The sequence below is a fragment of the Bufo bufo genome, chromosome 6 (assembly GCF_905171765.1).
Source record: "Bufo bufo chromosome 6, aBufBuf1.1, whole genome shotgun sequence".
Lineage (NCBI taxonomy): Eukaryota > Metazoa > Chordata > Amphibia > Anura > Bufonidae > Bufo > Bufo bufo.
This window is the reverse complement of record NC_053394.1, coordinates 119,134,816-119,278,994: the sequence shown is the minus strand read 5'-3', so window position 1 is coordinate 119,278,994 and position 144,179 is coordinate 119,134,816. Positions and strand designations below refer to the sequence as shown.

At 44.5% G+C, this 144,179-nt stretch overlaps 2 protein-coding genes across 2 annotated transcripts; one reads left to right on the top strand and one right to left on the bottom strand.

Annotated features, from left to right (window-relative positions):
• Positions 1 to 2,345: 2,345 nt before the first annotated feature.
• Positions 2,346 to 43,540, top strand: VAPB (VAMP associated protein B and C). The gene is made up of 6 exons (XM_040436484.1): positions 2,346 to 2,553; positions 36,515 to 36,667; positions 38,655 to 38,758; positions 40,539 to 40,619; positions 41,346 to 41,522; positions 43,071 to 43,540. Exons 1-6 carry the CDS (start codon positions 2,496 to 2,498, stop codon positions 43,227 to 43,229), a joined length of 732 nt encoding a protein of 243 aa, XP_040292418.1. The 5' UTR covers positions 2,346 to 2,495; the 3' UTR covers positions 43,230 to 43,540.
• A 13,185-nt stretch (positions 43,541 to 56,725) lies between these two features.
• Positions 56,726 to 123,384, bottom strand: APCDD1L (APC down-regulated 1 like). The gene is made up of 4 exons (XM_040437908.1): positions 122,986 to 123,384; positions 61,297 to 61,471; positions 60,381 to 60,912; positions 56,726 to 58,591 (listed from the first exon to the last, which is right to left on the bottom strand). The coding sequence occupies exons 1-4, from the start codon at positions 123,029 to 123,031 to the stop codon at positions 57,830 to 57,832; spliced, it is 1,515 nt and encodes a 504-aa protein (XP_040293842.1). The 5' UTR covers positions 123,032 to 123,384; the 3' UTR covers positions 56,726 to 57,829.
• Between the last annotated feature and the right edge of the window lie 20,795 nt (positions 123,385 to 144,179).

Genomic DNA, 144,179 nt, shown 5'->3' with positions numbered 1-144,179 from the left:
TTTTCTTAATTCCCAGAGAACCTCTTTAAGGGCCCATTCACATTTTTTGTGGATTGGAATGCAGACCCATTCATTCCAATGGGGCTGCAAAAGAAGCGGACAAGAATAGGCATTTCTGAAAGAGGGCAGCATGTGCCGATCCACAAAATGCGGGAATACACACAGCCGGTATCCGCATTTTGCAGATCTGCAATTTCCAGACCGCAACAATGAATACAGTTATGTGAATGAGGCCTAAGGCCAATAGACTGGGGCATGCTAAATAGAAGCTGGTGGTCTACAGTGTCAAATGCTGCAGAGAAGATCCCATTCACTTGTGTAGACGGAGTGTAAGGGTACTTTCACACTTGCGGCAGAGGATTCCGGCAAGCAGTTCCGTCGCCGGAACTGCCTGCTGAATCCGGCAATCCGGACGCAAACTGGTGGCATTTGTCAGACGATCCGGATCAAATGCATTGAAATACCGGATCCGTCTCTCCGGTGTCATCCGGAAAAACTGATCCAGTATTCTTTTTTTTTTTGTTGCATTTTTAAAGGTCTGCGCATGCGCAGACTGGAAAGCCGGATCTGGCATTAATACACTTCAAAGTAAATTAAAGAGGACCTTTCACCTGAAAATGTAAGTTAAACTAAAGATATACCCTTACTTGCCGGCCCCCGGTGGTGCTTATTCAGTTCTTCATTTTGCACTCAGTGCCCCTGTTTGTCCGCGGTGCCCCCCGCAATATTTCCCGCCTTCTATGCTAATGAGCCATTCAGGAGAACTTTTGCAGGCCCGCCCAGTTGAGCCGACTGGCTCATTAGCATAGAAGACGGGAAATATTGCGGGGGGCACTGAGTGCAAAATGAACAACTGAATAAGCACAACCGGGGTCCGGCAAGTAAGGGTATATCTTTAGTTTAACTTGCATTTTCAGGTGAAAGGTTCTCTTTAAAGGGGTTCTGCACTTTCATTTAACTGATGATCTATCCTCTAGATAGATCAGCTTCTGATCGGCGGGGGTCCGACACCCGGGACCCCCGCCGATCAGCTGTTTGAGAAGGCAGCGGCGCTCCAGCAGCGCCGCAGCTTTCTCACTGTTTTCCCGCCGGCCCACTGATGTCACGACTAGTATCAACTAGCCTGGGCGCGGCTAAGCTCTGTTCAGTTGATACTAGTCGTGACGTCAGTGGGCTGGCGGCCCGGCGGTAAACAGTGAGAAGGCCGTGGCGCTGCTGGAGCGCCGCTGCCTTCTCAAACAGCTGATCGCAGAGGATAGATCATCAGTTGAATGAAAGTGCAGAACCCCTTTAATGCCGGATCCGGCATGTGATCAGTATTTTTGGCCGGAGAGAAAACTGCAGCATGCTGCGGTATTTTCTCCATCCAAAAAACGTAAGAGGGACTGAACTGATGCATCCTGAACGGATTGCTCTGCATTCAGAATGCATTAGGATAAGGGTCCATTCACACATCCGTAGTGCATTGCGGATCTGCAATACACCCGGCCGGCACCCCCATAGAAATGCCTATTCTTGTCTGCAATTGCGGACAAGAATAGGACAAGTTCTATTTTTTTCCGGAGCCGCGGACCCGAAGATCGGCGGCACGCTCGGGAAATGCGGATGCGGAGAGCACATAGTGTGCTCTCTGCATCCATTCCGTCCCCATAGAGAATGAATGGGTCCGCATCCGATCCGCAATTTGTGAATGGAGCCTAAAACTGATCCGTTTTTTTTCCGGTAATGAGCTCCTGTGATGGAACTCAATACCGGAAAATAAAAACTCTAGTGTGAAAGTGCCCTAACTCTGAAGAGCTGTAATGAGACCCGCTCGCCGCTGCAAAGTCGACAGCCAGCAGTGAAGAGAACGCAGGGCTCCCACAAACCGCAATCTCTTCAGAATGCTGATCAGCAGGGGTGGCGGGAGGATAGGTCATCGGTATAGGAAACTGGACAATTCCTTTAAGGATTGCTATCATCCGAAACGCGTAAGCCAGTTCTAGTCTGCTGTATTTTGTACTGCGTTTTATGGGACCGCTTAGCCTTGCTGGATTTTTCTAGAGAAGTGTCATAGCTCCATTCTTCATCCTTCTAGCCAATGATTGCCCCCATAAACATAAGATACTGGCCACCCTAACAGTGCCCTGAATACAACTCTTCAGAATTGGTGGCTACCCTATGTGTAAACACGTCTATTAGGACGGACAGCCGGTGTATTCTACGTATTTCCAGGGCAGGGCGCTGCTATCTGTGTGGATGTGAGTCACACGGCTTTTGCCCTGCGTGTCCCCTGCAGCCGGCCCCCCTCTTCCTCCTCCCCCTTCCCTCCCCTTCTCCTGAGCATGCGCGGCGGCTGGACCGTTGCACTGGGCCTTGCAGTGCGTGACGTCAGCAGCCTCCGCCCTCCGCCGCTTTGCTGCATCACCAGCTCCTGCACTGCTCACTGCACAGGCCCGAGCACCCCCTGACCGCTGCATGCACTGCCCCTTCCCGGACAGCACCCAGGAGGAGACATGGCCAAATCCGAGCAGGTCCTTGTCCTGGAGCCTCAGCATGAGCTCAAATTCAAAGGTGAGGAGCCCTGGGGCGGCGACCGCCCGGCGACATAGGGGGTGGGGGGTACCCCTGGGGTGCAGGGACTGGGAGAGGGACGGGCGGCATGGGGCTTCCCCGCCCATGGGGGGATTGCACAATATGAGGGGGCGCTGGTGGCGTGTATTATGTCTGTGTCCTCGTGTATTAGACCGGAGTGGGGTGAGGTTTTATGTATGGATTATGTATATGCTGCATACATAAGACTTATGGGATTCCCCTCGGCATTGTGCTGTATGGGAGCTGCTCATACACATATATATTCTATACATCTACCCAGAAAATGCCAGCTCATGGCGAGAGCTTCCTACCTGCCCTGTGACCCCCTGACGTCCTGGTGTGGGCCCCGCTGTGCTTCCATTGGGTCCCTGGCACCCTGTGATCAGCGGTATATTATACCCTGGTGTATGGATGTATAGGGTGCCTCTGTGTGCATTACATCTGCAGATCAGACACCTGATAGCGGAGGAGGCCTCTCTACCTTACATTGTGACACTCGGCCTGCTTCCCATTCCCATAGTATTGGGTTCATTCCCAGCCCTTACTACGGCGAGAGCAGAAAATAACCCCACAGGCTCTGGTATGAAAAGCCGTGATTCGTGTGTCTCCCATCCGAGGATCCGCGGTGCTATAATATATATATATATATATATATCAGTCGTACAAGTCTGGGAATCCCTGCTGCGTTCCCATACACAAGGGCCCATCTAATCCACAGAATGAGGAGCCCCGGCACATCCCCTGTGTATAGGAACGCAGCAGGGATTCCATCCCAGGCTTCTGCATCAGTTCTCCTACTGCTGGGATGTGTAGTACTACGACGGGAAGGGACGTCACCAAGCATTCATCCACTAGCAGTTTGAGCAAGAAAGTATTTTTTTTGAGTGTCGCCCCGGGTACCTGAGGTATAAAATATTTGCAGACCCAAATGCAACTCTTCATGTCAAGTTCAGTCAGATGTCCCTTTCCAGGAAAGCTGGGTGGCACCTGACACGGCTGCCCTTCAGGCAGTGAAAGGGGGCCCGAATGCTGGACGCCCACTTGCCATTATGCGGTGATGTAGCTGGTAGTCATGTATCCCAGTAGGAGGTGACAACCACTATAGAAGATGGGATGGTGGCCGCGGAAGTTGTCAGCCAAGAAATGGCTGAATAGGATTCTTAAAAGGAACACTCGGGGCGAAACGAATGCGCTGCGTTGTGCAGGGCCTGAGGGGGCGAATCATGACACAGGGATTTATAGATCACAAGGCCTGTTCTACACTGCTGTAATATGAGCACGTTTTTTAACCTCTGTATTACAAGCTCACAGCCCCCACCATAGCCATGTTACGTCCATAATATGGAAGCTAAAATATGGCCATCTGTAACGGGCTTTTTGAATCCCTGTGTCATGCTCCGCCCTCTCAGGCGTAGCACATTGGGTTAGATTTGATTGAAACGCCCCCTTTTTATTGTCGTTTTTCCCAAACTTTTTTTCTTCATTACCCAAAACTGTTTAGCAAAAAAGACAGTTTAACCTTATTTATTAACCCCTATTTACCCGATTGCTCAGTGATTTACCTTGGTTTGGGAAACACTGCTTGCTTTAAGGGGTTGGCTACTTTCTGGTTACTGTTGACCAGTGTGTATGTAAAATGATTATATGGCACCTACCAATATAGTCTTTGTTGAAATTCTGCTCCGTTTTCTATATTTCAAAAAGAACGTCCCCTTGTTACACAGAGGGCCTGTCCATAAAATGGCTGCTGATGGAGGGTCATGTGACCAGGAAAATCACTCCCTTCCAATACATTGACACTGTCATCCGCACTTGCACTGTTGGGAGTTTTGTGCAGGTGCAGTGCGTTTGAATGGAGGAGGCTGATGTGTCTGGTCACATGACCCTCCATCAGCAGCCATCTTATAGACAGGACCTCGATAGGGACAGCACAACAGATTTGCCCAACAAGGAGACATACCTTATGAAATAGAGCAAACGGCACAGAATAAGGCTGTATTAGTAAGTGCCATATGGTCATGTTACATGCACATTGGGCAACATAGCCAGAAAGTGGACAATCCCTCTAAATGAAGCTCTCTAGGGTCCTCCTTTGCCCGTTTGTGTTAGTGAGGTCATTGTTTTACTGGCCACTCTGTAGGTCCCCGGTTACATTATGTGTCCACAGCCTGACTACCTGAGCTCTACAGCATCTGCTGTGTGAGCTGGGAGTCAGTCCCTCTGTGCAAGTCTTTGAGATTCCGGTGCACACAGTGGACGCTATAGTGTTCAGGTAGTCAGAATGGAGCTCACAGTAAGGCTGCATTCACACGTCCGTGTGTGTGGATCCGCAAAACACGGACATCGGCGATGTGCGTTCCGCATTTTGCGGTCCGCACATCACCGGCACTTAATAGAAAATGCCTTTTCTTGTCCGCAATTGCGGACAAGAATAGGACATGTTCTATAATTTTCGGGATCGGAAGTGCGGACCCGGAATTCCAGGTCCCATAGAAATGAATGGGTCCGCAATTCCGTTTCGCAAAATGCGGAACAAAATTGCAGACGTGTGAATGGACCCTTAGGGTCCATTCACACGTCTGCAATTCTGTTCCGCATTTTGCGGAACGGAATTGTGGACCCATTCATTTCTATGGGGTTGCATGATGTGCTGTCCGGATCCGGAAGTTCCGCACTTCGGGGTCCGCAATTCCGTTCCCGAAAAAATTGCAATTGCGAACAAGATTAGGCATTTTCTATTATAGTGCCGGCGATGTGCGGTCCGCAAAACTCTGATCCATACGGATGTGTGAATGGACCCTAAGATGGGGGTTACCTTCACTACCATTTACAGACCGAAAAGAAAAAAATTCCTGGAGTGCTTCTTCAATGACTTGACAGAAGAGGATATCTCAAGGACGTGTGTTTACTGTTAATTTTCATTTCTATGCAGTGATTGCCCCCCTTTGTCATCGGCACGTCACTTCTGGTTGTCGGTATCATACAGCGGGCACTGAGATGCCGCTGTCACGTAAGCCTTTGTACCCGCCTGGCTTGTGCTTTTATCAGTCGTGTCCTATGCCCCTGATGTTACATCAGATTCCATTACTGAGGTAGAGTCAAAGTGCTTTGCAAATTGAGCCAGCGTCTCATGGGGGCAATGGTTTCTGCTGCTCAGGAAGATGAGAACGTACAGTGTACACGAATATACAGTCTGTATACTGTATGTACGTGAATAGATAGAATATATAGTGTACACTGTCTGTCTATGTACGTGAAGTGTAGGAATTAAATCCCATTGGCAGCTATGGGCACCTTTACTTTAAATTTTTTATCCCTAGGCAGAGCAACATGGAGCCTTTGCACATGCGTATTATAAAGCTGTGGGCGCTGTAGTATGGGATTGTTCACACCCTCCTCAATATGGTGTCCAGGGGAGCAGGACTCGCAGAGTGTCTTTCAGAAATCTATAGGTGCTGTATCGGGGCCTACAGTGTCCTCCGTGTAGCCCCATTTTATGGGGGTGTTACTTATGAAACGCCACCTCAGATTCTGAAGGAATAAGGCCCATTTCACCCGGGCGAGTATTCCGCGCGGATGCGATGCGTGAGGTGAACGCATTGCACCCGCACTGAATCCTGACCCATTCATTTCTATGGGGCTGTGCACACGAGCGGTGATTTTCACGCATCACTTGTGCGTTGCGTGAAAATCGCAGCATGCTCCTCTTTGTGCGTTTTTCACGTAACGCAGGCCCCATAGAAATGAATGGGGTTGCGTGAAAATCGCAAGCAAGTGCAGATGCGGTGCGATTTTCACGCACGGTTGCTAGGTGACGATCGGGATGGGGACCCGATCATTATTATTTCCCCTTATAACATGGTTATAAGGGAAAATAATAGCATTCTGAATACAGAATGCATAGTACAATATCTTCTGTCTTTATCTGTGAGCAATAGGACCTTTGATGACGTCACTACGCTCATCACATGATCCATCACCATGGTGATGGATCATGTGATGGACCATGTGATGAACGCAGTGACGTCATCAAAGGTCCTCTATAAAGACAGAAGAGAAGCCTGGCTGTGCGAACAAGTGGATTAAGGCGAGTTAAATAAAAAAAAATTTTTTTAACCCCTCCAGCCCTATTGTACTATGCATTCTGTATTCAGAATGCTATTATTTTCCCTTTATAACCATGTTCTAAGGGGAAATAATAACATCTACACTACAACTAACCCAAACCTGAACTTCTGTAAAGAAGTTCGGGTCTGGGTACCACAGTCGGTTTTTTATCACGCTTGTGCAAAACACATTGCACCCGCGCGATAAAAACTGATCATCGGAACGCAATCGCAGTCAAAACTGACTGCAATTGCGTTCCTACTCGCGCGGGTTTGCCGCAATGCATCGGGACGCATCCGGACACGCCCGTGTGAAAGAGGCCTAATGGCAAATCGATGACAGCCTAATACAATGATATGTGCTGATTATGCCACAGATTGGGCGGTACATTATGGCTGCCCTCCTCAGGGACTGGTTGTGGCCGTATATTTTATTACACTCCCGCTATGGCTTCCATTTTGTGCTATTAGGACTTCAGAGCTCTCTCTCTGTATTTTACCTTTTTACAGATTTCTGTGAATTTTCTACCATTGGTAGGGATATTCCAGGATTTTATTATTGATGGCCTGTCCCCATGATAGTATCTGACTGCCGAGGTCCGACACCCTTTACCACCTCCGATCACCTGTAGCTTTGGCGCTGGAACTACCGTACATGGCTTAGTTCATTTTGTAGTGGCTCAATTTTTTTTAACCCCTCCAGCCCTATTGTACTATGCATTCTGTATTCAGAATGCTATTATTTTCCCTTTATAACCATGTTCTAAGGGGAAATAATAACATCTACACTACAACTAACCCAAACCTGAACTTCTGTAAAGAAGTTCGGGTCTGGGTACCACAGTCGGTTTTTTATCACGCTTGTGCAAAACACATTGCACCCGCGCGATAAAAACTGATCATCGGAACGCAATCGCAGTCAAAACTGACTGCAATTGCGTTCCTACTCGCGCGGGTTTGCCGCAATGCATCGGGACGCATCCGGACACGCCCGTGTGAAAGAGGCCTAATGGCAAATCGATGACAGCCTAATACAATGATATGTGCTGATTATGCCACAGATTGGGCGGTACATTATGGCTGCCCTCCTCAGGGACTGGTTGTGGCCGTATATTTTATTACACTCCCGCTATGGCTTCCATTTTGTGCTATTAGGACTTCAGAGCTCTCTCTCTGTATTTTACCTTTTTACAGATTTCTGTGAATTTTCTACCATTGGTAGGGATATTCCAGGATTTTATTATTGATGGCCTGTCCCCATGATAGTATCTGACTGCCGAGGTCCGACACCCTTTACCACCTCCGATCACCTGTAGCTTTGGCGCTGGAACTACCGTACATGGCTTAGTTCATTTTGTAGTGGCTCAATCTTTTTTTCTGCTGCGCTGCTTCCATTGTAGTGACTGGGAGCAGCGCTGCAGTAACCAGCAGCGTCCACAGCGGATGGAGCTGTGTTGTTCCGGTGCTGCGGATACCCTGAAACGGCTGATTGTTGGACCCTTGCTAATCAGATATTGGTGGTCTGACATGAGGTATACCCCTTTAAGGTTGCATGAGAGTGCAGTCTAAATACCACTATGACTGTAGCCAGAGCTCCTGCCATATTTGTGCCCCAGTTCTCAGTGGGACCAGCTGCTTCCTGATCCCACAGGGAGTGGAGCAGCAGAGGGTCCGCTGACAAGTGAGTGCTTTTTTTTTCTGTTTAGGGCCACAGCTTCAAGGCCGGACAACTTCTTTAATTTGGCACATTTAAAATGCACACAACTGTCTTTTTGGTCCACATCCAATACGCATTTTTTGCACGTTGGATGCAGATCCATTCATTTCAATGGGGCCGCAAAACATCCGGACAGAATACCATGTGCTGTCCGCATCCGTATGTCCGTTCCATGGCCCTTCAAAAAAAGACAAGAATAGGCATTGCTAACATAGCCCGGGACGTGCAGAAGGGACCGGTGTCCATGTTCTGTGAACTGCAAAATGGATACGGTTATGTGCATGGGCCTAATAAGATGGGTGCTGGATTATCAGATATTTAGGATTTTTGGTTGTCAGTAGTGTATTAGAATGAGTTTTTTTTTCATTTCCTCATTTTGTTGGCATGCTTTTTTTTTTCTTTCTGTAATAAATGTCAGAATGTGACCTACTGACCATATTAGTGTATCATGGGTCGTTATAACTCTGACTGATCAATGCCAGGATTAAAACGGTTCCATTGCTTGGCTTTGTCTCGTTCTAGGACGACTCGAACTAAAGACCATTGGCTGTAGTCTCATGCGGCAATGATTGGGCATATATGTGGATGAATGATCATCATTGCGATCATTCATCCACTTAGTTTTTTTTTTGTCAGCAGCACATCCCTGTTTACACAAGGTGATGTACTGCTGGCGGACAGTGGTGTCAGGTGCTTACTTGATTGTCAGGTGATCGGCCGCACCTTTACACTTGACAATTATCGGGAATGGCTTTACGTTCCCAACTATTATAAAAGGGCCTTTATGTTCCCCCAGAAATTAAGCAGGCTCCCCTGAACATGCAGTGTGTTGTCACTACTCTAGGGAGCCAAGACGCCACTGGAAGCTCTAATCTCTTGATGTAACAGGATTGATGAGTGCAGGTTTTTGCTGTAGAGATAATATACTGTACGGTATACGTTCTACTACGTTCAGAGCCTGATGGAAACATATGCCACTATAGGTCTATGAGCTGGCATATGTTACAGCCTTCCTGTAATCCTCCTGATGTATACCTTCTACGCAGCACAGTGTGAACAGAGCCTTATCTGCATGGTCACACAGGACTGAATCCCCTGGAAACTATGCATTAAAAGGGTTTTCCGGGAAAATAAATAAATAAATATATATATATATATATATATATATATATATATATATATATATATATATATATATATATAATAATTTATTTTTATTTTTTTACTGTTTATCGGTGGGAATCTGACACCCAGGACCCCTGCCGATGGCCTAGGTGCAGCTCAGCCCCATTGAAGTGAATGTGCTACTGTGAGAGCCACTGCCCTGTGAAACAGCTGATCAGCGGGGGTCCCAGGTTTCTGATCCCCACTGATCAGCTACTGATGACATAACCAGAGGATAGGTCATCAGTAAAAATATCTCAGAAAACCCTTTTAATGTTACTTTATTTGTGAGCTCATCCATTTGATGGCTTGGGTGCGAAATATGGGCCATATAAATAGATTGCCCAGCAGTGCGGGATTATTATAGACATGTGGGCATCTTGTGCACTTCTCAGGAAGATCCCCACTTCATGTGCAGCTGTTACCTGGACCGGGTTGATGCTGTGTAGCCTCAGCACTGACTCGTATATGAATGGACTGTAGGGAATGGTGCACTAGGCTCGGTGGCATTTCACACTTGTGTAAGGAGTTGCAGGTGCCATGGTGCGGTATTATGGCTACTGTTTGGCACTGTTTTTTGGCACTTATGAGTGTGTAAACTGTATCACTACGTGTGCAGAAGTACCAGGGACCCTCCAGCAGAGCTGACACATGAGTATACCCGATTAGGCGATGGAGAGTTGATCCAAGGAGCATTGTCTTTGCGGATATGTAGGATTGTACTCCGCTTCGCAAGATGATCCTGAGATTTTGCGGCCAGTACAAGTTTCAGTTCACTTGTTTGAAAGAGCCCTAGTTCTGGAGTAAACGGGTGGTCTCACTTCAGCAAATTGCATTTATCATGTAGCCACTTACTAATGTATTATGATTGTCCATATTGCCTCCTTTCCTGCCTGGATTAATTTTCCCATCACGTATACACTGCTTGTTTCCAAGGTTACGACCACCTTGCAATCCAGCAGCGGTGGTCGTGCTTGTACACTATAGGAAAAAGGTGCTGCCCTTTTTGGTGGCTGGGACCACGGGAGTGCACATAGGACAGCGCTTTTTCCTATAGTTTGCAAGCACGGCCACCGCTGATGGATTGAAGGGTGGTTATAACCATGGAAACGAGCAGTGTATAATGTGGTGGAAAAATGAAGCCAGCCAGCCAGCAAAGGAAGCAATATGGACAATCACAATACATTAGTAAGTGACTTGTATTAACTTTCTCTACATGATAAGTGCCTTTAGGGCCCATTTAGACAACCATAAGCCGCTAGTGCTTCGGATCGCAAATTGCTGTCTGCAATACACGGGCACTGGACACATAAATCCTGTATTGTGGCTTGGACCCATTGACTTGAATGGTTCTGTGATATGCAATATATGGCAAAAGATAGGACATGTCCTATCTTTTGCGTTGCGGAGGCACGGACACCTTGCTTCTGCTCCGTATCTTGCGGATTGTGGATCCATTCAAGTCAATGGTTCAACAACCGTGATAAAGTATTCAGAGGCCATATATTGCGGACCACAGTGGGGGCACAGACGGCTTACAGTCTTGTGAATGGATTTTACTGTATATAGGTTGTGATAAGTCAATTTCTGTACCTTTCACTACAGTGCGCCCAGAAATTTGCTGCCGGTGCCTCATACCATGAGCAGTCTGACCTTATAGAGCTTACGGTCTAATATATACATATGGTGCACATGTCTCCAGTACAATAAGATCTCCTATGTGAGGGCACATGATGTTCCTCAGATGTTTTTGACTCTTTGTCCTAAGTCAAGGATTATGGCCGCACCCATCACTATTAATAAATGCCAATTTGCCAAGGGCAAAATTTCCGGCTGTATAACGCCTAAGGTATATGGGGCATGTTAAAGGAGTAGTGTGACCTCTTAACAAGACGTCTGAATTCTGGCAGAGGGGCCGGATAGCAGTTGACATTTAGCTTGTAGCCATGTTATCAGGCCTAGTGGTAGAACATAGACCTCGCCAGCGTGTACCACTTACCAGTCTCTGTGATGGTGCTGAGCAGGAATACTTTGAGGCATCTCGGTACGATCTCGGCACAGTGCAGTTCCATCAATGGCCATCGGAGTGGCTGCCATTTTGTTTGCCGAAGCAATTTTCAAGTCCAGGCAGCTGTGATGCCGCTGGCTTCCTTCCGGGAATTTCTTCACTTTTTAGGATCCTTTGCACTTTAAGAAAATGAACAAACTTGAGATGGCCTTGGAGCGGTTGACATGATTTGTTGGGCGGTCCCCTTGGAAACGAGTAACAAGAGGCCTTTATTGCAAGCGATTTATCTCCTGTGCTAAGTGCTAGGTTTACAGTCTTTCCCACGCGTTCTGGGAATTTTAGACATGTCCCCCTCCTTCCTAAAGCAAGCCTTTCCAAGGGGAGTTTCCATTATGGCCAGTTTTTTGGAATTGAGAAGCATAGGGGTAGATTTATCAAAACTGGCGCAAAGGAAAACTGGCTTAGTTGCCCATAGCAACTGATCAGATTCCACCTTTCATTTTTCATAGTTCCTTTGGAAAATGAAAGGTGGAATCTGATTGGTTGCTATGGGCAACTAAGCCAGTTTTCCTTTGCGCGAGTTTCGATAAAGCTCTCATCATTTTTTTTTTTCTCTCCCAAAAACAGCACCACAATCTCAGGAAACCTAATAACTATAACGGAATGTCCAAAAACAACCCTCAGAGACGACCTCTTTCAATTTTTATCTACGTACATGGCACATGGGAGAAAATGACACACTCTAATACTACCTTAGCCACTAAATAAATAATTGACACCAACAACTTAGTGGAGGAAATGGCCGCTGTGCTTTATTAAAGGGGTTCTGCACTTTCATTTAACTGATGATCTATCCTCTGGATAGATCATCAGCTTCTGATCGGCGGGGGTCCGACACCCAGGACCCCCGCCGATCAGCTGTTTGAGAAGGCAGTGGCGCTCCAGCAGCGCCGCGGCCTTCTCACTGTTTACCGCCGGGCCGCCGGCCCACTGACGTCACGACTAGTATCAACTAGCGTGGGCGCGGCTAAGCTCCATTCAAATGAACAGAGCTTAGCCGCGCCCACGCTAGTTGATACTAGTCGTGACGTCAGTGGGCCGGCAGTAAACAATGAGAAGGCCGCGGCGCTGCTGGAGCGCCGCTGCCTTCTCAAACAGCTGATCGGCGGGGGTCCCGGGTGTCGGAACCCCGCCGGTCAGAAGCTGATGATCTATCCAGAGGATAGATCATCAGTTAAATGAAAGTGCAGAACCCCTTTAAGGGTCACTTAAAATAATTTACAACAATAAATAATTTAATATAAAAATACCACCATGACTAATAATAAATTAACCATATAAAGACCAAGATCCACTCAGCATGAGCTGAGCGACACTACCCCTCTAATAAAGCCCAGCGACAGGTGACTTAATGAAAAAAGGTAGGGGAAGGGGGGGGGACGCTGCTCAAGTCTTCTGGCACTTCTGAGCCAGCGCCGCCGAACCTGCCAATATAAAGGGGTACAGATTCCCGCCTCCAGAGCAGCAACAAATCAGGCAGCTGGAAATCTCCCCCAGCAACCAATCAGCTGCACTCTTGACTCGCAGGTAAACAGCTTTTTGAGGTAATTTCACCTGAAATAGAAAAAAGGAAGGGAAAGAGAACACCATACAAAACCCCTAACCTAAATCTACCTAAGGTGTCATTGCCCCCATGCTTCCCCCCCAAGCTAAACGCTCTGGTGGGGTTAATTCATTCAGGTGAGCGTCTCCATTCTGGGTTATCGATGGGCTTCTTCTGCGGGGCACCCGCTCTGTGACGTCCATATGGTCTTTCATGATGCATGTTGTGTCCCACAGTTCTGTACACTGGACGTACTATATGAAAAGTGGCACAGTAGTAGCCCAAAGTGACATTAACCCCCTAGTGACAGACCGTTCTGGGCGTAACCATTTTTTTTTGTTTTGATTTTTAATCATCCCGTTTCAAAAGCCATGTATTTTTTTAAATTTCTTATTTATTTATTTTTGACAGCAGTATGAGACGTAATTTAAATATATTTTTTACGGTTTTTACAATGCAGGATCATTATAATAACTTTAATTCTCTGGATCAGTACCATTACAGCGATTCCAAATTTATCTTGGAACTGTTTGCATAGACACAAAGCAGTACTTCACCTGTGTAAAGCGCTGTTTCTTTAGTCGATCGGAGGCTCCGTTCCCTTGTTTCTAATATCAAATTGAATAATTGTATGTGAGCATCCCCATTGCTCTCGTTGCACCCAAACTCAGCTTTTTCTGTGTTTCTTTGGATTGGACCGCGCTACCTCTGAAATCACAGAGAATCCACAATCGAAGCCAGCAAGATAATCACAAGCATGGGGAAGCAAACAGGCCAGTCAAAACCTCTCCTCCTCTCCTTTCCAGGCTTCTATGGAACACCAAAATTGCATCCAATAGTGAAGTACCGTCATGCAAATTGGAGTAAAAACGGTTTTATTATACTCACAATGCACAAGTATATACAAGCAGTATACAATGGATCAATCACCCGACCCGGGTTTCGCTCGGTTGAGCTTCGTCAGGGGTAATACCTTTTTTTGCCTTGATTACTCACATAATACAGTGCAGTACTTTTGTATTGCAGTGTATTATGCTTGTTTTTTTAGGTCCTAATAGGCACTTGGATACCTATTGGATACCGGTCACTATTGACTACAGCACCTAAGGGGTTAATTATTGGAAGTTCCTTTTGTCCTAGCTTTTAGCCTGGAACCTCAGCCTGCACAGGATGTCCTTGCAACACTTGGCCTAGGCGGCTCCCTAGCCTAAAGCCACTTAGTGACCGCCATTAAAAGGCGCATGGTCACTAAGGCTACTTTCACACTAGCGTTTTTTGCTCTATCCGGCTTTAGTTACTGATATGATGATACAACCATCTGCATCCGTTACGAACGGATCCGGTTGTATTATCTGTAACATAGCCAAGACGGATCTGTCATTAACTCCATTGAAAGTGAAAGGGGGGCGAATCCGTTTTCTATTGTGGCAGATTGTTTCAGAGAAAACGGAACCGTCCCGATTGACTTGCATTGGGGGTTATGACGGATCCGTCTTGATCAGTTTCCCAGGACGAAAAGCAAAATACAACATGTTGCAGTTTGCTCTCCGGTCTGGGAACGCAACTAAGCGGAACGGAATGCGTTTGTGCATTCCGTTCTGTTCAGTTCAGTTTTGTCCCCATTGACAATGAACGGGGACAAAACTGAAGTGTTTTTTTCCGGTATTGAGCCCCTATGACAGAACTCGGTACTGGAAAACTTAAACGCTAGTGTGAAAGTACCCTTAGGAGTTAAATAATGCCTTAAAGGGGTTGTGAGGGTAAGGGGCGTTTCAAAATCCCCTCCCCTTATGCCCAGACCTGGGAAGAGAAGCTGACTTACCTGCCTTCTTCTCTTCCGGCTTAGGCTGCTCCGTTGCTCTCCCTCGCTGCAAACACGGCAGTGACTTACTCCTGTTGTGTCATGACAAAAGGCCAAGTGACGCAAGGGGGGCAGGTCACCACCACGGCCAGCAACTGGCTCAGCCATATTAAACCAGATGCTAACAACGTGGGAGCTCAGCGGAGCAGCCTAGGGCTGTAGGGAGAAGGAGCGGGGAGCCAGCGGCGTTAAGCAGGTAACTGAGCTTCCCTTTACAGGTCTGGCCAATAGGTAGGGTTTGCAAGCCTCACAAATGTGCACAAGATATAAGAAACTTGCCCGAGATATGCCGCAGTCCTGCACGTCTGCTACTTTTGGGATCACGTGTCCAACGTACGGACTGGGCTTAAAACCTGCAGTGCGCGAGTGAGTCCGAATCTGTTGCAAGCGCTTTGGTGACAGAATCAGACTCGCGCTTGCACTGCAGGTTGTAATCCAAGGCTCATGATCCCAGAAGTGGCAGCCGCACGAGATTGCGGAGCATCTCGGATAACCCCTTTACTTTTTTCTTTATCATGGTATTCCAAAGTCCATAGCCACCTATAAAGGTTCAGCTTTCATTTTTTTCCAAAAAAATGCAACATGGACTCCTTGTTTTCTCTCGGGCAGTGCTGATTGGGAGGGATAGGTTATATAAGGTTATGTGCCCTCTGGCATACAGACAGGAGAGAGGATATGCCACACTGGAGAAATGGCGCCTCTCTTCCCGTTGCTAGGCCTCTCCGTTGTTACCTGCTTCTTGTAAAATTATATTTCTGGGTTTTCTTCCCCCGAGGAGGCTCATGTTTCTCTGTCCTACCTCGCTAAGGTTGGATGAGTCTAGCTAACAGATAAAGGAGCGGTGGAGGAGGGGGCAGCGGTATGAGCCATTCTAGGATAGCGTTCTTATAAATAAACTTGCAACGGTTGCCAACCCTTGTAATTGTAGCCATCCTCGTCCATGCTAATTACATTACTCAGTGTGTTTTATTATCCTTCTGTAGCATGTGCGAGATCAGCCCGTGGGTATTTATGAAGTGTGAAAGCCTCCGCAAGTCATATCCCTGCTCTGGAATCCACTGTATATATTTGTGTGGCTGTATCGGTAGTGATAACGTGAAATATAAAGAAATTCCCTTAATCTGTCATCTGATCTGCTCTGCACCTGTCTTCTGGAATTTTGTCCACCCTTAACATTTACCTACCGGAATACCCCTTTATCTCCTATCCACAGGATAGGGGATAACTATCAGATTGTTGGGGGTCCCAGCGGTAGGATCACAAGAACGGGGGCCCCATGCAGGCTTCCCGATGACTGGAGCAGACGCTCCATTCTGGAGATAGGTGAGCGTTCTACTCGGCTGTCTCCAGAAATCCCATAGAAATTAAAGGTGTGGCCACACGCATGGGCGACCGGCTGCCCCGGTCATTTCAGGGGAGAAACGGGGGTTACGAAGCCCCCATTCTCATGATCAGTGGGGGTCCCAGTGTTAGGACCCCCCTCAGATCTGATGGTTATCCCCTATCCTGTGGACAGGGGATAACTTCTACCTACCGTAATACCCCTTTAAGCGCCATGCATGTATTTCAGTCCGCAAGTTCCATGTACCTTTTGCATTTTTCTCCCTCCCATGAATTGAAATGACTATTCTGGTCCACGATGTTCTATAATTTGCAGAAGAGCCACATGGTTCCTCAACAAAATTAGGATGGGCACATGACCCCAAAAAAATGAATGGGTCAGTTTTCTTTCTGCTAAAAATGCGGTTAGCACAAGGATGAAAAATACGTTTGTGTGCATGAGGCCTTACATATCAATCTTATGTATCTGACACCTGCCTGGTCACATTGATGGAAGGAATTATAGTTATCAGATTATCTGCTGGCCGCGGAAATGTATATCACTCGGCATAAAGGATAACAGCATCAGTAGGACTTTATCCAAGATCGTTCTGCAATGTATCAACCTGATCGTCACTAATACCGCCCTCTTATGCAATTCTTGTTTCACTAATGAATAGCTCAGACCGTGTTTATTTCTACATTTACTATTAATATCATGCCTTCATCTCCCGCGCAGAGATGCATTGTCAAAGTGACACACGGGTATTAAACGTTTTAAAGATGACTGCATCAGTCAGGGAGGGGTGTTTTATAGCTTTGCTATACACATTGCCTGGTATATAGACTTCCGTCACGCTGAATGCACATCTTGAGCGTTGATCACTTTTGACCTTCTAGAAGACACCGTTTTCCTTGCAGCTGATCTAGAAGGTGTTATATCCAGTGGGAGACCGTCTCCGGGTTTATAAATAGGCTTACATTGCTGAGGTGGGCAGAAAAGGGCTTCAGAGCAGCGATCATGGCTCCGTTATGAGGGCATGGGTGACACTATCCCGTTGTCTTCTCTTGTTGACTTGGCCCCAGATTTTCAGGCCTCGTGTGCTTGCTACCTGCTTGGTGGTACACAGGGTCCTAGGTACTTTACATGGCGTATCTGTAATACAGCATCCATTTTTATTTCCTTCTGATTTGTATGGAATTTATAGGAAATGTAGGGTTGTCAGGATTAGAAAAACATTGCTGCCGTTTCCAGAAATAGCGACATACTTATCCATGACGGCACAAAACCTCTGGACAGGTGTGGGGCTGTTTTTGGTGGTGACAACTGTTTCTTTCTAATTCTGTGTCAACTGTCTACGTTGCCCGTCCCTAGTTGTGTCCTTTTACTTTTCTATGTTTAAAGGGAATGTGTCATCAGAAAATGACTTGTTGTTTAAATCGCGTTAAGGAACTTTTTTCCCCCCCCCCCATACCTATATTTAAACAAAAAACATAAATTCCTGCAGGTTTTTGCACTGCCCACTAGGCCTGATAATAGGTGCCACTTCTTGGTTTGTACAGATCATTTTACTGCAGTTATATACTATTCTAAACCCGCCTGTAATGAGAAGGAGATATCACCTCTGTGTATAGATAAGACAGGATCCACCATTCACAATAGGGGATTGTCAAATATTATCTATTCTTTTCCCTTTCATCCTCCATGACTGCATACCATGAGAGATGACCCGCCTCCAACCAGGTAGGGACAGGAAGATAAATTTAACCCTCCTCCGGCTCCTCCTTAGTGTCTTCCTCTCCCTCCAGGTGGAGACAGATTATCCTCATGGCACTTGCGGTGAGGCCGCTTTCTGTTTAAGGCAGGCAGAGGCGGATAAGAAGTAGAAAAATGCCTTCCACATGAGGGAAGCAGGCAGCACCCATGCCCTCAAGGAGTCCCTCCGGTCATGTTCAAGCTCCGCATCGCAGTCCAATACTTTCGGCGCTTGATGTCACCGGAAGTCAAGTGCAGTCCATGTGCGTTCCAAGAGGTACTTCCGGTCTTAGGAACGCACGCTAAGGGGGCGGAGCTAGTATTGGCACGCAGGATCAAGGCGGATGTCGCCCTCTGATCTGAGGTCTGCAGGTAAGATTATTTATAGGGGTCAGAGGCAGAAACGGCAAACATGTTTGAGCCTGGTACAGTCCAAATGGAGACCTCCCAGGGGCCGACTATTGTAAGTTACTGAAAGTCTCTTGGGGAGAATGCTGTATAATTTTACTTATGCTAACCCCCTTGTACCTCTGAGTGATAAGGATTGGGCTCAGAGAGCTGCCTAGTCAAAAAACTAAGAAATGTTTTATATGTTCAGTAAAATTACCTGATTCATATACTAAAAAACTCTGCAGGAAATGGACTTCAAATGTGGCAAAAGATTTGGTTCCTTTTATTAGAGCGGAATTGAGAGACATAATCAGGGAAGAAATGCGGCAGCCCTGTCTGAAAATCCTATGGCTACCACTAGTGCATCTACGTCTAAACATAGGGAACCAAAAATAGGTTACTCTAGTTCATCGTCTTCAGAGTCAGATCAAGAATCGGATTCAGAGGGCCTTGTCTCCTCTGGTTCGTCTGGGTCTGATTCAGAATTTAAAAGGTTTTAGTTCTGAGGATACTAGGGAATTAATTAAGGCCGTCAGGGCCACCGTGGATCTCTCAGATGAAAAGTTCCAGAGGTCCGTTCAAGATCAAATGTTTAGTGGACTAGAACAAAATAAAAGGAGAGTTTTTCCAGTTGACATAAATGTGCAGGAACTAATTAAGAAGGCTCCAGATAGGAAGTTATTTGTTCCAAAAACGATGAGACATCGCTTTCCATTTAGCGATGAAGATGAGGCGTTGTTTTCTTCTTGTCCAAAGGTAGATGTTTCCTTATCAAAATTAGTCAAAGGGGCAAAAATGCCCTTCCTTTAGAAGGATCCCATGACAAGAAAGCCGATTCAAGTCTAAAGAAAACCAGGGAGGCCGCAGCAGCTTTATTCAAACCAAATCTAGCTGCCACATCCGTTTCTACATCCCTAAAAAAATGGTGATCACAGTTGGAATCGCTTCTGAAAGAAGGGGCCACTTATGACTCCCTAAAAAATTCCTTTCCCCTCTTAAGAGGTGGACTTTCTGTCTGATTCCTCTACAGAATCAGTCAGAATAGCAGCAGGAACCTCGGGTCTAGTGGTAGTGGCCAGAAGGGCGCTTTGGTTAAAATCTTGGGCGGGTGACATCATTTTGAAGATGAAACTATGTAGTTTGCCCTTTCATGTCAGGATTTAGAAAATATTTTAGAGAAGGCTTCGGACTCTAAAAAAACATTTCCTAAGGATACAAATAAAAGAAAATTTCCCTTTCAGAGGGTCAGAAAAGGTAGTTCCTTCCAGGCCAAAAGATCCACTAGAGAAGGACAGTGGTCCAGAGGGAAAAACCGGAAACAGAGGTTTCTTGTTTAATCCAAAAATACAGAATCTTCCAGACAATGACGCCAGGCTTTAGGTAGGAGGGAGATTAAATTTTTTGTTTCTTAGAAGAATGGGAAGAGATTACAGTCAACCCTTGGGTCTTAAATATTTTATCAGGGGGTTACGATATTCCCTTTAGTCTTCCTCCTCCTTTGATGTAAAAGTAAACCCTATTCAGAAATCGGCGATACTACAAGAAAAATTAGAATGTATTCAGATTCTGCTGGCTCAAAAAGCTATTATATCTGTTCCCCTCACAACAAAAAAAGGGTTATTATTCAATGGTCTTTTTAGTAGAAAAACCCGATGGGGGATATCGTCTGATAATAAACGTAAAGAGCCTAAACAAATTCATAAAATACGACAAGTTCAAAATGGAAACCATAAAATCCACCATAAATCTATTAAAGGAAGGAGGTTTCTTGGCATCAATAGATCTAAAAGATGCGTATTACCATATTCCGGTATGCTAAAAAGCTCAAAAATTTCTCCTCATAGCAGTCTTTTTGAGAAAGGAGATACATAATTTCCAGTTCCAAGTTCTCCCCTTTGACATCACCTCCGCTCCAAGGGTGTTTACCAAAGTAATGTTAGAAGTAGTGGCTCATTTAAGGAGGAGGAACATTTTAATAATTGACAATCTGTTAATAGTAGGAAGCTAAAAAACTGTCCTGGAAAACAATTTGTTCATAACCTGCCAGACACTATATCAGACAGGCTGGTTAAAAAAATGGAAAAAATCAAACCCCTGTCCATCCCAGAGTTTAATATTTTTAGGGGTCCGTCTAGACTCAATCCTTCAGAAGACTTTTCTTCCAACCCAGAAAGTGATAGGGATAAGCGAAAAAGTCTTACAATGCTAAAGTCAGTCAGTATGCACAATCGGAGAAGCTATGAAGCTATTAGGCTCATTGACATCTTGCATCCCAGCAGTAAAATGGGCCCAGTTCCACACTCAGACTTTACAACAATGGATATTAGAGAGTTGGGACAGAAATCAGGACACATTGGAGGAGACCATTCAGATTCCCTTAAGAGTAAATCAGTCCTTACAGTGGTGGAAAGATCCAGACCATCTGATGAGGGGAGTTTCTTGGAATCCCAAACATCTGCAAGTTACTACCACAGACGCGAGCCTTTGGGGATAGGGAGCGCATTGCTCTCATCTAGCTTTCCAAGGACAATGGTCCGAGCTTCAGAGATCTCTCTCTTCAAATCGGAGAGAATTGTCCGCAGTCTGGGAAGCTATAAAGGCATTGTCCCATTACATAGAAGGTAATGACATTCAAGTAAGGACTGACAACACGACGGTAGTCGCCTACATAAACCATCAAGGGGGTACAAGAAGTGTAGTCTAATGACAGAAAAAATATTTTCATGGTCAGAAGTTCGCTCGAGGTCGCTATCGGCAGTACACCTAAAAGGGTCACTAAATACAAAGGCGGACTCAGAAATTCTGAGGTCAACAGAATGGAGCCTAAAAAAAGGAAGTGTTTTTTTGATCACAGAATTATGGGGTACTCCCCTAGTGGATCGGTTTGCCTCAGCAGAAAACACAAAACAAAAAAATATTCTTCTCGCTAAATCCCTTTGGGAATATAGGAGTAGACGCGCTGTCACAAAAATGGGGCTTTCAGCTGACGTACACTTCATTTGATTTCCAGGGTGCTAAAAAAGATCCGCATAGACAAGGCCCATGTTATTTTAATAGCCCCTCTGTGGCCGAAAAATCCATGGTTCCCTCTGCTGAAGCTCTTGTCAAACCAGAGCCCGTGGGTTCTTCCCTGGAGTCAAGATCTGTTGTCACAGGGGCTTCTCCATCATCCCAAAGTGGAAAGACTACATCTGGCAGCTTGGAACCTAAGAGGGTAACATTAAAGTCCAAGGGTTTATCGGATGCCATAATTGACACTATGGCAGCCAGCAGGAAGGAAGTTACTTCCAAGATTTACTCTAAAATTTGGAAAAGATTCAGTGGAACTCTTCTCAAAGATTTTCCATCCAGGCAATTTTGGGATTTTTGCAAACAGAATTTGAGAAAGGGTTGCGTCCAAATACCCTAAGGGTACATGTATCAGCATTGAGTTCAGTGTTTGATGAAAAACTTTTGGGGCCATCTTTGGGTTATCTGGTTTTTGAAAGGGGCGGATAGATTAAGATCCTTAAGACCTACTGTTCCTCCCTGGGATCTTAATTAAAGTCTGTCAGGTCTGACGAATTTCCCCTTTAAACCCCTTTCGGAGGTCGCACTAAAATATGTTTCCCTACAAACCCTATTTTTAGTAGCAATTACCTCAGCACGTAAGTGAGATCCAGGCTCTAAAAATAGTGGAACCATTTTCATGGTCTTTCCAGACAGGATTGTCTTTTAGATTGGACAATTCTTTCCTTCCAAAAGGTGTATCTAATTTTCACAGGAGGAGATAATTATTCCCCCTTTCTGTTTGAATCCAAAATTAGATGGAGAGGAGAAATTTCACAAATTGAGCGTACATAGAGCTATCTTATACTACTTAGAGACCACGAAGTCCTTTAGGAAAACTGATTACTTGTTTGTACAGTTCAGTGGGGCACATAAAAGACATAAAGCCACGAAGAATTCTTTGTCCAGATGGATAAAAATGGCCATATTGGAATCATATAAGTCTTTAGGGGTATCTTCACCAAAGTCTCTCACAGCTCACTTTACAAGATCTGTCGCAACATCCTGGGCCGAAAGAGCAAGTGCTTCGTTAGAACAGATCTGTAGAGCAGCAACATGGTCAAGCCCTCACACGTTTTACTAAACACTACGGGGTAGATACTAGGGCTAATCGGGAGCTTTCCTTTGGTAGGAACAAACAAAATTGAATCTGTTATATCTCATGGTATGCCATCATGGAGGATGAAAGGGAAAAACCATATTATTACTTAGGGTACTTTCACGCTAGCGTTTTTCTTTTCCGGCATAGAGTTCCGTCACAGGAGCTCTATACCGGAAAAAAACTGATCAGGCATATCCCCATGCATTCTTAATGGAGAGTAATCCGTTCAGGATGTCTTCAATGCAGTCATTTTGACTGATCAGGCAAAAGAGTAAACCGTAGCATGGTACGGTTTTATCGCCGGTGAAAAAAACGGAAGCATGCGCAGACCGAAAAAAAAAAGGTGAAAAAAGTAAATGCCGGATCCGTTTTGCCGGTTGACACTGGAAAGACGGATCCGGCATTTCAATGCATTTTTTGGACTGATCAGGCATTTTTAAGACTGATCATGATCCTGATTAGTCTTACTAATGCCATCAGTTGGCATACGCTTTGCCGGCTCGAACTGCTGCAAGTGTGAAAGTAGCCTTGCCGGTAATTTTCCTTTTCATGAATACACTGAGCAAAAATATAAATGCAACACTTTCGATTTTGCTCCCATTTTGCATGAGCTGAACTCAAAGATCTGAAACATTTTCTACATACACAAAAGACCCATTACTGTAAAATATTGTTCACAAATCTGTCTAAATCTGTGTTAGTGAGCACTTCTCCTTTGCCAAGATAATCCATCCCACCTCACAGGTGTGGCATATCAAGGTGCTGATTAGACAGCATGAATATTGCATAGGTGTGCCTTAGGCTACTTTCACACCTGCGTTCGGGTGTCCGCTCGTGAGCTCCGTTTGAAGGGGCTCACAAGCGGCCCTGAACGCATCCGTCCAGCCCTAATGCATTCTGAGTGGACGCGGATCCGCTCAGAATGCATCAGTCTGCCAGCGTTCAGCCTCCACTCCGCTCAGCAAGCGGACACCTGAACGCTGCTTGCAGCGTTCGGGTGTCCGCCTGGCCGTGCGGAGGCAAGCGGATTCGTCCAGACTTACAATTGAAGTCAATGGGGACAGATCCGCTTGAAGATGACACTATATGGCTCAATCTTCAAACGGATCTGTCCCCCATTGACTTTCAATGTAAAGTCTGGACGGATCCGTTCAGGCTACTTTCACACTTAGAATTTTTTTTAAACTATAATGCAGACGGATCCGTTCTGAACGGATCCAAACGTCTGCATTATAGGAGCGGATCCGTCTGAGCAGACATCAGACGCACCCGCTCTGAACGGCAGTGTGAAAGTAGCCTTAGACTGCCCACAATACCGGCATTCGGGTATTTTTCATGCCGTATCTGAATTCCGGCAACTGATCCGGAATTTTGGATGGAGAGAATACTGCAGCATGCTGCGGTATTTTCTCTGTCCAAAACGCCGTTCAGTGACTGAACTGATGCATCCTGAACGGATTTCTCTCCATTCAGAATGCATTAGGATAAAACTTATCAGTTCTTTTCAGGTATTGAGCCCCTATGACGGAACTCAGTGCCGGAAAAGAAATATGCTAGTGTGAAAGTACCCTAAGGGCTTTTGCTCACAACCATGAGTGGCCTGGGAAACACTTCCGTGTGTTGGCCAAATCTCTCAGGCTGACCAAGGATCCACTGACCCAAACTGACTGTATGATAGTAACTTGTACACAATGATGTACGTTCACTGCAATAGCCCTGCGATCAAATATGGACCGACTATCATAAATTAACAGGATACATTCAGTTCGGGTCAAAGGGAGATGCAGTCAACCCAGAAGATATGGCCAACACACGGACCTTGTTTCCCGGGCTGATCATGGTCTTGTATATGAGCCCTAAGAGATGTTATCACCATCACAAACACTTTAGGTAGCCTGAGTCACGCTCACGTGCTGGACTGGGTGTTATATGGCCATCTTTGGCCAAACCTATTTGTGTTACTAGACTCACAGCTAGGATCCCATGGAGGAACTTGGCTCCATACCTCCTCAGTCTTATATAAAAGAGGTTATTCCATGAAAATTATTTATCACTTATCTAGAGCTTAGGTGATAAATAACAGACTATGCAACTTTCCCCCTCCACATGAAATCTACAAAGGGAATGCAGAGTCCCCTTTCTGTATGGAGTCATACGCAGTCTGTTCAGAGAAGGGTCTCAGGGACTTATGGGATCTTGGCTGGTCCCAGCAGCAGTTAGACCCGTGTAACCTGTCATTTATGACCTACCCTGTGGATAATTGGTAAATAATTTAGGTAGGATAACCCTGTTCAACCCACACGGCCTATGGACACAGATTTGGCCGCCTGGCCTCCATGTATTTCGTGCTTTCTGAAGTAATGTGTCGGGCGAGCATTCAAGTATTGTTCTGACTAGAAAGCCGATGACTTGTAAGTGATCGTGTGAACTGGGAGAGATCCTGAGGAATGTGTGTCTGTGGAGATCATCAACATAGTTTAGGTTGAGAATCTAGTTTGACAGGTTTTGATTTGTTAAGGTTTTCGGAGCTGCATTCTACGTGCTGGCCTGGTGGTATTGTCTTGGTAATCTATAGCTTTTCTTAGCATTTTCTAATGCTTCTTACCTTCCAAATGTTCCTTTAAGCCTTGAATCACAGTTGTTTGTGATCTCTTACCTTCAGTAGGGTTCAGTGTTTCAGGATTAGAAAAACATTCCTCCTTCCCGAAACTCTGGCACTCCTGCCTATGGGTTGTGTCTAGTATTGCAGCCAAGCTCCATTCAGGTGAATGGGACTTAGCTTAAATACCACACACAACTTGTGGACTAGGGTTGTGCTCTGGACAGCCTCTTTGAGACAACAGATTACATAGGCCAAAAATGTGCCCATTAACATTCCAGTTTTTATGCTTGAGGCAAGTCTCGAGAAGATGGGTAAAACCAGCATACTGGAAAAGTCTGCGACACAGTGGAAGGAAAGACGGGCGGACATTTCTTAAAACAGAAGGATAACACACGGTGTGTGGTCCCGAGGACACTCGAATGACTCATCAGTTACTGTTGAGACATTGCCACCTTCACTTCGAGGTTAAGGACACGTGCGCTTATTAGAAGTAGATTGGCTTTCATCCAATACAGCGTAGTCTTGAAAGGGATGTTAATCATGAGAAAAACTTGGCTGCTTTCTTCCCAAAACGGTGCAATTCATGGGCTGTGTTTGGTATTACCCCTCAATTGATAAGAATGGGGCCAAGCTGCAATGTTCTCTTCTGGCCAGGTGATGTTTCAGCAAGAAAGCAGCCATCATTCTATCATTTCAAACAACATTTTTAACCTGTGGATGACGTGTGCCATATATTTACTGAAATGTACAGCATAGGAGGTTAGGATAGGTTGTCAGTATCAGATCAGCAGGGATCTGACTCCCAGCACCCCCGACGATCAGCTGTTTGAAGGGGTAGCGGTTCATAATCATCTGCGCATTGTCTGCTTTGTAGCAGCGCGGCAGTGTATTTACAACTTTGTGTCCCATTCATCTGGATAGAAGTTTCAGAAATATCCTAGCACTGTACTCGTCTGTCTCCGAAATCTCTGTAGAGACGACCGGTGCGGCAGTTTGTATGCCTAATCGGCTGCTTTGTTCATTTTGGATTTCTCTGAGGGTTTTGGGGTACCCATTCTGGTGATTGGTGAGGATCCCAGTGATAGGACCCACACCAATGTAATAGTTTTCATCTGTCCTGTGGATAGGGAATAACGTTTAACAGAGATACCTGGGAACATGATGGCCTATCCTCAGCACCCCGATGATCAGCTGTTCAAAGATGCCTCAGCCCTGCGTCAGCGCGTAGTCCTGTTTCTTGGTCAGTGATGCCCCTTTCCTGAGGATAGGCCATCAATATCAAATTCCCAGATAACCACATTATTATTTTTTATTTTTTTATTATTTTTTATTAATTCCCAATAACAATCAGTCAATGCACAAATACAGTACAGTTACCAGCACGTATAGCATCTAAACCTGACATCCTCCCCCAAGAACATTGGTTACCCCCATCGCTACACAAAGCGCTATATTGGTCAGGCCACTCAGAAAGAGTTCCCCAGGACCCACCCGAGTGCAACTATGTAGAATTGACTCAGAGGACTCAATGGCGGTAGTCTCTGTTGAGGAGAGAGAGAGGCTGCAATTAAGACATTCCATTTCTTACTAAAGCTGATAGCTGATAGACCTTTCTGCCTATCCACCTCCCATCTACCCGTCTCTAGGCTTAGTCTAGCGTGATCCACTATTTCAGATATACTTGGCGGTTCCGAAGCTTGCCAGTGTCGCAATATACATGGCTTCATTGCCAGAAGCGGCACCTGTACTGCCTCAGGGAGTGGCCTATAATGAAAGAGAAGTAAGCTACTTGCCAATGTAAGCTGTGACTGAAAGTGGGACCTAACTAAAGCCAATAAAGCTTACCACAGCTTTACTATAGCCGAACAGGACCAAATTCCATGGGTAAGATCGGAGTTGGGTAAACTGCATTTAGGGCCCTCTTATATATGTCCCTGGGCCTGATCATCTTTTGTTACGAGAGTGGAACTCATAAATCCCTCTATTCATGAGCTTCAGTTGCGTCTTTCCAGACCTTATTCGACTGCCCTAAGTATTACCCTCCAACCCTGTAGTATTTCAAGTGCTACCACCTGGGTGTCCAGTGTCTTGTTCAAAGTCTTAAAAAGATCCCCTTTGGATCTCTTCAGGTCCTCCTTCTGCAATATATCGTACAGCCGAGACAGAGACCTCCTCTCCTTGGGGTTTAATAATAACTCATCTGCGTCATCACCTAGGAAGTCCCCGGAGAGATCCCGCACCCTGCATTTCAGGAAACCCATTATCTGATGGTACTCTAGGAAATGAGACACTTCTAACCCTTAAAGTGCAACGCTCCTGAAAAGTGTAGTATCTCTGCTGCGAGTCACACCATAGGTATCATACTGACTGGCTTGCCACACTTGAATATGTTTATTCAGGGGACCCGAAAGAAATTACGGGTGTTGCCAAGGTAGGAGGTATTGAGTAACTTGGGAAGGGTTTATGGCACAGCTTTCTCACTGCTTTTCAAGTAGCTATTGTATCTCTGACCAATATGCTCCCTCTTAAATGTCTAGGTACTGCAGATAACCTCTGACAGCCAGAATACCAATTTAAGTAATTAATACAATTACCTTGATTCTTCCCTTCATCATTAGTGAGGTGATAAAATGTCTTGACTTTAACTTGGTATTGGGTGCATTTTTAGGCTCCACATATGTATATTAGTACTATTTTTTTAAGCTCGCTTTATTGAAGAATACCAAGCAAAGTGTGTTATAAAGCAGTCAGAAAATTATTCAGTGACATACAGTCATGTGAAAAAATTAGGACACCCTTTGAAAGCATGTGGTTTTTTGTAACATTTTTAATAAATGGTTATTTCATCTCCGTTTCAACAATACAGAGAGATTAAAGTAATCCAACTAAACAAAGAAAACTGAAGAAAAGTCTTTTCAAGATCTTCTGTAAATGTCATTCTACAAAAATGCCTATTCTAACTGAGGAAAAAGATAGGACACCCTCACATGTATTCCCTCTTAAATTGGCTCAGATCTCACACCAGGTGCACATAATTAGTAGATCGTTACTCTGCATGTTGAATGAGGCTTGCCCTATTTAAACCTCAGACATTTAGTTTGGTGTGCTCCTGACTGTTGAAGTGAGAGTGAGCACCATGGTGAGAGCAAAAGAGCTGTCAGAGGACTTCAGAAAAAAGATTGTAGCAGCCTATGAGTCTGGGAAGGGATTTAAAAAGATCTCAAAAGATTTTGAAATCAGCCATTCCACTGTCCGGAAGATAGTCTACAAGTGGAGGGCTTTCAAAACAACTGCCAACATGCCCAGGACTGGTCGCCCCAGCAAGTTCACCCCAAGAGCAGACCGCAAGATGCTAAAAGAGGTCTCCAAAAACCCTAAAGTGTCATCTCGAGAACTACAGCAGGCTCTGGCTACTGTTGATGTAGAAGTACATGCCTCTACAATCAGAAAGAGACTGTACAAGTTTAACTTGCATGGGAGGTGTGCAAGGAGGAAACCTTTGCTTTCCAAGAGAAACATCGAGGCCAGACTGACATTTGCCAGAGATAAAGTTGACAAAGACCAGGACTTCTGGAATAATGTTCTTTGGACAGATGAGTCCAAAATTGAATTATTTGGACACAACAGCAGAGGACATGTTTGGCGTAAACCAAACACAGCATTCCAAGAAAAGAACCTCATACCAACTGTGAAGCATGGAGGTGGAAGTGTCATGGTTTGGGGCTGCTTTGCTGCAGCAGGACCTGGTCAGCTCACCATCATAGAATCCACGATGAATTCTACTGTGTATCAGAAGGTGCTTGAAGAACATGTGAGACCATCAGTTAGAAAATTAAAGCTGAAGCGGAACTGGACCATGCAACATGACAATGACCCAAAACATACTAGTAAATCAACCAAAGATTGGCTGAAAAAGAAGAAATGGAGAGTCCTGGAATGGCCAAGTCAAAGTCCAGATTTGAATCCCATTGAGATGCTGTGGGGTGACTTGAAAAGGGCTGTACGTGCAAGAAACCCCTCAAACATCTCACAGCTGAAAAAGTTCTGCATTGAGGAGTGGGGTAAAATTTCCTCAGACCGATGTCGAAGACTGGTAGATGGCTACAAGAACCGTCTCACTGCAGTTATTTCAGCCAAAGGAGGTAACACTCGCTATTAGGGGCAAGGGTGTCCTATCTTTTTCCTCAGTTAGAATAGGCATTTTTGTAGAATGACATTTACAGAAGATCTTGAAAAGACTTTTCTTCAGTTTTCTTTGTTTAGTCGGATTACTTTAATCTCTCTGTATTGTTGAAACGGAGATGAAATAACCATTTATTAAAAATGTTACAAAAAACCACATGCTTTCAAAGGGTGTCCTAATTTTTTCACATGACTGTACATAACCCTTAAGACATATCAGAATTCCACAACATAGTGGCAAATGAGAGCAAAGATACATCAATAATACAGTATGCTAATGAGACATCAATATTAACAATTCCAAAGTACCTGGTGATTCCTTAAGTGAATACATTCCTATATTCTAAAGTGAGGGATAGGAAGATGTATATGGCTACTAGGCAATAGAGTGTAAGTGGGCCGTCGTAACAGTCAGCGGAGAGGCACACCACGGCCCCCATATCTTTTGGAATTTTTGAGGACATCCCCTGCGGGAATAAATAATCTTCTCCAAGGGAATAATGTTGTTGACTAGGGACTTCCATTGGCCAACCGTGGGGGGCCTATCCGCCATCGATCTGAGAGCAATCGCCTTTCTGGCAAGGAAAAGAGTTTCCCTGATAAAGGTGAGCGTATAATGTGAGCGTAAGTCGTCCTCAAGTATCCCCAGGAGACAAGCCTTGGGGCATACCTCTAAGGTATCTGGGATCATGGTAGATATAACATCCACCACTGCCCTCCAGAATGGGCGAATGTAGCTGCAGTCCCATATGAGGTGCCAGAAATCCGCATTCAGCTGCGCACACCTGTGGCTTACCGCATGGGGCCTCCTACCCATTTTAAAAAGCTTGGTTGGGGTGAGGTAACATCTATGTAGGATAAAGAGTTGTCAGCCTATTAGTGAGAGACAGTGATACAGCTACCGGGGCCTCGCTCCACTCCTCAGCTGATAAAGTGGGTATGTTGCCTCTCCACTTACTCTCCGCACCCAAGGGAGAAATAGAGATTCTGAGGTTTAGCAGGTGAGTGTAAAGGTCAGATATTAGTCCCCTTGGCCCCTGGGTTCTAAAAACCCCAATGAGTGGATAGGCTGAGACCGACCTTTTAAGAGCCCGCAATTGGGCCTGAAGGGCATGTCTCAGCTGAAAATATCTAAAGAAATGTAGGCGTAAGATTCCAACTTTGGTCTGTAGCTGAGAAAAGGAAAATAGGATACCATTTACATATAGATCTTTCAGATAATGTACCCCATATCTTTTCCATACATTCTCCCCTTCACAATGTAACAGATGAGGAAACAATGGATTATTCCACAGTGGAATATCATCCGGTAGGTCATTGTATTGCTGCAGCTTTGCAGCTCTCCAAACCTGGTGCGCAAGTCTATGGATCGGTAGAAGTGAACCTGATATAGATGCAAGGCCACAGATTGGAGAGCCGCAAATGTTCTTGCAAATAGTATTCAGAATTGGGAAGCACATCCCGGGTCACCCATGGCACCAAATATCGCAACTGACCAGCAAGGGAATACAAAAATAGGTCTGGCAAGGCCGCTCCCCCATTGTTCCAGCTCCTTTACAGAGACTGAATGGCCAGTTTCCGTCTGTTATTGCCCCTTGTGAATGTCGCCATAATTGAGTGCAATTTATAAAAAAATGTTCGGGGGATCGGGACACAGACGTGTTCTAGCAAGTATAGAGCTTTAGGTTGGAGAATCATTTTGATTAGATTTATCCAACCCATGGTGGACAACGGTAGGGTGTTCCAGGATTTAAATTTATCCGTGAAATATGACACCAAGGGGATTGTGTTTAGTTCATGTGAAATAACTGGTTCTTTCGTGATAATGACTTCTAAATACTTGAATCTGTCTACTACCATCAAGTTATAATAAACGGAAGGCCAGTCTGAGGTCCATAAAGGCATAATGGCTGATTTTGCTCAGTTTATGCAAAGACCAGAAAAGGAGCCGAACTGCTCAATAAAGGTTATTGCCCTGGGTAATGTAGACTCCACGGAGTCCATGTATAAAATGAGGTCATCAGCATATAAGCCTAACCGATCCTCCCTATTCCCCAGAGATATTCCTTTAAATGTGGCGTCCTGGCAGACCCTTAGTTCTAGATGCTCAATAGCTACCGCAAATAAAAGGGGAGACAGAGGGCAACCCTGCCTGGTTCCTCTATATAACTTAAATGTTGATGACAGGGAGCCATTTATCATATTCGCGGATGGGGATTTATAAAGGATATTAATCCAGCTGATGAATGCAGGACCGAAGCCAAAGTATCTGAGGACCTGTACTAAGTAAGGCCATTCTACTGAATCGAACGCTTTGGCCGTTTCTAACGCAGCCAAAGCCTATTGTTTCCGGTCCGCACATCCAAGCTGAGCAATAACCTGTGCCATTCTTATGTTACTGGAAGTGGAGCTGCCAGGGATGTAGCCGGACTGGTTTTCGTGTATAATGGAGGATATTACCCTATTTAATCCGCTAATATCTTGGCTAGAATTTTATAGTCTAGATTTAGCAGTGATATAGTGCGATATGACCCACACTCCACAGGGTTTTTGTCAGGTTTTAGCAGAACTACATTGGAGGCCTCATACAATGATTCCAGGAGCGCACCACCAGTCAGGGACGCCTTATACATACGCAGAAGCTGCGGTCCCAGAATGTCCACATATCGAGACTAAACTTCCAACGGAATCCCATCCGGTCCCGGGGCCTTGCCCAGATTCAACCCCTTGATTGCCTGGGTTACCTCCTCCAATGTGATCTCCTCATCCAACAGCTCCGTATCAGGAACAGATAACTGCGGGTGAGAAATCTCCCGGAGATACTCCTCCAGTTCAGGAGTAGAATACTGAGCAATCCCCCAAATCGGTCTAGTATACCTTCAGGTTCAGTTATCACTACCCCACTATTGTCCGCGATACGTAATATCGGTGGAGCCATATTGTTCCTACGAACTACCTGCGCCAACACCTTCCCCACTCTACTACCTTGTTCAAAGGTCTGCTGCTGCAGGAATAGCATCTTGCGATCACTCTTTTTCCTGCAGATGGGTCATGTATTGCCTGCCCTTCAACATCCAGTCTACCCTGTTCTCCTCTGTAGGATTGGCGACATACACAAGTTCTGCATTCTTACACTGAGTACCCAGGTCCTCCTCCCTGCGGCGGGAGAATTTCTTGATGTAAGAGATGGAAGATCTAAGGCACCTGCGCAGGAAGGCTTTCAGAGTCTCCCACAGCAGGGCCGGGTCAGTGTCATCTAAGTTAATTGCGAGAAAGGTATGGAGCTGGTCAGGTACCCGATCTCTTAGGGACATTAAAGATAACCAGAACGGGGGAATGCGTTGCTTGGGGATTCGAACAGCAGTGTAAGGGTTAGTGATTGAGGCATTATAGGTGCGTGGTCAGACGGACCCTGGGGCCCATAATGTATGTCCCGCATTGCCATAAAGGTGCCATGGGTGCCCAGGAGGTAATCAATCCTATATAGAGCTCCCCTAGAGGGAGTGAAGCAAGAAAATTCAATTCGGTCCGGGTACCTCTCTCTCCATATGTCAATCCATCCCAGCTCAGACAGCAGGCGCGCCAGAGCAGTATTGGGTGATCGGCGAATAGAACTATTGGACGGGTTGCGAAATCTGTCCCTTGATTCGTCTAGGGCAGGTTAAGATCTCCCATGCCAAGAATTGTGCTGCAAACCCGGCCGCTGTCTGAAGCATCGAGAGACTATCTGGAGGAGGGTTTATACATATTTAGTATTACATACGGCATTCCATTAATATGAGCTTCTTGACTCTCCCTCCCGTTTCCATGGTAAGATTTGTTTCCTGCAATCCTATTATATGTGGAGCTTAACCACGGATATGTGTGAATACCGCCATTCGCTTCCTAGGCCCCCACCAAACCCCTCACATTCTAGGATATTACTCTAAGATCTGCCATAGTGGAATCTTCAGTAATAGCGTGTAACATAAGAGATACTGTCAACCACCCAAACGTTGGGTTAACTATTAGGACATAAGCATAACCATAATAGCAAATGGCCATGTGCACGGGGGACCTGCACGGTGTAAGAAGGTGGAATTCCAGTGCAGGTACGGTAGCTGGCTCCCCACAGTAACACTTGCCAGTGTCATAGATGCGTTCAACGTTGAACGACCAGTAAGTAAACCTCAGTGTCCCCGAGTCCACATACAAATGTAATGCAATACGTTACCGAACCATGAACCAAGAAAAACGGAGATCAGTGGTCCTAACACAGTCCTTGCAGGAACCTTTTCATCCCCTTTCTACATATCAATGGAGGCCTAGTCTCCGAACAGGATCACTTGGGAGGGGAGCGGCGAGGTCTCCTGGATAGCCAGTCCTCTGCCTCTGCAGGGTTGGTGAAAAGAAGTGACTTGTCACCGTCCATGACACGCAAACATGCCGGATACGCCATCGAATACTTGAGATTGAGCTCTCTAAGACACTGTTTAATGGAGACAAAAGTAGCGCGCCTCTTCTGCAGGTCAGCGGAGAAATCTGGATACAGGGAAATTTTCGCCGATCCCAGCGAGATGGTTTGCGTGATCCTATCATGCGCCAGGATAAGATCTCTGTCGCTCCAATTTAGCATGCGGGCTAGAAGGTGCCTTGGAGGGGCACCAGGAGGAAGTGGTCTGGCTGGAACACTGTGCGCCCTTTCTACTGTGTATGCGGATAAAAAAACTGCATTGGGAAACACCGATTTAAACCACCCTTCCAGGTAAGCCGCTGTATCTGGGCCCTCTGCCCGCTCCGGCATGCCGATGATGCGCATGTTGTTGCGCCGCGTGTGGTTTTCAAGATCATCACATTTTTGGCGGCACAGTTCCACAGACGCTTACACGGCAGCGAGTCTTGCCGGCAAGGGACCCGTCAAGTCCTCCAGGTCTGATACTCGCGCAGCTGTTGTATGTCCCGGCGTAGGAGACCCAAGTCCACCATGACCTCTTCTATCTTCCCTGTCAGGGAGACCTGACACCCAGTGATGGCCGCCATTAGTTGTTGATGCGAGGTTTGCAGGGTGAGCTCAGACTCAGCATCAGAATGTGGCTGCTGTGCCGCTTGACTCCTGGTGCTGGTCGCACGTGTTGGTCAGAAAGCTGCAGCACTATGTTGGGAATCTTGCCTGGCAAATTCTTTAAGGCGCTCCGCCGCCATCTGGGCTTTGCTGGGGCTCATGACTCTGTTCTAGCACTCTTGGAGACCCAGGGACACCTCTCGGGTCAGTATTTGGCAAGCGTACAGGTCAGGATGGCTCAGGATTGAGGATGGGAGCCGGAGCTGCTCTTAGATGCGTCCAGCCATAACGGCAGTTGGCCACGCCCCGTATATTAGTACTTTACTGCCGTCTCGTGGGTATATGTCCCTCCTTGGCCATGAGTGATGGTTCTGCAGGTTGCCCTGTTGTCTTTTTTTTTTTTTTTTGTTCTAAAACTTCTCAAGGACGCATTTACATGTCCTTTGATCAACCTTTTTGGTGGTAGTCCATTTCCTTTTTTCCCCTTCATCACTTTTTTCCAAACATCTTTGTCTTCTTCATTGAGCTTTTGTTTTCTTATAATATGGCCAAAGAAAGAGGTTTTCTAGCTTTATTTTTTCCTAGGAGCCTCTTAACTTTTTTTTTTTCTTCCTACCATCAATTTTCTGTTAGTTCTTTTTTGTATTGCTGTATTTCCATACCTGCATATAAGGTAAATGTTAGATGTGGTCAAGGCAAGCCTTAGGGACACATTAGCTGCCCTTGCTGGGCACCAGGCCATCTGTGGCCTCTCCTTCAAGGCCTTGTAATTGCTAGCAGTGTGAGATTTTTTTGGCCACTAAGTTTTTATTTGAGCACCGAATGATTTTATTAGATAGCTGTACTTGTGCAGGGTGTGGGCACCATAGTGTAGGGGGCTTATAATTATACCCTGTATGGTATTATTTGGGCTCTGCATGACTGTACAGCATATGAGGTAAGAGGCACCCACAAAAGTTGCTAAACAGAGCACCATCCAACATAAGGCCAGGCCTGGTTGTGATGTTTAGTACATCAGCAAGCGTAGAGACACGTTGTCAGAAACCTGTTAGACAAGTGTCACAAGATGAGCAGCTGATAAATGTAGACTAGAGTGGAGCATGTTCCTTCCCTTCAGCAGTCCACTGAATTAAAGGGCATGTGTCACTGCTCCAACTTGTGATGTTTTAGTGACAGTCAAACAATAGTGGACATATGGAATCTAATGTAGACCCCACTCTGGCCACTCTAGTAGCCTGTGTGAACTGTGCAGTGGCCAAGATGGAAGACTGTCTAAGCAGAGACACCATTTTCTACGTGCTTTCCATGGACATCAAATGTCAGTAAAGCCTAAATGGACATGGCCACTGATGGAGGGTCATAAGACCCATCGCTTCCTTGGGCCGCCTCTCTTGGCAAACCTAGTACATCGCTAGTGGAAAGTGAGAGTAGGACTAGCCGTTTTTATAGAATTTTCAGTATTTCTCACTCACTGACAGCATTGAAATGAATGGCAAGCACGGCCACCGCTCCATTCACTTCTATGGGGCTTACGGAAATAGCCGAGTCAACGCTCAGCTAGTTTCGGCGTTCCCATAGGAATGAATAGAGGGCAGCTGATCGGCGGGGGTCCCAGGTGTTGGGCCCCCTGCCGATCTGATATTGTTGACTTGTCTTGAAGATACGTGATCAGTATTATTTCCAGGAATAACCCCTTTAAGGGTGAAGAACGTCCAGACACTCACCCATTTGTTAGATTTGCAGCCTAAGTGAAGGCTTTATTGGTATATTGTATGGTACAACATCCATCCTTTTCATACTGAGTGATGAGGTTAATACCTCCAGCCTGGCGCGATTAGATACCATGATCTACCTCTGGCTAACTGATTTTTAAGCATGCTTGCGATTGCCCGATGAACAAGCGTCACTGCTAGATCATCACTAACGGGCGTTCCTACGAATGCTGGAGTAATACAGCCTTTGCATGGGCAGTTTGTGACTTTGTGTCCTGGTAATAAGGCTGACTGCCGTTTTACAATCTTCCACTTCTTTTCATTTCAGGTCCTTTTACAGATGTCGTTACAACAAACTTGAAACTCGCGAACCCCACAGAGAAAAACGTTTGTTTCAAAGTAAAGACCACGGCGCCGCGCCGGTACTGTGTGCGACCTAACAGCGGGGTCATCGATGCCGGCTCCTCCATCAATGTATCTGGTGAGTCCCTTGTAATTAAGACTTCACCCCAGATGAAGGGATCTGACCTCATTAGCCGTTCATAAATATTCATGAGTTGTTCTTTCTCTGCCTGGCCTCTAATCTGACAGCTGATTGGCTCATCATGGGCAGCAGTAAGTAGGATTAGTTGAAGGCTCCTCTGAATAGACTGACCACCCCATAGACCTAATTAAAAATTTCTGGCAAGGGGGAACTGAGATGTGCCTTGGCCAAATACTTGCAAGACAATGGGGGTCATTTATCATTGATATGCCCTGTGCTGCCAGAGGATGTGCCTAATTTATTATGAGGGCCACGTCATAAGTTGGGTGCATCCTCCACTAGTCCGTGCACCTAGATTGAAATCCACTGCAGCCCCTGACGAGTAGATTTCAATAGTCATTTATGCCTGGAGGCAGGCCAATGGCCGTGCTCCGCTCCGCCCCATCTCGCCACTCCCTATTATCAAGTGCACCTAAATGTAGATGCATGGACGTTCAAAAATGATCAAAACAGGCTAGTGGGACTTTTTTTTACACCTGTTTCTGGTGCAGTGCTCTTTGATAAATAACTGCCAATATATTTAATTATATTAAGGTGACAGGATTCTCAATCTGGGACCCTCATCCTTATGCTCAACAAAGTAGTGTCCATTGGATTCTGTGGAGAAGTGGCCATGCCACAGGTTGTCCTGTGTGATAACCTTTTTTTGTATAAGATGCCCCATGGGTTAAAAAACAGTTACCTCACCAGTGTTCCCACGCTGACGGGGTCACTGAAGGTCTCTGCTGCTTGGTTTTGGCTTGACGCACAGGAAGTGGCTGGAGATGCCAGTCACCAGTTCTGCTTCTCCTATATAAATGTCATCCCACTGGGCAACCTCTTTAAAATCGGTGTCACTGAAATAGAAAAAGGGGGATATCCCCTATAGGTAGACATTTTAAATACTGTATAGTGTGTATCAACGTGAAAATAGTTAAATGGGTTATCCAGTAATAAATACATCAATATCAGATCAGTGGAGGCACCTGACACCCGGGACCCTGCTGATCAGCTGATAGAAGAGGCCGGCGCTCCGTGACGTCACGGCCAGGTGACTTCACCGTACCTCAGTCACATGGCCAAGTTGCAGCTCGGCCCCATTCAAGTCAATAGGGCTGAACTGTAATACAAAGCACAACCACTATACTATGTACAGCGCTGTGCTTGGTAAGCGCCCAGGAGGCTGCTGCGCTCGCCAGACCTGCGGTGAGCACGGCAGCTTCCCGACACAGCTGATTGGGGGGTTGCTTGGACTCAGACCCCTGCCAATGTGATATCGAGGATAGGTCATCAATATTATTTCACGGATAACCCCTTTAAGTGTTGCCAAGGTTGTTATCTACTTAGAGTCCTTTGTTAGAGTTCTTTCCACTGCAGTAGCTGATTGTGGCCTGCCATGGTGGTGATGTCATCATTGGCAGGGAGAATTGCTATGGAGACTATGCTAAAGGTTTTTTTTTTTGTTTTTTTAAATGTCATCATGGACTTCAACCAGTTTGGCCCAAAATCCAGTGTTCCTGTGTAATGCCTGGCTGTGTCCTCATCTGTACTCATGTAGTTATGGGCGTGCGCTTTTAATTTATATGTGTATCAGGTCATCAATAACATACTTTTCCCACTTAGTTTCCATTAATGAAATAATCAGTCATCAGGAACATGTCATTGAGGAACCGGAAGAACAAACAGAAAATGGGATGTTCTGGAGAAACATCGTCCATATGGTGGCCAAAAGTCAGAAAACATGTGGTAGTTTTTGTGAGGATTTTCTTAATCGCTGCAAAAAAAATTAAAATTCCTGAATCTCCCTCATTTCTATGCAGTGATAACAAAGGATAAGAAAAATCACTGCCCTCTTGTGGAATGTAAAGAGTATTACAATGTACATACTGATTTACAGTGTTGTCTTATGTGCATGGTTAACCCTTTTTCTTCCCTTTTATTTTAGTTATGCTCCAACCCTTCGACTATGATCCTAATGAGAAAAGCAAACATAAGTTTATGGTCCAGTCCATGTATGCACCGCCAGACACCACCGACATGGAAGCCGTTGTAAGTGTGTCTGACGTTTTCACTGTAGCGTCATCCTGCAGTCTGATGTTAAGAAGCTTTTACACTGGACTGTTATCAGAAACAAATGTTCATACAAACACTTGATAACAGGCCCATGTAACGTTGCCTCCAAGCACCCGATGAGCAAGCAAAAACTTGTTCTAGGGATTTAATAGTTTATGCAGCGCAGTATATCAGCGTTTGTGGGCAGCAGAAACAGTGAATCTGTATGGGGACAGGTGATGGCAATAGAGATCGCTCTTCCCCCATCCAGTGGAGGTTATTGCAGCTCTTACCTCCACTGGCAAGCAGACAATTATTTGGAAGGAATGGTTCCTTCTTGATAATTGCCTGCTCACTGGTGCATGTAAATGCATCTTTAGGGTCATATAGCAGATCTCCATCTTATTAAAGGGGTTTACAGGCTCCTATTATTGATAATCTATCCTTAAAGGGGTTCTCCAGGCTTTTAATATTGATGACCTATCCTCACCCCTGCTGATCAGCTGTTTGAAGAGGAGGCGCGCACCGTGCCAGCGCTGCCTCCTCTTCACGGTTTACCTTCTCACCGTTGCATCTGCAGCGGTGAGCAGGTGTAATTAGAGCTAACCGTCCCATTCATTTCAATATGACCTATCGTTCCCATACACTTGTATAGGAGCGATCCGTCCCATTGAAATGAATGGGACGGCTTGGGTGTAATTAGACCTGCTCACCGCTGCAGAGGCGACGGCGAGAAGGTAAACAGTGAAGAGGAGGCAGCGCTGGCACGGCGCGCGCCTCCTCTTCAAACAGCTGATCGGCCGGCTGTCGGACCTCCGCCGATCTGATATTGATGACCTATCCTGAGGATAGGTCATCAATATAAAAAGCCCGGAGAACCCCTTTACGATAGGTCATTACTATCTGATTGGTGAGGGTCTGGCATGCAGCCTCCAGCGCTGGAAATAGCATGTTGAATGGAACAGGAAGCACAGCTCCACTCAAAGTGTAGTGGTCGTGCTGGGTTACTGCAGCTTAGCTCCCATTTACTTCAATAGAAACTGAGCAGCAGTAACCCGCCACGGGCTCTACACTTGCAACAGGGCTGTTTTTCCTGTTCCATTCCAGAGCTAGTTTCAGCGCCAGAGGCTGCAGGCAACACCTCGCTTATCAGATTGTAATGACCTATCTTGAGGATAGGTCATCAGTAGGGATGAGCGAACTTAATATTTTAAAGTTTGGGTATATGCTGAATTGCATTATGGATTCCGTTACCACTGACCATAACGCAATTCCAATGCCTTAAGAGGCATTCCATTATTCATTCCGTCATACCAGAAGTCTATGGCCTGCATAACGGATCCGTACGGTTTTCGTTATGCTGGAGTCCTCTCCTGCATAGCGGAAACCGGACGGATCCATTATGCAGGATGGGACTGAGCTTCACCTGGGCCTTGGGAGCCTAAGAAAAGCTGTAAGAAGGCTGCTTGAGTGACGCAGCCTCCTCAAACAGCTGATCGGCAGTGGTCCTGGATGTTGGACCCCCCATTGATCAGATACTGATAAGCTATCCTGAGGATAGGTCATCAGTATAAAACAGTTGGAAAAATCCCTATAACAGTAATGGAAATCCGCTCACTTCCGAATGATCATTTGGTGGGCTGGTTTTTATACAGCAGCCAATTGGAACAGGCAGAGCTGCAGTTTAAAGTATAGGGGAAAGACAAATCAAAGCCTGAGCCCTTGGTGAGACATCAGGTAAAGTTCCATTTCTATAAAATTTCTTGTTACTTTGCAGTGGAAAGAAGCTAAGCCGGAGGAATTGATGGACTCGAAGCTTCGGTGCCTGTTTGAGCTACCTTCTGAGAATGACAAGCCTGTAAGTATCTTATTTTTAAAGGTCTCAGAGTTAATTTCAGTGTCGGAGCGAAGAAGCGCGATACATGTGCAGAGTGGCAGCTGCTTTGTGTACTAGGCCAAAATTTGTGGCCATTTACCTGCCTTGAGGAGCCGTCGCCCATTGCAGCCTTTTGAAGAGATGAGCCTTAGGCCTCATGCACACGACAGTATTTTTTCACGGTCCGCAAAACGGGGTTCTGTTGTTCCGTGATCCGTTTTTGTTTCCGTGTGTCTTCCTTGATTTTTGGAGGATCACCAGACATGAAAAGTGAAAATAAATCTAAGTCAAGTTTGCCTTGAAAATAAAATGAAATGGGGAAAAAAAACGGACGCGGGTGACAATCTTGTGTGGCTCCGTGTTTTTTTGGTCCGCGAACCGTTGTCCATGAAAAAAAATAGGACAGGTCATATTTTTTTGACGGACTGGAAACGCGGATCACGGACGCGGATGACAAACTGCATTATCCGAGTTTTCAACGGACCCATTGAAAATCACGGAAAACGGAACAACGGACACGGAACACCACAACGATCGTGTGCATGAGGCCTTAATGAGAGAAGCCACTGAGGTTTGTGGGCATTTGGGGTGAAGATAACGCAAAATATGCTCGCTGACCACTCAGTGTGACTGCACCCTTCATGAGAGACTGATGGAATTGCAGCAGATTTTCAGTTTAACGTCTCCTATTTTTCTGTTGCATTTCAGCATGAAGGAGAAGTGAACAAGGTCCTCACTAGCAGTGTAACAAAGACAGAATCCACCTCCATGTTCAAATCCGTAAGTTCCAGTCTGGAAGACTCCGAGCAAAAGAAGCTGTTAGAAGACAACAAGCGGCTGCAGGCGGAACTCCAGAGACTACGGGAGGACAACAAACAGCTTAGGGTAAAGATGGAGAACCAGAACATTTTCACTGCGCTGCTACCATGTAGAGCAGGGATGCACAACCTGCGGCCCGGGGGCCACATTCGGCCCTCGATACCATTCTGTGCGGCCCCCAACCATCTGGTAACAGACATATATGTCTATGTCTTGTGGCTGCTCACATGTATCTTTCATGTATTTTCCCATGAGATGGGAGTACTAGAAGTGTAACCAGACATTTATGATATATACTATATGTTCAATATGCCATAAAAATAGTATTTCAGTAATACCCCTTTAAGTTTTATTCTCGGCCCTTGGAATTGGTTCAGGCTCACAACGTGGCCCCCAACCAGAAAAGGTTGTGCACCCCTGATGTAGAGAGTCCTGGAGATTGCAGCTCATTTTAAACCAGTGTTTTGCATGACAACACTTCCTACTTTATCATAGGGACATGTGTGGATCCAGATCCCCATCTACATCAGTGTCCAGACCTAATCTTCTACTATTCAGTCTAGTTCGGATGTAGATGTTGATTGTCTGGATCTACACAGTGGAGAAGGTTATTGCTCATTGCTAGGAAATTCGACATTTTGCAAAGTCAAAAACACAGGCGTTGGATCTCTGCTGCTCAGACTGTGGTGGCAAATTCTTAAAGTGTAACTGTCATTCTTTCTTTCTTTTATTTGTGTAATGAGTAGGGGCAGTGATACTGACCACTTTTGTAATATACTTAAATTACTGGAATCGTACATTTCTGTCAGAAAAATAGCTCTAAAGTGGGCTGTTTTGAGCCTTAGCAGCGCTCCTCTGTCTTCTGTTTACATTACAGTGGAGACTTGCTAACACTGACTGTGTTATTGAAGTTATGTACAGGCACAGGCCTCTACATCCAGCGCCACTCTAAGGCTACCTGCACACAACCGTATGTGTTTTGTGGTCCGCAAATTGCAAATCTGCAAAAAAACACGGATGACATCCATATGCCATCAGTTTTTGTTTTTTTTTTGTTTGTTTTTTTGCGCATCCATTGTAACACTGACAATCCTTGTCCGCAAAACGGACAATAGGACCTGTTCTATTTTTTTTGCGGGGCTACGGAATGGACATACTGATGCGGGCAGCACACGGTGTGCTGTCCGCGTTTTTTATGGACCCATTGAAATAAATGGGTCCGCATCCTATCCGCAAAAAAAAATAAAACGGAACAGACACGGAAACAAAATACGTTCGTGTGCATGTAGCCTAAATGTAAGACAGTTTCCGAGCGATTTTACATTTAGACCATTTTTTACACCTAAAGCGGGCGTAGAAAATGATGGATGAGACGCGCCTGCTGGCCGTCATCTTCCACACCCACAATTTTAGACCTGGTGTGAGTGGGGCAGAGTCGCAGATAGTGGAACAACTAGCTGGTACGCCACCATATGCGCCTGAAACACTCCTAATTTAGGCGTATTTCAGCTTAGAAAATGAGCCCCTATGTCTTGTTTGTAGCAAGTTTGTTGTTCTGCAATTCTCCTTATTGGCCACTAGGCTGTGCACTGACACAAGTCTTTATTTTAACAGGAGGAAGATGGGTTGAGGATGCGAAAACTTCAAGCCTCCAGTAACCCTGTGTCTTCATCCACTAGCCTTGTAAAAGAAGAAGGCTTAAACCCCCGGATACTCGCCCTGGCAGTCTTGCTTTTCATTATCGGTGTAATCATAGGGAAAGTGGCCTTGTAGACGTCGCATGCTTTAACGGAAACGAGAAACAAAAATTACAGAATCATACTGTCAATGGTTTAGCCATATCAAAGAAATTGAAATTTATTCATAACGAGAGCGAGAAAAAAAAAAAAGTACAACATTTCACAGGTCCTGCCTTTGTTCCCCCCCACCCCTCCCCCGCTCAGTTCTAACATTTTTGCTTCTAGGATCAGATCAGTTGTACAGGATGATTCATTAGCAAAGATCATTATTGATTAAATAACAAGAAAAGTCACCTAATTCTTTAACATCGTACTGTAAAAAGTAATTTTAAAGACAAAAAAACACATTTTTAAACCTCTGGATAAGTGTTTCTGGTTTACCTCTTTTAAGAAAAAGTGTGGGGGGGTGTGGGGGGGGGGGGGGGGGGGGGGAGAATCTATTGAAATGTCCTTACTTTAGGTCCAGTGGCGCCATCTTACACCCTGTTGAGTAGATTGAAAGGGAAGAGGGGGGGGGGGAAGTGGAAGTGGATTTTTTTTTTTTTTTTTAGCCCTCCAGTCTATGTATACATATATATATATATATATATATAAATATAATAGTCATACATGCTGCTCATGAAGGATTACGTCTGCGTTTAAGTGTGTAAACCTTCCCAATCCCCCGTGATGTATCCCGCAGTTGCAGACTACTTGGATTTGCTCGTGGTCAGTTGCCAGTCTGAGGTTAGGGGCAGGCCAGCCATAGAAGGGGGGGGGGTCAGTTAACCTGGTTGCCAGTGCTGTGCAGTACAGAGATTTTTTTTTTTTTGCAATGGTTATGGGACGCAGACCTCTATGTACATAAGGGATATGGGGTGTTCTGGCATAACCGTGAATATTGGGGTGTTTGAGAATATTATTATAATTTTTATATATTTTTTGGAATAGGGACCAAACAGGAGGCCATGGTTTAGTATTTATACAGGGTTGGGAGACGGGTCTGCTCTCCCTTGCCCCATAAAAGCCATTATACAGTGTTTACACCACTTCCCTATCCATTATGTTCTACCCATCGTTCATGTGGAGACTAACACGTTTATGTCATCTGTATATAAAACCCAAGCGCAGATATTGATTGGCGTTCGTTGTCTCTATGGGGGTCTTTTTTGTGTGTTACGTCTGTGTGGGTAAACCAGAAACGTTTCCTATGAACATCTTTAGTACATTGGGTCTTGTTGAAGGTTTAGCGTCCCTTGATTTCCATCCCCCCCTCCTTGGGTTTAAAGGGCATCTGTCTGTAGATTTGTACCTGTGATACTCGGTGACCTGTTACATGTGTGCTTGGCAGTCGAAGGCGTCTGTGTTGGTCCCATGGTCATATGTGTCCGCAGTGCTGAGAGAAATTATTTTTTAATGTATGCAAATGTGCCTCTAGGAGCAACAGGGGCGTTATCGTTACACTTAGAGGCTCTGCTCCCTCTGCAACTGCAGCTCCCTCTGCACTTTGACAGGACCTGGCAGTCAAAATATCATCACACATGGCCTTGTCAATCAAAGTGCTGAGGGCACTGCAGTTGTAGAGAGAGCAGAGCCTCAGGTGTAACAGCAACTCCCCCGTTGCTCCTAGAGACTCATTTGCCTATATTAAAATATAATTTTTTTCAGCAATGCGGCACATATGAACATGGGACCAACACCGATGCCTTCAGCTGCCAAACGCACATGTAACACGTCAGCCAATTTCATGAGTACAAGTCTGCTGAGATACCCTTTTAGTATAAAATCTGGGGGGAAAAATTGAAAATTAACCTCATTAGGTGTCCCTGTTGTAAATTAAATCTTTCAAAAATATCTGTTTTGTGTTCTAGTTTTTAATTTTGTGGAATTTTGTTGAGGATTTCTATCCAAATGTATTTGTTGACAAACAGTGCCACCCTGGTTCGTGGACTGTATCGTGTATTGCAACCGCCCCCGTTTTCTATGAAGCTGAGCTGCAGCACCAGACAGGGGACATGAACAAGTGTCGCTGTTTCCGGCAAAGGTGCAGACCCGTTTTCTAATCTCATCTAACGCCTTTAAGTATTTTTGGCTTCGTAAAGAGCCCAAACTGGTTGCTAAGGGTACATTGAAGCCAGTTTTGGACAGCTGCTCTATCTGGGACCCGCCCTTCAGGTCTGTTGAGCTGCACTTAGATCATTATAGGACCTTGTCGTGATCTGACTTCAGTTCAGTAGAACTTCAGAGGTCAGGATTTTCTGGTCGTCTTAACTGATGCAGCGCTTAATATATAGTTCACGATTGTTGGTTGCCTACAATTAATCGGTCATAGGTTAATCGGGTCTGTATTGTTTCCCTTATGGAAATATGAATCAGATTTGGTAGGTTTCCATGGCCACTTGTGCAGCACCTTTGGTCATCTAACTAGTATTGCAGCTTTCATACGCCTCCACATCAGGTTACCCTTCCAGTCTGGGTTCCGGCCCACTGTCCCTAAGCCCCTACCCTTTTCCAGAAATCCCAGGTGACAAGCTTGCATACAGACGTCTCTCTTGTTTCAGCTAAAGAAGATGAGGGTGGGGGCAGCATTTTAGGCAGACGTACCAAGAACTAGACAGAAAAGGTTAAAGGGCCAATAATGAAGTCTGGGTTGAGTACTTTGTAGTCTCCTTGCTCGTTTTCTTCCCTTTTTGACTCTGTGCCATTTCATCCTTGGGCCTCGAAGAACCAAGTAATGTGGTTGCTATGGACATGCCTTCCTGTCAATCCCTTGCAGCGTTTCCATAGCAACTAGTCTACTCATCATAGTTCAGCTCTTCACCTTGGGGCTGGATTGGCACAGTACTAGCAACAGAGAAGAGGGAAGGTTTTGTGTCGGCCATACCATTGCCCATCCTGGCTTGCATTATTAATTTAGATTTTTTTCTTCTTTTGGTGGTAGCATAGAATCCCTTTAAAAGATTGTTAATGACTTGCACCCCTGTTTTTCTAGTTCGAGAAGCCTCTACCGTCCAGGATTTGGTCACTTATCACATGTGAGGGTGGAGGAGATTACATTAGCAATCCTGTAGTAAAGGGCCAGTATTGTATATAGTTTTTCTTTAGGTGGAGCTTATATACTAAGGAAAACAGTTACTCATAGCTTAAAAGTAAATCCCATTTTAGAACAATGTTTTTACAGTTAAAATCTACATTAAAATTTGAGGAACTCTTCTAAATGCTTTCCTTAACCTGTACTGATTTTGAGCTGTAAGTAGATGTCTTCTCCTTTTCCATCCAAAGCAAAAGTGAAAATTCTGCCGCTACTTCCTTGGACCCTATATGCCATTTATTTGGGCAGTCCATAGTCATGTGACCGAACAGCTCTAACTGTGCCAATGTAATCTGACCTTCCACATTTCACTGCCCCGTGATCACATGAATCCGGCAGAATGTTCAATTTATCTTTCGGTCTGAACAGAGAATAAAATATGATGTTAATTCAACATTTTCTCTAGACCTAACCTATAAAGGGTTGTGAAGCCGCCTCCTTACATCTGCTGCAGATACCATGCATTCTGTCTTGCCACGCCTGTGAATGCACCAAGATGAGCCTTTCATATCCCATCAAATTGTACTTTTGAGTTTATTGCACTATAGAAGGACCACTCCACCTACAAAGACAAGGCGGCGTCCCAGAGCTATTCACACTGGCCATTCGGCAACGCCTCCGTTTCCCCCTCCCCTCAGCCAGCTCATAGAGAAGAACGGTTTGTTGAATATTGAATTTCAATAAGTTGCGTTAATGTTGAAAAGTTTACATTTGGCTGTTACCAACTTTTAATTTGATGGTCCTTTTAAGTGCCCAGTATTACATCATCTCTGTATTACATTTGGACTGTGGCAGCAGAATGAAAAAGGGTTTGTAAGAAATTGGGAAAAAGGATCCACTTTTTTTTTTTTTTTCTTCCAGTACAGCGCCACTTCTGTCCATAGGCTATGTCTGGTATTGCAGCCCAGTCACATTCATTGAATCGGGTTGAGATGCAACACAAGACACGGGGAGATTTATCAAGACTGGTGCTTTCTGCGCTGGTTTTGATATCCCCCCTGCGCTGCCGAAGGATGCACCTAATTTATGATGAACGTCCCCATCTGGTAGTCCCTGCGCTTAAACAGAAAATCTACGACAGACCAGAGCTGCTGTAGATTTCTACAGCGTGCAATTTTTTAAAGTCACTTTTCTGGCGCAAGGAAGATAATAACTCTTTCCCACAGTCTTGGAGCTCATTCACACGACCACACTGTGTTTTGTGGCTAAGCACAAACGGATGCTGCAATTTGTGGAAAGGAATGGGCCGCCCATAATAGAAATGTCTATTTTATTTTTTATTTTATTTTTTTTTTGTCTGGGACACAGAACGGAGCAACGCATGCGGACGGCACGCAGAGTGCTGTCCGAATTTTTGCGGCCCCATGGAAGTTAATGGGTCCGCATTCGAGCCACAGAAAATATGACTCGGATGTCGACCCAAACAACGTTTGTGTGCATGAGCCCTTATGGGGGACAGTGGCATGTGTTCTGGGGGGAAAAAGGGAAACCGCTTATTTTCTAATTTTGGACAACCCCTTTATGTTCTCTGCTAATCCACTCTCCTACCCTCCCCATGTCTACCTGTGTTATCCATCACCAATAAGTCCGCCACCTCCTCCCAGCTGTGTAAAGCACATTTCCACTTAGGCTGATGAAGTTACAACTCTTGTGTAGTTCCTCCATAGGAGACATCCTATGGTGATCCTTGTTTGTAGTCTCCGCTACAAGTGGTCTGTGTGTTTCTACACTTTTATCACACACCAGTTAGAATTGTCCATGTTCTGAGTTGAAATATTAAAAATTACGATATTAAACTGTCTGTTGTCGCAAATGTTTTAAAAAAATAAATACAATTCCTAAAATCTGGCATCATTGGGACAGTTCAGTGGGACCATGTCCATATTGTATTAGGTTTTTTATTTTCTTCATAGACCCCTGTACTACTACTATCATTGTCCATTGACTATAGTCCTTTCTGTAGATGAGAGTGGGAAAAAATAAGAAATGCACACGAAAGCTGTTTTCCAAGGATCCGTTTATTTTTTTTTTGCAGACCGAAAATCTGACATGGCTGTGTGCATGAGGTTTTAGGGTACTTTTACACTTGCATCAGGTTTTCCAGTATTGAGTTCCGTCCTAGGGGCTCAATACCGGAAAAAAAACACATCAGTTTTATCCTAATGCATTCTGAATGGAAAGCAATCCGTTCAGGATGCATCAGTTCAGTCCTTTTACGGTATTTGGACGGAGAAAATAACGCCGCATGCTGCATTTTTCTCTCCGGCCAAAAATCCTGACCACTTGCCAGAATTCCGGATCTGGCATTTTTTTTCCATTGGCATGTATTGGTGCCGGATCCGGCATTAAAATTGCTGCATTGACGGATCCGGTCTTCCGGTCTGTGCATGCGCAGACCTTTAAAAATGTTAAAAAAAAATAAAAATACCGGATCCGTTTTTCCGGATGACACCGGAGAGACTAATCCGATATTGCAATGCATTTGTGAGACTGATCCGAATCCGTCTACAAATGGTTTCCGTTTGCATACAGATTGCTGGATCCGGCTGGCAGTTCTGGCGACGGAACTGCCTGCCGGAATCCAGCAACGCAAGTGTGAAAGTACCCTTAAGTAGGTTGTCCCATCTCAGACAATGGGAGCATATCATATATGCCCCCCATTGTCTTATAGGTGCGGGTCCCATGGGAACCAAGTCCTGCAAAGTGGTGGCTGGAAGACTCCTGTGCGGCCACCAGCAAGCGCTCTCCCCATAGAAGTGCACCTCGCATGACCGGTCACCGCTCCCATTCACTTCTAATGGGCAAATGATTGGAAAGCAGCTGCACATGTGCAGTGCGCCCTCCACCACTTTGGGGCTCTGTTCACTATATAGGTGTGGGACCCACACTAATGAGACAATGGGGGCATATCCTGACGATATGCCCCCATTGTCTAAGATGAGACAACCCCTTTAATTTTATAACTTGGTGAATCAGGTTTACTGGATTTATTGGATGCCGGATTAAAGGAATTTCACTATATAATTCTTATTGCAATCCTTTTTAGTGATCTCCCTGAGTTGAAACCATTTCTTACCAATTGTTTTTATAGTACCAACCAAGTCTGTTATTATGACCCCCTACATCAGAAACTGGCATAAAAAAAAGTCGCACGCCTGCATTTTGTGACTCTTTGAACACTCGTGCCTATATTCAGCTCCATCTGGCATTTTTACATCACCCAGGGTGGGGCCAGGCCATATTCACTAAGTGATGATTGAGATCTACTCCGTCCGTGAACTGGCAGAAGTCGGAGGATGCACTTAATTTATATCGAGGCCTGCACCTTGTCCTAAATTAAGTGAATTGTCCAGCAGTGCAGGGGATATCAAATACTGGCGTTAAACGGCGCTCTTTGACGACGGTCCCTCATTGTCTTTACTATCTGGGGAAGGGCTTGAAGTCTAATCCAGGCATGCTCAACCTGCAGCCCTCCAGCTGTTGCAAAACTACAACTCCCAGCATGCCTGAACAGCCTACAGCAGGACATGGTGGGAGTTGTAGCTGGAGGGCCGCAGGTTGAGCATTCATGTTCTAATCCGTCTCAACCCACAAGGGATTCAGTATTGTAGGGCCAAGAGCCACAAACCCGAGTCACCTGTACTAATCCCTGAGCCCATCCCTGCTCTCTATTGAACATCTTCCTGAGAAATTTTCTATATATAACAGACCAGGTTTGCTAATTTATGGTAAAGCAAGATCCTTGTAAAAAAGCCTTAAGGCCTGAACTTGTCTTGAAGTGTTCTGGCTGCTGTTTATTACCAGGGCTTGAACATTTGCTTTGCCATGTACATGAATGTAGTCGATATCCACTATGGTCACATGTCAATAGTCCATATTGGATGACATGATAGTGAGATGCTCCTGTCCAGATGGCCTTAAAGAGGTTTTTCTACTAATATACAGTCAGGTCCATAAATATTGGGACATCGACACAATTGTAACATTTTTGGCTCTATACACCACCACAATGGATTTGAAACGAACAAGATGTGCTTTAACTGCAGACTGTCAGCTTTAATTTGAGGGTATTTACATCCAAATCAGGTGAACAGTGTAGGAATTACAACAGTTTGCATATGTGCCTCCCACTTGTTAAGGAACCAAAAGTAATGGGACAGAATAATAATCATAAATCAAACTTTCACTTTTTAATACTTGGTTGCAAATCCTTTGCAGTCAATTACAGCCTGAAGTCTGGAACGCATAGACATCACCAGACACTGGGTTTCATCCCTGGTGATGCTCTGCCAGGCCTCTACTGCAACTGTCTTCAGTTCCTGCTTGTTCTTGGGGCATTTTCCCTTCAGTTTTGTCTTCAGCAAGTGAAATGCATGCTCAATCGGATTTAGGCATTTGGCTGAATATGAGCAGATAATATTGCCCGAAACCCTTCAGAATTCATCCTGCTGCATTTGTCAGCAGTCACATCATCAATAAATACAAGAGAACCAGTTCCATTGGCAGCCATACATGCCCACGCCATGACACTACCACCACCATGCTTCACTGATGAGGTGGTATGCTTAGGATCATAAGCAGTTCATTTCCTTCTCCATACTCTTCTCTTCCCATCACTCTGGTACAAGTTGATCTTGGTCTCATCTGTCCATAGGATGTTGTTCCAGAACTGTGAAGGCTTTTTTATATGTCGTTTGGCAAACTCTAATCTGGCCTTCCTGTTTTTGAGGCTCACCAATGGTTTACATCTTGTGGTGAACCTTCTGTATTCACTCTGGTGAAGTCTTCTCTTGATTGTTGACTTTGACACACATACACCTACCTCGTGGAGAGTGTTCTTGATCTGGCCAACTGTTGTGAAGGGCGTTTTCTTCACCAAGGAAAGAAGTTGTTTTCCATGGTCTTCCGGGTCTTTTGGTGTTGCTGAGCTCACAGTGCGTTCCTTCTTTTTAAGAATGTTCCAAACAGTTGTTTTGGCCACGCCTAATGTTTTTGCTATCTCTGATGGGTTTGTTTTGTTTTTTCAGCCTAATGATGGCTTTTATCTGCTCATTGTAATTTGTTGTGACAGTCTCTGGTAAACGGGGACAGTCCCTGCAAATTTGGGACAGTTGGCAACTATGCATGTTATGAAGAAAGATGAGCGTAGCATATTGATGCATAGTTTTGTGGGGAAACATTTTTCAGTAAAACTTGTAATTTATACATTTAATCTCTGCTCTTTCTATGCTCTTTCTATGCTTTGGAGTCATGTGGGCGATCTTAGGCTAGCTTCACACTGGCACTAGGGATCTGGCAGGCTGTTCCAGCAGTGAACAGCCTGCCGGAAGTCTCTGCATTCCAGCATTGCTGGAAGCTTAAAGAGGACCTTTCACTAGATTAAAACATCTAAACTAAGTATACAGACATGTAGAGCGGCACCCAGGGATCTCCCTGTACTTACTGTTATCCCTGGGCGCTGCTCCGTTCGCCCGGTATAGCCTCCGGTATCTTCACATGTTAGCCTCCACCCAGGGGAACCTGCCGGCGTCTCTTTCTCCCATGCTGTAGCGCTGGCCAATCGCATCGCTCAGCCTGAGAGAAAAAAAAAAAAACCTCTCAGGCTATGAGCTGAGCGCTGCGATTGGCCAGCGCTACAGCATGGGAGAAAGAGACGCCGGCAGGTTCCCCTGGGTGGAGCCTAACATGTGAAGATACCGGAGGCTATACCGGGCGAACGGAGCAGCGCCCAGGGATAACAGTAAGTACAGGGAGATCCCTGGGCGCCGCTCTACATGTCTGTATACTTCGTTTAGATTTTTTAATCTAGTGAAAGGTCCTCTTTAAACGTCTCCGTCTGGCCCCATTAAAGGGTTTGTCTCATCAGACATTGGGGGCATATCGCTAGGATATGACCCCATTGTCTTATATCGGGAACGGAGCCCCGCAAGGTGGTGGTTGGAGGACTCTGGTCTGGACACCACCAAGTGCGCTCCCCATAGAAGTGAATGGGAGCGCACAGCGCATGACTGGCCACCGATGAAAATAGCCCCATAGAAAATTAATGTAGGGCGGCTGTGCATGCGCAGTGCACCCTCTAAAACTTTCGGGGCTTCGTTCTTGATATATGTGCCCCCATTGTCTGTGATGAGACAACCCCTTTAACTATAATGCGGTGGAGATCCAACCACAACCCAGCAAATATGCAGAGAATCGTCCAGAAGAAAGCTGCCTTAAATTGAAATTTAGTGTCTTTGCTCTGCCTGACAGTTTGCTTCTTATACACTCACCTAAAGAATTATTAGGAACACCTGTTCTATTTCTCATTAATGCAATTATCTAGTCAACCAATCACATGGCAGTTGCTTCAATGCATTTAAGGGTGTGGTCCTGGTCAAGGCAATCTCCTGAACTCCAAACTGAATGTCAGAATGGGAAAGAAAGGTGATTTAAGCAATTTTGAGCGTGGCATGGTTGTTGGTGCCAGACGGGCCGGTCTGAGTATTTCACAATCTGCTCAGTTACTGGGATTTTCAGGCACAACCATTCCTAGGGTTTACAAAGAATGGTGTGAAAAGGGAAAAACATCCAGTATGTGGCAGTCCTGTGGGCAAAAATGCCTTGTGGATGCTAGAGGTCAGAGGAGAATGGGCCGACTGATTCAAGCTGATAGAAGAGCAACGTTGACTGAAATAACCACTCGTTACAACCGAGGTATGCAGCAAAGCATTTGTGACGCCACAACACGCACAACCTTGAGGCGGATGGGCTACAACAGCAGAAGACCCCACCGGGTACCACTCATCTCCACTACAAATAGGAAAAAGAGGCTACAATTTGCACGAGCTCACCAAAATTGGACTGTTGAAGACTGGAAAAATGTTGCCTGGTCTGATGAGTCTCGATTTCTGTTGAGACATTCAAATGGTAGAGTCCGAATTTGGCGTAAACAGAATGGGAACATGTATCCATCCTCTGATGGCTACTTCCAGCAGGATAATGCACCATGTCACAAAGCTCGAATCATTTCAAATTGGTTTCTTGAACATGACAATGAGTTCACTGTACTAAAATGGCCCCCACAGTCACCAGATCTCAACCCAATAGAGCATCTTTGGGATGTGGTGGAACGGGAGCTTCGTGCCCTGGATGTGCATCCCTCAAATCCCCATCAACTGCAAGATGCTATCCTATCAATATGGGCCAACATTTCTAAAGAATGCTATCAGCACCTTGTTGAATCAATGCCACGTAGAATTAAGGCAGTTCTGAAGGCAAAAGGGGGTCCAACACCGTATTAGTATGGTGTTCCTAATAATTCTTTAGGTGAGTGTAGTTTAGGGGGAATATAATTATAGTGTGGTCACTATTACCTAGTGTTTCTTGAACAGTAACATTTCCAACAAGCTCTGCATCATTAGAAATTACCGGATCCAACAGAGCATTGCCCCTAGTGGGAGCTTCTACAAACCGGCCCATAAAGTGGCCCTGCAGCAAGTTAAGGAATTTTCTCCCCTTTGGTCAATAGTAGAAGAACATGGCCGCTTCTTCCAAAAACGCACCTGCACGTGTCATGTCCGGTATTGTAACACTATTCAAGTGCATGCAGTACCATACTTAAACTTTGGGCAGGTGTGGCACTGTTTTTGGAAGAAAACTAGCATGTTTTAGTAATCCTGGACAACCTTTTTAATGGGGTTGATGCTTTGTTCTCCTTGGTTATCTGCAGTAAAAGACCCACTGTAGCCTGGTAAAGACAGTACCACATTTTGGCCTGGAGATGGCACTGTTGCTTTGAGAATTCCACTGATCCTGGAAGACTTATGAATTTTGCAGGGCTGGTCACTGGTGGGACAACGGCTGCCCAGTTGATGGACCTTTTGAAGCTTACAATGAACACAGTAGTTACATTCTGACAAAACAGAGCGACATACTAAAATTCCTTTAACTTGCCATTACCTGGGTCTGATTATTGGTGGGTCATCAAGCTATCTCGATTATTAGACAGCGATAGAAAAGTATATAAAATTTATTTCAGACTTGAAGACATCCCACGATAAAAAAGCCAATACAAAATATTCCTCTGTCACTTGGAGGATTCCTATTATCCTTTCTGATAAAGTCTTCAAAAATTCAAGATTATTATACAGCTCTAGACTAGGAACCGGGAAGTGCTGTTTTCGTCATTTCTGGATTATTGTATTAAAGGAGTTTCACAGGAAATGCATAGTAATGTGCACTCATACGCAATACCTATAATTTCCTGACTAGAACAGGCATAGTCATTCGATTAAGGGCTCATTCATGACCGCGCCTTGTTTTGTGGTCCACAAATTGCCGATCTGCGAAACAGGGATGCCCATTATAGAAATGCCTATTGTCTGCAAAACGGACAAGAGTAGGACATGTTCTATCTTTTTTGTGGGGCCTCGGAATGGAGCAATGGATGCGTACAGCACACGGTGTGCTGTCCACATGTTTTGCGGCCCCATTGAAATTAATGGGTCCACACCCATTCTGCAAAATTGCAGAACGGATGCCGACCCATTTATACGGTTGTGTAAATGAGCCCTAAGGCTGAGTTCACACTTCAGTTATTTCCATCAGTTATTGTGAACCAAAAACAGAACAGGTGCAGATCTTTCCATTATGCCTCATCTCTTACACTTGTTACCATGATCAGTTTAATCCTATACTCTGTGTCTTAACACATTTTTTGCCAACTTTGCTGCTTTTACCAAATCATGTGGACATGCTCGTTCAGGGCAGCTCCTCCATGTCTATTATACCATTTTTATGCAATTTCATGCATTTTGATGCCATATTTTCTGATTAACTGTACAGTATATACACCTGTTTCTATATATTCAATCGCTAACTGATCACCTGATGATATCCATGATTGATGTTACTATATTTCTAATTGTGACAATTTTTCTCTACTTTACTTTACCAATTTTCTTCCTCCTTTTATTCCCTCCCCCTTTTTTTTCGTTTTCTCACTTTCCTTTTTCATTTATTACTTTATAGCATATTACATTTTATAACTTATTTATATTATATGTATCCTCATAGGTCGTGATTAAGGTCCGGGACAGACCGAAACGTAGGCCATTTATTTTGAAAATGACATGTGGATGGAGTAAATAATTTACTTTAAAGGGATTCTGTCACCAGGTTTCACCCCTGTCAGCTAAACATATGCTGATGTTCAGGGCCTCATCAGGATTCCTAATGTGGGCTTCTAAATGTGATCCGTAGCCTTATTTTGCTAAAAAACTGGTTTTACTAACCTGTCACTCAAAGAAATAAGGTGCCCAAAGGGATTTCAAGGGATGCAAGGTGCCGGCCGCACCCACCGCCGTTCGTGCCCAGCGCTGCCTTTCCAGACTTCTGCACCGCCTCCTAATCCTCTGTGTCGCCTCTCGCTCTCCCTCCTCCTGCTGTAAGATATCGCGCGTGCGCACAGGGCTCTGGGAGGCTGGCGCCAGAGTGCAGGTCATACCTGGGTTGAGCGAAGTGCCGACGCATGCGCACTTTTGCTTTAAGAAGCCAAATTGAGAAGTCCGCACGGGCGCATCAGGCAGAGCCCTGTGCGCGAGATCGAGGAGGAGGAGGAAGAGGGAGGGGCGGCGCTGGGCACGAACGGCGGTGGGTGCGGCCGGCACCTTGCATCCCTTGACATCCCCTTGGGCACCTTATTTCTTTGAGTGACAGGTTAGTAAAAGCTGTTTTTTAGCAAAATAAGGCTACGGATCACATTTAGAAGCCCACATTAGGAATCCTGCTGAGGCCCTGAACATCAGCATATGTTTAGCTGACAGGGGTGAAACCTGGTGACAGAATCCCTTTAAGTTGCATTATATATCCGAGTAGACTGTTTTGGCTCACAATAACTTATGGAAATAACTGAAGTGTGAACTCAGCCTAAGGCCTCATGCACACGACCGTGCTGTTTTTTGCAGTCTGCAAACCGCGGATCCACAAAAAACGGAAGCCGCCCATGTGCCTTCCGCAATTTGCGGAATTGAACCGGCGGCCCATTGTAGACAGGCCTTTTCTTGTCCGCAAAACGGACAAGAATAGGACATGCTATATTTTTTTTTTGCGGGGCCTCGGAACGGAGCAACGGATGCCGACAGCACACTGAGTATTGTCTGCATCTTTTGCGGCCCCATTGAAGTGAATGGGTCTGCACCCGAGCCGCAAATACTGCTGCTCGGATGCGGACCATAACTACGGTCGTGTGCATGAGGCCTAAAGGGAACCTGTCACATTGAACATGGTGTCTGAGCTGCAGGCTGTATGTTATAGAGCAGAAGAAGCCGAGCAGATTGATATATAGTTTTATGGGAAAAGATTAAGTAGAACTTGTACTTTATACATTTATATCTGCGTTTATTCTGGGCTTTGAAGTCCAGGAGGCGGTCCTATCAGTGATTGACAGCTATCTCTGTATACACAGTCATAGAGGGAAGGCTGTCAATCACTGATAGGACCGCCTCCTTGACGACAAAGCCCAGAATGAGCAGGAATTTAATTGAACGAAATACACGTTATTCTAAATCTTTTCCCGCAAATCTATGTATCAATCTGCTCAGCTCCTTCTGCTTTGTAACTTGTTGCCTGCAGATTATTTAACATTTTCATGTTAAATATTCATGGACCAGTTTCCTTTAAGGCCTCCTGCATCCTGCAGAGTACTGTATAGTGCCTCCTTAAAGGGGCTGTCAAAGATTAGAAACAACATGCTTCCAAAAAGCAGCGCCACCCCTGTCAGTGGGTTGTGTCTGGGATTTCACCTCAGCTCCTTTGCTATTAATGGGGCTTAAATGGAAAACCACATATAACCTATGGACACATTTTTCTAATCCTGGACATCCCCTTTAACATGTCATTTAATAGGGTATGCTATGGTTTTGTCCATGATGAATTCATACATTTGAAATTGGAGGTACGCAGAAGAGCCCCCTTGAAGTCTAAAGAAGCTGTGGCTCCATACAACACGGGCACTGTAAGTAGCCGTAACACAGGTGTGGACACGAGCCCTTAGACCAATAGGTATGTCGAGAAGGAATATCCGATTAGGCGGCCATTTCCACAAGTCACTGTAAAGTATCACTTTTGTCCAGTCGCTTATTAATTTGAGTGGTGGATCCCTTAAAGGACATTAAACCCTCATTTGCTCCATGGATTACATCTGCAAGATGTTCTTAAAAATTCCTTCACAGGAAGTGCAGTGTCCTTAGGGTTAAATGCAAAAAAAAAATTATTTGCAAATATCTCTCTCCCTCCGCCACACAAAATGGTCTTTCCATGGGGTTCAATGCAGCCATTATCTCCATAGGAACTGAGACATCTGCAGGCGTTTGCACAGGGGAGCCTTCTCTAGCATCAAGGGTTTTGAAGAATGAGACATACATCATCTTTTCAGCAAGTGCGTTAGCTAGATAGAATACTATGTACAATATCTTTTAACATAACAAACAAAGCAGAACCTCAACACATATTTTTGTTATCATTTTAGCTAAGTACATGATTGTCCCGTCTCTGAGAACTGCACCTGAGAAAACAGCCAGCGTGGATCAGTTTGGCCTTAAAATATGTAATATAATAAACATTAACATCAGCAGAGCCCAAAACGGGGGTTGGGGTAAGGGTGCAATGTTCAGGGCAGAATCCATAGATTGATGTTGCTTAGAAGGCAACGTTGGCTCAGAAGAGCATTGAATCAATGGTGGCTGGTAGGACGTTGGACGCCTGTTGGGTGTTGATGGGCTGGAGCCATCTGTTGGCCTTTCACCCATATACAGGAGGTATCTCCCATGGTTGTCCTGGGCAATCTTAAAAAGTTCATATTCGGTGTGAGGGAGTTTAATACCCAGCACGTCACAACCTCTTGTTGTTGTAATGTCTTGTTCCTCCCCTATTGCCCATGATCCAAGTGTACCACAACCCCCAATCCGGGAGGCATTCAGCATCCGTAAGATGGCCTGGTTCAGTGGCGTAACCCATACTTGGCTTACGGAAAACACCAGCTCTGTGCCACCTTTCACGTTCTTGGAGGGCACACCTTTGGTATAGTGTCCTGTAGCACGGAGTGTAAACGTGTGCTGTTTGCAGATTGGATCAGCATAGTGGTAGTAAAATCCTTCCCAGGTATGGTTATCTCCATGGAAGGTCAGGTAGCGGGTGAGAAAGAGCACAGCTGGGCGAACCTCACATTGGCTGCTCACCCATTTTCCTCCAAGATGGGCTGCAGGGGGTGTATTATCAGGCAGGATTGGTGGTTGGTGTTCATCAGAGTCGTATATTAAGCTGCAGACATGACACGGGTGGGCATGGTGCTGCAAAGAAAGAAAGATAGATGAGTAAATAGAAGTGCAAAAGAGTAAAAGAAACTCTTAAAGGACTATTTTAAAATTTACAGACATGTCATAGAGAAGATGGTATCGGTGAAGACTAGTCTCACAGGGGGCACAAAACAGATTGGAGAATTCACCACCAATGGGGTCAGATGGTTAACCAAACATTGTGGACCTTCTTTTTTTTTTTCTAGAACTTTTGAGGTATGACATGTTAGAAGACAAATCCCTGTGACAATGATGGATGAGGGGGTTACCCATTCGACACTAATTATGGAGCTGTATAATGCAGCTGGCATTGATCATGGTGAGGGTCACTCCTATGTTTGCTGGCAGATGAGGGTTATAGGTCAGCCAGGGTCGACATTCTTCTAGCTAAGGGGTCAGCAACCTTAGGCACTCCAGCTGTTGTGAAACTACAATTCCCAGCATGCATTATTCATTTCTATGAAAGTTCTTAGAAAAGCAGAGCAAGTATGCATGCTGGGAGTTGTAGTTTCACAACGGCTGAAGTGCTAGAGGTTGCCTAACCCTGTTCTAGCTGCTGGCAATCTAAGGGTTGATGCACACTAACGTGTGCCTGTGGTTCTGTGCATTGGGGACTGAATTTTGCGGTCCTCAGCGCACGGGCACCAACTTGAATGGGTCTGTGATCCGACTGCACTGCAGAAAATTTTCTATTTTTTTTGCGGTGTGGAGGCACGGAATTACTACAGAGTGCTTCCTTGGGGTTTCTCTCCGTGCCTCCGCACCGCAAAAAAATTAGAACATCCGCACCGCTCCTGGATTACGGACCTATTTAAGTGAATGGGTCCGCATATGTGATATGGTGTGCACACGGCCAGTGCCCATATATTGCGGGCCACAATACGGGCACGGCCAGACAACGGCCATGTGCATGAGCCCTAAAGCTGAGGTTCTTGGGTCACGGTCGTGTTTAGTAATATTTGTCTGGATTCCAATGAAGAATCTCTGTATTGGGCCCTGTTCAGCCATCACAGTGACTACTAGGGTCTCTAGCCAGAGGGGTTTTTGGGCTCTTTGAGGCACTAGGGTTCAGGAGCCACCGCTTCATTGACAACGACTACACAGTGCTCTCTGCATGTATGTCTTGTCTAAACACTCCCTACTTCATGTAGATCCTTGTGTAGACCTGCTCTGGGGCATGACAACCCTGATATGTTAAATGCAGAAATACATCATGGCCACCAAAAAGCTCCTTTCACTCCTGAAATCATTAGATGATGGAGACCTCTTGAATAGTAGTTTCTCTGACCCAGTATTGTAAGAACGGATTCTGAATTACAGACTGTATTATACTCCAGCACAGACATCGTCATAAATTAGGTGCATCCTCCTGCAGTTGTGGGCCTAAATCGAGAACTATGGCAAAACTGGGGTAAAGTAGGTAAATGTGCAGAGCCCACCGGTCCCCTGGCCCCTCCCTGACCTTGCCACATCCCCTTTTTCGGAAAGTGTTGAGGATGGTGTAGAAACGCCACTTACGACAACAGTTTGTCATAGTAGCACTTAGAACCCCCCCAGTTTCCAACTGCATTGTACCAGTAACAACCAGCAGAATTATGACTGCAGCTCTGGAGCATAATACAGACTGTGTCTATAGGTGGATTTGCAATTGAAAGAAGGCAGAGTAGTCAGATTGTAGGACATAACTACCATTTGGAGGCACTCATAGGCTCCAGTTTTTGGCATAATATAATTTCACTGGAATACCTGACGCATAGGTTCCTGTTGGGTAGGTGATACTCACTAGGGCACTCTGCAATGGCTGCTGGTATCCATTCGGTCTGTAATGGATCCTCTCAGACATCTCTGTATGAATATCTCCTAGAAAGAGCTTCTCCACCAGTCCTCCCCTCTCCTGGGGGATGTACTGTTTTTCCAGTCTCACCAGGCTAAGCTCATGCATGGTAAAGTTCAGCGCAGCTGTGCAGTCCCTGTCCGCCTTGGCACTGAGGAGCTCATATAGTCTTCCTGGAGCCCAAGTCCTACCAGTAGATACAAAACCAACGCAGGTCCTATTCATCTGGGCTCTGATATTAGTCATGGCCTCCTGGTTGTAAAACACAATTCCAACTTTGTGCAAACTATAATCTGCCTCTGTAGCCCCCCTAGTTATCCATGAGGCCTGGCGAAGGCGCATTTTTCCCTTGATCACAAGAGAATACAAGGGCTGTTTGCACTGAGCGTCTGAGTAGTAGAATTGAAGGGCCTTGAACAGCCGATTGGGGTAGAAAGTGTAGGATCTTGTAAGAAACTCTGGTCCGGGCCGAACTTCGCATCTAAGAAGGGAGATAAAAGTGTAATTAATTTTATGTATAATCAATCATTTCAATTTTCTACTGATCCTGAGTTATAACTGGTCTTACTCCAGAGCTGCATTCACAATTCTGTAAAACCTCACAGCACCACCTGAGGTGAAATGATGACCAGCAAAATCAATGGACTATGTGTGGAATGCACACACACAATGGGTCCTCCAGAGAGAGGCGCTCTTTTGTATCTGCTCTCCTTTGTCTTAGAGGAGAGTCCTGAATGGTGGACCCGATTTATAATTTCCGGAACAGAACATATACTGTAATGTGTTTTCTAAAGCAGGCAACCTCGGAGTGATGCTGCTAATTAAAAGAGACAGGCATTAGTCTCGTCTCATTCTATGCGCTTACCCTGTGGAAATCCAATGACCTTCTATGTTTGGCGGTAAGACAGAAGAAATACGTGCCCCATCCTGTAGGTGGCGCAGTTGGTACTGACATTCTGGCTCTCCGTTCAGTTTTCCAGGACTAGGGAAATGATCGGCCGGGGCTGGGACATCCCACAGCTTATCCCCATAGACCAGGGCTGAAAACAACAAATTATACATGTCAAGTATTTTAAATGGACAAGAAGCGACAGTTATTAGGTGGTATTTTGACATGATTGGTCTAATATGCCACATATTCATCACACAGTTCGAGACATTTTCTTGAATAAGTCTCTCAGCTTAGACATTTTCTTGAAAAAAAAAAATCTTTATAGGTTTTTGTCATACTGTAGCAGTAAATTTGCCCATTTGTAGTAAATAGGACCTCTCAATTTTCTTGACGTGAGTATACTAGTTAATACTTGACTTCCCCATTCTGGAGCATTTTGTTCTTAGAATTCTGCTTTGAGCCATTCCTCTGTTATTCCTCATGGTAAGGCCTCATGCACACAGCCGTTCCGTGCATTGGGGACCGCAATTTGCGGTCCCTAATGCACGGGTAACATCCGTGTGGCTGTCGCAGATAGATCCAGTCAGTGATCCATCTGCACAGCAAAAAAAAAGTAAAAATTCCATGTTTTGCGGTGCGGAGGCATGAAGAGAGAGCCCACAGAAGTACTCCATGTGAATGGGTCCACACAACCAGGGCTTCCAAATACGCACATTATAGTCTATGGGAGTGCATAAATAATGCTGGAGGGAGTAAATGCGCATGTAAATCCGGATGAAATACTGATGACAGTCTGGATGGCATATCTTCCAGAATCCATGCTTATTCTGGAGACAGAATACGCATGGATTTCCATACACTCATGTAAAAGCGGCCAATGTCAAGATGCATCCTATTGACCTGTCCAGGAGGAATAACAGAAGAACTAAGTGTTCTAAGAAAATATGCTACAAAATTATTATTTTATTGGGAACACAAGCATTCACTAAAACTGATGTTTGCAACTTCTCTTTAATGTGCAGACGGCTCCATTAGGGGTGAAGCATGTGCGCTAATTCATTTTCAGATGACATCTGTAACAGGATCTGTGTTTTTACAGTAATATCTAAAGCCACGTGATATTCCTACTCCTCGTCAGAAGCTCTTCCCTCGGACGGTCCTCACTGCTTTCTATCCTGTAGAGCATATGGAGTTGTCTGGAGGCTGTGAGACAGGGTGGCACCCTTGTAAACCACATGGAGACACCCTAATCTTTTCTGAATCTCCAGGAGCACAGCATTGCCGTCTCCCACAACATCAGGGACATTACACAACATCACAGACCCTTCATCCAACTCCACTCACTGTTCTATAAGCTGAGAGGGGAAGACGTAAAACGGGCCCTGACGTCGCTCTCCTATATGGCACAGACCTATGGCAAAGTTTATCCAGAACGTTTGGGTTCAAGAATATAATACCAAAAGTATAAAACTGTCAGGACTATTGGGACACAGGAATAGGGGGTTGTCACCGTCAGAAATCCAGCCCCCTCTAAACCATGAAGGGAACATCTACACGGGATGTAAATTACTGCTGAAAAATCTGCATGAGTTACATATAGATTGGTGGCAGATTTGATATTTCACCATGGTGAAAATCGCAACATAACTTTACATCCTGCAAATTTAACAAGTGCACCATATGTCCGCTTTTTACACGGTATAAAGGACCACTTTGCTGCTACTGCAAATGTTGTAGGTTTTCTGCCTCAAAATTTCGGACAAACGTATCCAACTCGTGTCAACATATCCTATAAATGGTATTCAGTCTTATGTCAATAAAGCTTAAAGGGGTTGATCACCTTTTGGTGTTTTTTTGAGAAACCCCCTCCTCCTGGCCACACCTGCAAAAGGGAAGCATACTTACCTGCTCTCTTGCCTTTCTTGGGTCCCCAGCTGTCAACATCCACCTTGACGCCGCTGCAGCCGTTTGCTGACCACAGCTATGACCTGCTGCCCTTGTGTCATTTCAGTTGGTCACATGATATAAGGGGGGCAGGTCTCTACCTTGGCAACTGATTGGCTGCAGCGGCATCAAAGCGGATGTTAATAAAGCAGGTAAGTATGCTTTCCTTTTACAGGTCTGGCCAGGTGGAGGTGTTTGCCAAAACCCCCCTCAAGGAGGCCATACTCTTTAAATGACAGGTCTATTTTATTAAAGTGGTTGTAGTTGAGCGCTGTACTCAGCGATCTACAGAACTCCCATATAGATTTGCATGTCCGACCTGCCCCTGTTCATTTTGGAATCTCATGTTGTATAGGGTCCCCGTTCTCGTGATCTGAGGGAGCCCCAGTGGTAGGACCCCTACCAATCTAAAAGTTATCTCCTATCCTATGGATCAGTGCAGTTTCTAGGTAAAATTTCTCTCAGGGCGAGTGTCAAAAAAAACTCCTTCCCCCCCCCCCCCCCCCAAAAAAAAACCTGCTCGATAAAATCATATCAGAAGAGTACTTGCAACCGTCTCACCATATATATATATATTATTTTTTTTATGCAAATTGCGGGTCCACAACACACCCGCCCGACACCCCTATAGAAATGCCTATTCTTGCCATTGCCATGTTGCCATGTTCTATCTTTTGCGGAGCTGCGGACCCGAAGATCGGGGCCGCGCTCCGCAATTGCGGATGCAGACAGCACACTGTGTGCTGTCCGCATCCATTTCGTCCCCATAGAGAATGAATGGGTCCGCACCCGTTCCGCAAAAGAATGCGGACCCATTTTGCAGACGTGTGAAATGGAGCCTAACCCCTACACAGTGTAGAGGTATACTGTATATTGTGTGGCACAGTGTAGGCTATGTGTGTATAACATAAACATATTTCACATGAAAACTTACAATTACTTGGCTTGGCCCTTGGGGGTCTCGGACACCACTTCCACACTTTGGCCGGGGGCTCGGCGGAGCTGATGGGTTTTATCCTAATGAGAAAGATTTCATAATAAGGATTAAGGGGCAGAGGGATAGCAGAGCAGGGAGAGGCTGGTGCTACTACTAGGGGGTCATACCATGTGGGAGTAATAAAGCCCACCATAATGCCCCCCCAGTAGTAATAATTCTCCTTATAATGTGCAAAACATACCCCCTTGTAATGCCCCCAGTTGAGCTAATGTTCCCATAATGTGCCAATATAAAATACCCCTTCTCAGTGCCCCCGTAGATGACCCCATAGTGCTCCTCTCCCCCCTTCCCCATAGTACCCACCATAATGTGTCCCAGTATAAAATGCCCCTATACAGAGCCCCCATATAAAATACCCCTTCTTTTCAGCCTATGTAGATGTCCCTATAGTGCCACCCAATAATGTGCCAGTAATAAGTGCCCCAATAGATGCCCCCCAATCATGTACCAGTAAGATGTGCCCCCAAATCATGTGCCAGTAAGATGTTCCCCCATAGATGCCCCCCAATCATGTGCCAGTAATAAGAGCCCCCCACCATCATGTGCCAGTAGCCCCCTTATCATGTGCCAGTAGCCCCCCTATCAAGTGCCAGTAGCCCCCCTATCAAGTGCCAGTAGCCCCCCTATCAAGTGCCAGTAGCCCCCCTATCAAGTGCCAGTAGCCCCCTATCATGTGCCAGTAGCCCCCCTATCAAGGGCCAGTAGCCCCCCTATCATGTGCCAGTAGCCTCTCTATCATGTGCCAGTAGCCCCCCTTATGTGCCAGTGGCCCCCCTTATGTGCCAGCAGCCCCCCTTATGTGCCAGCAGCCCCCCTTATGTGCCAGTAGCCCCCCTTATGGGCCAGTAGCCCCCCATATGTGCCAGCAGCCCCCCTTATGTCTGTTCCAGCCCAGCAGCCCCCCTTATGTGCCAGCAGCCCCCCTTATGTGCCAGTAGCCAGTATCCCCCTTTATGTGCCAGCAGCCCCCCTTATGTCTGTGCCAGCCCAGCAGCCCCCCTTATGTCTGTGCCAGCCCAGCAGCCCCCCTTATGTGCCAGGATTGTCATTTTTACATATAAAAAAATAATATTAAACTTATACTTACCTCCTCCAGGATGCGATGCAGGCCTCTTCCGGGATGTGTCCCTCGCTGGCTCAGGCGGCGCGATGACGTCATCGCACCGCGACCGGCCTCTGATAGGCTGCTGGCCTAGTGCTGGCAGCCTATCAGAGGAACAGGGAGGGGACACACCTCTCCCTGCCGGCTGCCGCATTACAGACATTTGTATCGCCGTCCTGAGGACGGCGATACAGATGAGATGACTGGAGATGAGTGAGCGCTTCCTCAATGGAAGCGCAGCGCTCATCTCCTGCTGTGCCCTGCCGGCGCCCCCCTTCTGACAGCGCCCCGGGCGGCTGCCCGGCCCGCCCGCCCCAAGAAACGGCCCTGCTATGGATAAAGGTTAACTTGCTTCAACCAGAATACCCCTTTAAATATGTGTATTCCCTATGAAATACCTATATTGGAGCGTCTTTCCCATAATTCTGCATTGTATCGTTCCTCTGTTATTTCTCCTGAATATTTATGAATGATTTGAAAATTGGGTGTTACCATTCTAAGGAAAGATGCATCAGAATTCTTATTACAATGACAATTTATGCAAATTTGTACTATATGATTTTAGCTTTTTGCTCTAATTGAATGAAAACATTGGCCAAGATTTACTAATGTTTCTAAAACCTGTCTAAAAAGTAGCACAAATTGGTTCAATTTGGTGGAGCAATGATATCTACCAGGTAGGTCATAACTGGAAAATGGCATGGCTTTGCTGGAAAGGGCCATGGCCTGAGATGCAATATTTTGTGCCAAAGTTGCGCCACAACTCTGGTGTAAAATTCTGTCTCAAAGTAAGCCAACAATAATTGCTATAGAATCAGAGAAAAGTTTCTATCCCTGAACCAGATTTATCATCCAGCCCTGGGCGACCGCGATACAATCCATTCGGAAAGTCTTTAGACACTCCCTCTTTTCACAATTTTTTATGTTGTGGTCTTGTGTTAAAATAAAGAAAAAAAATAAAAGTTTTCCCCATCAATCTGCACTCAGAAAGTGGAAACAAAATGTCTGAAAACTTTGCTAATTTGTTGAAAAGGAAAAACTAAAGGTCCCTTTAGCTCTATCAGGTTGGATGGGGACTGTTGGAGGACAGCCATTGTCAGGTCTTTCCAGAAATGTTCGATTGGGTTCAAATCAGGGCTCTGGCTGGGCCACTCAAGGACATTCACAGAGTTGTCCCTTGGCTGTGTGCTTAGGGTCAGTGTCTTGTTGGAAGGTGAACCTTCGGCCCAGTCTAAGGTCCAGAGCACATTGGATCAGGTTTTCATTAAGAATATCTCTGTACTTTGCTCCATTAAGCTTCCCCTTATCTCTGACCAGTCTCCCTGTCCGAGAGAGTCCTTTAGGTGCTTTTTTGAAAAAATTCATTTACTGAGGAAAGGCTTCTTTCTGGCCACTCTGCCATAATGCCCAGAATGGTGGATTGCTGCACAGATAATTGACATTCTAGCAGGGAAACTGCCCAGAGCCTCTAAGGGGCCCTCTCCTTCAGTCCTGGAGAGATTGCAGATGGTTGAACAGGGGACTCCAGAATAGGGAATTTCTGGGCTTAGGAGTCCCTTCTCTGAACAGGAAAGGGGTATTCCCAAGCATGGTCACACCCTGTGTACATAAGTCTAATTTAGACTCCAATTTTGAAATGTTTCTGTAGGGATTTGAGCTCACAACCATCTACATTAAAGGCAGGAACCTTAACCACTGGGCTATAGAGCTCAATGCTAAGTCATTGCTAATAATACAAGAGAAACTTCTATAAAGGTTTTTAATACAAGAGAAACTTCAATGAGGTTTTTCAGCAATGAATAAGTATTGAGCTCTATAGCCCAGTGGTTAAGGTTCTTGCCTTTAATGTAGAAGGTTGTGAGTTTGAATCTCCACAAAAACATTTTAAAAATAGATGCTAAATAAAACTTAAATACACAGGGTGTCCCCAACAGTGAAGAGTTTGAATTTATTGAAAAAATAAATGGAGCAAAATGTAAAATATGATAAAATAACACCCGTATTAACCCACACCAACTTTTTGTTGGGAAAGGTGGCAAACCTAACAGCCCCCCACTAAGGACCTCTATAGGCATGCTCACTGCATCAAGCTAAGCCTCATCAGGACTCACTTCGTAAAAAAAAAAAAATTTCTTTTCATCGCGATATTCTGACCCTCATAACTTTTTATAGTTATGTCCACGGAGATGTGTGGGGGCTAATTTTTTGCGGGATGATCTGTTGTTTTTGACAATACCATTTTGGGGTGTGTATGACTTGATCACTTTTTATTCAATTTTCTTGGGAGATAAAGTGATGGAAAAAACGCGACTCGCCCCTTTTTTAATTTTTTTTCTGTTACACCATTCAACATAGTGGCTAACTTTTTTAATATTTTAATAGTATGGATGTTTTCACATGTGGCGATGCCCATAATGCAATTTTTTTGTTTGTTTCTCTTTATCTTGGGGAATGGGGGGTGATTTAAATTTTTAAGTCTCCAAACTTTTTTTACATTTTTTTTTTTTACTTCACGTTAAGTCCCCCAAGTGGACCACAACTTACAATCATCAGATGTAAATTGCTCCATTAGTCTGTACAGAAATCACTATATCACAGTTTAGTGCTGCCATCTACTGGCCTAAACTGGTATATACTAAAAATTAGCCTGGAAGCCTAGTACAGGCTGTCGCTTATTTATAGAACAAGGTGCTTGCCCCAATATCCTCTGGGGGAAAGCGCACATGAAGAGGAATCCCGCTCTTCTGGTTTTTAACATTCTAAGATGCCGTGAGTGAAAGGAACTCATTGTGGTGAGGGGAGGGGGCATGTGGCGTATTCTGGGGCCATGAAGGTAAAGAACTGTGTCAGGAGCTTTATGGGGTGTAAATCTGTGAGGGAGGGCCAGAATCAACAGAATGTAACTGTGTTGCTCAGCCAGAGTGACCATTGGGTACTTGGTCACTTCTCTTACCAAGACCCTTTTCTCCCCGATTACTTAGTTTGGGGGGGAAGCCAACTGTAGGAAGAGTTTTGGTTGTTCCAAACTTCTTCAATTTAACAATTATGGAGACCACTGTGCTCTTGGGAAGTTTCATTGCAGCAGAATTTTTTGTACCCTTCTCCATATCTGGGGGTACAAATGCAGTTCTCCCCCCCCCCCCATGGCTTGGTTTTTGCTCTGATTAGCATTGTCAGCTGTGTGACCTTATAGATATAGGGCTGTGTCTTTCAAAATCATGTCCAATCAACTTAATTTACCACAGGTGGACTCCAAACAAGGTGTAGAAACATCTCAAAGATGATCACGAGAAATGAGAGGCACCCACAGTTAAATTTCAAGCAAAGGGTCTATATACTTAGGCTACATGCACACGACAGGGAAAAAAATGGCTATTAAAAATGAACACACTTTCTGTCGGTCTTTCCATTTTTAATGGCCGTTTTGCATCAGTTTTTCATGGCTGTTAAAAATGGCTATGAAAAACAGATGGATTTCATTAGCTTTTTTTTTTATAAAATCCCAACCCTTGCAGTGCCTTCAGTATACATAATGTCCCCCATAATGACCCCCAGCAGTAGCCTCCTATCACACCCACCGATCACCTGTTTTTCAGTAGGTACTGTGCCGGAAATAGTCACTGGAACAGTTCTGTCCACTGTGTAGTGGAGGGCGCTGCAGTAACCAGTTATGGCCACTACACTTTCAATGGAGCTGTGTATGCTCCTGTCTCCATTAAAAGTGTTAGTCTGGGCTTCAGAGGCTGCAGGAAACAGCTGATTGATGGGGCTGCCAGGTGTTGGACCCCCAATAGTCAGATATTGAGGACCTATTCAGGAGATAGAACGTTAATATGTGGATCTTGGAAAACCCCTTTAAGAATGGTGATGAATTGAAGCCCAAAGTATTTAAAAAGTTGCTGAACTTTTCATTATAAAAGGAATAATCTTTATATAAACCTGGAAAAAACAACTCTCTGACTTGAGAATTATCTTGTTAGTCAATGGTCTTTTTAGCAATACTGGCCTGTCATCAGATAGCTACAGCAATTTTAGTGTAAAAATATGTAAATTTATTACAGGCCCAAAAGTTTTACCGACTCAAGCAACTCCCTATTCAGTTAAATGAAAACAAGAATGAATCTCTCCTCCTTGTTCTATAATCTGTTCTTGTCGATATTATTATTTCTTTAGCTTAAAACTTGGCTGTAAATGTTCTCTAGTGTTCAAGACGATAGAGATCTCCACACAGGGGACAAGTATTTGGCGGTGTTTGTTCTCTGTTATGTATTAACATGATATTACTTTTTTTAATAGCCATCCAAAGAAAATCAAATGGAGTTTAGTCTTTGTTATTACTTAGCTGTGTCTCAGCATTCCCAGAGTTGGGCTATGTTCCATAAGGATGCCTTTTAAGACCCTACCATGTTTTGATCTAGTCAGTTTTACAGTTTCACTCTTCAGTCATAGATTGGGGTAAATGCCGTTCCCATCGCTGTTCCGCTGTCATTATAGATAGGTGATATTTTTCCAGAAGAGGTTTGTAGATTACAGCTCCTATGGGAAACAATTTAGTTTTTTTTGTTGGGACAGCTTTCCTGTCTGGTTTGGGGTGGATGATAATTTAAGCCATGTAACAGTGAAGCAATGAATTTTACTTTATCAGTGATTCAATGCATCTGTCACATAGAGAGGGACAGAAGTTGAAGAGGGTTGCAGTCAGACCCCCAGCTATCAGAAAGTCATGCCATATTGTAGCGATGTGTTAGGGTCTCTTTCTTTCCATAAACAGCTTATCACAGCTTTTTTCACATTTTTTCTATTCCTAGACAAAACCTCTTTAAAGAGGATGTCCGGAATTTTGATATTGATGGTCAATCAGGTATTGATGACCTAGCCTTCCTCAAACAGCTGATTGGGGAGGTGCTCAGAGCCAGACTTCCACCAATGTCATATTGATAAACTATCCTGCTGATAGGCCATCAATATGGAAATCCCTAAGAACTAATTTTAGGTTAAATTCTCATCCTAATAATCACCCCATCAGGGGTAGAAGGGAAATGAATGTGGCCCTGAAAAGGTAAAAGTGGCCTCATATTGTAGGTGAGTCTAAAGTAGGAGGGGTCAGCAAACCATCAGCCGTAGCCATATTAGTGAGAGGTGGGGCGAATGCAAAAATAAAATGGAATACCCCTTTAAGAGAATAGGACAGCTCTATTAGTCAAATATGGAGTACCATCATTTTATATACAGTCATATAGTGTCATGTGGAGCCCAGTCAATTCATATTATATATAGTCCTAGAGTTAGACAAGGAACACTAACTATATATCTAGCCCTATAGTGATATATGGAGTACTGTAACCATATATTGAGTCCTATAGTAAGATATAGAGCACTGTAACTATATATACAGCCCTATAGTGAGATATAGAGCACTGTAACTATATTTTGAGCCCTATAGTGACATATGGAGCTCTATGACTATATATTGAACCCTATAGTGAGATATAGAATAGTATTATACATACAACCCTATAACAGTACATATCACCCTATATGTAAACCTATTAGCCAGTGCATGGGCTCAGGCATAGGTTGTATCTTGTTTGTAGAATATGCCCATTCTTCTTACTATTGTACCTGTAAGGATGAGATACAGTACAAGCTATGCCACGTAGTGTACTGGATTACGGGTCTTCAGTGACACATAGGCCCATATTTGGGGGTGGCCGGCCTCAAGACATCATAAATTGACCAACCCACTGGGATTTTTTTTCCTGTAGAGTCAATGATCAATCTACCCCTGGTCATGCAGTTTTAAGTAGAAAAATTAATAGCACAATACCTGTGTGTGGCTTTTCTGTCTGACTGGTGGAATCACACATTTAGGGTATTCATACACATTAGGCTACTTTCACACTGGCGTTTCAGCTTTCCGTTTGCGAGATCCGTTGCATTCTGAATGGAAAAGGATCCGCTCAGAATGCATCTGTTCCGTCTCCATTCCTCTTTGGAGGCGGACACCAAAACGCTGCTTACAGCGTTTTGGTGTCCGTCTGACGAAACTGAGCCAAACGGATCCGTTCTGACACACAATGTAAGTCAATGGGGACGGATCCGTTTTCACTGGCACAATAGAAAATGGATCCATCTTCCATTGACTTTCAATGGTGTTCAAGACGGATCCGTCTTGGCTATGTTAAAGATAATACAAACGGATCTGTTGTGAACGGATGCAGACGTTTGTATTATCTGAACGGATCCGTCTGTGCCTGTGCAGATCCATGACGGATCCGCACCAAACGCGAGTGTGAAAGTAGCCTTAAACATAAGTTCTACAACCTCCCTAACTTTGGTGGGACTTTGTAGAACTTACATCTCTGTATACTTATGGGGTTCTCCAAACTCTCCCCAGTGCCAGAAGTCAAGGGAAAGAAGGATGGAGCATGCTGGATTTCCACACTCCCTATCCTTTGTTTGTATTGATCTTTATTCAGCACTGTAAAAGTCAATAGGAAATAGGCAGTAGTGATAAATAGGATGCATTGTCTCTTTAATAATGGAACCACATGGAGCCGGGCTACAGATAAGAGTCTGGAGTTTCAGTTTTATCTGGAGTTGCCCTTCACATGTTCGCTATCACTTTATTTCTGGACTTATCATCTGAGTCAATTCATGGCTTTGCTGATAATCCACACATGCAGTTTCCTTGTCTTGGTTGGATAAAAAGCAGAATGTGCATGTGTTTTGTTTCTGCAGCAGACGGGAAGGAGTGGGGTCACTTAGAGGGACACCGGATCTTTACAGCCACTGTCAGTCCTCACCCGGGCTCCGGCACGTACATCATATGTCTCATATGTACAGATGTTTCTAATGTGGCCAGTAATAAGCAAGAAGAAAAATAGGTATGCAATGGCTTACAACACAGTGGGGGCCATTTACAAAGACTGGTGCTTTACGCCGGTCTTTGATTCCCTTCCTGTGCTGCTGGAGGATGTGCATAAGTTATGACGAGGTGTGCGCCTCATCATAAATTAGGTGAATCTACTGTAGTCCATGGGCCTGGAGTGTAAAACTACTCCACTCCCTGATTGGAGTGAGTCGTTTTTCACCAACATTTACGCCTGTTTCCAGGCATAAATGTTAGTACATTTACAGGAGCTGAAAATTCTGGCCCCTGCCAATCCCTTGCTGAGGATCATGTAAAAAGGGCCACGCGACAAAATATTGTCACATGGAGTCTAGTAACTTTTTGAATGCCAGAGACCCCTGTGTGTGCTCAAGTCTGACAATTTATACCAAGCTCAGATCATTGCTGATGTTATCTTAAATTCTATTATTGACTATGATATAATTCTATTACACTCCACACACAGAACACTACAACCCCCAACATGATCCGACCAAGTCATGACCATAATACAATTCTATCATACTCTGTACACAGAACACTACAACCCCCAACATGACCCGACTACTAGAAATGACCATAATGTAGTTCTATTATACTCTGTACATAGCATACTACAACTCCCAACATGATCTGACCACTGGACATGCCCATAATACAATTCTATCATACTCTGTACACAGAACACTACAACTCCCAACATGGCCCGACCACTGGACATCATAATGCAATTCTATTATACTCTCCACATAAAATAACTCACCATATGACCATAATACAGTACCAGTCTATCATACTCTATACATAGAATACTACAACTCTGAACATGACCTGACCACTGGGCCTAATCATTCATAATACAATTATATTATACTTTATACACTACAACCCCCAACAATTTTTTATTCTTTTTTTTTTTTCTGTACATGACCATCTTATCTGAGCTGCTGTTAACATCATTCAGAAATTTTCTTTACCGTTGCCTCATGGATCGTAGGAATCTGTAGTCTAGAGATGACTCGTATGGGAGAGTCTTCTAGACATGCTGTATGTGGAGGGAGGAGAGCTGTGTTTATCGCCTAATGTGAATGGTAGTTGCTGTTTTATCTATATAAAGGTGTTATCTGTCAATTTTATCCTGCCTGTGATGATAATGAGATAACTGCTGAAAATTGAAGAGTGGTCCTTCTTATGTTAATGGTGTTAAGGCTAAAAATGTTAACCTGTATGCTCTGTTTGCTTATTATACTGCCTGGGTTAAGTATGATGCAACTTTATATGAGATGATATCTTCCCCTTTAAATAGCCTATATCAGGGATGCTCAAGCTGCGGACCTCCAGCTGTTGTAAAACTACAGTACAACTCCCACCATGACCTGCTGATAGCTGTAGGCTGTCCAAGGCATGCTGGGAGTTGTAGTTTTGCAACATCTGAGGTGCCTCAGGTTGGGCATGCCTCTCCTTTATACAGTATGTTCCTTAAAGGAATTGTCCAGGAATGAAAAGTAATTTCCAGGTGGAGATGTGTGTTGACGGCGGTTACACCTCCAGGAATCAGAAGTGGCAGAGACAGGACAGGCCAGTCACCTGGAAATTACTTTTCACTCGGATAAGGACTGGCAGCAGTCGGAAGACCATCTCCATCTGATATGCTTAAGAGAGATGTTTGTTTGGCCTGGGCAGTGGATGAACACGTGTGTCATGGTTGCTAGGGGTGTTCTGACTGGGCGGTTATAAAAAGGGCACTGTTCCCACTATTAGTGGTAGGATACAGCCCTGACGGAGTCAGACACAGCAGGCCTGAGGAGACCTGTGATACATTAGTTTGGCTTTAACCCAATATGTCGGCACTGCTTTGGGTGGTGACAGGGTATGGCGGTCCGGACACTATGTGCATAGATTTTGCCCCAGAAACAGAGAGGCGTTAATGAAACTACATTGAAAGCAAACAAAAAAAAAATGAGCGCTACGGCTGGAGACAAACTGTAATAACTTGAGTGGTCTGCTGGACCATACGTGGTTGCCTGTAGCCACATACCAAAGTGTTAGCCTAGTATAAAGTTCAGTGACCTTTGTGAAAACTGAAGAATTTCAGGATTTTTTTTTATATAGTGACATGAAAAAAAACTAAAAATTTAAACAATGGGTCATTCTCTGATGACACATTCCCTTTAAAATCAATCAGTAGTCCTATAAAAGCCTCCACATGACTATATTATTAACCTTATTGTACTTCATCCATATATCATTTCCTTTAGGATGTTGGCTTATGAGGTCATGGCTGCTGTAGATCTTCTGTCCTCCATGATATCGGGATCACTGTTTGATCCAGAACACATGAGGCTGGTTCACCGCCTGCCGTCCAGCTGGACAGTGTAACATGACAATGGGCCCCTCACATGAATAAACTGTAGTAGAAGAAAGCATTTGTTCCCTGTTTAACGGACATTGTGATATTTCACCATTTTTCCATCACACTTTTAGACAAATCTGTGCAACCCAAAATCATTATCTAATCTCCATTTCCATTCTATAATACACATATATGTATATTTTCTATTGACATGTCTAAAAATTATATTCTGATGTCAGAACGAGACAATTAAGAGATAAGTGGCACCATATAGGTGCTGCTCATCTTCGCCTGCAGAAGCAGTCTGGCACAGGTCACTTTAGGTAGAATATCCTTCTGTGCCTTCCACTGATTATCTGACATGTAGCGTTCTCACCGTATATAAGAGGTTCTCCAGCAGCTATAATATGTTGCCTTCTGTGTCCCTGTTACTGTAAAATAATAGAAAACACCTCAGATGCTGGAAGACCTCAAAATACACACCTCAAATGCTGCAGGACCTCAACATGCACACCTTAAATGCTGCAGGACCTCAAAATACACACCTCAAATGCTACAGGACCTCAAAAATACATACCTAAAATGCTGCAGAACATCAAAATACACACCTCAAAAGCTGCAGGACCTCAAAATAAACACTTCAAATGCTGCAGAACATCAAAATACACACCAAGTGGTGCAGGACCTCATACACACCTCAAGTGGTGCAGGACCTCATACACCCCTCAAGTGGTGCAGGACCTCATACACCCCTCAAGTGGTGCAGGACCTCATACACCCCTCAAGTAGTGCAGGACCTCATACACCCCTCAAGTGGTGCAGGACCTCATACACCCCTCAAATGGTGCAGGACCTCATACACCCCTCAAATGGTGCAGGACCTCATACACCCCTCAAATGGTGCAGGACCTCATACACATCTCAAATGGTGCAGGACCTCATACACACCTCAAATGGTGCAGGACCTCATACACACCTCAAATGGTGCAGGACCTCATACACACCTCAAATGGTGCAGGACCTCATACACACCTCAAATGGTGCAGGACCTCAAAATAAACACTTCAGATGCTGCGGAACCTCCAAATATGCTCTTCAGATACTGTGGATCATCATAATACATGACTCATCTGCTGCAGAACCTTGTAATACACCCATAAGATGCTGCAGATCATCATGATACATCCGTCATCTGCTACTGAACATTGTAATACACACCCCATTCAAAAATTCCCTATTGGCCTAGCCCAGTGTCTAAATACCCAGACCATGGTAGTGGGATTTGTTGGCCCCGTTTGATGCACCCAGCAACTGAGGAACATTCCCTCCTCAGACCCCCCTAGCTATACTTCCTCAGCTGCATGGCACTACATCCACACCATTGTCCTATAGGACTATTTGCAGAACAGCATTTTAGGGCAGGTTCTATCTGTTTATGATGCAGGCTCTCATAAAACAGATCTAGGAAATCTAGTGAATTTCTGTCTGTTTACATTCCAGCTATATAAAAGGTAGATTCCACTGTTCATATTTCAATGTAACTTACATCTTATCAAAAAGATTGTCCAAGATTAAGTTACAAAAAGGCCACTTTCTTCCAAAAACAGCACCACGCATGTCCTCTGGATGTGTGTGGTATTGAAGCTCAGCCCCATGTCTCACAAAATCATTTTCCATTTTTCAAATCAGCACCTGGATCTGCATTACTTTGTAATTACAAGTATTTAAAAATGTATTATAGCCACTGAGCTATTCAATAAAATATATATGTATAGCGCCACCTGCTGTTCTATTCCTTATTTCTCAGTCCACCTCAGTTAACATCACTGAGGTGGATGCACATGCTCAGTACCATCCACTGTTAGATGATGTGACAGTTAGGGTATGGCTGGTGACGTGTCCGCTGAAAAGAAAGTCATGTGACAATTAATGTAATGTTTTTCTATGGCAGTCGCAAAATATCCATCCATGCACTTTTGTGTCATGCAACTTTTTTGCAACGGCCATGTAGCCGTACCCTTAGGGCTCATTCAGACGGCCGTAAGTGTTTTGCAGTCTGCAAATTGCAGATCCGCAAAACACGGACCCAATGATAGAAATGCCCATTCTTGTCCACGATTGCAGACAACAATACTCTATAGACATACTCTATATTTTTTACGGGGTCACCGAACGGAACACGGTGTGTGCTGAAATTAATGGATGCGGACCCATTCATATGGTCCTCTGAATGAGCCCTTACAGAGAGAAAGCTGTAATAGAAAATACCCATGTGCTGAGATGGCAAACCCCCTGAGAAAGGACATGCCCCTTAAGCTGCAGCAGAAAGGACAACTCCGCCACCCCCCACCCCCTTTCCCGAGCTGCTTGAAAAAAAATCTAGCTGAGCAATTGGATTGTAGCAATGAATGGGGGGATCTCTGGATCCATGTGAGGTACAGGGCTGGTTCTAGCTTTGTTAGCCACTGTCATGTAATATAGAATGTCTGATTTACATTTTTTATATTCATCATGGGATAACCCCTTTAAGTCTGTCTGCTACAGAGATAACAGGAACAATTTACACGACAGATATGACATTAAACCTGGCTTAGAGAGCAGGAGCACTGAGTTATTTGTAGCTATGAGATCTTCTGGGTCATGTTGCTAGTAGGAATATAAAATCCCAAATCATGGCGCGCAGTTCTAGCTAATGAACACAAATATAAATCTCACTTGCGGTGAACTGGCAGAAAATGAGATCATATCCCGACGTTAAACACTATCATCCATGGAATGGGGTTATAAGATCATCGGGAGACAAAGCTTAATGTCTTCCTTCCCAGGGAATTAATTGAAAACATAACAGTGTTGAGCTTACAAAAACAGCTCAGTCTGGCCCCACAGGGCCCCGCATGAACTCGGCCTGTTTTTATTTTCCCCTTAATTTAAGTAAGTTTTGTACATTGAACTTTCTGTAAAGTCATTCAAGCAAATGAAATGTTCTAATTTCTGCGGGGTGTCAGCTGTATACATGGGGCGGCATCAGACTAGGCAATATGTGTTACTAATTGGTAAGCATAATATATTTTACTATAGGGATACTGGTCACTGACAGGGCAAGATATCTGCAACAAAGGGCAAGATCAGGGCTGCACTGGCCTACCAAAGTAGAAGAGGATCGTCTGATAGGCCCCCAAGACAATCCCATTTGGAGATGACTTTGGAGGCAATCAACTGCAACTAGGATCCTTGAGACCAGTTACTGGCCATAGTGGCCACGTGCCACCTGGAGGTAAACAGAGGCTGTCAGGGACACTGAACCAGTGGTGACTGGTAAGTATTGGTTATTCTAACTATATAAAGCACTCCAGCTTTTACAAAAAAAGTTATATATTGGACTACCCCTTTAAAAATGTTCATGTGTAAATGAAATATACTAACTTATCAATGATCATGACTTATCAGGTTCAGCATATAATGGTATGCAGTTAGCTCCTGAGCTTCCTCTAGTGATAGTGCAGGCAGTGAAAAACTAACTTTTTCAATGCAGGAGATATGGAGATCTCTGTCAGAAAAACAGAGCTCCAGCTGCTATGAAGCTATATTAAGAAATAAATCAGAACTGAACTTTTCCAGATACAAAAATCAAGGATGGATATTCACTTTAAGGGAGCAATTTATTCTGTATGACCACCACTATAAGGACCTGATATCATACTGGTAACAATGTCTACTTCCTGGAGTAATCATGAGGCCTTGTAACATTTGGACTGGATCTTCACTCATCCTTGATCACCATGAGTAGCAAGTTTAGAGAATGTTTATTCAGTGGATCACAAAAGGTTCATGTTATTGACAATACAGATTAAAGGAAACCTGTCACCAGGATTTTGTGCATAGAGCTGGGGACATGGGCTGCTAGATGGCCGCTAGCACATCTGCAATACCCAGTCCCCACAGCTCTCTGCTCTTTTATTGTGTTAAAAAACCTTTTTGATCAATATGCAAATGACCTGATATGAGTCCTGTGTCCGGAGATGAGTCCAGCGGAAAGGAGCCCAGCACCGCCCCGCGTCCTCCGAATCTCCTCCTTGCTGGCTGACGTCACAGAGCTGGAGCGCCGAAATCTCGCGATGCGCGAGCTAGCGCATGCGTAGTGTCGGCATCATGTTCATTCCCTGTGCTCGCATCAGCACAGGGAACGAACTACGCATGCGCTAGCTCGCGCATCGCTCCGTCTCATGCTACCACTAGAGTGAAAGCACCGCCAGCATTCAAAAGTGACCAAAACATCAGCCAGGAAGCATAGGAACTGAGAAGTGGTCTGTGGTCACCACCTGCAGAAGCACTCCTTTATTGGGGGTGTCTTGCTAATTGCCTATAATTTCCACCTGTTGTCTATCCCATTTGCACAACAGCATGTGAAATTGTTTGTCACTCAGTGTTGCTTCTGAAGTGGACAGTTTGATTTCACAGAAGTGTGATTGACTTGGAGTTACATTGTGTTGTTTAAGTGTTCCCTTTATTTTTTTGAGCAGTGTATATATATATATATATATATATCTTACTACCACTAACTGCAGCTCTTTTTTCACACCAAAAAAATTGTAAAAAAAAAACAATAACCTCAAAAATGTGCAGATGCTACGGAGCACACTACAGATCGGTACTCTGCAACACGCATGCAAAAACTGTAGTATAAAAATTAAATACAGTGAACACTGGCTAAAAATGTAACTTATATCTATAGAAGTATAGAACTCTAATATATACTTATATAAAGCCCTAACTACTTTTTTCTTCATTTTTAACCCAAAAAATATGAAAAATTTGCCAAAAGATCTGCACAAATAATCCGCAGATGCTGATCAGGCAGGTAAACGCACTAAACAGCACTTTGCGGTCACAGCTCGCACGCAGAAAAAGTGGTGCAGAGCTGGAAAATGGTAAAAAAAATTAAAAGACCAAAAAAAGTGCACGGACCAAATGGCATCTGTAAAAAAAAAGCCAGGGGGGGAAGGGACAGGGACGGATGGTGGTTTAGGGATCTGGAACAGCTGCAAATGAAAAAGAAATCTGTGCAGCTATTCCAGATGTTCTTCTTCTTTTTTCGTTTCAGCAGGAAAGGGGTTAAATCGCTGTGGTGTGCACCACAAGTCCCAGCAAGCCAACAAGCAGCACAGAGAAGCACAGAACCTCTCTGCATGCAGTCACCAGCTAGAATGGCTGCATGCAGGGAAGTTCTGCCTCTTCCTGTGCAGCTATAGCGCTGCCATTGGCTGGAGCATTGTTCCAGCCAATAGCAGCGCTAGCAGGGGACCCAAAACACTGGTGTCTCCTTCCTCACCTTGGAGGTGACCAGTGCTGATTTGTTCAGCACCAGCCACCTCCCCCTGACCTCCTCCCGACCCTCCCTGATACCTCTGACAACTTCCTGCGCTGCGATGTGCCGGTCTCATTGATCAGCCAATCGCAGCGCTTGGAGCTGCAGGGGGGCAGTGGGCACTATGCTGCCCTTACCCGGCATGTCTGCCTGCCGGTAAGAGCAGGCATGGTGCCCCGACTCCCCCCCCGATCGTTCCCCAGAGCCTCACGGACCTTGGGCTGTACATGTACGGCACTGGACGTTAAGGGGTTAAAGAAGACAATGTTTTGGAGGGAAAAACTCAGACTTGTTTACCACCAAACACAAACAGCCTGACCTTTCGAAGGTCTGGTTTTAGCTCTGTTGTTATGTCTGGAAACTTGTTTTTGTCTGGAAAACCTGCTGTGTCATTGCCATTGAGTATCACTGAAGCTCTAATGTAAGTCTATGAAAGATGGAAAGTGTTACAATGTATCTGTTTGTGCTGAGCTTTTCCACTCTACCCCTCCCAATAGAAGATTCCAGTCTAGCTATGGTATATAAGGCTACTTTCACACTAGCGTTAAAGTTTTCCGGTATTGAGTTCCGTCATAGGGGCTCAATACCAGAAAAAAAAAACTCATCAGTTTTCTCCTAATGCATTCTGAATGGAAAACAATCTGTTCAGTATGCATAAGGATGTCTTCCGTTCCGTCCCTTTTACGGTATTTGGCCGGAGAAAATACTGAATCATGCTGCAGTATTTTCTCCGGACAAAATTACGGAACACTTGCCGGATTACCAGATCCGGCATTCATTTCCATTGAAATGTATTAATGCCGGATCTGGTACCAAGTGTTCATGAAATTGCTGCATTGATGGATCCGGTTACAAATGATCTCTGTTTGCATACGGATTTCCGGATCCGGCAGGGAGTTCCGGCAACGGAACTGCCTGACGGATTCTTCTAACGCTAGTGTGAAAATACCCTAAGAAGAGCAGTCAGAGCCCCTAGTGTTCTGCAGTTAAGGACCAGTGCTTGGAGGGGAGACTCATGCCAGCCTGCATGAGTGACCAGAAGAAGACGCAGAGATGGGGACGCTGAGCCACAGACCATGGGTCACCAGCCCTGCAATCAAGGAGCAACCCGGACTACTGAGCTGGCCTTTGACCACAGTACCAGTCTTCTTTGAGAGAGAGGGACAGCTAGCTCAGTCCTTTCCTCAGCATCAAACCCTTCTTCTGCCAGGGAGGAGACTGGAGAAGCCAGCCCTATGCCTTGTCTGTATTATTTTTCACCTGAATTCCTCCAGTAAAGAAGCATACTGGTTTACTGCGGACCCTGACTCTCTTATTTCCTATTGGGGTGCACACTCCTTACCATCCCTTCCGGAGAGCAGCAACACATGGTGACACCTCGACAGCATCGAGGGGACCCAGTGTATCGTTGGGGCCACCCCAAACCCGGCCTCTGCACAGGCAGACGCAACGATGCTCCGGCCTGTATAATGCTCAATGCAGCCGCAGGGGAATCTGTAGTCCCATACACAGCAGTGTTCGAGAGTACAGATCCTAAAGCACACAGTCGGGTCCATAAATATTGGGACATCGACACAATTCTAATATATTTGGCTCTATACACCACCACAATGGATTTGAAATGAAATGAAGATGTGCTTTAACTGCAGACTGTCAGCTTTAATTTGAGGGTATTTACATCCAAATCAGGTGAACGGTGTACGAATTACAACAGTTTGCATATGTGCCTCCCACTTGTTAAGGAACCAAAAGTAATGGGACAGAATAATAATCATAAATCAAACTTTCACTTTTTAATACTTGGTTGCAAATCCTTTGCAGGCAATTACAGCCTGAAGTCTGGAACACATAGACATCACCAGACGCTGGGTTTTATCCCTGGTGATGCTCTGCCAGGCCTCTACTGCAACTGTCTTCAGTTCCTGCTTGTTCTTGGGGAATTTTCCCTTCAGTTTTGTCTTCAGCAAGTGAAATACATACTCAAATCGGATTCAGGTCAGGTGATTGACTTGGCCATTGCATAACATTCCACTTCTTTCCCTTAAAAATCTCTTTGGTTGCTTTTGCAGTATGCTTTGGGTCATTGTCCATCTGCAGTGTGAAGCGCCGTCCAATGAGTTCTGAAGCATTTGGCTGAATATGAGCAGATAATATTGCCCGGAACACTTCAGAATTCATCCTGCTGCTTTTGTCAGCAGTCACATCATCATAAATACAAGAGAACCAGTTCCATTGGCAGCCATACATGCCCACGCCATGACACTACCACCGCCATGCTTCACTGATGAGGTGGTATGCTTAGGATCATGAGCAGTTCCTTTCCTTCTCCATACTCTTCTCTTCCCATCTCTCTGGTACAAGTTGATCTTGGTCCCATCTGTCCATAGGATGTTGTTCCAGAACTGTGAAGGCTTTTTTAGATGTCGTTTGGCAAACTCTAATCTGGCCTTCCTGTTTGTGAGGCTCACCAATGGTTTACATCTTGTGGTGAGCCCTCTGTATTCACTCTGGTGAAGTCTTCTCTTGATTGTTGACTTTGACACACATACACCTACCTCTTGGAGAGTGTTCTTGATCTGGCCAACTGTTGTGAAGGGTGTTTTCTTCACCAGGGAAATAATTCTTCGGTCATCCACCACAGTTGTTTTCCGTTGTCTTCCAGGTCTTTTGGTGTTGCTGAGCTCACTGGCACGTTCCTTCTTTTTAAGAATGTTCCAAACAGTTGTTTTGGCCACGCCTAATGTCTTTGCTATCTCTCTGATGGGTTTGTTTTGTTTTTTCAGCCTAATGATGGCTTGCTTCACTGATAGTGACAGCTCTTTGGATCTCATCTTGAGAGTTGACAGCAACAGATTCCAAATGCAAATAGCACACTTGAAATGAACTCTGGACCTTTTATCTGCTCATTGTAATTGGGATAATGAGGGAATAACACACACCTGGCCATGGAACAGCTGAGAAGCCAGTTGTCCCATTACTTTTGGTTCCTTAACAAGTGGGAGGCACATATGCAAACTGTTGTAATTCCTACACCGTTCACCTGATTTGGATTTAAATACCCTCAAAGCTGACAGTCTGCAGTTAAAGCACATCTTGTTCGTTTCATTTCAAATCCATTGTGGTGGTGTATAGAGCCATAAATGTTACAATTGGGTCGATGTCCCAATATCTATAGACCTGACTGTAATAGCTGCCTGAACTTTAGGCACATATTGCACTAGGAAAAGTAAAAATATTGTGGTGATGTGTACTGTATAAGTGCTAGGAGGCGTGTATATCCCACCCAAATACCTCAGCTGGGTGAGATAACTGAAATACAGAAAGCTGCAATGGTTTCAGCAAAGTGTAGTTTGCTGAGACAGTTTTGTCTAGATGTTGTTCTGGGCTGGATTTCATGTGGACTGGGGGATAGGTTTAGTAGTGGGATCTGCCAGTCCACACCCTTCCACTACATGTATTGTCTTTTGCTGGAGGTGATTGCAGGTGAGGCCTGCTGCTGTAATCAAGGAGGGATAAAACAACATTCTGTGTATGACTTGGGGAAAGAAAGGCTTAGGAAGCCTGAGAGAGAGGGGAGGGCTGAGGGGCCACGAGGCTTTGTAAAGCCTAAAGCTTGGGAGGCCCAGCGACGCCTACCAGAAAAAGGGTTGCACAATCAGAGTCGGGAGGACTTCTGGACCATCTTCCCCCAAGGGTGCTGGTGTGGTCACAGCCTGGAGGTGATGAAGTGCCAAAATAAAGCACCTTTTCGACTTGAACCCCATTGTCAGAGGAGAAGTCTGTGATTGCGACCCCCTGAGAGAGAGGGATCCCTTACAATATATATATATATATATATATATATATATATATATATATATATATATAGGAAAGTACATTAGAAACATTAATTTAGATTTATAAGTTTAGTTTAGGTACACTTTAAGCAATTGGACTTTGCATGCAAAATGAAATTAACTGAAAAATATTCATGCTGTAAAACACACAACTGATGATTTCATTCTTGTTTTATAGATCTCTTTATAGTAAAATTGTAGTAATTGTCATAAATATGCACACTGTAGTCACATATATAAGCTTGTGTAAGGTACTGGAAGCCAGAGCACCATTTCTACTGATTCCTAAGGGTCCATTCACACGTCCGTTATAACACTCCGTTTCCGTTCCGATTTAAATCGGAAAGTTTTTTCGGATCCATTAATTTCAATTGCCTCCAACACCAATCATAGTGCTGTCCGAATCACGGAATCCGTTCCGTTTTCCTATTTTCGAGTATTTGGATCCTGAAAAAATATTAAGCTTGTCCTACTTTCTGTCCGTTTTTCGGGTCCGTTGTCCATTCAAGTCAATGGATCCGCATAAATGCAGATGACATGCACAAAAACCATCCGAATGTCATCGGATTTTGCGGATCCGTTGACAGGAAAATGGATGGAAAAAAAAACCCCAGAATAACGGAAACACGGAACGGATTCGGAAGCACTTTAGTAAAAAAATGGAAGGTTGTACTGAAAAACGGATCCGCAAAAAAAAAGGAACGTTTATCTGGAAAGGTAAAAATACTGACATGTGAATGGACCCTAAGACTGTGGAATTATAAGTCCCATTCCTAGGATTTATGGGAAGAAGGAGCAACTTTTGATTTTCCAGCTTGTTTTGCACGTAGAGTATTTTGCTTGGAGTAAATGTGTGAAGAACAATCCCAGATGACCATATATTTATTTTAAGATGGAAGTTTTGAGCCTTGGTCCCGAGATACAGATCGGCAGCTGTATTCAGTCTCTCAAAAAGAATGAGAACTATGTTCTGAACACCGCACATTTTATCAGGGTCCAAAATGCAGAATATTCCTTGTACATTGGGTTATATGTGTAAATATACATACATGAGTAGGGTTATTGGCTACGCTCGGGTCCACTACCAACCCATTAAACTAACCCAACCACCCCACTCACCATCCCAAATAACCACACACAGCCACTGTTCGGATTAAATCGGCCACAGTAGCCGTTTTTTATTAAATAATATAAATAACATGAACAAACATAAACAATTGATATAACAATGACATACCCTTTTATTTATACATATACACTCACCTAAAGAATTATTAGGAACACCTGTTCTATTTCTCATTAATGCAATTATCTAGTCAACCAATCACATGGCAGTTGCTTCAATGCATTTAGGGGGGTGGTCCTGGTCAAGACAATCTCCTGAACTCCAAACTGAATGTCAGAATGGGAAAGAAAGGTGATTTAAGCAATTTTGAGCGTGGCATGGTTGTTGGTGCCAGACGGGCCGGTCTGAGTATTTCACAATCTGCTCAGTTACTGGGATTTTCACGCACAACCATTTCTAGGGTTTACAAAGAATGGTGTGAAAAGGAAAAAACATCCAGTATGCGGCAGTCCTGTGGGCAAAAATGCCTTGTGGATGCTAGAGGTCAGAGGAGAATGGGCCGACTGATTCAAGCTGATAGAAGAGCAATGTTGACTGAAATAACCACTCGTTACAACCGAGGTATGCAGCAAAGCATTTGTGAAGCCACAACACGCACAACCTTGAGGCGGATGGGTTACAACAGCAGAAGACCCCACCGGGTACCACTCATCTCCACTACAAATAGGAAAAAGAGGCTACAATTTGCACGAGCTCACCAAAATTGGACTGTTGAAGACTGGAAAAATGTTGCCTGGTCTGATGAGTCTCGATTTCTGTTGAGACATTCAAATGGTAGAGTCCGAATTTGGCGTAAACAGAATGAGAACATGTATCCATCCTCTGATGGCTACTTCCAGCAGGATAATGCACCATGTCACAAAGCTCGAATCATTTCAAATTGGTTTCTTGAACATGACAATGAGTTCACTGTACTAAAATGGCCCCCACAGTCACCAGATCTCAACCCAATATAGCATCTTTGGGATGTGGTGGAACGGGAGCTTCGTGCCCTGGATGTGCATTCCTCAAATCTCCATCAACTGCAAGATGCTATCCTATCAATATGGGCCAACATTTCTAAAGAATGCTATCAGCACCTTGTTGAATCAATGCCATGTAGAATTAAGGCAGTTCTGAAGGCAAAAGGGGGTCCAACACCGTATAGTATGGTGTTCCTAATAATTCTTTAGGTGAGTGTATATAACTGACGAGGGAGGTCCTAGAAGCCGCCTAAATGCACCTTAAACGACCACAAACCACCACGGCAATTCCATCTTGCCCCCAGCCGCGTACCACAAGCTCAGGGACACCAACTGACGGACGCCACACCAAACCAACCAGGTGCCCCAACTCTGAGAGTCCAGCCCCACCATTGAGGCCCTCTCATTCACCGGTACCATCCAGTAGCCCCAGCTTCTATGACCTGCCCCCGCCACGACTGCCGTGACAAACGCAACACCTCAAAGAAACAAATCCCCTCCAGGACCCAATGTTCACCAACACACACACACCACACACGTGTCCCGGAACTCTCGAACCCCGTTACAACGACATCAAGGCCCAAGCCGTTCCCAACTAGAAAAACCCTTTTATATAGTAATGTAAATTACCCCATCTTTTTTTTTTACTATTTTTAATTGAAATTTAAAAAAAAAAAAATAATGGTACAACCAGAGTTCGTTCAACCGTAACAACAAGGGGTGGGAGGAAGTTCGATGCCGGCTCTTTGCTCCACAAAATGGCGCCCGTTATTCCGGCTCACCACTTCTTAACACCACCGCTCCCCGCCCCTTTCTGGCTCCTCCCCCCTGCATGTTTTCAAGTTAACCCCTGAGCTACTCTAGCCCTCGCCACCCAAAACCACTCATGTCAGCCTCCCCTGAAGTGTTCCGCTCCGTCCGTCCTCACTAAGTGAAGGTCTACTGTAAAATGGGCTATGGTGCACATTTACAACTGTCTAGACCGGTTAGGATCGGTCTAGATTTTTAATTACAGAGCATCTGTCAGCATGATCAACCCTATTAAACCAGGCATATTGCATAGTAGGGTTGGACATGCTGAGTAAAATGATACCTTTGTTTTGCCTCTAGGTGCAGATGCAGTGACAGATTACTTTTTATATTTATGCAAACTTCCTATTTCGAGCACCAAGGGGCTGGCCAGAGCACCTGGAACACTGCTAATGCTACGCCCCTGGGCTATGTGTACTCCCCCACTTTGATTGACAGGTGTAGACCTCTTGTCTAGCACTGTTTCCTCGCGCCTGCACTGAGTTTGCCTAGTAACTTGGCGACTGCGCAGCAGATCTGATACTGTTTTCTGAGTTTATCAGATCCACTGAGCGAGTGCCAAGTCATTGGGCCGAAACAATGGATCTGCTGTTGCTTCCAAAGCTCAGGAAGCAGCATTTGATTCACTGAGCTGACTTGGCACAGGCACGAGAACACAGGTCTAGATGAGAGGTCTAGCCCTGTCAAAGCAGAGGGAGGAAGGAGTGCACAGAGCACAGGGGGTGGCTTTAGTTGGGCATTCAGAACTATAGCCAGCCCCTTGGTGCTTCAACTAGGTAATTTACTTATATACAAAAATTAATATATCGCTGCAGCTACTGACCCTAGAGACAAAAGAATGGTATCATTTTTCACAGCATAATCAACCCTACCAGGCAATATGCCTGGTTTAATAGGGTTGATCATGCTGATATATGCTCTTTAAGCTTCAGACAGAGTTTTCAGTGAATTATTATACAGACTGTTGATTTCAATAACCACCTTCTAATGCTTCATTTCTCCCTATGGTGGCACTTCAGAGGAATTGACCTTTTGTTGCCATGTTCCCCCATAGATTTACATTTGATCACTGGGACACCTAGAAGCAGGACACACTGTAATCAGTTCTTTAACCCTAAATGAACCCAGAACCTGTCCTTATTAGTATCCTTTCTGGACCATGAGCTGATACTCATGACAAATCATGAATTGAATACAGAACCTGGAGTAAATCCAGACAAAATTCAAAAATAAGATGAGGATTATGGATCGAGTCCAACAAGAGAAGACAGTAGTTGGGATGAGTAGTCAACAAACGTCAAAGATGGGGAGTGAATACCGTCTGAGGCATTGAGTGGAGCTATGGTTCAAAACAGCAACAACATAGGCATCAGTGATGTCGCCATATATGACATCATTAGTCTATATATATGTAAATATATAATCAGATACACCACTGTGTCACTAAATAATACTCCTACTCTTAGTGATTCACTATGGTATTCAGAGAAGAGAAGGAGCCCCACTACAGAGATAAATGAGAACTTCCCCTATAGTGCTGAGTTCACTCACTTAGCACAGAAGGGCACGGTGTTTGTTTCCACCCTTGTGCCAATTCCTCCCTACATGATTTGCTAACAATATGTCTTCTTCAGAGAGGGGAGTCCTGTTCTTACCCCCTAATAGCAACGGCGATGCAACCAACCAAATCTGGTCTCCAATCTTCAAGTGTCCCTCAGTTGCAGCCTGCATTACCTCTATGGTATATACGCCCTTTCTGACTTGTCTTTAGTAAATTATTTTGCTCGTATGATGCATTCGTGTACACTTTCACCCTTTTACTATGTCATTTATGTGAGTCACTTATAATTTCTTAAGTCTGCTAAGCTATTTTTGTGAAAATGAGTCCATGAAGTGATGAGCTGGTATTAATTCTGTAATTCTGTAAGTAAGGAAGCAGTGACAAAATAAGCGAGGTTAACCTTTCCTGTGGTTTATTGAAACGCTTTCCTGGGGAAAAAAAGCTCACATGAGCGATCACCAGCTAAATTAACACCCCTAATAGCTCAGCATTGGATCCTCTGATGAAGAAGGCTCGGTCAGGAGCTGGAAAATGTTACCATGTGGAGAACATTATGTCAAAGATGATGATACAGTCAAATGTATAGAATTCGACCATTTCATCTTCATTTAAACATAAATATGATTATCCAAAATGTTGATGATGGATTTTCACAAGAAGCGATTTTATTACTTGTCCTGGCAGTTTCAAAGACTTTGTGGTCCAGACCACATTGGCATCAGTCCGGGTACAAAATCAGGTCACAGTTTTTTCTTCTGGATAAGATATGGAGGAGAAATTGGATTGTTTTAAAGGCGGAAAATGTTATTAATTCTGAGTTAAGGGGATTGAATTGTACAGTTTTATAGGGGTATACAGGGATTTTGGACAGACCCAATCAATGGGTGTATCAATCACATAAGGAAGGGGCCACATCCTCTACCCTTTACTCAGGGAATACGGCTTTCTGTAAAGGCAGCTGTGCCTAGTTCTGCAGTTCAGGCCCATTCACATAACTGAGACTACATTGTGATTCCATCAGCAGCCACATTCTTATGTGGAATGCTGTGGCCCCTTCATTCTGTTGACTAGATCCCCAATAAAGGGAACCTGTCACATTGAACATGGTTTCTGACCTGCAGGCACCATGTTATAGAGCAGGAGGAGCTGAGCAGATTGATGTATAGTTTTATGGGAAAAGATTCAAGAAAACTTGTGATTTATACATTTATATCCCTGCTCTGTCGGGGAGTTGAAGTCAAGAAGGAGGTCCTATCATTGAATGACAGCTACCTCTGTATACACAGTCATAGAGGCAAGGCTGTCAATTACTGATAGGACCGCCTTCTGGACTTCAAAGCCAGAGCAGAAGTTTAAATGAATGAAATTTTAACAAATCTTTTCCCATAAAAGTATATATCAATCTGCTCAGCTCCTCCTGTTCTATATAACATGAAGCCTGCAGCTCAGACACAATGTTCAAAGTGATAGGGTCCCTTTACTCATCAATCATTTATTGATACCCTATTCTGAAGATAGACCATTAGTGATATGCTGGTGAACATCTGTCAGCAGATTTGTACCTATGAAACTGGCTGACCTGTTACATGTGCTCTTGGCAGCTGAAAGCATCTGTGTTGGTCTCATGTTCATATGTGCCCGCATTGCTGAAAAAAGATATTTAAATATATGCAAATTTGTCTCTGGGAGCAATGGGGGCATTGCCATTACACCTAGAGGCTCAACTCTTTCTGCAACTGCTGCACCCTATCCACTTTAATTGACAGGGCCAGAAAGTGATAGGTCATCAGTATCTGTTCAGTGGGGGCCCAATACGTGCAGACTCGGACTGGCCCACCAGGGAGCTGGGAAAATCCTTGGTGGGCCCCTGCCTAGTTACAGTCTACGTGTTAATCAGCAGCGGCAGGCAGCCCCAGCTTTCTGCTGGCAAGCACCGCTGCAATAGGAAAAGCAGAGCTACACAGACATACTGAAGGTGGCGAGACGATCTTGATCATCTCGCCACTTAACCTGCCCGGCAGTGATGCTGGCGCTGCCATCTTTCGGAGGGCTGCAGGACCCGCCTCTTGTTACATGTGGTGCGGTGCCTGCGCTTCCTTCTCACTCCCTGCGCTGCACGCACGCTGCGTCCTCACAGAGCCCTGCCGCCCGCCCATATTCTAGAGTCTGCAGAGCGTGGCGGCAGGCTTTTACTGTGCTCCTGATTGTGCAGACGTGCTGGTGATGCTGCTGTGTCCCCCATGAAACAGAAGCTGCCTGTGACTAAGTGGTGGACATCACAGGCTGCGGATAGTCCCCCAAGACATTTCACATTTTACTGCATTCCCCTCTGGAAATTACAACGCCTAGCATGCCCTGTGACATGCAAACCTTCAGGACCTGCTGGGAGTTGTAGTTTTCCTGCAACATGCTGTAATTTTATATCACAATTTTGATTGCATGCTACAAAAATTTGAATAAACATTGCTAAAAAAGCCATACACACTCCAACATACGGTATCAATATAGTACAGATCGGCCCTTCAAAAAATGAGTCCTCACACAGATCCGTAGACGTAAATGTAAAAAAAATACAGTATCTTTTGTTTCATTTTGTGCTTTAGTTGTTTTTTATTTTTTTGTATTAACCTGTAGGATACCTAGGTTTCAAGTAAAAAAAAAACACGCAGCTTTCCCATAATAAAGTCATATAAAAGTCTAAATAACAGAAAAAAAGAAAAACAGACATATATTAGGTATCGCTGCGTCTGTAACGACCTGCTCTATAAAAATATGACACGATCTATCCCCTCAGGTGAAGGCCATAAAAAAAAAACAAAAAAAAAAAAACAGTGCCAAAACAATCTAAAGATTATATGTACTACGAAATGGTACCAATCAAACTGTCACCTCATTCTGCAAAAAACAAGCTCCTACATAACACAATCACCCAAAAATAAAAAAAATATGGCTTTCAGAAAATGGTAACACAAAAGATATTTTTCACTGTGTAAAACTTAAAGGGATTGTCTTATCTCAGACAATGGGATATGGCTTGTCTTATAGATGTGGGTCCCACCTACCGATTCGGCCACCACCAAGCGGTTTCCCCATAGAAGTGAATGGGAGCGCATTGCTCATGGCCAGCCACCGCATGGCTATTTGTAGAGGCACCACAGAAAATAAATGGAGGGCGGCCGCGTATGCGCAGCGTGCCCTCCTCCACTTTCGGGGCTCCATTCTCAATATAGGTGCGGGTCAAACCTATAAGACAATGGGGGCATTTCCTAGCAATATGCCCCCATTGCCTGAGATGAGACAATCCCTTTATTAGAAAAAAGAAAGAAATAGACATGTTAGGTATCGCTGCGTCTGTAACAACCTGCTCTATAAAAATATGACATGACCTATCCCCTCAGGTCAATGCCATAAAAAAAAACATCAATTTTTTGGTCCCCTTGCCCCAAAAAAGTGTAATATTGAACGATTAAAAAATCATATGCACCCAAAAAATGCAACAATAAATGTCAACTCTTCCTGCAAAAAAGTAGCCCCTACACAAGATCATTGGCAGAAAAAAATAATATATATGGCTTTCAGAAATGGAAACATGATTGAAAAAAAATGTATTATTATGTAAAAAAAATAAAAATAGACATATTGTCACAATGTAGTTCACTGTGACACGGGTTAGGCTACTTTCACACCTGCGTTCAGGTGTCCGCTCGTGAGCTCCGTTTGAAGGAGCTCACGAGCGGTCCTGAACGCAGCCGCCCGGCCGCAATGCATTCTCAATGGAGGCGGATCCACTGAGAATGCATCCGCCTGCCAGCGCTCAGCCTCCGCTCTGCTCAGTGAGCGGACACCTGAACGCTGCTTGCAGCGTTCGGGTGTCCGCCTGGCCGTGCGGAGGCGAGCGGATCCGTCCAGACTTACAATGTAAGTCAATGGGGACGGATCCGCTTGAAGATGACACCAAATGGCTCAATCTTCAAGCGGATCCGTTCCCCATTGACTTACAATGTAAAGTCTGAACGGATCCGCTCAGGCTACTTTCATACTTAGAAAATTTTCTAAGTTTTAATGCAGACGGATCCGTTCTGAACGGATGCGAACGTCTGCATTATCGGAGCGGATCCGTCTGATGAAACATCAGACGGATCCGCTCCGAACGCTAGTGTGAAAGTAGCCTTACCGTGTTGCTCGCTTTAGTAGCTCTTCGACGTAATGGCTGCGGTTGATGCCGTGTAGGCTGATTACCTGATGAACGAACAAAACGCTCATTCATCGGGTACCGTAATTCGATCGTTTGTGCGCACATAAAAAAGATCATTTGCTGGAAATAGATTGTGCTGTGTAATCACGATCTGCTGCCGGCAAACCACTAGTCAGTATGGGAATAGCATTGATAGTAGTGTTCACTGCTCCCCATACAATGGAGATCACTGCATGTAAATACAGCTCCTGCTCTGTCGCCCTGTGTAAAGGGACCTTAACAGATTAGGTTATCAACTACAATGAGCTGCTTAATGAGAAACATTTTGATATAGAGCAGTGCGCAATACCGTTCTGTTTTGCACATTGTATTGTGTTTTAAATGGCAAATATTCATGTGCATGAGCCCGAACAAGTAATTTTTTCTTTTTGGTAGCAGTAGGGTGGGCCCCTCGAATAATTTCCACTGGTGGGCCCTAGACACTGAATACATGGGACCCTCGCCAGTCAGCTGTTTGAGAAGGCACCAGCACTCGCAATAGCCAGTGTATAATTTGATGGAAAAATTTATCAACCCAGCAAAGGGGTCAATATGGACAATACATTAGTAAGTGCGTGCCTGGTATTAACTTTGTCTACTTCAAGGGGTTGTCCAGGGTTAGAAAAATATGGCTATTTTCTTTCAAAAGCAGCACCCTTCCTGTCCAGAGGTTGTGTGCAGTATTGCAGCTCTGCCTCATTGACTTTAATGGAGCTGAGCTGTAATACCAGACACAACCCATGGACAGGGGTGGTGCTGTTTTTTGGAGGATAGCAGCCATATTTTTGCATTCCTGGACAATCCCTTATAATAAATGCCATTTGGTAAAGTGAGACAACCTCTTTAAGATCACTGAGAGCACTGTAGCCGATACGGTCGATATCCCAGGACTGACTGTATTACCTGTCACAAACTGCAGATGGCCCCCTGCATATATTACATTACATGTCCTAAGTTACAGCTATAAGTTATCCTGAGTTACATGCTGTATTATATCGCAGAGCTGCAATCACTATTCTGCTGATGAAGACTTTGTGTACCTTACATACATTACATTACTGATCCTGTATTAATCCAATGTTGCAACCTGTATTATACTCTGAGCTGCAATCACTATTCTGCTGATGAAGACATTATGTACATCCATTGCTGATCCTGTATAAGGGCTCTTTCACACTTGCGTTCTTTTCTTCCGGCATAGAGTTCCGTCGTCGGGGCTCTATGCCGGAAGAATCCTGATCAGGATTATCCCCATGCATTCTGAATGGAGAGAAATCCGTTCAGGATGCATCAGGATGCACCAGGATGCCTTCAGTTCCGGAACGGAACGTTTTTTGGCCGGAGAAAATACCGCAGCATGCTGCGCTTTTTGCTCTTGCCAAAAATCCGGAACACTTGCCGCAAGGCCGGATCCGGAATTAATGCCCATTGAAAGGCATTAATTCGGATCCGGCCTTAAGCTAAACGTTGTTTCGGCGCATTGCCGGATCCGACGTTTAGCTTTTTCTGAATGGTTACCATGGCTGCCAGGACGCTAAAGTCCTGTTTGCCATGGTAAAGTGTAGTGGGGAGCGGGGGAGCAGCATACTTACCGTCCGTGCGGCTCCCCGGGCGCTCCAGAGTGACGTCAGGGCGCCCCACGCTCATGGATGACGTGATCGCATGGAACACTTCATCCATGCGCATGGGGCGCTCTGACGTCATTCTGGAGCGCCCCGGGAGCCGCACGGATGGTAAGTATACTGCTCCCCTGCTCCCCACTACTACTATGGCAGCCAGGACTTTAATAGCGTCCTGGGTGCTATAGTAACACTGAACGCATTTTGAAGACGGATCCGTCTTCAAATGCTTTCAGTTCACTTGCGTTTTTCCAGATCCGGCGTGTAATTCCGGCAAATGGAGTACACGCCGGATCCGGACAACGCAAGTGTGAAAGAGGCCTTAATCCAAATTTACAGCTGTACTCCAGAGCTGCATTCACCATTTTGTTTTAAATTGGAAACAGTTGACAGTTGTGGGACGGTTAGTTTTGCTACATCAGATTACTGAACACGGCCTACTGCAGGAAAGACCGTTCCTAGACTACAAATTACCAGAGAGATCTGTTTGTATGCTTTGAATCAGCTATATTGTAATTTCATGTAATAAGGGCATACTAGCCAAGTCTACAATGATTGGGTAGATCTATTGCACTGCCGCAGCAGTGTCAATATGTATGTACTGAGCGCCACCTTGTGGAGGCTGAAGGTGAACAGAATTTACGGTGGTCAGAAGAGAAGAAATCTGCAGCCTCTGGTTATATTTCATCTTGGTACCAAGAATGCCAAATTGGAATACATAAATGACATGCACTGGACCAGTTTGAAACCACACAACGGCTGGAGTTACTGGCTATCCAGAAGACTATGGGGACTTGTAAGCTATAACTAATGAATAAAATGTAAATGGTAAAATTCTGTTATGTGTGAGACCAGAATTAGATTAATGGAATTTTCCAATGTATTTTTCTATATTTTTGAAATTACTTTAGAAGTCCACCCTTGTATGTAGCATTTCAGGGGTGTACGTATAGCGTCAACAGAGATTATCAGCATCTATGTGTCCCCCTCCGACAACTGTGCTCATAATCTAGTTTCCCCTATCCTACATACTTAAGGGCCAGTTTTATCTGAAGCCAATTAACCAATCAATATATTTTTGGTGTGTGGGATACAACTGGAGAACCTGGAGAAAATCCTTGCAAACAGTTGAAAAACATACAAACTCTATGTGGGCATTGCCATCAGACTTGAACCCAGGACTCTAGTGTTAACCAGTGTGCCATAATGAGGCTCCAAAACAGACTTTAATACACTGTAGATATCTATTGGGGGGATTCGCTCTGGTAGACAGGACAAGCGGACACAGTATAGAGGCAAAGACCAGTTTGTAACTCAAAAACTTCAGTGTTTTATTCACACTTATGGCAACAAAACAATACGACAGTCCATTTGCAGTTTTGGTGTTCATTCACACCTAGACAGTTTATACAGCAAAACAGTCACCTGTTATCCTAGGTGTTAGTTCGCACCCGATCGGCATTGCTCAGGACAGACCTCCCAAACTCAGGCCTCCAGCCTAGCACATGGCTCAGATTCCAATCCAGCGATTGCCAGAGCTCCTCTGTCAGAGAGAGGTAATTACCACCAGCTAACACCGCTGGCTGTTTTTTTTTATATAGGCCAGTCAAGACCCGGCCTGGAAGGTGGGGAGTAGTCACCCACCCAGCACTTTGACTACTCCCAGTAAGAGCCACCCCGGATCAGCTATTACAGCTATACTAAATAATAAGGTGTCAAACACAGGAACTGCAGCTGTCTGTATTCGGCGCAGGCGCAGTGAATGTCTGACCGCTCCCTGCACAGACATCTCCACTGCGCCTGCGCCGATGACGTCAGAGTGCTCCGAGGAACAGACGACGCCCGGCAGCAAGCAGTGGAGATGTCTGTGCAGGGAGCAGTCAGACATTCACTACGCCTGCGCCGAATACAGACGCGCACGGCGCAGGCACGAGAATTTGTCCGCTGGCTCAGAGGGAGGATCGCATTCCAGAGGAGATGGGCGGGCTGGAGGGACACGCTGGGCGGCATTTTGTGTGAGTAGACCGAACCTCTAGGTGCTGAAAAGACGCCCCCATAGCACCTAGAGGCTCATTAGCATATCAATATCGTTTTTTAGGCAAACGGCTGCACACAAAGGTATTATAATAGCATTGTTTGGTAGAGCAGACACTAGCGGATCGCTAGTGTCTGATAGCTAATTATGTCAAAACAAGGTGATAGAAACCCTTTAAGCCTTTAGATGCCGTGGTCAAGTGCGACCACAACATCTAAATGGTAAAAAACCTGGAAGCTAATCATTCATTCTAATACGCTGTCTCTCTGAAGAGACCCAGCGTATTAGAGCTGCAGTTCCCATTTAGGCTAGCAGGTGGCAGGCCAACATAGGATAACAATTGGAGCTTCTACTGTAGTTCTATGGAACTACAGTATAAGACAAAAAAAAAATATATTTAGTGGATATTGTAGCCTTCTAGAGGGGCTCTAAAAAAGTTTGGAAAAGTAAAAAAAAAAATATACAAATTTTAATCATCCCCCGATTCCCTAGAATAAAAAACTAAATACGTAAACAATAAAAAATATAAACATTGTGGGCATCTCCGCGTCCAAAAATGCCAGTACTATTAAAATATAAAAAATATTTATCCCATATGGCAAATGGTGTAGTGGAAAAAAATATGAAAATCGCTTCTCTTACCCAAAAAAATAAGAATAAAATGTGATAAAAAAAAGTTACACACACTCCAAAATGGTATCAATAAAAACTACAGATTGCCCTGAAAAATATAAGCCCCAACACAGCTCAGTAAACAAAAAAGTTATTTAAAAAAAAAAAAAATATATATATATATATTTTTTTTGTATTAAAACACAAACCAACCAACCTAGCAACCGTGCGTGAAAATCGCACCGCATCCGCACTTGCTTGCGGATGCTTGCGATTTTCACGCAGCCCCATTCACTTCTATGGGGCCTGCGTTGCGTGAAAAACGCAGAATATAGAGCATGCTGCGATTTTCACGCAACGCACAAGTGATGCGTGAAAATCACCGCTCATGTGACACAGCTCCATAGAAATGAATGGGTCGGTATTCAGTGCGGGTGCAATGCGTTCACCTCACGCATCGCATACTCGCCCGTGTGAAAGGGGCCTTAAAGGGAATGTGTCATCAGAGACTAACCTATTGTTTAAATCATGTTTTTATGTTAAACATATTTTTGGTAATTTTTTTTAAAATGTTTCCTTCTCACTATTTAAAAAACACGTATATAATCCTGCAATTTTCACTAGGTCTAATAATAGGTCATGATTTCCTATTCTGTATAGGACATTTTTCAGTAGCCATTATCATTATCACCATATGGAGGATTACAACACAGGACCCACTATTCACAATAGGTATTATCAAAGCTTATCAGCTCCCTCCTGACCTCTAGAAAACTCTCCCATAGAAGTCAATAGTGTCCCCTCCTGTATATAGTGTCTACGGCCCATGTGGCTGCTCTTAAAAGACAGGCCTAGTGGCCAGTGTGAAAATTGCAGGATTATATTATATTTTTTTATTTTTTTATTATAATGACATGGGAAATGTAAAAAAAGAACTCACCAAAATTTCTAAAAACAATGGGGGTCATTTATCAAACTGGTGTAAAGTAGAACTGACTTAGTTGCCCATAGCAACCAATCATATTCCACCTTTCATTTTTCACAGCTCCTTTGGAAAATGAAAGGTGGAATCTGATTGGTTGCTATGGGCATCTAAGCCAGTTCTACTTTACACCAGTTTGATAAATGACCCCCAATATGTTTAACATAAAAATGTAATGGGTCATTTTCTGATGTGCCATTTATATTACTTGTATCATCTTACGTGTTAAAGGGGCCCTTGGGCATCAGTGCCCGGGTACAACTGCTACCTCTGCACCCCTATAACTATGGCCCGTGGCAGTGATAGAATTAATGGGGTTCGGTTTTCGACAGGGATGTCTTTTTAACATCATTTTGTTCAAATTATTGAAGCGCAAAATATCAATAAGATAGAAAAGCTAGTAAAGCATTGAAATACAGATGAATTGGTCGCATTCATCTATATATATATATATATATATACACAGTGGGATGTGAAAGTTTGGGCAACCTTGTTAATCGTCATGATTTTCCTGTATAAATCGTTGGTTGTTACAATAAAAAAATGTCAGTTAAATATATCATATAGGAGACACACACAGTGATATTTGAGAAGTGAAATGAAGTTTATTGGATTTACAGAAAGTGTGGTATAATTGTTTAAACAAAATTAGGCAGGTGCATAAATTTGGGCACCACAAAAAATAAATGAAATCAATATTTAGTAGATCCTCCTTTTGCAGAAATTACAGCCTCTAAACGCTTCCTGTAGGTTCCAATGAGAGTCTGGATTCTGGTTGAAGGTATTTTGGAACATCTTTAGTTCATTCAGGTTTTATGGCTTCCGAGCATGGACAGCTCTCTTTAAGTCACACCACGGATTTTCAATTATATTCAGGTCTGGGGACTGAGATGGCCATTCCAGAACGTTGTACTTGTTCCTCTGCATAAATGCCTTAGTGGATTTTGAGCAGTGTTTAGGGTCGTTGATTTGTTGAAAGATCCAGCCCCGACGCAGCTTCAGCTTTGTCACTGATTCCTGGACATTGGTCTCCAGAATCTGCTGATACTGAGTGGAATCCATGCGTCCCTCAACTTTGACAAGATTCCCAGTCCCTGCACTGGCCCCACAGCCCCACAGCATGATGGAACCACCACCATATTTTACTGTAGGTTGCAGGTGTTTTTCTTGGAATGCTGTGTTCTTTTTCCTCCATGCATAACGCCCCTTGTCATGGCCAAATAACAAAATTTTAGTTTCATCAGTCCACAGCACCTTATTCCAAAATGAAGCTGGCTTGTCCAAATGTGCTTTAGCCCACCTCAAGCGGCACTTTTTGTGCTGTGGTGATGGCTTCCTCTCCATCACTCTTGCATACAGCATCTCCTTGTGTAAAGTGCTAACCTAGCTGCATGCGCCTTACTGAACTAACTATCGCCAATAACCATATGTTACACCAGTGGCGTAACTACCAGGGAAGGAGCTGTTTCAGGGCCCGGACTGCCAAGGGGGCCTGGCGCCCTGGCAGTGTGTGTGACAGTTTATTTTCAAGTTAGTTAAATATCGATTCTTGTCTTAATGTTCAGGGCCCCTTCACAGCAGCGGCTGACCAGGCCCCCTTGCTAATGTGATCTAATCTTACTGTCTCCTAAAGTCTCCTGATGTGTCTGGGATTCGAACCCACAACCTCCAATGTATTAATGTATCAGAGGCAAAGCATTTATCCTCACAGCCATAAAGGCTGCATTGAAACTGATTGAAACTGATTGAAAAAATATGAGACTTCTACTGTGTACATCTATACACATGACAGCTGCCCCAACACACCCAGCACTGCTATATCTCTGTATGACAGCTGTCCCAGCACACTCAGATGTGCTCTATCTCTATATATGAGCAGCTGTCATGTGTATAGATGTACAGCTATAACAGTAGAAGTCTCATATTTTTTCAGTCAGCAGCAAGGCAGCTCTTATGGTCTAGTGGTTAGATGCTTTGCCTCTGATACAGAAGGTCGTGGGTTGAATCCCAGCAGAAACTTTTCTGAAATATAAGCACTGACTCCATATATGGACATACAGGGCGGGACACAGGAAGAGGCTGCATCGCATTGCTGACATGGAGGTAAGTAGAAGTGTTTATTATTATTTTTTTAATACCCGACTGTTACTGCCATGTGGGAAGCGGGAGGCACTTGATACTGGCACATGGGGGGAGGGGGGTTGGCACCTGATACTGGAACCTGGGGGGAGGGGGGGTTGGCACCTGATACTGGCACATGGGGGGGAGAGAGGCACCTGATACTGGCACATGGGGGGGGGGAGGGAGAGAGGCACTTGATACTGGCACTTTTTTGTGGGGGGGGATGGCACTATGATACTGGGACATGGGGGGGAGGGGGGGTTGGCACCTGATACTGGCACATGGGGGGGAGAGAGGCACCTGATACTGGCACCTGGGGGGGGAGGGGGGTTGGCACCTGATACTGGCACATGGGGGGGGGGAGGCACCTGATACTGGCACATGGGGGGAGAGGGGTTGGCACCTGATACTGGCACATGGGGGGGAGGGAGAGAGGCACTTGATACTGGCACTTTTTTTGTGGGGGGGGAGATGGCACTATGATACTGGGACATGGGGGGGGAGGAGAGAGAGGCACTTGATACTGGCACATGGGGGGTTTGGCACTATGATACTGGCACATGGGGGGTGGGAAGGAGAGAGGCACTTAATACTGGCACATTGGGGGGGGGGAGATGGCACTATGATACTGGGACATGTGGGGGGGAGGAGAGAGGCACTTGATACTGGCACATGATGGGGGGGCATCTATGGAGACACTTACTGGCACATTATTGGGGGGCATTATGGGGGACACTAGGCCGGCAGCCTATCAGAGGCCAGACACTGAGGGGCATCTACTGGTGCACTATATATGGGGCATTTTATACTGGTACATTATGGGGGGCACTAGCAGGAAGGGGGGAGAGGAGCACTATGGGGGAATTTACTGAGGGCACTATATAGGGGTATTTTATACTGGGACATTATGGGGGCACTATGGGGACATTAGTTCAACTGGGGGCATTACAAGGGGGTATTTTGGCACTGTCACATTATAAGGAGAATTATTACTACTGGGGGGGGCATTATGGTGGGCTTTATTACTCCCCCATGGTATGACCCCCTAGTAGCAGCACCAGCCTCTCCCTGCTCTGCTATCCCTCTGCCCTTCTCCAAATCCTTATTATGAAATCTTTCTCATTAGGATAAAGCACAACATCAGCTCCGCCGAGCCCCCGGCCAAGTGTTGAAGTGGTGTCCGAGATCCCCAAGGGTCAAGTAACTAAGTTTTCATATGAAATATGTTTATGTTATACACATATAGCCTACACTGTGCCACACAATATACAGTATACCTCTACACTGTGCCACACTATATACAGTATACCGCTACACTGTGCCACACAATATACAGTATACCTCTACACTGTGCCACACAATATACAGTATACCTCTACACTGTGCCCCACAATATACAGTATACCGCTACACTGTGCCACACAATATACAGTATACCTCTACACTGTGCCACACAATATACAGTATACCTCTACACTGTGCACACAATATACAGTATACCTCTACACTGTGCCACACAATATACAGTATACCTCTACACTGTGCCACACCATATACAGTATACCGCTACACTGTGCCAAAGGAGTGGGGTTTACACAGGAGGAGGGAGGTGCGAAGCACACTGGGGGGGCCCTTACAAATATTTGCTGTGGGGCCCAGTCACTTCTAGTTACGCCCCTGTGTTACACAGATAGTTACAAGTAAAACAGGATATTTATTAATATCTAGTACACTACGCACGCAATACACTAACAATACAGCACTAACAATACAGCACTAACAATACAGCACTAAAATACACTACACAATCCCAAATTCCACCCACAAAGCTATCTAATACAGTACAAACACACACACACATATATTAGCAGCCCACCCCACCTGGTACTATTCCTGTCCCTAAGGGAACGACGAGGGTTAACGGTGGCACTGCAGGGGTGAATACAGGCCACAGATGCAAACTGATAGCGGACAGCAATGTAAGGGTAGGATACAGTAATGCAAGGGTTAATACCCTGCAAGTGATAGGAGTACAGCGAGGGGGTATGTATGTGCAGGTTGAGGGTTGGTAATGGGTAGGGGTGAGGTACAAATAGTGGGGGTGATCAGGAATAATGTGGGTAGGTGTACAGGGGTTAATCAGGGGTGTAACGGACCGTTTCAGCAGACAAGGGGTTAAAATCCGTTTAGGCGATAAGCCCCTTTCTGCGAGACAGGCACAGCTACTGCAGGATACACCAAACTCCCGAACTGGATACAAAGTAGCACTCCAAACTGGAACCTCACGAATAGCTGCTAGCAGACGAACAGGGATCAGCTTACACTTCTGGCAATCGGTCTTCTAACAGCATACAGTGAATCCCCCCAATAACGAGACAAGGCTCCGTGTTGAGGGTCAAGCAGTGGTCTGACTGTACTTCACGTACAGCCTCTTTTATTCATAAACCACAAACATAGTACTGCCCACAGGGGTTTGAAATATAACCAATCAGTAATTTACAACACATACAATGATACAACATATCCCCACAATGCATCATGGTTTCCTCCCCTCTGTCCCGGAGACAACTGAGGCGTAATCCAATTATCTCTCAAGACAAAGAGAAGTCACCAATACACATGTGCAGACAATAGGACAGACATCACCCTTTAAACAATGGGACAATGGCACAATAGAAACACACCCAGCATTTCCTCCCAAGCTGACAAGTTACACTTATTATAAATTGTTACAACTTTGTGAGTTTACATTGGCCATACATATAACTAACATCAATTTAAACAGTATAACTTGGGGACAAACCTATCCAAAATTCACTTGAATAGGTTCAGGGGTTTAAAAGTTAGTATATGGCCCATAATCCAAGGGCAAGAGGCCAGCAGCCAGTCCTCTCCAAAACCAAGTGGCGAGGTTGGTTTCGCCACAAGGGGAATCAGGGGTTATTCAGGGGAGTAGGGGTTTGGATAATCAGTGGATACAGGGGTTAATCAGGGGGATAATCGTTGGTGGGATAGTGGTAGGGGATCAGGGGTGTAAGGGTTAAATGGTCGGTGGGATAGTGGTAAGGGAAATCGTTGGTGGGGTAGCGGTAGAAGGGTTAATAAGAGGGGGGGATACTCAGCGTTGTTGCTCGTTCGTCTAGGGGGTTGCTCGTTCGTCCAGGGGTCGTCTTCTTGTGGGGGGCGGCACGGCTCTTCTCCCTCCAGTGCAGGGACCACCGGATATTTATGTCCGGCGGCCCGCACTGCCGCACCGCCCACACGGTGGCGCGCGCGCGCCACCATCAGGGACACGTGGGCCGGCGCAGTGATTTGACGTCACTGCGCCAGCCCGCGCGTCCCCGAACGAGCACATCGGGACCGCGTCATATGCTAACAGGCGGGAGAAGCCTTTGATCTCCCGCCTGTAGCATTTTGCATTCCGGGCAGCGCGATGGTAATTGCGCTGCCGGAATGCGCATAAGGTTTCTCCCTTCCCTCTATCATGCATAATTATCTCCAGCAGCACTGGAGATAATTACAACAAAGGACTCAGATTCTGTTGAATCTGAGTCCTTTGCAGTCATCAGAATGACCGGACCTTTGTCCGGTCATTCTGATGCAATCAACCAGATTGAATCTGTGTGAATGCTTGGGGCACCTGGTTTCAGGTATATGGGGGATATCTCATAGATATATATATTTATACTAAGGGGGCACAGCTATATAGTTATACTAAGGGGGCACAGCTATATATTTATACTAAGGGGGCACAGCTATATATTAAGGGCAGATGTGCGCAGATGCTGGGCACATCTGCGCACCTCATCCCATGACATGGCAGTTAATGTATGCATATATACCATACATGCATGCACGTGTTTGCATGCATGTATGGATATATATGCACACGTCTCAACCCTTCCTCAACACACACTTTCTGTAAATCCAATAAACTTCATTTCACTTCTCAAATATCACTGTGTGTGTCTCCTATATGATATATTTAACTGACATTTTTTATCGTAACAACCAACGATTTATACAGGAAAATCATGACGATTAACAAGGTTGCCCAAACTTTCGCATCCCACTGTGTATGTATATATATATATATATATATATATAAAGGACGTATATATGTATGTATGTTCCGCGATCACTCAAAAATGCAACCATCGATTTCAACTAAACTTGGTATTTATATTCCTTGCTACCTGGAAAGAAATCTTGTGGGGGTCACAGCTCTTTAGGATTTACCGTTCCTGAGACATTCCCCAAAAATGCAAATATGGCACATCACATGACCTACATTAGCCAATAGAAGCCTGCAGGTTTTTCTCTACATATCCCAACTGCCATACACACGGTCACATGTCCCTTATCGGCCAATAGAAGCTTGCAGGTCGTTAGTCTCCACACACACACAGTTTTACACCTGGTTTCCATAACAACCCAGCCATTTTTCTTCACTGCTGCAGGTCAGCTTTAAAGGCGCAGGGTGCTGTGGATGACACTGTTAAGGGAGCGGAGTGCTGTGGAGGTGACAGTTCAGGGGCAGGTAGGGTGGCCATTCAGGCCACCCTCAAAAGACAGAGTTAAAAACCCTGCCCCCAGGTCCCACTAAGCCTCGCCCCCTCTCTCTCCGCAGCCAACGGGGATTGAAAAAATGAAGGTAAAAATCATCTTCTGTCAGCTGCAAGGGATCGGGGGAGGGTGACTTTCTCCCTGCAGCTCATGCTCAGACCGCATAGTGCTGCTGTCTGAGAGTGAGTTGTTCAAAAGAACATCCCTGAGGACAGGGAGTCTGAAAGCCGGACTGTCAGGCCTAAAACCACTGGCCACCCTAGGGGCAGGCTGCTGTGGAGGTCACAGTTAAGGGGACGGTCTGCTATGTAGGTCAGTGTTAAGGGGCAGATTGCTGTAGAGGCCACTGTTAAGGGGACGGGGTGTTGTGGAAATCACTGTTAAAGGGGCGGCTGCTGTGGAGGTCACTGTTAAAGGGGAAGGTACTGTAGATGTCACTGTTTTAGTCGATACTGTCGATATCTTTTAATGACACACGCAAACATTAAATGAAATAGTTGAAATATACCCGTGCGAAGCCGGGTCCTTCTATTAGTTAGTTCATAAAGCTGCTGGCCTCTGACAGATCTCATTATCTTATGGCATTCATGTGGCAACTGCGGCCTGGTGAGATAACCACTGGTAGAAATATGGATTATTGGACATGTTTTCTCAGCATTTATCGGGTTTCTAGATAAAATGAGATCAATAAATGTCTATTAGTGATGGAGAGAGCGGCAGGCACAGTTCACCTTTTAGATAAAACCTGTCAGGCAGAAATGGCTTTTTCCCAGGCTGAGGAATTCTGAAGATTTCCTTCACGAGTGTGAGGAGTTAGCGAAACAGATCAATCTACACGTTCTGTCAGATCTGCTAAGTTCTAGAAAGAACTTCAAAGAACTAGCGAGGGGCTCAGTGTAAGGATATCAAATCAGCCATGTACATGTGGACATGTATGACAGACTCGTTCTTCAGGACTCACGTAATTCACGTGCTGGCACTCCTTGACATATGGAAGAAAAGTGATATTGTCTGCATGAACATGTTTAGTACCGTACATAGGCCATTCCTATGCAAAAAGTAGAATGGTCCAGCTTCTGATAAAACAATATCCTTTATTTAATGAGGTAAAATCCATACAAAACAAGACAGATGCAAAATCGACGCGTTTTTTGGATCTCAAGTTAACGATCCTTACTCATGATATAAAATGCCATCTGCTACTCTCCCATATACAGTGGGATGCGAAAGTTTGGGTAACCTTGTTAATCGTCATGATTTTCCTGTATAAATCGTTGGTTGTTACGATAAAAAATGTCAGTTAAATATATCATATAGAAGACACACACAGTGATATTTGAGAAGTGAAATGAAGTTTATTGGATTTACAGAAAGTGTGCTATAATTGTTTAAATAAAATTAGGCAGGTGCATAAATTTGGGTACTGTTGTCATGTTGTCATTTTATTGATTCCAAAACCTTTAGAACTAATTATTGGAACTCAAATTGGCTTGGTAAGCTCAGTGACCCCTGACCTACATACACAGGTGAATCCAATTATGAGAAAGAGTATTTAAGGGGGTCAATTGTAAGTTTCCCTCCTCTTTTAATTTTCTCTGAAGAGTAGCAACATGGGGGTCTCAAAACAACTCTCAAATGACCTGAAGACAAAGATTGTTCACCATCATGGTTTAGGGGAAGGATACAGAAAGCTGTCTCAGAGATTTCAGCTGTCTGTTTCCACAGTTAGGAACATATTGAGGAAATGGAAGACCACAGGCTCAGTTCAAGTTAAGGCTCGAAGTGGCAGACCAAGAAAAATCTCGGATAGACAGAAGCGACGAATGGTGAGAACAGTCAGAGTCAACCCACAGACCAGCACCAAAGACCTACAACATCATCTTGCTGCAGATGGAGTCACTGTGCATCGTTCAACCATTCGGCGCACTTTACTCAAGGAGATGCTGTATGCGAGAGTGATGCAGAGGAAGCCTTTTCTCCGCCCACAGCACAAAAAGTGCCGCTTGAGATGGGCTAAAGCCCATTTGGACAAGCCAGCTTCATTTTGGAATAAGGTGCTGTGGACTGATGAAACTAAAATTTAGTTATTCGGCCATAACAAGGGGCGTTATGCATGGAGGAAAAAGAACACAGCATTCCAAGAAAAACACCTGCAACCTACAGTAAAATATGGTGGTGGTTCCATCATGCTGTGGGGCTGTGTGGCCAGTGCAGGGACTGGGAATCTTGTCAAAGTTGAGGGACGCATGGATTCCACTCAGTATCAGCAGATTCTGGAGACCAATGTCCAGGAATCAGTGACAAAGCTGAAGCTGCACCGGGGCTGGATCTTTCAACAAGACAACGACCCTAAACACTGCTCAAAATCCACTAAGGCATTTATGCAGAGGAACAAGTACAACGTTCTGGAATGGCCATCTCAGTCCCCAGACCTGAATATAATTGAAAATCTGTGGTGTGACTTAAAGAGAGCTGTCCATGCTCGGAAGCCATCAAACCTGAATGAACTAAAGATGTTTTGTAAAGAGGAATGGTCCAAAATACCTTCAACCAGAATCCAGACTCTCATTGGAACCTACAGGAAGCGTTTAAAGGCTGTAATTTCTGCAAAAGGAGGATCTACTAAATATTGATTTCATTTCTTTTTTGTGGTGCCCAAATTTATGCACCTGCCTAATTTTGTTTAAACAATTATAGCACACTTTCTGTAAATCCAATAAACTTCATTTCACTTCTCAAATATCACTGTGTGTGTCTCCTATATGATATATTTAACTGACATTTTTTATCGTAACAACCAACGATTTATACAGGAAAATCATGACGATTAACAAGGTTGCCCAAACTTTCGCATCCCATTGTAAGTACACTTCCTCCAATCACATGTATAGAAACAACACCACATGATAATCAGGTGTGGGCAAATCACAAAACTTGGAATGACAAATCCAACATGTGTATGGATTTTACCGCATTGAGTAAAGGATATAATTTTAACAGAACCTGGACCCTTCTACTTTTTACACAGTTTATGTTGGCTTTGTTCTGGCCACATCTGTGCTGCAATTTGACTTTCTATATCTATAGGCCATTCCTACTAAAATCATAAAATCACCAGAAAATCATTTTTTTCCCCCCACTTTTGTCCGTGGATACGTTTTGTATTGCAGTTCAGAATACTTCACTTGGAAATGCAATACTAGAAAAAAAAAACATGGTCAAATGTGGTGCTGGTTCTGGGAAAAATACAGGCGTTTTTAACTCCTTAATGAAGTTTCACAAAATGAAATGTTTGTCGCAGTTTTTCATGCAGTTTATTTATTTTTTATACCCAAAGCCAGAAGTGGATTTAAAAGGAATGGGAAATATAAAACCTGTTGGCTCCACTGGCTATGGCTCCAAAAAATTACATCAGAAAAAATTGTTGTGTGAATGTTGTGTGATCAGTAAAAAAAATCTCAGGAAACTCCTTTAGGTATTTTCTGGTAGTTTCAGCATTTTTGTGCCATTTTTTGCTCTACACATAGGTCAAACTAATAAGGAGGTAATTTCTAGACTAGACTGGAGTGAGTCAATGGGTGTCATATATCTTGACTTCTCCAAAGCATTTAATACTGTGCCACATAAAAGGTTAGTATATAAAATGAGAATACTTGGACTGGTAGAAAATGTCTGTATTTGGGTAAGTAACTGTGTCAGTGATAGAAAACAGAGGGTGGTTATTAACGGTACACACTCAGATTGGGTCACTGTCACTAGTAGGGTACCACAGGTGTCAGTATTGGGCCCTATTCTCTTCAATATATTTATTAACTAGCAGAAGGACCCGGCTTTTGCATTGGTATATTTCATTTAATGTTTGATTGTGTCGTTAAAAGATCCACTATAACAGTGACATATACAGTATCCCGCCCCTTTTACAATATACATTTTTGCAGATGACACTAAACTGTGTAAAGTAATTAACACTGAAGAGGACAGTATACAGCTACAGATGGATCTGGATAGATTGGAGGCTTGGGCAGAGAAGTGGCAGAGGAGGTTTAACACTGACAAATGTAAGGTTATGCACATGGGAAGGAATAATGCAAGTCACCCGTACATACTAAATGATAAAACACTCGGTAACACTGACATGGAAAAAACTTAGGAGTTTTAGTGAACAGCAAACTAAGCTGTAGAAACCAGTGTCAGGCAGCTGCTGCCAAGGCCAATAAGATAATGGGGTGCATCAAAAGGGGCATAGATGCCCGTGATGAGAACATAGTCCTCCCACTTTACAAATCACTAGTCAGACCACACATGGAGTACTGTGTGCAGTTCTGGGCTCCTGTGACCAAGGCAGACATAGCAGAGCTGGAGAGGGTTCAGAGGAGGGCAACTAAAGTAATAACTGGAATGGATGGACTATGGTACCCAGCAGTAGTGTAGCTAGAAATGACTGGGCCTCACTGCAAATTTTTAAATGGGGCCCCCCTCCCCCCAGTAATTTTTTCAGCTGCTTCCTCTGCTTCCCTTATAGCTACGCCCCTGGTACCCAGAAAGATTATCAAAATTAGGGTTATTCACTTTAGAAAATAGATGACTGAGGGGAGATCTAATTACTATGTATAAATATATCAGGGGTCAGTACAGAGATCTCTCCCATCATCTATTTATCCCCAGGACTGTGACTGTAACGAGGGGACATCCTCTGCGTCTGGAGGAAAGAAGGTTTGTACACAAACACAGAAGAGGATTCTTTACGGTAAGAGCAGTGAGACTATGGAACTCTCTGCCTGAGGAGGTGGTGATGGTGAGTACAATAAAGGAATTCAAGAGGGGTCTGGATGTATTTCTGGAGTGTAATAATATTACTGGTTATAGTTACTAGAGAGGGGTCGTTGATCCAGTTAGTTACTCTAATTGCCTGATTGGAGTCGGGAAGGAATTTCTTTTCTTCTAAACTGAGGAAAATTGGCTTGTAACTAATGGGTTTTTTGCCTTTCTATGGATCAATTTTGCAGGTGAAGAGGCTGAACTGAATGGACAGTAGTCTTTTTTCAGCCTTATAAACCATATTACCTATATATTTTGTGGTGGTTTTTGGCATTTTTTGGCCATTTTTTTGCTGGAGCCATCTGGAGCTGGCTGAAAAAAAATAGGGGGTTATTTATTAAACAGAAATACACCTAAATTAGGTGTATTTCTGGCACAGATTTGCACCGGAATCTGCAACTTTTGACCAGGTCTAAAAAAGTGGTTGTGGCGGGTAAGGGGATGGGCCAGCAGGCTTGTCTCATTTACCATTTTCTACTGTTTCAGGTGTAGAAAATGGTCTAAATGTAAGACAGCTAGAAAGCTATCTTACATTTAAAAGTGGCAGTGGACACCGAAGTTATGTAGAGGCTGGCCGCCAGGCATAGGGCTTAATAAGACCAGCGTCTTAAGCGCCGGTCTTAATGAATTTTCCCCTATAATCTTTCTATAGGAAGAAAAAAGTGCCTGAAAAATACACAGCACAAAAATCACCACTGAGAAAAGTCATAAAAAACACGACGTATGGAAAACACAAAAGCTCATTTTATGCTGCTTTTTAGTAAGCAAAATAAAAAGCAGACACAATACTGTATGTGTGTAGAGGCCATTAAACTATTGAATACTAGGTCAGATCTCGTATTTCTCATGTTTAGGCCTCTTGCCGTTTTTGCGGGTTCCGTTTGCAGTCCGTATGCAAAACCATTCACTTCACTTCCTTAGGCATCGTGTCTGCCTTCCATGACAGCCTGTGAGATCCAGCCCCCTGGATCTCACCGGCAAGCTGGCTGAAGTGTATTATAGTGTGTATTATACTTACAGCCAATGCATCACAATACAGAAGTATTTTGATGCATTGTAAAGGGGATCAGATCCCCAAAATGTGGAAGTCCCAGAGTGGGACAAAAAATGTAGAGAAAAAAAAAGTAAAAAAAAGAATTTTTACAAAAAAATTAAACGTTTCAAGTAAAAAAAGAAAAAAGCGTCCTTTTCCCAAAATAAAGTAAAAAAAACTAACTGTAAAAAATAGGGAAAAAAAAGAAAAGTAGACACATTAGGTATCTCCACGTCCGTATCAACCGTCTCTATAAAAATATCACATGACCTAACCCCTGTGGTGAACACCATAAAAAAAAATACAAAAAATGTGCTAAAAAACAAACATTTATTTGTCACCTTACATCAGTAAAAGTGCAACACCAAGCGATCAAAAAGGCGTATGCCCCCCAAAATAGTACCAATCTAACCGTCACCTCAACCCGCAAAAAATGAGTCCCTATCTAAGACAATCGCCCAAAAAATATAAAAACTATGGCTCTCAGACTATGGAGACACTAAAACATGATATTTTTTTTTTTTGGTTTCAAAAATGATATTATTGTGTAAAACTTAAATAAATAAAAAAAGTAGACATATTAGGTATTTCCGCATCCGTATCAACCGGGTCTATAAAAATATCACATGACCTAACCCCTCAGGTGAACACTGTAAAAAATAAAAATAAAAATGTAAAAAAAGCTATTTTTTGTCACCTTACATCACAAAAAGTGTAATACCAAGCGATCAAAAAGTCATACACACCCCAAAATCATACCAATCAAACCATCATCTCATCTCACCAAAAATGAGACCCTACCTAGGACAATTGCCCAAAAAAACTAAAACTATAGATCTCAGAATATGGAGACATAAAACATGATATTTTTTTGTTTCAAAAATGTTGTTATTGTGTAAAACTTATAAATAAAATAAAAAAAGCATCCATATTAGGTATTGCCACTTCCATAAGAACCTGCTGTATAAAAATATCACATGACCTAAACCCTCAGGTGAACGCCATAATTTTTTTTAATGAAAAGTGTCAAAAAAGCAATTTTTGGTCACCTTACATCATAAAAAGTGTAATACCAAGCGATCAAAAAGTCATATGCACCTTAAAATAGTACCAATCAAACCATCATCTCATACCGAAAAAAATTAGCCTCTACATAAGACAGTTGCCCAAAAAATGTAAAAAAAACTACGGCTTTCAGAATATGGAGACACTAAAAATTTTTTTTTCTCAAAAATGCTTTATTATGTAAAACTGAAACAAACAACCCAAAAAAGTTGTCATATTTGGTATTGTCACGTCTGTAACAACCTGCTCTGTAATAATACCACATTATCTAACCTGTCAGATGAACATTGTAAATAATAAAAAATAAAAATGATGCCAAAACAGCTATTTTTTGTTACCTTGCCTCACCAAAAGTGTAATATAGAGCAACCAAAAATAATATGTACCCTAAAATAGTACCAACAAAACTGCCACCTTATCCCGTAGTTTCCAAAATGGGGTCACTTTTGTGGAGTTTCTACTCTAGGGGTGCATCAGGGTGTCTTCAAATGTGACATAGCAACTTAAAATTATCCCAGTGAAATCTACCCTCCAAAAACCATATGGCGTTCCTTTCCTTCTACGCCCTGCCGTGTGCACGTACAGCATTTTACGACCACATATGGGGTGTTTCTGTAAACTACAGAATCAGGGCAATAAATATTGAGTTTTGTTTGGCTGTTAACCCTTGCTTTGTTAGTGAAAAAATTGATTAAAATGGAAAATCTGCCAAAAAAGTGAAATTCTGAAATTTCATCTACATTTTTCTTTAATTCTTGTGGAACACCTAAAGGGTTAAGAAAGTTTGTAAAATCAGTTTTGAATACATTGAGGGGTGTAGTTTCTAAAATGGGGCCATTTATGGGTGGTTTCTATTATGTAAGCTTCACAAAGTGACTTCAGACCTGAACTGGTCCTTAAAGGACTTCTGTCACCCCACTAAACAGTTTTTTGTTTTTTTTTGGTTACTTATAATCCCTATACTGCGATTTATGCATACATACTGTAATTAATCATTTTGGTTCAGCAGATTCTGTTAAAAACGTACTTTTAAAATATGCAAATTATCTTGCTACCAGCAAGTAGGGCGGCTACTTGCTGGTAGCAGCCGCATCCTCCTATCCTAAAGACGCCCCCTCCGCATGTTGATTGACAGGGCCAGCGGACGGGATCTTTCTCTGCTGGCCCTGTTTGCATTCAAAATCTGGCGCCTGCGCCGTACCTGTCTTCAGTCGGCGCAGGCGCACTGAGAGGCGGACGCTCCTTCGGCCGCTCCATCCTTAATGCGCCTGCGCCGATGACGTCACATCTACACCTGGCGCAGGCGCATTGAGGAAGGAGCGGCCGAGCGAGCGTCCTCCTCTCAGTGCGCCTGCGCCGACTGAAGACAGGTACGGCGCAGGCGCCAGATTTTGAATGCAAACAGGGCCAGCAGAGAAAGATCCCGTCCGCTGGCCCTGTCAATCAACATGCGGAGGGGGCGTCTTTAGGGTAGGAGGATGCGGCTGCTACCAGCAAGTAGCCGCCCTACTTGCTGGTAGCAAGGTAATTTGCATATTTTAAAAGTACGTTTTTAACAGAATCTGCTGAACCAAAATGATTAATTACAGTATGTATGCATAAATCGCAGTATAGGGATTATAAGTAACCAAAAAAAAAAATAATGTTTAGTGGGGTGACAGAAGCCCTTTAAAAAGTAGATTTGCTTCTAAGCCTTCTAACGTCCCAAAAAAAGAAAACCTCATTTACAAAATGATCCAAACATGAAGTAGATATATGGGAAATGTAAAGTAATAACTATTTTATTTTCAAAATTTTGGGTAAATTTGGTATTTTTTTGATAAATTAAAATGAAATATACCACTGTCATGAAGTACAATATGTAACGAGAAAACAATCTTAGAATGGCTTGGATATGTAAAAGCATTTTAAAGTTATCACCACATAAAGTGACACATGGCAGATTTGCAAAAAATTTCCTGGTCCTTAAGGTGAAAAATGGCAGGGTCATTAAGGGTTTAAAGGCGCTTCCTACCCCAGGAAGATGCCTGAGCAACTCATGGTCACTAGCTTGTCTAGTTTTGTGTGTGAAGGTGTTTTTGAAGTTCTGGTTTGCTGTGTACCGGACCCTGTTTTGGAATTATCAGATTTTGCTTGTTTGCCGCCTACCCCTGACCTTGGACTTCATTTATGGACCTTGCTTGATCACTGCCTGCCCTGAGCTCAGACTTCCTGACCACTTCCTTCCTCACAGTGCTTGCACCGATATCTCTGACCCCCTGGTCAGCTGCCACTGACTCAGGGACTGCTCTGGAGTGGCACCTGGCAACTACCCTAACGGCCCAAGCCTATCCTCACCATCAGAGGCTCTAGTGAAGACCAGGTAGTTGCTCAGTCACGCCCCTCCACAGTATAGCCAGTTAGTGGCACAGTGGATGCACACCCACTTGCATAACAGTGACTGATATTGGCCGTGAATTCAGTAGCCCCTTACTTATGGGTGTTACTAATTCCTGCTCCATTGTCTGTATCAGCTCAATGCCATATGTAAGAATCCTGGAAGTGATACTAGTGGAAGGATGAATCATTATTCTGTTGGCGGCACTGGTTACTCTATTGTGGCTCTGTATATGGGTGTAAATCCCAGCGTATAGCAAGAGGACCATAACATGTACTTGAGATGACAATCTGCAAACAGAACATTTGGATTTGTTTAGTTTCTAGTTTAATCCTTTCAACCAAAAGAATACAATGCAAATTAATTAAGAAATATCCCCTCTAAGTCCTGTCCACAGATCCATCAGATTATGTTTAGTTCTGGTCGAACCTCAAAAACACAAGAATGAGCCAAAAATGAGCAAATGTTCTGACCAGCTGCTCCTTTTTACTGAGAGAACTCTAATCTCTCTAAATGAATCTTCCATGTCGTCCATGTGATTAATTATCCACAATACACATGCAAAAAGAAACAAACTACGCTGTCAAGCTGTGCTAGATACATGCTAAATAAATTTACAGTGTGTCCATCGCCTACGCGTGGTGAAGCCAGCCATTTTAGAATTTGATCCAACATCCCAGAGGATGCAGTCTTACACATTCCCTAAATGTGATAATGGGAGGTACAATGGCTGCAGCTAATGCACCAAGGCCATATTCACATCTTGTGTTGTCCAGCAGCATTATTGTTATGGGCTTATTTGCAACTCCTCTATAATGTATTCTGCAGGGTGTGTGAGTTTATGTTGCTTAGAAACCACTTGACCTTATGTTTAGGGACCACCATTTGGTTACATGTAGCTACATGTGCTAAAGTGGTCACAGAAAGTTCTACCTATTATGTGATGATAGAGTGTCTCTCCCTCCAACAATGGTTTGTTTAGAACCTTTTACTTTTTCAGTGTCCCTTTGCACCATTACTTAGGAGGACCTGAGTCTAAGGGGAAATGTCTATTTCTGAATAAGCCTAAAGGCTGGTTCTTTAGCCAGGGATTTGACCAATCACATTTATCTCTCCTGACTCACCCATACACATAAACGTTTGGCTCGGCTGAAAAGTGTATGTGTGGTCCATGGGGAGAGGAGAAAAAGCCACTACCAAAGACCTCCCGGGAGAATAAAAGAATCAAATTAAATCACTCATTTCACCAAATCCTTCTGTCTCCTGACATCATCTATCGGGAAATAGTCAGACTGTCGGACAAACCTGCAGACATGTTCGACTGACAATACACTAATGTGTATGGGGACCTTAAGAAGACTGGGTAGGGATGGAGAATAAAATGACTGTTCCTGAGAGAAAAGTTATATATATATATATATATATATATATATATATATATATATACAGGGTGGGCCATTTATATGGATACACCTTAATAAAATGGGAATGGTTGGTGATATTAACTTCCTGTTTGTGGCACATTAGTATATGTGAGGGGGGAAACTTTTCAAGATGGGTGGTGACCATGGCGGCCATTTTGAAGTCGGCCATGTTGAATCCAACTTTTGTTTTTTCAATAGGAAGAGGGTCATGTGACACATCAAACTTATAGGGAATTTCACACGAAAAACAATGGTGTGCTTGGTTTTAACGTAAATTTATTCTTTCATGAGTTATTTACAAGTTTCTCTTTGTTTACAGCCATTGACATGTCGCCGAGGTTAACACGTGAGGAGCGGATAGAAATTGTGTTGATGTCTGGTGAACGCAGTAACCGGGTCATTGCAGCAGATTTCAATGCAAGACACCCTACGAGACCACCCATCTCCCATGCTACAGTTAGCAAACTGCTTGCTAAGTTTCGTGAAACTGGTTCAGTGTTGGATTTGCCAAAATGTGGACGCATGAAATCTGTCTCTAATGAAGAAACATCAGTGGCTGTCCTAGCTTCATTCAGCAAGAGCCCACAGCGTAGCACTCGTCGCATGTCACTGGAGAGTGGCATTAGTCGAACATCCCTTCGGCGGATATTAGCTACTCACAAATGGCACCCTTACAAACTCCAGCTACTGCAGCATCTCAACGAGGATGACCCAGATCGACTCACTAAATTTGCAGAATGGGCAAAACAAAAATTGGAACAGGACCCTCAGTTTACGCAGAAGATTTTGTTCAGTGATGAGGCAAACTTTTATGTGAATGGAGAAGTTAACAAACAAAACCACCGCTATTGGTCTGACACTAACCCACTTTGGATAGATCCCTCCAAGACTGTTGTAACTAAAAAATTGATGGTATGGTGTGGTATATGGGGCACAAAGATGGTGGGGCCATTCTTCATCAATGGAAACCTCAAGGCCACTGGATATGCGAAATTGCTACATGATGATGTGTTTCCCTCTTTATGCATTGAAGCTGGCATGTTCCCTGAGTTTTCCAGCAAGATGGTGCACCACCACATTATGGGTGTCAGGTCCGAGCATTCCTAGATGAACAGTTTCCTGGAAAGTGGATTGGTCGTCGTGGGCCAGTTGAATGGCCCCCAAGGTCTCCCGATCGGACCCCCTTAGACTTTTATCTTTGGGGTCATCTGAAGGCAATTGTCTATGCTGTGAAGATACGAGATGTGCAGCACCTGAAACTACGGATACTGGAAGCCTGTGCTAGCATTTCTCCTGCGGTGTTGCTATCAGTGTGTGAAGAGTGGAAGAAGAGGGTTGCATTGACAATCCAACACAATGGGCAGCACATTGAACACATTTTATAAGTGGTCAGAAACTTGTAAATAACTCATGAAAGAATAAAGTTACGTTAAAACCAAGCACACCATTGTTTTTCTTGTGAAATTCCCAATAAGTTTGATGTGTCACATGACCCTCTTCCTATTAAAAAAACAAAAGTTGGATTCAAAATGGCCAACTTCAAAATGGCCGCCATGGTCACTTCCCATCTGGAAAAGTTTCCCCCCTCACATATACTAATGTGCCACAAACAGGAAGTTAATATCACCAACCATTCCCATTTTATTAAGGTGTATCCATATAAATGGCCCAAATGGTATATATATACACAGTACAGACCAAAAGTTTGGACACACCTTCTCATTCAAAGAGTTTTCTTTATTTTCATGACTATGAAGGCATCAAAACTATGAATTAACACATGTGGAATGATATACATAACAAACAAGTGTGAAACAACTGAAAATATGTCATATTCTAGGTTCTTCAAAGTAGCCACCTTTTGCTTTGATTACTGCTTTGCACACTCTTGGCATTCTCTTGATGAGCTTCAAGAGGTAATCCCCTGAAATGTTTTTCACTTCACAGGTGTGCCCTGTCAGGTTTAATAAGTGGGATTTCTTGCCTTATAAATGGGGTTGGGACCATCAGTAGCGTTGAGGAGAAGTCAGGTGGATACACAGCTGATAGTCCTACTGAATAGACTGTTAGAATTTGTATTATGGCAAGAAAAAAGCAGCTAAGTAAAGAAAAACGAGTGGCCATCATTACTTTAAGAAATGAAGGTCAGTCAGTCAGCCGAAAAATTGGGAAAACTTTGAAAGTAAGGGCTATTTGACCATGAAGGAGAGTGATGGGGTGCTGCGCCAGATGACCTGGCCTCCACAGTCACCGGACCTGAACCCAATCGAGATGGTTTGGGGTGAGCTGGACCGCAGAGTGAAGGCAAAAGGGCCAACAAGTGCTAAGCATCTCTGGGAACTCCTTCAAGACTGTTGGAAGACCATTTCAGGGGACTACCTCTTGAAGCTCATCAAGAGAATGCCAAGAGTGTGCAAAGCAGTAATCAAAGCAAAAGGTGGCTACTTTGAAGAACCTAGAATATGACATATTTTCAGTTGTTTCACACTTTTTTGTTATGTATATAATTCCACATGTGTTAATTCATAGTTTTGATGCCTTCATAGTCATGAAAATAAAGAAAACTCTTTGAATGAGAAGGTGTGTCCAAACTTTTGGTCTGTACTGTATATATACACACATTACAGTGTGTCATCCAAAAATGATTTGTAAGATAAAACAAAAACAGCACTTTTGGTTTCTGATATTTTAGGATTCCAGAAATCACTTGAAAACGCCACAAAAAGTTGGGAGAAATTTGTACAAAACCCTCATACCTTATAATTCTACTTGCGCCTTTTAGTTTTTTTTATCTCATCCTGTTTATTATCCAGGAGTGCCGTGATTTTTTGCCAACTTATACTTGGGTCACTGGTATGGGCCAAATGCCTGTGTAACATGGAGGAGCAGTCTATTATATAGCAGATATGCTTTCTTTGTCTGTTTAGATTTATGTTGCTCATACTAAGTGAAGGATTAGTATCACACTTCATTGATGATGGGCTCAACGCTTAGGTTGGCCATACACATTAGATAGATGTCAATCGAATGCTCTTTGGCTGAGAGCAGTCACTCCCAAACATTCTTCAATACATATGCAGTGACAGCTTGGTTGAGCATGCATATTTTCTCAGGAGGGAGAGTGGAGTAGACCTCTGAGTGGTACCTCTGTTGAGTGACTTATCTCCAAGAACAGAGGAATTGAGCATGTTGAAATCCAACAACCTGATGCTTCACTACCCTGATCTGCCATTTGGGGGGTAGGGAGTAGAGTCTGGAGGAACTCAAAAACACTAGATGGACGACCAGTTGGTGGTTTTGGCCCATACACATCTAATATGTAGGACCAACTTTATTTATGAATGTCCTTAACCATAGGGTGTTGCACTGAACTCATAGCCTGTGGGACTAAACTGTCATTCTACCAATATCAACAACTTCTGTAGCTCCAGCCTTTCTCAAGTTCTAAACTCTTGACGTTCTAAATATAATGAATGTAAACTTTAAGGTGTAAATGTAGTTTAGGAAATAACTTTAAAGGGGTTCTCTGCTTTGGACAGTCCCTGCTTGTGAGACCATTCCCATGACAATAAGCTGATCACAAAGTGTCCCCATGTTGGGACCCCAGTGATTAACGGTGATCTGTGAGACACTCTGGCAATAAGTGTTCAGTTTGCCTGCAGCACCACCACAGGGGAAGTGAAGCATTAGATACCCCCCATTCAGATCAGTGGGTTGTTTGTGTAATGCAGGACAGAACTGGTCCTCCAGAGCGGGAGATGCTTTTAAATGCTCTCCACTTTGGCAAAGAGATGAGGATCCTGAGCAGAAGACCTCCTCGGTTAGCTCTCTAATAAAGTATATGAAAATGGGTTTACTAAACTAAATAATCCCTCAACCAGAATTGCATGGTCTTTTTTCTCTTCTTTTTTGAGTCATGTGTGTACCAGGTCCCCACTCGATTGCCAAACCTTCTTTGATCAGATGCCCATGGCTGTACTAGAATTTTTAAGCCCACAGATTCCCCACATAGTTCCTACATCTGCTTTACAATATATGGAGTAATAAACAGAATAAATATGAATAAGCATGGCTTCCAGAATACATCTTGAAGCCATGTACGGTTTTGAGGTCCTGAGTGAAGAACCCCCAATTGTTAGCTAAACTTGTATTAATATTGTAGATGTTGTTCTTTGGAAGACTTTTCTCTTATAGTATCCATTCCAATTTTTGGTTAAAATTGTGTAAATAAAACCTAGACCAAGTATATGACAGTCACTAACCTTAAAAGGGTTTTCCGATATTTAAATACTGATGACCTATCCTCTGGATAGGCCATCAGGATCTGATTGGTGGGAGTCCGCCAATCAGCTGTTTAAGACGGCAACGGCACTTCGGTAAGCGCCACAGCCTTCTCCCTTCTCACTAAGCACAGCCCTATTCACTTCTATGGGGAGGAGATGCTCGTAGGCCATGTGACTGATTAATGTGCAGTCACTGTCCTAGAACAAGCTGAGAGAAGGCCTAGATGCTACTGCAAGACCGCTGCCTTCTCGAACACCTGATCAACTGAGGGTCCCCGATTAGACACCAATGTATTAAAGTATTAAATTCTCGGAAAACCCCTTTAAACTTCTAGCAGGTGAAGATGATGTAGTCCTGCAACAGATGACAAGCCACAGGTTAGAGATCACTGGTTTACACCACCTAGCCCAGTGGACACGCACACAATTTTGGAAACCCCATTCATGCTATGTTCTCATCTACATTGTAGCTTTTGTGTATAACAAGAGCCACAATTTTGTGCAGGATCCATCGCATAATGAGTAGCAGAGCAGTTTTTCCAGTTATTACCTGGCCAGCGTATAGAAAATACATGAGGTGCTGCTTGCGCATTTCAAGCTGCGCCCTGAAACAGAACTATCAGACAAGTGGAACAGAGGAAAAACTCAACCAACGTCCAGGCCATACGCTACGTAATAATGTCTTGTCTATACCTGGAGGTCTTCAAACTTCACTTCTCCAGCCCTAGTGAAACTACAACTCTGACAGCTTTTAGGACATACTAGGAGTTGTAGTTTCACCACAGCTGGAGAGCCACTGGTTCAAAAACTTATCTTTTTGAAGTTTTTAAGAAATGACCCAGGTGAGGTCTTATAACAGTCACTTTGCTTTAACATGTATTGCAAAACTGGAAAGCTGAGGGAAAAAATGAAGACAAGCAGATCTACTGTGGCAAACTGTCCAGTCCATCCTGCTTGGATAAAGCAGACCTTCAAACCTTTGTCAATTATTGCTCCAACATCCAAGAAACAGCTCTGACTATGCCGTCTCATCTACACCAATGAACATTCATAGTCCCACACTCAGAAGTCACATTATAGGTCAGACAGCGTCATGCCTCTATGCCTAAAGACCATCCAGAGGGCACCGGGCACCTCTAAAGCTGGCAGCAGATGCCAAGTTTTGACCAGTTATTTTTTTTTGCTGTTAGGGCACTAGATATAAAGGGGCATAGACCATAAGATATCTGCGGTGATAGTAACAGGTGGAAAATTGTTGTCACAGCTGCAAATGTCTCTTGTGTAAATGGAGATACATAAATGACTACAGATTATGTAGATAGATAGATAGATAGATATGAGATAGATAGAAACAGAAAGACAGATACATAGATAGATAAACAGATATATTGCATTGGTGATTAAAGAACAGTACTTTTGAACTACTTTTGGGAGTGCCATGGAGTTTCCTTTTCTACTTGTTTGGATGCTGGATCGCCTCTGCAGCCACTTGCACTGCACGATATACAGCTCAGAATTTGCTTTTAGATAGCTAGACAGATAGACAGACAGATAGGTCCTATATACTGGTGGTTCCAACTAATTTGGCAATCTAAACCAGCATTGATATGTCTATATTCAGCTTATATTAGAAAGTGATGAGAACAGAGAGGAATAGCATGACTTGAATGCAAGGTAATTGCAGTCAGAGTTTGATCAATACTGTTGTAAACTACACCGTTTTTTTATACCAAAAAATGTTACACGTTAGTAATGCATTTGGTGTATTTCACCACTCCAACGCCGCTAAGGGTACTTTCACACTTGCGGCAGGACGGATCCGACAGGCTGTTCACCCTGTCGGATCCGTCCTTCCGCTATTTCGCCGTGCCGCCGGACCGCTGCTCTGTCCCCATTGACTATAATGGGGACGGGGGCGGAGCTCCGGCGCAGTACGGCAGTTTGTGGTGAGAGGCCGTCGGACTAAAAAGGCGGACATGCAGGACTTTTAGTCCGGCGGCCTTTCGCCTTGCACTACCGTGCTGCGCCGGAGCTCCGCCCCCGTCCCCATTATAGTCAATGGGGACGGAGCGACGGTCCGGCGGCACGGTGAAATAGCGGAAGGACGGATCCGTCCTGCCGCAAGTGTGAAAGTACCCTAACTGTGCCCCTTTATACCCCTTTTTTAAACTGTTGAGGTAGGTGCATAAAGCGCCAAAAGCATAATCAATTTGGGACACATCATGTACCCCATTTTTTGTCATATGGTAATTAGTAAATAGCATCCAAATATATTGTCTTTAAAATTGCCTGCACACACATGAGGAATAGCAGAGGCTGAGTTTGTCATTTCACATCTTATTATTATACATTTTTTTTCCATTTGGATAAGGGCTCATGCACATGAACGTATTTTTTCAGTGTCTGCTCTGTTTGTTTTGCGGGCCGTATGCGTAACCATTCACTTCAATGGGTCAATGGGCAAAAAAAAAGTTACTCCATGTGCATTCCATTTTTCCGTATGTCCGTATTTCCGTTCCGCAAAAAAATAGAACATGTCCTATTATTGTCCGCATTATGGACAAAGATAGTACTGTTCTATCAGGGGCCAGCTGTTCCGTTCCGCAAAATACGGAATGCACACAGACGTCATCCGTATTTTTTGCGGATCCGTTTTTTTGCGGACCGCAAAATACATACGGTCGTGTGCATGAGCCCTTACACTGTGGACTAAACAAACATGTTCAACACTGCTACATCTCTATTTCTGAAGTCTTATCTTACACATTAAGTACACCGCAAGTCTTTTTTTCTGTATTTAGGTAGTCTTGGGGCCCCTGCACACATGACTTTGCACTGGCGTGTTTTAAACACTAAAAGATACATAGAAGCTGCTCACATCTTTTTTTTTTTCCATACTGCATTCAGTTTTTATGGTGTTTTTTTGTGGTATATTTTTTCTAAATGATTATGTGTACCATGTTCTTTCTTCTATTTTTCTCTTATAGACAAGATGTCAAAACGCCATCAGCCAAAAAATATTCTTGTATATTTCATATTTCTCATAGACTTTCAGCTAACATCTGGATCTTGTGTTTTACCGCAAAATAGGCAGTGGAAACTGCAGGTGCAAAAAACGCCACTAAAAAAGAAAAAGTGTACAAAAAAAGAACTTGTCTGTGAACCCACCCTTAGATGACTAGACATATACACAGGTCTAGTAGAGTGCGGGAGCTGATTGTATGCGTAGTCTAAGTGCGCTCTGCACTGAGTCACATCTGGGTGACCACCGTGTACAAATATAACAAACTTTATTCTAACGTAAGAGCGTTACGCATCAATATAGGTCGTCATGGGCTACAGAAAGTCCAAATCAATATAGATAATATAAAAAGAATTCAAAAAGCGACAACTTTGAGGTCACAGTGAAGAATTTTCAGCCAGCACTTGAGGTAGGACCACAAGTCTGAACATTCACCACCGAACCCGTGAATTCGTTCACAATTGACAAGGCAACCTGTGGCTGTAGTCCTACAACATCAGGCACAGCATCGCCCATTGCTTACCTAGAAAGCATCCCAGAGTGCAGTAACGCTGTGCCATCACTCCCATGGAATATTCCTTCCAGGAGGCTCAAGTCTTGGTAGCACAAGGAGTTTTGGAGCCAAGAGAAGTGCAAACTTTGCAGCGATGAGGAGTGTCTGTGCTCCCCTGAGCTGGCCAGTGTGTAACACAGGGGCTTGTGGTGGGGAGGAAGGCTGCGTTCCCTCTGATCACATACTAATGTGCTCATGAAGCCAGTCTGTCCTCAGTGTGTTGTTAGATTTAATGGAGCTTGGCAGTTATAGGTTAAACTAAGAAGAGGTGGAGACTTGCAGGATCCTGCAGACTATTCTCACAATGCATCCCGGCTGTTCATTCATAGACTGGAGCTCACTACACACTCACACTTAAATGCACACTCACAGACGCACATGACGCACTCCCATACGAGATTCTCTCCAGAAGCCGGACAAGTGGCTTTAGGCTGCTATCAGACATCAGTTGGTGACTCTCAGAGGACCAATCCGCCTCCTCGCCTCTATAATAAACGCTGCCCCATCAAATATTTCAGCATTTGTGCTCCACCCATAAAACATTTTTTGTGACATTTTCATGGTATTTCCTTTAGTTCAAAGACGCTGCGGTCAGATGTTACTTTACGCGTGTCTGATTAGCGGCAGATTTGCCATCGCGGATTTTCATGCCTCAAATCATCAGCACAGGAAAGTACCAGCAACGTGGATGACAGTTTCCGAAATCTCATAAACACACTGATGAAAAGCGTAAATTGACCTGCGCTGCGGATTTGAAATCGGCAGCATGTCAATTGAAGCTGTCGTTTTCCCCGGCTTTTGTTCACCCTTTGCAATGGAGAGGATGAAGTCCGCTGGCTTTTCTGAGGTAAAAGCCACATGGAATACATGTGGCTTCGTTGCAGGTGTTGCGTAAACGCAGCAAAAACCACAGTGGATTTTCAGTCACGTGTGTACCCAGCCGAAAGCTCAGTTTTTTTTGTTTTTGCATTTTTGTGGCATGCTTGGCGTATGGCATTTTTGCAGCTTTTTTTTCTCTCTCCCATTGGCTTTTCCATAGGACCACCCAAAAAAAAACAAAAAACCTCTTGTGCGAAATAAAAAAAAATACCACCAAATGTAAAGACATTTTAAATGCCTTACGGTCGTGTGAATGAGCCCTAACGGCGGCAGACTCATAACTGTGCAACTTATCAAGTCCGGAAGGTTTCTGCAGTGATGTTTCTGTTCACTGACTGTGAGAAGCTGATAAATATATTCAGAAGTTGCACACTTCTTTGTATCATAACGTTATCCAACCACTATGCCCCCCAAAATACAGGTTATACTTACCCAGCTCCCCGACACCCGCGTCGCTCCTGATGCACACGTGGCCGCTGCTGCAACTCCCCGTCGCACGGATCAAAACACCCGTGATGTTAGGGAGGCTCATCCCCGTCATGGCCTGCTATTGGCTGATACCCTCCCCCCTTCGCCGGATGTTTTGATCCATGCGAAGGGGAGAGGCAGCAGCGGACGTGTGGGCATCAGGAGCGACGCGGGTACCGGGGAGCGAGGTAAGTATAACCTGTATGAGGTGCCTGGGCATTTTGGGGGCATTATAGGTGTTGGATAACCCTTTTAAGCTTTATCAAATTATGGAATTGTCATTAGAGCACAAATCCACTGTCACAGGTGAGGTAAAATCCACAGTGGGGGTGATAATTCCTGCCTGAAAATACTGGGGGAGATTTATCAAACTGGTATAAAGGGAAAATGGCTTAGTTTCCCATAGCGACCTATCAGATTTCACCTTTCATTTTCCAGAGGAGCTCTGGTTGCTATGGGCAACTAAGCCAGTTTCCCATCATACCATTTTTGATAAAATCGACACCACGGTCATGTGTCCAGGCTGAGGTCTTCTCGCAGCTTAGCCTAGGCCATGTGATATCACACTTATCGGTCATGTGGCCTAGACGCAGTTCAGCCTTATTGAAGTGACTGTACGGTGCTGTGCTTGGTGAGCGGCTAGAAGGCCACGGTGCTACAGCGAGCATTGGTGCCTTCCCGAACAGCTGATCGGCGGGGATCCTGGTCGGACACCACGATCAGATACTGTTGACCTAGAATAGGTCATCCGTAAATAAGTCTCGGAAAACCCTTTTAAAGTTAATGGCGAAAAAGTTGTGCATCACTTGGGTTGAAAAAAACGCTGTCACAGCATGTCGGGGTTGCAATGCAACACAATCGACAAACATTACATGAAATGTCACCGTGTAGCCGTATCCTTATACAGCTGCCTGCCCAAGACTAGTTAAATGTATTGACCACTAGGTTGCGATCCCTAGTAATCTGTAAACTGTAATCTGTAAGTATTGAATAGTGATGAGCGGCAGGGCAATATTCGAATTCGCGATATTTCGCGAATATTTTGTAGAATATTCGTCACGCCTGTATTGCGCGCACATTACGCGAATATTATATTGCCGATTTTCGCAATCAAGAAAATAATCGCGAATTCGAGAATTCGCGATTATTTTCTTGATTGCGAAAATCGGCAATGTAATATTCGCATAATGCGCGCGCAATACAGGCGTGGGTCACTTTTGCTACATTTTCCAAGCTGCTAGAAGTTTCCTGAGACTGGAGAAAATGGTTGGCACGGCAGAACATTAAAAATAGCTTTATATGCAGTTAGAGTGCTCCAATATATTCGCGTTTTGGTGTTCGTCTGACGAAACTGAGCCAAACGGATCCGTTCTGACACACAATGTAAGTCAATGACACAATGACACAATAGAAAACGGACCCATCACCATTGACTTAAAGGGGTTCTGCACTTTGTTTAAACTGATGATCTATCCTCTGGATAGATCATCAGCTTCTGATCGGCGGGGGTCCGACACCCGGGACCCCAGCCGATCAGCTGTTTGAGAAGGCAGCGGCGCACCAGCCGCGCCATGGCCTTCTCACTGTTTACTGCTGGCCGAGTGACGCCACGACTTGTATCAACTGGCCTGGGCGGGGCTAAGCTCTATTCAAGTGAACAGAACTTAGCCCCGCCCAGGCCAGTTGATACTAGTCGTGACATCACTGGGCCGGTGGTAAACAGTGAGAAGGCTGCGGCGCGGCTGCAGCGCCGCTGCCTTCTCAAACAGCTGATTGGCGGGGGCCCTGGGTGTCGGACCCCCGCCGATCAGAAGCTGATGATCAATCCAGAGGATACATCTTCAGTTTAAACAAAGTGCAGAACCCCTTTAAAGCTACTTTCACACTGGCGTTTTGGCTTTCCGTTTGTCAGATCCGTTCTTGGCTCTCACAAGCGGTCCAAAACTGATCAGTTTTGCCGTAATGCATTCTGAATGGATAAGGATCCGCTCAGAACGCATCAGTTTGCCTTCGTTCTGTCTCCATTCTGCTTTGGAGGCGGACACCAGAACGCTGCCTGCAGTGTTTTGGTGTCCGTCTGACGAAACTGAGCCATCCGTTTTCTATGACACAATCTGGCACAATAGAAAACGGATCCGTCCTCCATTGACTTTCAATTGACGGATCTCTTTAACGTCTTGGCTATGTTAAAGATAATACAAACGGATCCGTTCTGAATGGATGCAGACGTTTATATAATCTGAACGGACCCGTCTGTGCAGATCCATGACGGATCCGCACCAAACGCGAGTGTGAAAGTAGCCTAAGCTAACTAACTATCTATCTAATATAATGAGTGGAAAGCACAGAGCGCAGCAATGACACTGCTCTCTCTCTCTCTCTCTCTCTCTCTCAGAACTTTAAAAATCTGTAGAAAATGGCTGCTGGGGAAGTTCATATATAGTAAGGGGTAGGCAGCTTTCCTATTGGTTGCTAGGGATGTTGCCTTCTCATTGGCCCACAAGCAAGAAGCAGGGAGGGATGGGTTCAGATGAAAAAAAAAATCTAGAATATTCGAAAATACGAATATATAGCATTATATTCTAAATATTTGCGAATTCTAGAAGTGCCGATATCCGCGATTAATATTCGCAATTCGAATATTCGCGCCCAACACTAGTATTGAATACCGCCCACTGAAATAAATGGATGGTATTTGTAATACATGGAGTGAACAACGCTACATGTAGATACTTTCTGTTCTCGCTAACATAATAGGTGGGGTCTTGAACACGGGACTATATTCCTTCTATAAAGACCACTTTCACACAGTCAGTGTTTGGTCAGAGTTTGACCAGTGATTTTTTATCAGCGATGGTGAGCCAGATCCAGATGCAGGTCTAAAAAACAGAGCAGGTACAATCCTTCCATTATACCTCATCTCTATGTAAGCTTCACTACTGGTTTTGGCCCACAATCGCTCATGGAAATAACTGATCAAACACTATGTGAAAGCGGTTTTCTAAAGCAGATAATCCCTTTAAAAAAAGAGCACACGAGGCAAAAATCTACTAAATGTGACATAATAAAGCAGTACAAAGCGAGTTATATTAGCCACAGGGGACCTAATATTTGATAGAATTACCTTTGAATAAGCGATAAATGACGTATTCCTGTTAATTATCTACAATATATTTGATATGTCTGTGACCTTTAGGGCACATGCACACGACCGTTGGTGTTCTTGCGGTCCGCATTTTGAGGAACGGAATGTCCTGCCCTCTGTAGAACTGACCTATCCTTGTCTGGAAATCGACAAGAATAGGACTTCTATTTTTTTGAGGGGCCGTGGAGCGGACATACAGATGTGGACAGTACACGGGGTGCTGTCCGCATCATTTGCGGCCCCATTGAAGAGAACGGGTCCGCATGCGACCCGCCAAAAATAGGGATCGGATGTGAACACGAAACATAGTTGTGTGCATGAGCCCTTAAGAGATGGAAGTAGATTGGCGGCTGTGGTTTATCATAATGCTATCCAATGTAACACTACATACGGCTTTTATTCTTTTTATTGTTTAGGGCTGGGCTACAAGGCGATATTGGTTACGAGACAGCTGTCGCGCCCAAGGATCGCAGTGGGATTGCAATGCAGCGGTGCAGGCGTAGAAATGAATGCGGTTGCGACTCATGTGTGCTGTGACCCAAAATCGCTAAATAATCCAACACTGCTAGATTTCGATTTTTTGAGATTCTGGGGCTGCGGCAAATATGCGAGTCACGCTCTAATCCCATTCATTTCTATACTAGCACTGCAATCCCTCTGCGATCCTTGGGTGCGACAGCTGTCTCGTAACCAAGATCGCCGTGTAGCCGAACCCCTGGACTACCTGCACATGTTGCGGATTTTTGGTGTGGATCTGGTGTGGAAATGCAAAGAAATCAGCGGATTTTCTGTTCTGTTTCTTGGGTGCTGGTACCCTAAGGCCACAACTGCACGATTGTGGTTGAACGCACATAAGATCCGCATGAATTTCCATGCAGATTTCTATACGTTTCTGCAGCATATCCGCACCAAAATCTACAATTTCTAGTTGTGGATTTTGGTGTGGATTAGATGCTGTTTTGCCGCAGATCTCATCCTTCCATTGAAAAGGGTGAAATACGCAGCTAAACCTGCAAACATGATCGACCTGCTGCGGATTTGGAAATCCATAATGCAGGTCAATTTCTGCGCGGAAACAATCTGCAAAGTGTACATGAGATTTGTGTAATCGCATATACTTTTCTGGTACTGTAATACACTGCGTTTTTTTCCGCATGGGAATCTGCGCGGGAAAAAACGTACGTATTCTGCAACTTGTGCAGGTGGCCTAAGGGTGCCCGAACACAATGTACCGGTAGATTTTGTGCGTTTTTTCCACATGGATTTTTTTCGCTGCAAAACTGCAGTACCAGCAAAGTGTATGAGATTAGACAAATCTCACAGACACTTTGCTTTCTTTCTTAGGTGTGGAAATTGACCTGCTGTGCGGATTTTGAAATCTGCAGCATAGAAGGGCGAGATCTGCCGAAAATCTGCATCATATCCACACCAAAAACCCGCACAAAAAATGCAATAAATAGTGCGGATTTCTTTTTTTTTTTTTTATGTGGTTTTTAATAATGAATGTTCTAGCTCTATGTGTCAGATGAAAAACAAATACAATTCATTTTACATCCGTTCAATATTTTGTATCACAGCAGAGGACAGTAGATTGTAGCACTTTTTAGCTCCCTCTAGTGGCTGAAGAGTGGAATAGCAGGGTTAACAATATCAGAGAGAGGGTGAAACAGCCTGAGATGAACTCACCATATTGTCATGATTAATTACCGTGTTGACCAGTCATGTGTCATAACTGTGAAGAAGTGTTCGCGTGTACATCCAGGAATTTCTGAATATTTTTTTCTGTTGAGGTCCACGTCGTGTACTGTATTTCCCAGTTTGCGACTGGTCCTAATTACTAGTGATAGTTTGCTTTGTGTATAATCCATCCATCATCCCTATGTGTCGTTTTTATCTATGTACCATGGCCTGGCAATAAATGTCTAACTTAAGGGACTGAAATAGTGTTTTATTCTGATGCCCACACTAACATGGTGCCTACCTACCAGTGTAAAATTGACAGAAAAATAGTTCAAAAGGTAATGGTAACTGTTTCATGTGTTTACACAGGGGTGCAGTAAGCATGGCAGAGATGTAGCTAGGCTTTCTTACACCGGGCAAATTGTTTTAATACTAAGCCACACCCCAACCCCGCCCCCAGCATAACTATATTCACCTAGTACCCTTAGGGTTATGGGTGAATAGCTTAAAACGTAACTTTTAATAATATCCTTATGAATATTTTAAGCCCCTTTTTTTTCCAACTATTTAGGGTTGCTGAGTGCATGACAGGGGCCTGGACTCGGGCCTGACACATTTACTATCTTTTACTCCTGAAAAGAAACTTAAAATAAACTACTCCAATCGGGGGCCCAAGTCATTTTTACTCCAGACGCATGGACTTCCGGAGGTGCACCCTATTCATAAATTAGGCTAATCCTCTGGCAGAGCAGAGAGGGAACAGTGAAACAAGTAAAAAGCCAGTCTTTGTAAATTACCTCCAATATGTACACCTGATAAAATCTATCATAGGGTACACGGTGGTACCAATACACCTTGTGAAAAATGAAAGAACCATCTGGTCCTACTGCATCCAGGGTTTCGCTGGAACTGGAACAAGGTCCCTGTGGTGACAGAGCAACGGGATGGTAATTGTCCCTGGTGAATCCCCAGCAGGGGGACCCTATGCTGGCCCTGTAAGACCTAGCCACCTTGATGGAATAATGGGCTAATCTAGGGCATTGGTTTCCCCTTCTCGCTACCACACAGTACTAATGTCCACATTGTGCTCCCTTACAGTAGTAATATCCACATTGTGCCCCTTCACAGTAATAATGCCCACATTGTGCCCCCTCACAGTAGTAATATCCATATTGTGCTCCCTCACAGTAACTAATGCCCACATTGTGCCCCCTCACAGTAGTAATATCCACATTGTGCCCTCTCACAGTAACTAATGCCCACATTGTGCCCCCTCACAGTAGTAATACCCACATTGTGCCCCCTCACAGTACTAATGCCCACATTGTGCTCCCTCACAGTACTAATGCCCACATTGTGCCCCCTCACAGTACACTGCGTGCAGAATTATTAGGCAAATGAGTATTTTGACCACATCATCCTCTTTATGCATGTTGTCTTACTCCAAGCTGTATAGGCTCGAAAGCCTACTACCAATTAAGCATATTAGGTGATGTGCATCTCTGTAATGAGAAGGGGTGTGGTCTAATGACATCAACACCCTATATTAGGTGTGCATAATTATTAGGCAACTTCCTTTCCTTTGGCAAAATGGGTCAAAAGAAGGACTTGACAGGCTCAGAAAAGTCAAAAATAGTGAGATATCTTGCAGAGGGATGCAGCACTCTTAAAATTGCAAAGCTTCTGAAGCGTGATCATCGAACAATCAAGCGTTTCATTCAAAATAGTCAACAGGGTCGCAAGAAGCGTGTGGAAAAACCAAGGCGCAAAATAACTGCCCATGAACTGAGAAAAGTCAAGCGTGCAGCTGCCAAGATGCCACTTGCCACCAGTTTGGCCATATTTCAGAGCTGCAACATCACTGGAGTGCCCAAAAGCACAAGGTGTGCAATACTCAGAGACATGGCCAAGGTAAGAAAGGCTGAAAGACGACCACCACTGAACAAGACACACAAGCTGAAACGTCAAGACTGGGCCAAGAAATATATCAAGACTGATTTTTCAAAGGTTTTATGGACTGATGAAATGAGAGTGAGTCTTGATGGGCCAGATGGATGGGCCCGTGGCTGGATTGGTATAGGGCAGAGAGCTCCAGTCCGACTCAGATGCCAGCAAGGTGGAGGTGGAGTACTGGTTTGGGCTGGTATCATCAAAGATGAGCTTGTGGGGCCTTTTTGGGTTGAAAATGGAGTCAAGCTCAACTCCCAGTCCTACTGCCAGTTTCTGGAAGACACCTTCTTCAAGCAGTGGTACAGGAAGAAGTCTGCATCCTTCAAGAAAAACATGATTTTCATGCAGGACAATGCTCCATCACACGCGTCCAAGTACTCCACAGCGTGGCTGGCAAGAAAGGGTATAAAAGAAGAAAATCTAATGACATGACCTCCTTGTTCACCTGATCTGAACCCCATTGAGAACCTGTGGTCCATCATCAAATGTGAGATTTACAAGGAGGGAAAACAGTACACCTCTCTGAACAGTGTCTGGGAGGCTGTGGTTGCTGCTGCACGCAATGTTGATGGTGAACAGATCAAAACACTGACAGAATCCATGGATGGCAGGCTTTTGAGTGTCCTTGCAAAGAAAGGTGGCTATATTGGTCACTGATTTGTTTTTGTTTTGTTTTTGATGTCAGAAATGTATATTTGTAAATGTTGAGATGTTATATTGGTTTCACTGGTAAAAATAAATAATTGAAATGGGTATATATTAGTTTTTTGTTAAGTTGCCTAATAATTATGCACAGTAATAGTCACCTGCACACACACAGATATCCCCCTAAAATAGCTAAAACTAAAAACAAACTAAAAACTACTTCCAAAAATATTCAGCTTTGATATTAATGAGTTTTTTGGGTTCATTGAGAACATGGTTGTTGTTCAATAATAAAATTAATCCTCAAAAATACAACTTGCCTAATAATTCTGCACTCCCTGTAGTAATATCCACATTGTTCTCCCTCACAGTAACTAATGCCCACATTGTGCCCCCTCACAGTAGTAATATCCACATTGTGCCCTCTCACAGTAACTAATGCTCACATTGTGCCCCCTCACAGTAGTAACACCCACATTGTGCCCCCTCACAGTACTAATGCCCACATTGTGCCCCCTCATGTCCCCTCACAGTAGTAATAACCACATTGTGCCTCATCACAGTAGTTATGCCCACATTGTGCCCCTTTCACTGTAGTTAGCCCACATTGTGCCCTGTCACAGAAGTTATGCCCACATTGTGCCCCCTCACGGTAGTTGTGTCCACATTATGCCCTGTCACAGTAGTAATGTCCACATTGTGCCTCATCACAGTAGTTAAACCCACATTGTGTCCCTTTCACTGTATTTAGCCCACACTGTGCCTCGTCACAGTAGTTATGCCCACATTGTGTCCCTTTCACTGTATTTAGCCCACATTGTGCATCGTCACAGTAGTTATGCCCACAGGCTGCGACCTATGCGACTGTGTGGTATTCAACTGCAGTGCAACCATGACATGGCCTAATGGAGTTATTTGGGATTAGAAAAACATAGTTGTTTTTTCCAGAAGCAGAGCTTCTCTTGTCCATGAATTATGAGGCAGCTGAAGTGAATACCACATACAACCTGTGGACAAGAGTGGCGCTGTTTCTGGGCTTTGGTCCTGGCTCTTTGCTCCCCGGCACTGGCTGCCTAGCTTGGTTCCCTCACTGTTCCTCTTGTGTCATGTCAATTGCTCATGTGACGCAAGGGGTCAGGTCACCGCTGTGGGGACTCATTGGCTGCAGTGGCATCAAAGCAGATTTTGACAGCGGGGGACCCGAGTGAGGCAGCTGACAGGACCCAGGGGTGGGGAACAGGTAAGTATGCTTCCCTTTTGCAGGTCTGCCCAGGGTGTTTGTTAAAAAAAACACCCCAAAAGGTGGCCACCCCCTTTAATCTCTTTATCAGTGATGTTGTGGACAGGATTGAGAGTAAAGGTGCATTTACACCGGGTTAGGAGAAGCGCTCCTTCCTGAGCTGAAGAGCTGCATTTACTTGCTGGTATTTAAAAGCTGGCTTAGGGCGAGTTCACATCACCGTTTAGCTTATGATCCGTCAAAAGAACAGAAAACAACATAACAAAATGGATCCTGTATTTTAAGCATCCGTTATGCTCAGTTATGCTCATTTTGCACCCGTTTTAGCCATTTCCGTATGACATCCGTTATTTTAGACGGGGAAAAAATTACTATACAAAGTCTTTTTTTTTTCGTCTAAGATAATGGACCTGAGACGGAAATGGCTAAAACGGGTCCAAAATGTGGACAACTGAACATAACGCATGCTTAAAATTATGGATCAGTTTGTTTTTTTCTTGATGGATCAGAAGAATGGAAAACGAAACTGTGATGTGAACCCGGCCTTGGTTGTCCATGGCAAACTATCAGATTCCAACTTTCATTTTTCAGAGATACTTTGGAAAATGACATATGGAATCCGATTGGTTGCTATGGGCAACTAAGTCAGTTTTCCTTTACACCATTTTTGATAAATCTCCTCCAATAAGTTGCCAATATTTGGGGATTTCAGGCAATTTCCACTATATATGGAGGTAACTGCCTGAGTGTGCTCCACAACGTATTTGTGGATTTCTTTGGGCATGCTGGGACATTTAGGTCAGTAACAAAAGGATGATAGGGTGAATGGAATGGGACATATCACTCTGAGTGGGGAGGCACATAAATGGTGACCAGGAGATGAATGTGCTGAGTTCTCTGTTATGTGATCAGTCTTCCAGTCCTCAGTCATGCACATACTCCAAGACCCTTGCTTCATCAATAGACGCTTAGTGACAATAGATCAGTTGTCGAATTGCAGATGGACATCTCCTGATGAGACCTCCTGGTGAGTGCTGAATAGACACGTCATGGTTGGTTTGACATTTCTCAATCACACAGTGGAAGCCATTCGGTGATAAGAGTCTTATTTTGGATCCGGCAGGACCTCTGCTAACCTCAATGCACTTAATCTCCCAGGGTCCTATTGTCTAACAGCCCCACAGCCAGCCTTCAGAGAGATTACAAGTTTAGCCGGACTCTCTGTCGACTGTTTAATCTTCAGTCCTGACAGGTTTCGGTCAGTCAGATCAAGAAAATGGCACCTGCCAGCTGTCACCAAGTTCACTTATATCTCCTGCAGTTTCAAAGAAAGGGGCAAGAGTCCCCTGGCTGCTGTAAATGTCCTTGGACAGAACGGTGGGTGGGGAATATCATGAAGACCACCTAGACACATGTGGCTCAGGTTAGACATGTCTACTCTCATTTCCTTTTAATAATGCCATTGATGGCACAGTTACAAAAAATGTACAAGACTTAAAACAGAAGACTGAGCAGAGAGAACCAAGCGAGAGTTCCTGTTCCTAAAGTTCCTGTCTGGTTTAGTAATTTCTTGTATTCCCCATGTAATAACAATTTATTCTTAGGACTCTACGTTGGGCCATCCCTCTATTATTACTGCTACAAATTATGAATTATGACACTGGCAGCGCTTATTGCATAGTGTCAGACTGTGCAAGGACAATCCGCCCAACTGGTGACACCCATCTGGACTTTCATTGAAAACTGCTAGTAATCCATTAGAAGTAATAATAAAGGAATGGCACATCACAGAGGCATAAGAATAGATGTTTCGGAATTGTTATTACAAGGGGGATGCAAGTAGGGTGGCCACTTGCTTCACCCCCAAAAAGCCAGACATTCTAGTCCATGCCCCCCAACTTTGTTGAGCCACGTCCATCTCCCAGTAACAGTGCCAGCAAAAGAAAAAGCAAAAAAAAAAAAGGACTGGTAGACCAGATGAGCTGCTCGGGGCCTAAAGTGCTTCTCTCACCCTCAGTCAGTCACAGAGCGACACGTCGGCTGACTCTAGTGACTGACCGGGGTGACAAAAAAGCCTCAGTCAGTTTGTGGCTGCAGTTCATGCTGTTGTCTGAGGGGTTTTTTTTTTTTGTAAATTTTTTATGTTTCTATGTAGAGCCACTGAAAGGAGGGCACCCCAGCGTCTGTCCAGGCCCTGCGCCGGATGGAAACTGGGATAATGTTCAGAATGATGTCACAATAGTATAATAATGTGCACAGTGACATCACAGTGGTATACTGTACACATGATATTATAGTACAGGAATAGTACTGCCACCGTACAAGGACCTTATATCTGAGTAGATGGGCTGCCTTAGTTGTTGGGCCCCATAGCAGCAGCTATGCCGGTACCTTGGTAGTTGAGCCGATGTCCAGCACTGCTGTTGCCGTTAAACCAGTTCTGATCTGTAGATGTCTGTCTGAGAGACTATGCTTCAGCTAAGTAGAAACAGCCAGATCTGTGCCTCTTTGTCAGTAAAGATGTTTCTTTCGGCACCCCCTCCTCCATGTCTGTCATATTCTGTCGGGAAATTGACCCCCTGTTGGGCCCTGTACCCCATAGCACACTTGCACTGAGCAGCAACATTAATGGCAGCGATTAGCATGTAGACCACCTAGACACATGTGGCTCAGGTTAGACATGTCTGCTCTCATTTCCTTTACTGTAAAATTTCTTTAAGATCTAATAGCGCCATTGATGGCACATAATTACCAAAGTCTCATAAGACCAGAACCAGAAGACTGAAGAAAGAGAACCAATTATGGGACTTCAAATACAAATAGTCATGGAGCACATATTTTCTCTTCCTAGACGTTTTTACCCTCACCAATATTATACAGTATATATTATATACTGTATAGCTATTTATATATAGTAGTTAGTGTTGATCAAGCACCAAAGTGCTTGGGTGCTCGAGTAGAACACCACGGGATGCTCACAATGGAAGTCAATGGGAGAACCTGAGCATTAAACCAGGCACCCTTTGCTCTAAAGAGGGGAGGGTGTCTGGTTCACATGAAAAGGTCAGAAATTGATGGAGACACCACTGAAATAGTGGAGGATGTCATGGAACAGCATGGGGAGGATGTCTGGATGCATCTTGGACTCCCAGGTCGCTGCTGGGAATGACTTTTACAGACTGACAATAATACGCACCAAACCGAAGATAACATTTATTTTTACTTGTATATAAAGTGCAAGTGCTGCCAAAAAATTACAAGGAAGAGGCACTCCGTTACAATCTGTATATCACATAAAGGAGGGCCTCATTCACATTGTGGTACAATTGTTCAGGTAGTGGGACTCCTACACTCATAAAGCTTATGCACTAAGTGAAAGGGCTTCCAAATATTACAAGGAACCGGCACTCCAATACACCCTTTATTACACATAAAGGAGGGCATCATACACACCCTTGAAAAATTATGATTGATGGCCTGCTGGTGACCCTCAAAAACATTAGGAGCAAAGGCCTGCTGGTGACCCTCTAAAATATTAGGGGCGAGGGCCTGCTGCTGATCTGACCCTCTAAAACATTAGGGGCGAGGGCCTGCTGCTGATCCTACCATCTAAAACATTAGGGGTGAGGGTCTGCTGCTGAGCTGACCATCTAAAACATTACGGATGAGGGTCTACTGCTGAGCTGACCATCTAAAACATTAGGGGTGAGGGTCTGCTGCTGAGCTGACTCTCTAAAACATTAGGGGCGAGTGCCTGCTGCTGATCTGACCATCTAAAACATTATTGGCGAGGGCCTGCTGCTGAGCTGACCATCTAAAACATTAGGGGCGAGGGCCTCCTGCTGATCTGACCATGGAAAAAATTATGGGCGAGTGCCTTCTGCTAAGCTGACCATCTAAAACATTATGGGCGAGGGCCTGCTGCTGAGCTGACCATCTAAAACATTATGGACAAGGGCCTGCTGCCGAGCTGACCATCTAAAACATTATGGGTGAGGGCCTGCTGCCGAGCTGACCATCTAAAACATTAGGGGCGAGGGCCTGCTGACGAGCTGACCATCTAAAACATTAGGGGCGAGGGCCTGCTGACGAGCTGACCATCTAAAACATTATGGGCGAGGGCCTGCTGCTGATCTGACCATGGAAAAAATTATGGACAAGGGCCTGCTGCCGAGCTGACCATCTAAAACATTATGGGCGAGGGCCTGCTGCCGAGCTGACCATCTAAAACATTATGGGCGAGGGCCTGCTGCTGAGCTGACCATCTAAAACATTATGGACAAGGGCCTGCTGACGAGCTGACCATCTAAAACATTATGGGCGAGGGCCTGCTGCTGATCTGACCATGGAAAAAATTATGGTTGAGGGACTGCTGCTGAGCTGACCATCGAAAAAATTATGGTTACGGGTCTGCTGGTGAGCTGACTCTCTAAAACATTAGGGGCGAGGGCCTACTGCTGATCTGACCATGGAAAAAATTATAGGCGAGGGTCTGCTGCTGAGCTGACCATCAAAAAAATTATGGTTGAAGGCCTGCTGCTAAGCTGACCCTCTAAAACATTAGGAGCGAGGGCAGCCTAGTAAGCATGTTGATATGATGGAGGAGGAGGAGGAGGACGATAAAAAGAAGATTGAACCATATACCCTTTTTTGTGGTGGAAGGGGTGCATGGGAATACAGTGTATTCAATACACCATAAACGCCACATTTAAAGGGCCTTTATGTTCAGCCGCTTTCCTCTGGTGGAGTAGAGAAGTCAGGGGCAATCCAGGCCTTGTTCATTTTGAAGAGTCAACCTGTCAGCATTTTCAGTTGACAGGCGGATGCGCTTATCAGTTATTATGCCCCCAGCAGCACTAAATACCCACTCTGACAAAACGCTGGCAGCAGGGCAGCCCAGCACCTCCAAGGCGTAGAGCGACAGTTCATGCCACGTCTCCAGCTTGGACACCCAATAGTTGTAAGGCACAGAGGGATCATTAAGGACGCTGACACGGTCTGCTACGTACTCCTTCACCATCTTCCAAAACTTTTCTTTCCTTGTGACAGTAGGCCGCTGATCAGGGTGAGGTTGCTGGCGGGGTATCATAAAACTGTCCCAGGCCTTGGAGAGTGTTGCCTTGCCTCTGTTGGAACTTCTGTGTGTTCCCCTCGTCTCCCCTCCTCGGTTGCCCAAGGAACTATGTATTCTGCTGCCAGCGTTGTCAGCTGGAAATTTTTGGAGCAATTTTTCCACAAGGACCTTCTGGTATTGCACCATTTTGCTTGTCCTCTCCACCACAGGAATGAGAGATGAGAAGTTCTCTTTGTAGTGGGGGTCGAGAAGGGTGAACAACCAGTAATCAGTGTTGGCCAAAATGCGTATAACAGGTCATGGGAAAGGCAGCATAACATAAAGTCAGCCATGTGTGCCAGAGTCCCAACAGACAAGACTTCGCTGTCCTCATCAGGAGAATTAATCTCAATCTCCTCATCCTCTTCCTCCTTTTTGGCCCATCCACGCTGAACAGATGGAATAAACCTACTCCTCCTCCTCATCATCATCATCCAATTCACGCTGATAAGACGAACGGAGGGTGGTCTGGCTATCACCCTGTGTACTGTCTTCCCCCATTTCCACCTCTTCCACATGCAAAGCGTCTGCCTTCATTGTGAGCAGCGAGCGTTTCAGTAGACACAGAAGTGGGATGGTTACGCTGATAATAGCAGCATCGCCACTCACCATCTGTGTTGATTCCTCAAAGTTGCGTAAAACCTCACAGAGGTCAGACATCCATGCCCACTCATCGCTTGTGAAGAGCGGAAGTTGACTGGAAAGGCGATGACCATGTTGCAACTGGTATTCCACTACTGCCCTCTGCTGCTCACAAAGCCTGGCCAACATGTGGAACGTGGAGTTTCAGCACATGCTCATGTCGCACAACAGTCGATGAACTGGCAATTGCAAGCGCTGCTGCAGCGTTGCCAGACCGGCCGCAGCTGTAGATGACTTTCGGAAATGGGCACACACGTGGCGCACCTTCACCAGTAGCTCAGGCAAATTGGGGTAGGTTTTGAGAAACCACTAAGTTGAACACATGTGCTGGGCATGGTGTGTATGAGCTTGCTGAGCTCCATAGCCACCACCAAGTTACGGCCATTATTAGACACAACCATGCCTGGTTGTAGGTTGAGTGGCAAGAGCCACAGCTCAGTCTGGTCCCTTATACCCTGCCACAGCTCTGCGGCGGTGTGCTGTTTGTCACCTAAGCAAATTAGTTTCAGCACAGCCTGTTGCCGCTTCCCCACTGCAGTGCTACACTGCTTCCAGCTACTGACTGATGGCTGACTGGTGCTGCAAGATGAGAATTCAGAGGTGGAAGTGGAGGAGGAGGTGAAGGAGAGGGGGGGGGGGGTTGCAGCCACTAATGTGTGGCGGAAATCCTGATGGTAGTAGGGCCCATAATCCTTGGCGTCGGTAGCACCTGTGCCATCCCAAGGTACGACTCTCTCCCAGCCTCCATAACGTTCACCTAGTTTGCCATCAGGGGGAAATGTAGCGTCCTTGGCCAAAAGCACTTGTCCATGTGTCAGTCGTTAAGTGGACCTTCCCAATAACTGCGTTGGTCAGGATACGGGTGATGTTACGGGACACATGCTGGTGTAAGGCGGGGACGGCACACCAGGAAAAATAGTGGCGGCTGGACACTGAGTAACGAGGGACGGCCGCCACCATCAGGCTGCGGAAAGCCTCAGTGTCCACAAGCCTAAATGGCAACATTTCCAGGGTCAGCAATTTGGATGCGCATTTAGTGCTTGGCAAGGGAGATTGCCGCAAGGGGGTGCTCTGGGGAACAGTTGCAGGCCTGTTTGGTGTGGCCCGCCTTCTCCCTTTTGCCACCCCACTGCCTCCAGCCTGTTGCGGTGCTGTGGATCCCTCCCCCTCTGTACTGCTGTCCTCGCTCGGCTTGCCACCTTCCCAGGTTGGGTCAGTGATTTCATCGTTCACCGCCTCCTCTTCCACTTCCTCACTCTGGTCATCCTCCTGACTTGTTGACCTAACAACAACCTCACTTATTGACAACTCATCACTTATTGGCAACTGTCTCTCATCATCATCATCCACCTCGTGAGACACTAATTGCCGTTTCCCATCATCATCTTCTTGTAACTGTGGGGAATTGGGTCAGCACAACCTGTATGTGGTGCACATCACTATGGCGAAATACATATACAAACAAAAAATACAAATGTGATAGCACTCTACATCCAGCAATTTGCCTCCATGCTGAATGAGGCATTGGTGTACATTTTGGCCAAAGCGTAGAAAGCCACTCACCACGTCAAGGTCGCCTCTAATTGAGTGGTCCCTAACACTAGTTCCTACCTGTTTATGGGCCATGACAGCCACACAAAATCCAGGGAATGCAGGTCAGCGTGCACGCCAAGCACACTCTGCTTTTAACCCCGTCCGGTGCCATTACAGCTTTCATCGGATCCAGGGATGCAAGTACCAACATGCACGCTGAGCCCACCATATACTTCTCCTGGAGCCAAATGGCTACTGGTAGGTTCTATATAAGCAGACTCAGTTTTATACTGACTTTAAAACCAGCCTCCAGGACAGATTGACTGGTCAGGTGTGCAATGACTCCAAGGAGATCGCCACGCCTCCAATATATGCTACAAAGAAAAAATGGGGGGAATTGGGTCAGCACAACCTGTATGTGGTGCACATCACTATGGCGAAATACATATACAAACGAAAAATACAAATGTGATAGCACTCTACATCCAGCAATTTGCCTCCATGCTGGATGAGGCATTGGTGTACATTTTGGCCAAAGCGTAGTAAGCCACTCACCACGTCAAGGTCGCCTCTAATTGAGTGGTCCCTAACACTAGTTCCTACCTGTTTATGGGCCATGACAGCCACACAAAATCCAGGGAATGCAGGTCAGCGTGCACGCCAAGCACACTCTGCTTTTAACCCCGTCCGGTGCCATTACAGCTTTCATCGGATCCAGGGATGCAAGTACCAACATGCACGCTGAGCCCACCATATACTTCTCCTGGAGCCAAGTGGCTACTGGTAGGTTCTATATAAGCAGACTCAGTTTTATACTGACTTTAAAACCAGCCTCCAGGACAGATTGACTGGTCAGGTGTGCAATGACTCCAAGGAGATCGCCACGCCTCCAATATATGCTACAAAGAAAAAATGTGGGGAATTGGGTTTCTTTGTAGCATATATTGGAGGCGTGGCGATCGCCTTGGAGTCATTGCACACCTGACCAGTCAATCTGTCCTGGAGGCTGGTTTTAAAGTCAGTATAAAACTGAGTCTGCTTATATAGAACCTACCAGTAGCCATTTGGCTCCAGGAGAAGTATATGGTGGGCTCAGCGTGCATGTTGGTACTTGCATCCCTGGATCCGATGAAAGCTGTAATGGCACCGGACGGGGTTAAAAGCAGAGTGTGCTTGGCGTGCACGCTGACCTGCATTCCCTGGATTTTGTGTGGCTGTCATGGCCCATAAACAGGTAGGAACTAGTGTTAGGGACCACTCAATTAGAGGCGACCTTGACGTGGTGAGTGGCTTACTACGCTTTGGCCAAAATGTACACCAATGCCTCATTCAGCATGGAGGCAAATTGCTGGATGTAGAGTGCTATCACATCTTCTTGTAACTGTGGATGCTCAAGAGTTTGGGCATCAGTGCACACGATCTCCTCATGTCCCTCTTCAAGCGGGCTTGGCGAGAGGCCGAAATCAAGGAATGGCGATGAAAAGAGCTCTTCGGAATATCCGAGTGTGGGATCATTTGTTTGCCCAGACTCTCCATGGTGGGAGGAAGGAGGATCAGGGTGAGGATTCTGTTGACCAGACTCTTAGCTACTGAGACTGGACTTTGTGGAAGACAGGGTGGTGCTTAACCGACTGGAAGCATTATCTGCTGCAATCCAACCGACCACCTGGTCGCACTGGTCTGACTTCGAGAGTGGTGTCCTGCGCCGCCCTGCAAACTGGGACATGAAGTTAGGTATCGTGGATGAGTGTGTTTCTTGTGCTCTGGCAGCAGGCACAGTTTCACCGTGCCACGGCCTCTGCTTGCCCCATCAGCAGCATGGCCACTTCCCTGTCCCTTACTGCTCGCCTTCTGCATATTAAATGGTATATATGCTTGCAAGTATGTCACACGTACATTAGCTCAGGTTTTGTAAGTGTATGCGCAAATAAATTACACTGAATATCACAGATATTTAGGATGCGCAAACGTTATAAAGGAGATGTAGCGCAGGTAATGTCACTGTCCGCAGCGTCTACGGAAAAAGTACACTGGATGTCACAGATATTTTTAGGCTGCGCACACGTTACACAGGAGATAATGTTGCTGTCTGCAGCGACCAAACAATTGCAAGCTATTTAGCGCTAAAAATATATATTGCTGCCAGATACAACATTAGTCCTTAAAAGAACCAAAATTAGTCCTTAAAAGCACCAACCCTGCCTAACAAAAAAATTTTTTTTAATTCCCTACACTATCTGTCCCTTGTACAGCACAGCTCTCCCTGACTAAGACTGAGCCGAACCACGTGTCAGCAGGTGCAGCCAACAAACATGCGGGCAGGAGACTCGAGCATTGCGCTCGAGCACACGCGGTATGTAGTGTCCCACTGGATTAAGGTGGGCACTGCACAAAAGGGGTTAATGTGTCTTTATTACCTTAATGTTATGTGTATGCATTTCCCTGTGTTAGCTCAGTGTCAGGCCTGTCAGGGTGTAGTTTAGCCTCCCAGACGTTAGAGGGAGCTAGAGAGCCCTGGTTATATATAGGAAGGCCCAGACAGAGGAGTGGTAGTTCATTCCAGGGGACTAGAGGAGTTACTTCGTCCACCTGAAGCTCCTGAGGCTAGGATTAGCTCAGTAGAGACACCCCAGTTGCAGGACAGAATCTCCTTGGAGAAACCCACAGTCCTTCCTCATCCAAGCAAAGATAAGTAACACTGATGGGCAGATGCTTTAGAAAGAAAAGCAAGGATTTAATACGAGAGGAATATATATATATACCAAGGATATAAGCCACCATTTAGGCATCCGGGCCTTGGGATTGAAGCCAGACAGGAGTTCTAGAAAAGGACAGTGTACGCTATTTCTGAGGAAAGGTACAACCTGATTCTGAGTGCATTGTGAAATTACCCTCTGAGTATCTTGCATAATTACTACCTGCCATCGTGTGGAATAAAGCCTGCTTGTAAAGCTGTGATCTAAAGGACTGTGTTACCATCTATATGTACAAAGTTGGACTGTTCAGTAAAGCAACGTTTGGTTCACTATACCATCTGTGTACCTCAGTTATTCCAACTATCAATCGGTGTGCCACCGTTACAGGCACTGGCGTCACGAATCCAACAGGGACCTTGCCCCAGGCACTAAAAATACCTGTAACATCCAGGGCACCTCATCCACCATCAGGCCTGGTCCCTATATACAGAGTGTGCCCCAGAGGAACCGTGTCTACCTCTCCTTCACTGCTGCATGCCTGCCCAGGGTTCTCCAATCCAGTGAGCAACCCTCGATTGCCTATAACCGTGACCTCGCTTCGCTATACCCTGCAGGTCTGGCGTGCTGCAGGTATTCAGCCGTACACCGCGATGTGCCGAGCATCGCGATGCTCGAGCCGAACTAGTGTTCGGCCGAGCATGCTCGATCAACACTAAGGCCCTTTTCACACAGGCGACTTTTAAACAGGCCTTGAGGCATAATTTTGGATTATAACCCAGCCAGTACCTCATTTGCAGACACCTGTTTTATGGTGATTGCTCCTCATCAGTGCAGAGCAGGGAGAACTGACTTTGCTGGGTGAAAGGTCTTGGCCAGGGATCCAAGGGCTACTGTTTATCCTTGTGTGGAGCATCTAATAGGTATGAGGAGTCTTATAGGCCATCCACAGATCCTCTGGGAAGAAGGTATGCAAATGAGCTCTTTCCAAAAATTGAAACTACATTGACTTATAAGATAACAAGATAAAATTCAATTCCCTACACTATCTGTCCCTTGTATAGCACAGCTCTCCCTGACTAAGACTGAGCCGAACCATGTGTCATCGGGTGCAGCCAACAAACATGCGGGCAGGAGACTCGAGCATTGCGCTCGAGCACACACGGTATTCAGCCG

What these genes read in the sequence shown, in the direction of transcription:
- VAPB (XM_040436484.1), top strand. Translation starts at nt 2,496, where the DNA reads ATGGCCAAATCCGAGCAGGTCCTTGTCCTGGAGCCTCAGCATGAGCTC. An exon ending in CTCCTCCATCAATGTATCTG is followed by an intron (nt 36,668 to 38,654) that starts GTGAGTCCCTTG and finishes CTTTTATTTTAG; the next exon opens with TTATGCTCCAACCCTTCGAC. An exon ending in CCACCGACATGGAAGCCGTT is followed by an intron (nt 38,759 to 40,538) that starts GTAAGTGTGTCT and finishes GTTACTTTGCAG; the next exon opens with TGGAAAGAAGCTAAGCCGGA.
- APCDD1L (XM_040437908.1), bottom strand. Translation starts at nt 123,031, where the DNA reads ATGGGAGTGATGGCACAGCGTTACTGCACTCTGGGATGCTTTCTAG. An exon ending in CACTCTGGGATGCTTTCTAG is followed by an intron (nt 61,472 to 122,985) that starts GTAAGCAATGGG and finishes TGTTGTTTTCAG; the next exon opens with CCCTGGTCTATGGGGATAAG. An exon ending in AGCCATTGCAGAGTGCCCTA is followed by an intron (nt 58,592 to 60,380) that starts GTGAGTATCACC and finishes CTTTCTTTGCAG; the next exon opens with CACCATGCCCACCCGTGTCA.